This window comes from Haliotis rubra, unplaced genomic scaffold (assembly GCF_003918875.1).
Source record: "Haliotis rubra isolate DU_JTF1 unplaced genomic scaffold, ASM391887v1 Scf261, whole genome shotgun sequence".
In the NCBI taxonomy this organism is placed as follows: Eukaryota; Metazoa; Mollusca; class Gastropoda; order Lepetellida; family Haliotidae; genus Haliotis; species Haliotis rubra.
The window spans coordinates 225675-369853 of NW_025766681.1; the positions used below are offsets into that span (position 1 = coordinate 225675).

Consider the following 144179-nt stretch of genomic DNA (forward strand, 5'->3'; position numbering starts at 1 on the left):
AGTTGTATCCGACGCATTCCTCGTTTAAGACATTCGAGGAAAAAAAATGAAGCACAACTAAAATTGGAGACACTATGTTTATTTTGTGGCGAAGTTCTAGGTAAAACAGAAAACAAAATAAATACATGTATACATTTGGAATTCATAGGCAATATAATGAATCCATCATTGATATAATAAGCACATAATGAAGTCGTCACACTGATCCCATCGGGAAAGTTTGGAGATTAAGCTGCGGATAACAGATACACGAAGAAATAATAGACAACGATCTTTCCAAGTCGAAGTAGGGCGGCGGGGTAGCCTAGAGTATAAAGCGTTCGCTCGTCACGCCGAAGGCCCGGGTTCGAGTCCTCACATGGGTACAATGTCTGAAGCCCATTTCTGGTGTCCCCCGCCGTAATGTTGCTAAAAACGGTGTAAAACTAAATTCACTCACTCACGCCAAGCCAAAACACATGGCATGAATGGTATCTACAGGATGCATTAACAAGCACAATTTCAGCACAATTCCACTTGAAAATTTAAGGGCCTGGACCTGGCAAAAGTTGTTTCAGTTGTTTGGAACTGAGATTGGGAGCTAAACAAGGATGTTATGTTGATATACAGAATTTTGAATACACAAGAAATCAAATCTCACCGGTCATATAGTGAAACGTTGCAAAGTATTGAAAACGTATGATCAACATGTCATTTACAAGAAAATCTCATTGGAGAATCTGTTGGATGATCTGAATGTATATCGTGTGTTTTTCATCGTCAAATATGCCATCGCCCAGCATGCCTTCCTTACAGATGCCATCCTTCTTAAACACACGCGAGTCAAGTCAATTATTCACTCATGAAACCCATGACTAGCTGACCGACAAGCAATCGTACGTTTGGGGCACGAGGGATGGCCACAACAAATCCTGGCTTTAAAACCTGACTCTAATCTAATGGCCCCTGACCATACTCTGATGATTTCCACCTGCACCATCTTCACAACTTAAGGGAAAAAGTAAACCTGCCATGATGATGCAGCGTATGCATTACAAAAACAAAACTTGTACCATGACACCATGTTGTTATTGGACACACCTAGTGACACCACTGGGACATACAGACGTATTTAATGACACCACCAGAGGAGCTGGTTTAGTGACACAAAGTAGACATCGATGAGTCTTAATGACTTCCCGGGACAGACAAGAAGCTTTAATGACACAACGTAGACATCGATGAGTCTTAATGACTTCCCAGGGCAAACAAGCAGGTTTAATGACACTAAGAAGACATCGATGAGTCTTAACGACTTCCCGGGACAAACGAGCAGGTTTAATGACTCAACGTAGACATCGATGAGTCTTAACGACTTCACCGGGACAAACGAGAAGGTTTAATGACACTACGTAGACATCAATTGGTCTTAACGACTTCACTGGGACAAACGAGTAGGTTTAATGACTCAACGTAGACATCGATGAGTCTTAACGACTTCACCGGGACAAACGAGAAGGTTTAATGACACTACGTAGACATCAATGAGTCTTAATGACTTCACCGGGACAAACAAGAAGGTTTAATGACACTACGTAGACATCGATGAGTCTTAACGACTTCACCGGGACAAACAAGCAGGTTTAATGACACTACGTAGACATCGATGAGTCTTAACGACTTCACCGGGACAAACGAGCAGGTTTAATGACACTACGTAGACATCGATGAGTCTTAACGACTTCACCGGAACAAACGAGCAGGTTTAATGACAGACATGGTCAGGTTCAGCAGCACATATGTACACATTTGATCAGATTTAGTGACACTATGTGGACACCGAGGATGCTTAACGACATAACCGGGACAAAAAACCAAATGGGATCTTTGACACAACAGGGCATACATATATGTTGAGTGACAAAAAGCAAGAATATATCGTGAATGTCTCGTTTAAACTGTCAGTGGTGTCAGGAGATGCTACTGTCTCTATCTGCAGTACTGTATCACTTAAACCAACAGATGTTCCAAGCAAGACAAAGCCTATGCATGTACTGGAACATTTCACACTTACCTGTACATACACACGATACAGTTATTCTTTGAACAAATTATTGAGGTACAATTGTCCTATTTTCCTCGAGACATGTGCATATTTCTTTTTCACATACTGTATAGAATGTATATTCCGTCTGAACATCTGTAAAAGAATCAAATTGAGGGCAGACTGGTCATACCGGTGACATTTCCCATACCTCCTTTTGCCGAATGAACAAAAATACAGTTTTGTTGCACCTGGATGACACATACAGTTCGGGTCCACTGCGCATGACACCCATGGATCCATTACAAGTCGTCGTGTGAATGGCTGGTTATGTAACATAATAACATTGGCTTCAGATTCGTGATAAACTGAAAAGTGACATGGTTCAGTGTTGAAGTAGGAAAACATATACTTTGAACAATGTTGGGCAAAAGGATATTTCGGCCATGGAGACAACAGCACGCCTGTTTCTTTCAGCAAGTCGAACATTTCTCGTAGGTTTCCCTTGTCGAACCGCCCAGATGCGTCCAACCAAATTGTGTACTCAGCATAGTCAAAATGAGCCTGGAAATAAAATTTACCTGAGTGTTATTGAAAAGAACAGAAGGAATGATATGTTCTTCGTTTTTAGCTCAGGACAGCGCGCCCGAGTACACCCATCGTACATTTCGTGGTTAAAGCTGACGACAGCGTTAATCAGTCAGCATCGTTAATATTGTTAGACATATTGCCGAGGGTCAACTGTCAGCATCGTCAGTATTGTAAGACATATTGCTGAGGGTCAAGACGTCCATATAGAGCTCCAGCCAGGAGTTACAAATATTACTAATTATATTGCTTCCATTATCGGGAAGACATTCTAATAGAAGCTTAGTTATCATTCACACTTTCGGTGAATGTGCAGTGTGGTGACTTTTCCTTGGGTTAATTGTTTTGTTTCGGTTTTGGTGTATTAAATGTTCAGACATAATTCTTCTGGCTTTTCTTTTATTTTGTAAATGGGGAATATGAACTGCCTCGTTCCCAGTTGTTCTTTATCAATGAGTAATCAGTAGAAGAAAACATCAAGTCTGTACTAGACGGTACTGGAATCGACGTTTTGAGCATCGATCTACCATAATGTATGCGATAATTTGCAATGCAAATTTGTACTTAAAATACCTGTGTGCCCCATAAACATCATCTTACGATTCATGTTACTGGATCCAGCAATATGCGCCAATTTTGTGTTCCGTGAATGCGTTTTATTAATTCACATATGAGTGCGTGAGTGCGTGCTTGCGGTGGGGCGTGCGGAGGGGGCCTATTAAGGTCATCTTACGATTTTGAAGAAGTATTTTGGAATAATTCTGTTGTATATAATAAGTTAGTTTCGTGTGTGTCGCCAAACACATGCTACTTGATCCAGCAATATGCTACTTATTTGTGTTCCGTGCATGCGTTTTATTAATGCACATATGAGTGCGTGCGTACGTGCGTGCGTGTGCGAATATGTTACGGATTGCTAAGCCATGTGTGTAGATATTTCTGTTAGAGTTTGAAGATATCATAAAATGCCTGATACCTGTATCACAACGGGCTTCCACGTGTAACACCTCAAGTACGAAAACCGATCAGGAAGTAAATTAAAAGGGTAGCGTTGTATTTCAGCTCTTCCATACTTCTGTAGCTGTAACACAATTAGAATACAAACATGACATGTTATATAGTCGTGTTATTGTCCCACTATCCCGCTAATCCTTCAATTATCGCTTGACTAAACTACCTTTGAAAGTGTAGTTGCAGATATCCTTCAGTTGAAAACATTGTATCTTTACAATGAAAGCCTATTCTTGTAAACGTGGCCAAGTATATAATGCATACCTTCTTGGCATCACATTATTTATGAGACTTGGCTTTACTTGACAAGGTTAATAGCTTACCAGTTTCACCTGACTTTTGTTCAGACCCATGTCGTAATAATAGAACGAGTAGTTGCTCAGATAAGGGAAGATGTATTTATCCAGAGTCATGATCATCTCCTGGGATTCATCAAAGTGATCCGCTGACGCTGCCGTCACAAAGGCATATTTCCTCCTCTCCTGTATGTTGAAAACTCCCTTTATCCTCTCCAGTGCCCCCTCTTTGAGTTTGGTCACGGGTGTAAGAATATTGCGGATGTTTTCTTGGCTGTCAGCCGCCGGAAGTGGGTGTTTGCAGGCAGCTGTATCATTGCACAAGTCCACTGAAACGTTTATAAACAGAAGAAAGATGAATTACAGTTTAGGGTGTCTGGTCCAGACTCTCCAATATAGGTGTATAATGGTCCTATTGATGTTGAATGATATGCAACAAAAGACGACAACTGACTTTTCTGTTATAATTCGGCTGATGCTTTTGCTGGCAGTAATGCTGGAGTCGTAATGATTTGAGCCTTACATGTTTTCTTTTCCTTGCCTGTACACGGAGATAAGGGGGGTAACTCTGACCAAATCTTCTTCTGCTTCAGAGCTAAAACACAGAGAAAAACATTTTTTGAAACATTTCTAAATCTTATCATTTCATCATATCATTCTTTGAAAGGTGCATGCGATCAAGTCCAGAAAGCGGTTGAAGCAGACTGCCATTCACCAAACCTAGTTCTTTTAACTAGGTTACATGCATTCCTATGAAGCAGAAAGGGGGCGGGGGTGTCCAATCAAGTCCACCTTAGTGACAGACTTTATTTAGAACTTTATTTATTTAACTTCCGGGTTAGAATGTGCCTATTGTGTTTGTCTTACGAGGCGACGTAATGGGTCCAACAAAGATATGTAAACACAGCAGAGGAAACAAGTGTACACGGGTGAGCCTCTACACTTTCCTCTGCCTTCACATGTACGTCCCATTTTTTATGACCTCTATCAGGTCATGAGGCCTTACTTGCTATTTTCTGACGAAAAATATCCACCAAGTTGGTGACATCATCTGTGGAATAGACAAGCTGGCTATCTGAAATCAGGAACGAATGAACTATGGTTACTTGTACAATATTTTTCAGGCAATAGCAATGAGCAGTATATATTTCAGGCAATATGAATGACTGTCAAATCACCCCGAAAATATTAAAATGCATAAATAGCAGGACACAGTGATCGCTACCTCTTCTGAATCATTCTGACTTAATTTTAATGTTTTGACATTCTTACCCTCAGTCCTGTAAACTCTGTCAAAAAGAAACGCAACCCCTGTATTTTAGAGATTTTGATCTGAAGTTTTAAGACGACACAGCATTGTTATTATTTAAGACAGAAGTCTGAAATTTGGCAGAATAATAACCAAGATGGGCATGTTTAAAATTGTCATTTCAAAAGTCATCTCACAGACACCAGTTTGTCACCAGGGGGGCGTCTTTCTCAGTATCTCGTATGAGCACCACGAGCTGCAATCACTGCACGGCATCTCCTTGGACAAGAACGGATAAGACGCCGGATTCTTTCCTGGGGAATGGCTCTCCACTCCTCCTGCAGTGCAACGCCGAGCTGTTGCAGCGTCTGTGGCGGCGGCTGACGTTGACGTACGCGTCGACCCAGAGTATCCTACAGGTGTTCAATAGGGTTGAGGTCTGGTGATTTAGAGGGCTATGGCAAGACATTGACGTTGGAATTCTGCAGAAAGTTCATTGTTGCACGTGCAGTATGAGGCCGGGCGTTGTCTGGTTGAAAAATCTGTGTCTGTTGGTCAATAATCGGGAGAAGGTGAGGCTGTAATACGTGGTTGATGTAACGTTGGGCTGTCAGGTTCCCTTCAACGATCACCAAGTCTGATTTCTGGTTGTATGAGATGGATCCCCAAACCATAACGCTTTCTCCGCCAAATCTGTCCCCTGTCGGACGCAGATGGGCGCAAAACGTTCATGACGTCTCCTATACACACGTTTTCTTCCGTCGTGATGTTGCAAAAGAAAAACGGGATTCATCAGAAAACCAGATGCGCCTCCAGTTTTGTAAAGTCCATATCCTTACGTTGTTGCACCACCTGAGTCGTCGGCGGAGATGTAGGGGCGTAGTACAGGTCCAACAACTGGTCTACAGGCACGTAAACCCGCTTCTTTCAGACGGTTCCTAATCGTTTGAGCTGACACTCTCCTCAAACCTGGTATTTGTGTGGCAGTCACGGTTGGTAGGGCATGCCGATTACGCAGGTGATGGACCCGGATGTACCGATCTTGAAGGGGGTCGTGATTCTTGGCCTTCCACTTCTCGGGCGATCGTTGGTCAAATTGAAGTTGTTGTAGCGGCTCCAAAGTCGGGATATCGTTGTTTTGTGAACATTTAGGTGCCGTGCAACAGTTCCAAAACTTTCTCCGGCTTGAACACGACCAATGGCGATATTTCGGTCGGCAGCACTCAATCGTGGCATTTTTCACACAGCTTTCGGCGACAAATGAATGAATATAATACGAAAGCACATGGGCTTTTATACACCCCCTACATTAACTGCCATTTTCATGATTTGCATGTGTTTTTTGTGCGAAGTCACCATGAGGGTCATTTCATGCGTTGTGACGGAATAAGCAATAAAATACACTTATGCGTACAAATGCAGTTGTTTGGATGGTAATCTTCATTAATTACGTGTATAATTTCAATACATTCGAATAACATTTAGTTTGGAAGCAATAACTTCATTCAAACGAATTTTTCATATCTGAGGACAGGGGTTGCGTTTCTTTTTGACAGAGTTTATTTCCTCAGTCCCTGCGTGTTCAGTCGTTGTTTCAAGACACAAGTCCTTCAAACCTGAAATTACGATGGACAAAAATCAGTTATCTAAATTGTTCATTTATCCAACATACCATGGTCCTCTACAAAGAAACATAATAATAATTGCATGTTTAATAATCAATATCATTTAAATGAATATGTCGGTAAAATTTCAGATTTAGAAAATTGTCTAACTGCCTTTAAAAAGTTTTAGAAGTGCAGTTGATAAACTCATTGAAAATGCGGTTCCTATTTTTTGTGAAATTTTCAAAGTGATGACATGCTGATGACAACACATTCACAAATCACAACACATAGTAAATATATAATGCTTTTTTATTTCACTTAACTTTCCACATCTTTTCTATATTGATTTGGGGGAAATATAAAATACAAAACAACAAAAACACTGACGTAAGCGAGTGAGCAATATTCCAGCAATATTGCGGCGGGGGACGCGGGATATGGGTATCACGCATTGTGCCCATGTGGGGAATCGAGTCCGGCTTGACGAAAGAAAGCTTTAACCACAAGATTATCCCACCGCCGCTTTGGTCTTCATATAAGCCAATCCCCACTTTGGCCCCACTATGATTCTGACAGACGAAAGGTCATAGTCAGTGCTGTCTTGGAATCCGCCTCGTCTCTGCAAACTATTGTTTAAGTTATTCGTTCACATACTCAACACATTCGGTTTTCTTGTGATGTCCACCACCACCACCAGCAGGCCCAGGGTATACAAAGTGCCGAGAAGTAGCACTGAAACTGATAGTAAACAGGTGCGAGGTGGATGTGGAACCACTTTGAACAGTATTCGGAATTTATAAGCTAATAATGAAAAGAATGATGGGATATGCATATGGAACGTTCTACGGCTACAATGTGTGTAAACATCATGGTACATTATACATGTACTTCTAATAGCCTGTGTAAATAACATAGTACATATCACACATATTCAATACTTATGTACATTTGATCGTCGGTTTAAATATACTGAACCACAAAAGAAAGGTCGCGTTTCAAAACCAAATGCAAAATTTTGTTCTTGCAAGGTGGTGTTTTTATTATGATTGTACTGTTTTGTTGACATGTTTTTCAATCCAAAATTTGACAGTCAGTACCAACATCAGTGTGTTTTCTGATGAAAGAGCATATAGACCAAACGCACCGAAAAAGGCAGACATGGTAAAAGGTTCCGTATGACATTCGTGAAAATGAAAATGCACGTGCATGTCATGACAACCCTACCAATGAAAGCGAGTCCCAACCTCACCTGAAATCATTTTTTTTTTGACACAATCACCATGCCACGACTTACGAGATATCAGAGGAAACATGTCTTGGGACGATTGCAAGCACGGAAGGTAGCCAATCATTTTAATGTTCATGCGAGGACAATCTACCGACTGCAGGAGTGGTATCAGGTCACTAACAGCACCCAAGATCGTCCACGCAGAGGCCGACATTCAGTAACAAATCAACGTCAAGACCGACAGATTGTGCGCTACCATCTTCATGATCGCTTCCTCAGAGCGACGGAAACTGCACGCCATACTACTGGGACTAGGAACAGACCCATTAGTGCCGATTCCGTGCGTCAACGTTTGCGCGGAAGAAACCTATGCTGTCACAGACCCTATCGTAGTCCTATCCTCACTGCTCATCACCGCCCAAACCGACTGCAATGGGCAACTCAGCATCGAAATTGGCGTTATCGACGATGGAGAACTGTGCTTGTATCTCTTGAAAGCCAATATTTTGTTTCGACAGTCGATGGCAGAGTGTGAGTATGGCGAAGGCGTGGGGAACTGTTTTCCAATGAGTGTACTTTTTGAAAGAGACTCGTTGGGTGGTCCAAGCATCATAGTGTGGGTGGCAATCGGTCTGAAACAGTTAGTTGACACCGTGGTGTTCTAGAATCTTGGTCCAGGATGAGGAAATGACGTGACAGCTGCTCGCTATATTGATTAAGCAATAAGACCCCACGTTGTACCACATTTTGGACGTTACAGAAATCACATCTTCCAGCAAGACAAAGGTCGTGCCCACACTGCTTGAGCAACATTGGACTTCCTAAGACAACATGGCATCCAAACCCTACAATAACTTGCACTCAGTCCGGATTTAAGTCCAATAGAACACCTTTGGGACGAGATTCAAAGAAAGACTGAATGGCCTCCAACCAAGGCCGACAACTGCGACTGGACTCGATCAGGCATTTCGCAGAGTATGGACTCAAGTGCCTATGACCTTCATCAACCGGCTAATTCATTCCATGTACAGACGATGCAACGATTTCGTCGAGGTCCATGGAGGCCACTCATGATACTGACTTTGGGGTATCTTAATGGTACCATTTTTGGTGATTTTGTTTGTGTGACCTCTAAATGTGATTCCCGAAAATGTGTTAACCATAATTGTCAAGTTTGAACTCAGTCCCTCCGTTTTGATTGCTAATTAGAGTGAATTAAAGTGTGTGCTGTAAGAAACCACTATTGGTGCGACATTTCTTTTGTGGTTCAGTATATTATGATACATTGTACACTTCATTATTATTATTATTGTCACAGCTGTTTTTCCTGTTATCCCCATTGAAAATTGTTTCTCTGAAAAATCGATGGTGTTCTATGGTGTTGATGATGTCTTTTGCAAGTGTAAACTAAAACGGACCAAATTATCTAGGTTCAGTTTTCGCAAAACAAACATGACTCGTGCATTCGGCAGAGTAAGTATAGATACAAGACATAACTAATCAGGATTGACTTCATTTATTGCGAGATTTAGGCCTAGTAAGTGTGTATATATTAAATGTACTTTAAACGGGGTAAGTTTAGATATATTTGTACTTGAGACAGGGTAAGTATACATATATATGTACATGTACTTACGACTAGGGTAAGTGTACTGGAATATATATATATATATATATGGATTTGGGGATCATGTGGAGGGTGATCAGTCATGATCTGGGGTTGTGTATCCTACGACTGCAAGTTGCCTCTTGTGACAGTCAGAGGGAACCTTAGTGGTCAACAATATCAGGATGCCATCTTATGTCCAGTTGTTATCCCTCATTCCGATAACCACCCTCTGCGCACAAGACCTGTCTACATGGACGACAATGCTAGACCACACAAAGCCATAGCGGTAACCGAGTTATTGTGACAAGAAGCCATCACCACCCTCCCTTGCCCAGCTTGTAGTCCGGATCTGAACCCGACAATCAGGAACCGTGATCCCCCAGTACAGAATCTGGCTCAGCTGAAAGCAGCACTTCATGCAGAAAGGAACAGGTTGATGCATTCAAAGAATTGTACAGAGTATGAGACGGAGGTTCCAAGCAGTCATCAATGTCCGTGGATCCTACACACGATATTAAGTTTTCCTTGCTCAGAATAACTTGCAAATGGACAATGAACATTTCTAACACCTAATATGGTCAGTGCTTTGCCTAATTTACCCGCATTGAGGATAGTTTTATCATGTTAATTTTTCTGTTGAAATGTACCATTCAGCAAAGTTTCAATGTTTCAGTGTACGCACTTAAAATCAGTAAAAATCAGTTGGTCATAGTTTGCCTTTGTCATCTGCTATAAAAAAGACGTTTGTTTGATTGTTTATAACACTCATGAAAATTTCCCACAATCTCAAAGTGATCACTCAGAAAAATATAGGGTGTTGCTTAACTTTTGTCCAGGTGTAAAAAAATATTTATCTTACCTCAAATATAAATGTCATTTCCTGAATGGCTGAGCGCACTTCTTTTATTTTTATTGTACCACGATCATAAGCGAATATCTTTTTAATGTTACCCGCTGAAAATGCCGAACTGTTGTAATTCTGGTACTTCGTGTTAGTCATTCTTTATCTCGAATCATTGAGTCACGTATGATGTACGGGCATCACCGACTATTTGCGAATGCAAATCGATGGAAGGAGATAACTCTAAATTTGTAGATAAATATGCATGTAGGTGTAGATAAATATGTTCTTGAGACAAGGTAAGCGTAGATAAATAAGTACTTTATACCGGGAAAGTGTAGATGTATGTGTTTAGACAGCCTAAATGTAGATATGCATGTAGTTTAGACAGGGTCAATGTAAATATATATGTATTTCAGACAGGGTAAGTTCAGATATATACATACTTTAGACACTCTAAGTGTATATATATGTCTACTTTAGACAGCTAAGTGAAGATATGTAGATGTATTTGAGACTGGGTAATTGTAGATATACATGTGCTTGAGACAGAGTAAGTGTTTATAAATAAGTATGTATATAAGACAGGGTAAGAGTGTATATATATACAGTGTAAGTGTAGATAAATACGTACTTGGGAGAGGGCAAGTATAGATATAGTTAATTCACAATGGGCAAGGTAAGTGTAGATATGTACACATGTACTTTAGGTAGAGTAAGTGTATATCTGAGATCGAGGTTATAGTTTTCTTGTTTATTGTTGTTGTTGACATTTCAAAAAATGGACGCACATGCGACATAAAAGATGTCCAGTGATATATTCATTGTTTTGGCTGGTATCGTATGTTCCTGTGTTTTTCAGATGAACAATTGCCTTGTCTGTGAGTGCTTTAGCCACCATACGTGGAAAATACGTTTACATTTGCGAGATAATATCATCGATAAACGACCCGTGAAGGTCCGGGTTAGAATATTGATCTTCAATAACCCATGCTTGTCGTAAGAGGCGACTGACGGGATCGGGTGGTCAGGCTCGCTGTCTTAGTTGACTATTACGCAGATCGATGGACTTGCTGTTGATCACTGGATTGTCTGGTCCAGACTCGATTAATTACAGACCGCCGCCATATAGCTGGAATATTGCTGAGTGCGGCGTAAAGCTAAACTCACTCACTCACTCATCGATAAACACTTGCTTATAACGTTGTCAGAATGCCTTCAATGTTTCAAATACTGAAACGGTGAATCAAACGTGTTACAAACCATAGGCAGTCCTGACACGCCGAATGGCCATCTTGCGTCAATCTCTTCATACGCAGAACCTCAGAAGATAAACGGAAAAGAACATATAAAACATTCATATTCAACATCAAAGTTTAGCGCGGGTCGACTTCGTGTCCATAGCGAAATTTCAAAATGTCGACTTCTTGTCCATAAACTCACCAACCTACTCTGCTCAAATCACTAATTAGCAATCCATTGTACATCAACCTAGTCAATTGTATATACTCACCATGCAGCTATGTATATATCTCCTTTTTTCAACTCTTTGTATCACTACGTTAGGTAACGGTGTTAGTACCTACATGGAAACGTCGCACCTATTGCAATAACGAAGTTGACTATCCATAGAATTTGGTTTTCCTTCATCTTTACAACTTCTAAAATGCCTCTCAAAGAAGTAACATTTATATCACTATAGTATTGTATGAACAAAACACCTGGAAGCAGAAATACTTTGATATTTAGGTTATTTTAATGTTGTTTGTAATGAGTTAACGATTTTGTTAATATAGCTTAATGTTGTGTTAAACATGACGTTTCGAGGGGTAATTATGACACCTTCTGCAGGTGAAACAAATAAGAAAGTTGACATAAAAAATCTTTGATTCATGTTCAGCCCTTATAAATGCTAAATGGTGTCGTCTTATACAACCGACAATTGTTGCTAGCGATCAATTCAAACCGCAAAAAAAACTGTTGGTTGAAAGTATTGTACATTGACGGATCTTGTCCAGACACTATTGTGCCTGCTACGCAAAGTGTAATCTGTTTCGGCTCAAATTCAATACCGGCTTATCTCTGACGCTGACAATATATGTTTACAGTGGATCACCAACTGACAATCATCTTTCTGTCAGGTCATTAGGTTTCGATCGATTCTAGAATGATATTTACAACAACTTGCAATGTCACAAGATTCCATTTTTATCAATGGATAGCGTTCTCGGCAGGTCAAAGCCAACGGATATTTTCGGTGTCCGTTGGGGTCATGTAACGGATATCGATGCAAATTAGAGAGGTCATATGCAAATTGTAGGGACTACTTCCACAGAGTATGCAAACATGGCGTCACGCCCATCCATCGGCGATCGTGTCCGGATTGACGATACTGGTTACGGTACTGTTAGTGCTCTGATCCAAGAAAATGCATGTCTGGTATTGATAGATGGAGTGAATTACGAAGCGAAGATAGAACTTTATAGGCTTACGAATATACCAACACCAGTTCCCCAACCGAACGTCAGTGTTACCGAGCAGACGGCACAGCCAATTGAGTGATCAGTGGAAAATTGTGTCCGCGAACTTGTGACGTAACGCACATATTTGCGACGTCATAGATACTGTGCATATTCACGAAGTTTAGTTTCATTCTTTGCCAAAGCTCGCTAAATACGATGTTTATTCCTAATGCAGGGTATTAACCATCCCAAAACACACTCACGTGATAACCTATATTTAATTATTCAAAAGTTACATACATATACTTAACTGATACTCAGTAAGAATAATTAACTATATATAAACTGATCCACAAAATGTAATTTTGAATGGTTCCAGAGAGTAAACTGGTGAGAAAAATCCACTAACGATGGCAATGAAACATGATATGATGTACTTCAGTACTATTAACCTTCTAGCGCCTCACAGGCAGCTTGGGATATCCGGAGTAATAATAATAATAATAATAGCGCCTTGAACAAGATATTCATCCTGGAATGATGCCATAAAAGTGGACTATTATAATTATCATTATTACTCGGCCACACTTTAACACAATCTTCTCTCTTCTATGTTATGAGCAAGAAAAATAGGAGAAGGAAAATGATACAAATAACAACTTACGAGAGATTTGAGGCTGTCAAAATATCCTGTCTTGAGCGATATCTTTTCGCCAGCACTACCTTTCGTGGCCAAAGTGCAGTGAGGCTTCGTTACAATATACTGACATTCCAGACGAATCAACCTACCGCAAAAAAAAACAACCGCGCAATGTTCAGTCATACAACTCGTGTTGTGTCACACAATGTCGAGTATTAGTCAATACGTCCTCGCCACTGTGTGATCACATGAAACCCGTTTGATTTCTCCAGGGCATGTCGGTACGCCGTGATATCATTCTTCGTTTGTTACTGTTTTGGGGTGTCAGTGTTACCTGCCAGGGAGTCCAGAGTGGGTCTTTACACAGTCGCCAGAAGCTGTACGTGTTTGCCGAGTCATATTTTCTTGCTAATAGTATTCTCGAGCACAGCCTATTGTATGGTGCCATACAGTTTGTATACACAGCACTAAAAATAGTGTTATTATTGCATTGTTCATAGTTCTAGATACAGCTTAACCACATTGTATGACAGTCAAAGTATATCGATTGTCTTTCCACAGTATCTTCGTTCATCAAATCCAATACGTAAATGCACTCCCAAGCCATCAGTGAATGTGCGGGTACATTTAGGCTTGCTACTGTTCTACATAAAAGGTGATATAAATGTCCCTCTTCTTCAACCCTAGGTAACAATTCCACGTTGTCAAAACGTTATGCTTTCGTTGTTACAACGTTATTTTATGGACTCCCATTTACGTTGTCTCAACGTTGTGGCTTGACGTTGTGATACGTCATTTTTACGTCGCCACAAGGTTAAATTATTTGATGTTAACGTATTTTACGTTGTCTTAACGATCTATTTAACGTTAATAGTTGAACAGTTTTCCCAATAGTGAACAGTACGTATGAAACAAAGCAGGACTTCCCTTTTTAAAATTCACATGTTGTTTTGGTCGTGTTTTCTGAAGCTGTAGCTGAATAGTGAAGAAAGAATCTCAAAGTGAAAAGCATTACAGAAAACTCTATTGTGACACCAAGTTATAAGAAACGTTGTAACGTTGTGAGGAGCCCAACGCATAATGGTTCCTCTACGTATATTTACAACGTTGTTATCACGCTGTGACATAACGTTGCACAGTGACGTAATTTCAAAGTTGTGACAATGTTGTGTCATGACGTTACCAGTCTGCACCCTTCCCACAACGTTATGTCATGACGTTACCAATCTACAACCTTCCCACAACGTTATGTCATGATGTTACTAATCTACAACCTTCCCACAACGTTATGTCATTACGTTACCAATCTACAACCTTCCCAAGTTGTGTCATAGTGTTACCAATCTACAACCTTCCCTTAACGTTGTGTCATGACGTCACCAGTCTACAACCTTCCCACAACGTTATGTCATGACGTTACCAATCTACAACCTTTCCACAACGTTGTATCATGACGTTACAAGTCTACAACCTTCCCACAACGTTGTGTCATGACGTCACCAGTCTACAACCTTCCCACAACGTTGTGCCATGACGTCACCAATCTACAACCTTCCCACAACGTTATGTCATAGTTTTACCAATCTACAACCTTCCCTTAACGTTGTGTCATGACGTTACAAGTCTACAACCTTCCCACAACGTTATGTCATGGCGTTACCAATCTACAACCTTCCCACAACGTTGTGTCATGACGTAACCAATCTACAACCTTCCCACAACGTTGTGTCATGTCGTTACCAACCTACAACCTTCCCACAACGTTATGTCATGGCGTTACCAATCTACAACCTTCCCACAACGTTGTGTCATGACGTAACCAATCTACAACCTTCCCACAACGTTGTGTCATGTCGTTACCAACCTACAACCTTCCCACAACGTTATGTCATGACGTTACCAATCTACAACCTTCCCACAACGTTATGTCATGGCGTTACCAATCTACAACCTTCCCACAACGTTGTGTCATCACGTTACCAGTCTACAACTTTCCCACAACGTTGTGTCATGACGTCACCATCCTACAACCTTCCAACAACGTTATGTCATGACGTCACCAATCTACAACCTTCCCATAACGCTGTGAAAACGTAGTGTGTTACCTGGGACCCGAGCATTGATTAAGAAAATATCCATATGCATGAACATGAATGCGCTTTGAAGATTATGTCTGAAATTCCCTCTTCTAAGATGTTATTCATTCATTGTAGGGAAGGCAAAAGTACTGAAAGCTGAATGCATGATATATCTCTCCTTTTTTGACACATTACTAAATCACCATTCATGGCGTTATTTAGTGTATGTTTTGAAATCAAATATTTACCCAGAACTAAGAATGCCTGTCATACATTCAAGACGTTTAAATAAACGTTTCAAGCAACTTAGAATATTGTGACGCACAACAGTGTTGCTTCGAAATCTGTGAACCCTGAGAAAACTTATAGTAATATCTACCACTGCGTAACCAGTGAACAAGAAACTCACGAAACTGATGTTTGTGACAAAATGGTTGGTTGGTTGGTTGGTTGTTTAACGCCGAAGTCACTAATATTCCAGCTAAATGGCTAACCCTGCCCATCTCATCAAATACTAATTTACATTTTCGCGCATTTTCGTTTTTCGGTTGTACAAAAACAACAACAAAACAAAAACAACAAAAAACGTGGTCAACGTATGGGTTTTTGCATACTAATATCGTACGTCATACGAGTGTCGTATCGCGTGGACCTGTGCCGTAACGACTTGACCTAGCATCCTAACGATTTGATTGGATAACCGATAACCTCTAACTTAGGTCACGTTGTGACGGAACTACTTTCATTCATTTATTCTACAACTTTTGTTACGTCAATTAAGTTAGACGAGACATCGCACGTGATCGTGATTACTTGAAAATATCTTTTTTTTTAAAAGACATAAATAGGTAAATGTTAACACTACAAGATCATGATTATACGTATCAATCACAAATTCTAACTAATTTACAGTTTATGAAAATAAATAAAAGTTCGCCTGCTGTGTTATCCTGATGACGATGTCTTTGCAAAACATGGCGACTTCCGTTCGTGTTAACGACACCGTCAAAATCGATGGAACAGTTCGAAGAAGAGTCACTTCCATCGTTAAACTTCTCGGAACATTCAGTGTGTTCAATATCAAAACTTGGGATGGCGAAATAAGGCCAGTGCACAGACATAGCCTTACAGTGGTTCCTGAAACTGTATCAATGGCCCTTCTCACTAACAATGATCAGCTTTCCCCACCGGAGGATATTTTGGAAGAACTGATGAACGATAACTTCTTTTAGGAGGTAAATGACGAAAGTACTTTCAACTATGATTGCTCATTCAATTGCAAACATGGAGTGGATTCCAATGGAGTGGAGTTCTTGGAGTATAATGAACGCCAAACTAAAACCCGCACCGGTAGTGACACCCGCAACGTATGAGACATCGCTCCCCGTGCATGGGTCACGAACGACGCTCGCTGTCCCGTATTTCTGTACAAGTTGTACGCCAGTCTCCGTCCTAGAGATTACCACTCTCCTGACACACCTTTCTATTTCGCCACAAGTCCCTATGGTTTTAAACACGTTCCCGTTGGCAAAAATAGAATTGGATCTATAATGAGGAGAATGGCTAGTTCAGCTGGCATTACCGGCAAACGTTTGACAAACCATTCAGCTAATAAGACCTTGATTCAGTCTCTTCGTTCCAGTGGTGTTGCTGGTACTGAAATAATGCAGATTTTTGGACACGAAAACGTTCATAACGTGAACAATTACACCAGTATGACAGCTGTTCAGCACTGTCAGCTGAGCAACATCATTTCCTATAATGGTGACCTTGCCCTTCCGCAAACCATGCCGTCTCAGTCCAATGCAGTCACTGCTGGTAGATCTACTAGGCCTTCACTGACACTGGAACAATTAACATTAACTTTGGTAACAACTAGTGGTGGTCCGATTAATTGAAATAATCAAAGACTGGTCGCAGTGACTAAATGACCAAGCAATCGATCATGTTTTCTCGTAATCGAACACAAACAATTCTGGAACACTTGTTTTCAAAAACAATATTTTTCACAAGGTTGGTTTTGTCTGTTACATGTCATAAGCACTACAAGCTCGTTTCAAGTCATGATTGAATATATCTTAAAGACTCCAAGAAATTTTTGTTCCTGACATACTAGTCATCCTTTGGAGATGTGAAATTTTGCCACCCCCCCCCCACCCCAAAACTACATGTTTTTCCTTATTTTTAATGTGCATTAACAAATTTCATTAATGACGCTAACCAATTTTTTTCGATGATTGATCGGTTGTAATAAACCAATCATCAATTATGAGATTTTAACCAATTCCCAACACTAGTAGCAACCACTGCCAGGTAGAGGGAAAGCGTGAGAATTCCACTTCACGTCCAGTGACCGACCCAAAATTAAGGTGAGTTGATAGTTCGTTATCCATCTATGATGAGAAATAAGTGTTTGTTGATGTTAAAATTTTAAAGCATTTTGTCTTCCTTATTATGTAAAACAAATAAGAACTAATTTCAATTGCACATAATCAGGAATAACTAGTGAAGTGCAAAGTTAGTCTTCAACAAAACCTATTTATAGCACCGGTTTTAGTTTAAAAGCATACAGATAACAAAAATTCGCTATTTTGCCAATTTTATGCATGTAAAACGTGGGTAATGAATAAAATACAACACGCGGTCTCATTACATACGAATTCTACAAAACTCGTGACCTCGGAACACACGGAATTTCACTCGGTCAGATACCATAGGAGGTGAGGTGAAATTGGGTTTAACGTCGTGCTTGAGAATATTTCGCTCATATGACGACTCGCATGCATGTGTATGTGTATGTGCGGCTGCTTGTACTAGCCCAGACTGAAGCTGGTTTTATAGTGCTAGCCCACTGAGATACCATGCCGCAGTGAAGCATGAATACCCCACTCACACACATTATACTGACTCCGAGTCGACCAGTCCTTGTTGTACCCATTAATGCCGAGCGCCAGGCAGGGACCAACAAGTACCATATTTTAACGTCTTTTGGTATGACGCGGTCGGGGATCGAACCTGCGACCTTCCGCTCTCCGGGCGGACGCTCTAACCACTACACTACGGAGGCGGTCAGATACCATAGGAAGGTAAATCGTTTCGTATAATTCCTATGTAATGAGACCTCGTGTAGTATTCTACCATCTTGCATGATACATTCTCCTGATCTTTATACCACCGTGTTGTGGCCGTCTACCGTCTTGTATGATACATTCTCCTGATCTTTACACCACCGTGTTGTAGCCGTCTACAGATAGATGTATGCATTAGAAAGAGTCGACTACCACCAGGATACATATATACAATAAGAGGAGATTATACAATCTGGGTAGATATGTACAACTCGGGTAGATGTATACAATAAGAGGACATTATGCATTTTGGGTAGATGTATATAACTCGGATAGATGTATACGATACGAGGAGATTATACAATCTGTGTAGATGTAGATGTGTACAATACAAGGAGATTATACAATCTGTGTAGATGTAGATGTATACGATACGAGGAGATTATACAATCTGTGTAGATGTAGATGTGTACAATACGAGGAGATTATACAATCTGGGTAGATATATACAACTCGGGTAGATGCATATAATTTATGTTGATGTATGCTAACACCATACCCCACCTAGATCCTGTTATGTTTAACGATATGAAGCAATAGGTAATACTAACAAAGAACCGTTCAGTGAGAAGCATATTCACGCACAAGGGCTGACTGGCTGACTGGCTGAGTGACGAGCGAACGCTTTAACCACTAGGTTACCCCACCGCCCCAACGCACAAGGGCAAGTAAATCCTCTCCACCAATCCTGTTGCTGATAAATATTTCATATCGTCAAATTTTCTTTCTTTCAAGTTTTGTCGACTTACAAACCGACCCTTACACAAAAGATGTCTGTGTACACGGTATATCCCTGGGACTAGCAGCATCACAAACAATCATGCATGAAACCATTCAGAACAAAGTAGGATAGACAGCTAAGTTTTACTGCAGATACAAAACAGTTGTTCAGTTCAACTAACCCGGAACCATTAAGGTAATGTTTGCTCATACTTAAACTCACCACTGTAGGTTTGAAAGGAGGTCGCCTGAAAGGCATTTGAATCAGTTTGTCAAGCTCGGTTGTCAAGCTCGGTTGCTCGGCATATGGTGTGCCATCGTGCTTGTCAACATTGGGCGTTTCTTCTACAATATATGTGATATCAGTCGTATTAAGTGGACGCCCGTCAACATGGACGTTTGTTCTACAATATATGTTATATCAGTCGTATCGGGTGGACACCGTCAACATGGGACGTTTGTTCTACAATATATGTTATATCAGTTGTATCGAGTGGACACCGTCTACATGGGACGTTTGTTCTACAATACACAAAACGCCAAAAGAAACGTTACCATCCTTCCTTAATGACGGAGGTACCTATCTTCAGCTGGCGTTGTGATGCGTGGACGTTCATTTCTTGGTCTGTCTGCGGTGACCCCAGTCTGTCTGAAGCGCTGAATAAGTCTAATAACCGTGATACGGTGGCGTTGGCAACAGCATTGTATGTCGACCCCATCTGCACCATCCCAATGGCTCTTTCTCTTTTCTTCAGCTGTTACTCGTAGCATAATTCTCGTACTTATGTATCATATCATGCATTCTAGTCTCTCTTTATACGCGATAGAATCACTCTACATGTGAAATGGCTGCAAATACTGCCTGAAAATTGCTGCGTTTTGGCGATTGATATTGCTATGTGTAAACAGGAAATGGAAAAATGTTACATTGCAAGCAAAAATGTTAACAAAGATAATTTTAGATGTTCCTGTACATTTTATCACGATATCAAAGACACGTTTTACTTGTTTTCACTAATGTAAATTAGCAGAAAATGTTTTAAAAGACTGAAATCATAGGAGTGATTATTAAACAATTTTACACACTCTACAACAGTTGTTTCTTGTTTTAATAGTTGAAAATGGTGACTTTAAATGGTTTATCTTTGTCTCAAAGCAGAATTTTATTTCAACCTTGCTTTAGGACATCTAAATCATTGTTATTGGTTTATTTCGACATGGACGAAAAAGAACAATTTAACTTTTCTGAAAAAGATGCATTTCACCTAAATATGAATGCATTTGAGAATTGTTTTTCGTGATTTGCATAAAGCTGTGTTGTTAAGCTTTCGTTTAAACTAATACCTTCTAACATATGGTTTAAACATATTTTATTCTATTCAAGAAGAAAGAAAAGGATTGGCAAACAAGCCTAAATGGCTTATATTAATGCCGCTCCATAATACATGTGAAGGTTCACATTTGTGCAAAATACATATTTATAGTGGTTATAACAAGTTATCTCTGAATAATAACAATCATGGATATCAACAATTTATCTTGGTTCAGTTTCGTGGCCAGTTGATACAAATAAAAAATATAAGAGAAGCTACAAAACTTTATGAATCAAAACGTTTTGATGTAATAATGAATTGATGGACTGACCGTAGAATATCCATATTCGTCTGATGAGACATATCTTTGAAAGTTTTGAAATAATTCATGAAGGTAGGAGCGTAACGTTTCTTTTGGCGCTTAGTGTATATGTGATGTCAGTCGTATCAAGTGGACACCCGTCAACATGGGACGTTTGTTCTACAATATATGTGATAACAGTCGTATCGGGTGGACACCGTCAACATGGGACGTTTGTTCTACAATATATGTGATAACAGTCGTATCGAGTGGACACCGTCTACATGGGACGTTTGTTCTACAATATATGTGATAACAGTCGTATCGAGTGGACACCGTCAACATGGCACGTTTCTTCTACAATATATGTGATATCAGTCGTATCAAGTGGACACCGTCAACATGGCACGTTTCTTCTAATGTATGCAATATCAGTCGTATCGAGTGGACACCATCGACATGGTACGTTTCTTCTACAATATATCAGTGATATCAGTGGACACCATCGTATCGGTAGTGGACACCGTCAATATGGGACGTCGTTCTTCTACAACATATATACTTCTACAATATATACTCTCCCAAAAAAGAAACTCATATAGGAATTTCACCTGTATTTTTATGTTTAGTTTGAAACATCTTGTAGGCTTTATGAGTCAATGAAATATAGCGAAATTGCAGACTGGGAATGCAGACTTATCCGTCTTTGGCACCAACTCGAGGAAAGTCAGTGTGAGTGTCACATGGAGACGTGTGGTGCATGGCGCTGAAGTCAATACCTGGTGTGACCACCGTGGACATCCAGAACTGCACGGCATCACCTCGGCATTGAACGAATAAGTCTCAGAATCTCGTGTTGCCCAATCGCAGCCCACTCTGCCTGTAGTGCCGGTGCGAGTTGCTGAAGTGTCTGGGGCTGAGGGTTAAGGCGTCGCACCCAGCATCCCACAGATGTTTGGTCGGGTTTAAGTCCGGTGATCTTGAAGGCCAGGGGAGCACATTGATGTTGTGGTTCTGGAGGAAGTCTCTAGTGTGACGTGCTGTGTGGCATTGTCCTGTTGAAACAACTCCCTCTTGCGATCAATGATTGGAAGGAAGTGTGGTCGTAGGATTTCGTCATAGTACCGTTGAGCTGTCAGGTTGCCCTGGATCATCAGCAATCACTTCTCCTAAGGCAGGTGATCGCTCCCCACATCATAACACTGTTCCCGCCGAATCTGTCCACCTGGGGAACGCAAGCGTCGGCGAAACGTTCACGTCGACGTCTGTACACCCGCATTCTTCCATCGCGTCGTTCCAATTATGTCGCGCTGTCATGTTGTAGAAGTATTTTCCGTGTTCTGCAGGTCACGGAATTGTTGACTTTCATCGTCAGATCAGTCCTGATTTTGAATCTGATCGATTCTCGGTACCTTGTTTGGTGGACTGTCGGTTTGTCTTGCAACATGAGCACAAGACATTCTGTTAGATGGACCGTCGATATCCGCACAGGTTTCAAAAAGGATTGTCACAAGGATAATAGCGTCGTCCTTCGCTGTACAGTCTGTCCACTGTCGGATTGGCCCGCATAGCTCGCCTCTTTGCTTCTTTGAACATTGGCATCAGTTCTTTTCGCCTCTGTACAATTTCAATTGGTATTTTTGAGTGCCTTTTTTGCTGGTCAAAATCTCCCAGCACTCGTCACGACTGGCAATTTTCAACTATGGTGCGAGGTTTATGTGACGTTACGTGGCCCAGTCCTGTACCCCCCGCACCCCCGTAACAGATCATTTTGTAATAAATGTGTTCACGATATCTCTTGGGTTTTCTCCTGCCATTTCTGATATTCCAAGAAATAACAGATTGTTTCCCATAGGTCGAGTCTTGAGATCAATTACTACGTCCTTCATATCTGTCTGATCTTGATATATATCAATGTCATAGAAAACATCATCAAAATCTCTCGTAGTTCTGTCACGATCTTAAGTGTACAAACTTTCTAGTTCTCTCTGTGTATAATTCAGCTTCTGTGCCTCAGACTTAACATCATCACACTTTGAAACTGCGGTTTTCACACACGGTTCAAGTTTGTCAACATGTGATATTGTCTCTATGATCGAGCGACCAGGTAGGGCAGTTAGAGGCCCTATGCAATCAACAAGGTGATATAGTTTATGTCTCCTGTAATGAGCCTTGAATGACTGGATAATCAATCCCAGCGTCTAGGGGCTGCAGGTGACTTGTTGTAGGTAGCAGCCAGTCACATGTGTTATCCCATCTGGTATTACATTACCACTTAAAGCACTAAAGAGTTTGGTCAAATAATTTGAGTCATTTCAGTTAGGTATGTATACTACATGCAGCTAGGGGGAAAATTACTTTCGTTCCAAAAACCATTGGCAAATGGCATTATATCCAGTTTGGCATTATAACCAGGGAATTATAAGGGCAGGAAATCCGTTCTGGCAAAAACATGGCATTATATCCAGGATGGCATTATAACCAAGGGCATTATAACCAGGGTTCAGTGTACATGAAATCCCTACTGGTCCAGAGTGTGGTGTGAAAGACACGTAATCTAGAGAAACAAGCGAATGCGATTTCAACACTGTCTGTTCCCAACTCGACATAACCTGGGGCTGGGGTGAATCGAGTGCCTCCTATTGTGAGTGTGACCTATGCTTGGTCGAGAGTCATGTAGCAAGCTGATGACAGATGTATGATAAAGGGCCTATCCATCCATGCATATACATTTCGTTATGACACACACTGGCTTGCATACATACTTGCTAGGTTAGTTGGGGTATATACATCCTCGACCAAGAACACATTACCGCACTCCTACCGACTGCATAGCTGTTAAGCGTTCTTAAGGAGGTAGGTGTTATTACAATTACATATGTTTTAGTATTGTTTAACGCCGCACGCAGCAAGATTGCTGCTGTATTGTGTTGGTCCGTTTGGTTGTTTATATCATCGGAAATGTTTAGATTTACAAACATGTATCTACAGCAGGATTCCTGCTTGTATTGTGTTGGTCCGTTTGGTTGTTTATATCATCGGAAATGTTTAGTTTTACAAACAGCTATCTACAGCAGGATTCCTGCTGTATTGTGTTGGTCCGTTTAGTTGTTGATATCATCGGAAATGTTTAGTTTTACAAACAGCTATCTACAGCAAAATTGCTGATGTATTGAGTTGGTCCCTTTAGTTGTTTATATCATCTGAAAGTTTAGTTTTACAAACAGGTATCTACAGTAAGATTGCTCCTGTATTGTATTGGTCCGTTTGGTTGTTTATATCATCGGAAGGTTTTAGATTTACAAACAGGTATCTACAGCAGGCTTCCTGCCGTATTGTGTCGGTCCGTTTGGTTGATTTGACGATATCATCGGAAAAGTTTAGTTTTACTAACGGGTATCTACAGCAAGATTCCTGCTGTATTGTGTTGGTCCGTTTGGTTGATTTGTTGATATCATCGGAAATGTTTTTGTGTTACTAACGGGTCTCTACAGCAAGATTGCTGCCGTGTTGTGTAGGTCCGTTTAGTTGTTTATATCATCGGAAAGTTTAGTTTTACAAACAGGTATCTACTACGTACAGCAAGATTGATGCTGTATTGTATTGGTCCGTTTAGTTGTTTATATCATCGGAAAGTTTAGTTTTACAAACAGGTATCTACTACGTACAGCAAGATTGATGCTGTATTGTGTTGGTCCGTATGGTTGTTGATATCATCGAAATGCTGTATCTGTTGCTACTGTATTGTGTTGGTCCGTTTAGTTGTTTATATCATCGGAACGTTTAGTTTTACAAACAGGTATCTACTACGTACAGCAAGATTGATGCTGTATTGTATTGGTCCGTTTGGTTGTTTATATCATCGGAATGTTTTCATTTTACAAACAGGTATCTACAGCAAGATTGCTGCTGTATTGTGTTTGTCCGTTTGGTTGTTTATATCATCGGAAATGTTTAGTTTTGCAAACAGGCATCTACAGCAGGATTCCTGCTGTATTGTGTTGGTCCGTTTGGTTGTTTATATCATCGGAAATGTTTAGTTTTACAAACAAGTATCTACAGCAGGATTCCTGCTGTATTGTGTTGGTCAGTTTGGTTGTTTATATCATAGGAAATGTTTAGTTTTACAAACAGCTATCTACAGCAAGATTGCTGCTGTATTGTGTTGGTTCGTTTAGTTGTTTATATCATCGGAACGTTTAGTTTTACAAACAGGTATCTACAGCAGGATTCCTGCCGTATTGTGTTGGTCCGTTTGGTTGTTTATATCATCGGAAATGTTTAGTTTTACAAACAGCTATCTACAGCAAGATTGCTGCTGTATTGTGTTGGTCCGTTTGGTTGTTTATATCATCGGAAATGTTTAGTTTTACAAGCAGCTATCTACAGCAGGATTGCTGCTGTATTGTGTTGGTCCGTTTGGTTGTTGATATCATCGGAAGTGTTTAGTTTTACAAACGGGTATCTACAGCAAGATTCCTGCCGTATTGTGTTTGGTCCGTTTTCTTGTATATATGATCGGAAATGTTTAGTTTTACAAACAGGTATCTACAGCAAGATTGCTGCTGTGTTGTTTTGATCCGTTTAGTTGCTTGTATCATCGGAAATGTTTAGTTTTACTAACAGGTATCTACTCCAAGATTACTGCTGTGTTGTGTTTGTCCGTTTAGTTGTTTATCATCGGAAATGTTTAGTTTTACAAACAGGTATCTACTACGTACAGCAAGATTGATGCTGTATTGTGTTGGTCCGTATGGTTGTTGATATCATCGGAAATGTTTAGTTTTACAAACATGTATCTACAGCAAGATTGCTACTGTATTGTGTTGGTCCGTTTAGTTGTTTATATCATCGGAACGTTTAGTTTTACAAACAGGTATCTACTACGTACAGCAAGATTGATGCTGTATTGTATTGGTCCGTTTGGTTGTTTATATCATCGGAATGTTTTCATTTTACAAACAGGTATCTACAGCAAGATTGCTGCTGTATTGTGTTTGTCCGTTTGGTTGTTTATATCATCGGAAATGTTTAGTTTTACAAACAAGTATCTACAGCAGGATTCCTGCTGTATTGTGTTGGTCAGTTTGGTTGTTTATATCATAGGAAATGTTTAGTTTTACAAACAGCTATCTACAGCAAGATTGCTGCTGTATTGTGTTGGTTCGTTTAGTTGTTTATATCATTGGAACGTTTAGTTTTACAAACAGGTATCTACAGCAGGATTCCTGCCGTATTGTGTTGGTCCGCTTGGTTGTTTATATCATCGGAAATGTTTAGTTTTACAAACAGCTATCTACAGCAAGATTGCTGCTGTATTGTGTTGGTCCGTTTGGTTGTTTATATCATCGGAAATGTTTAGTTTTACAAGCAGCTATCTACAGCAGGATTGCTGCTGTATTGTGTTGGTCCGTTTGGTTGTTGATAAAATCGGAATGTTTTAATTTTACAAACAGGTATCTACAGCAAGATTGCTGCTGTATTGTGTTGGTCCGTTTAGTTCTTTATATCATCGGGAAATGTTTAGTTTTACAAACAGGTATCTACAGCAAGATTCCTGCTGTATTGTGTTGGTCCGTTTAGTTGTTTATATCATCGGAAATGTTTAGTTTTACAAACAGGTATCTACAGCAAGATTCCTACTGTATTGTATTGGTCCGTTTGCTTGATTTGTTGATATCATCGGAAATGTTTAGTTTTACAAACAGGTATCTACAGCAAGATTGCTACTGTGTTGTATTGGTCCGTTTGCTTGATTTGTTGATATCATCGGATATGTTTAGTTTTACAAACAGGTATTTACAGCAAGATTCCTACTGTATTGTATTGGTCCGTTTGCTTGATTTGTTGATATCATCGGAAATGTTTAGTTTTACTAACGGGTATCTACAGCAAGATTGCTGCCGTATTGTGTTGGTCCGTTTAGTTCTTTATATCATCGGGAATGTTTAGTTTTACTTACGGGTATCTACAGCAAGATTGCTGCTGTATTGTGTTGGTCCGTTTGGTTGTTGATATCATCGGAAATGTTTAGTTTTACTAACGGGTATCTACAGCAAGATTCCTGCTGTATTGTGTTGGTCCGTTTGGTTGTTGATATCATCGGAAATGTTTAGTTTTACAAACGGGTATCTACAGCAAGATTCCTGCCGTATTGTGTTTGGTCCGTTTTCTTGTATATATGATCGGAAATGTTTAGTTTTACAAACAGGTATCTACTCCAAGATTACTGCTGTGTTGTGTTTGTCCGTTTAGTTGTTTATCATCGGAAATGTTTAGTTCTACAAACATTTATCTACATCAAGATTGCTGCTGTATTGTGTTGGTCCGTTTGGTTGATTTGACGATATCATCGAAATGTTTAGTTTTACTAACGGGTATCTACAGCAAGAGTCCTGCTGTATTGTGTTGGTCCGTTTAGTTCTTTATATCATCGGGAATGTTTAGTTTTACTTACGGGTATCTACAGCAAGATTGCTGCTGTATTGTGTTGGTCCGTTTGGTTGTTGATATCATCGGAAATGTTTAGTTTTACTAACGGGTATCTACAGCAAGATTCCTGCTGTATTGTTTTGGTCCGTTTAGTTGTTTATATCATCGGAAATGTTTAGTTTGACTAACGGGTATCTACAGCAAGATTCCTGCTGCATTGTGTTGGTCCGTTTAGTTGTTTATATCATCGGGAATGTTTAGTTTTACTAACAGGTATCTACTCCAAGATTACTGCTGTGTTGTGTTTGTCCGTTTAGTTGTTTATCATCGGAAATGTTTAGTTTTGCAAACAGGTATCTACAGCAGGATTCCTGCTACTACGTTTTGATATCATCGGAAATGTTTAGTTTTAGTGTTGTGCTGTATCCGTATCAGGTTGGTTGTTTATATCATCGGAAATGTTTAGTTTTACAAACAGATCTACAGCAAGATTGCTGCTGTATTGTGTTGGTCCGTTTAGTTGTTTATATCATCGGAACGTTTAGTTTTACAAACAGGTATCTACAGCAAGATTGCTGCTGTATTGTGTTGGTCCGTTTGGTTGTTTATATCATCGGAAATGTTTAGTTTTACAAACAGGTATCTACAGCAAGATTGCTGCTGTATTGTGTTGGTCCGTTTGGTTGTTTATATCATCGGAAATGTTTAGTTTTACAAACAGCTATCTACAGCAGGATTCCTGCTGTATTGTGTTGGTCCGTTTGGTTGTTTATATCATCGGAAATGTTTAGTTTTACAAACAGCTATCTACAGCAAGATTGCTGCTGTATTGTGTTGGTCCGTTTAGTTGTTTATATCATCGGAAATGTTTAGTTTTACAAACAGGTATCTACAGCAAGATTCCTGCCGTATTGTGTTGGTCCGTTTGGTTGTTTTTATATCATCGGAAATGTTTAGTTTTACAAACAGGTATCTACAGCAAGATTGCTGCTGTATTGTGTTGGTCCGTTTGGTTGTTTATATCATCGGAAATGTTTAGTTTTACAAACAGGTATCTACAGCAGGATTGCTGCTGTATTGTGTTGGTCCGTTTGGTTGTTGATAAAATCGGAATGTTTAGTTTTACAAACAGGTATCTACAGCAAGATTGCTGCTGTATTGTGTTGGTCCGTTTAGTTCTTTATATCATCGGAAATGTTTAGTTTTACAAACAGGTATCTACAGCAAGATTCCTGCTGTATTGTGTTGGTCCGTTTAGTTGTTTATATCATCGGAAATGTTTAGTTTTACAAACAGGTATCTACAGCAAGATTCCTGCTGTATTGTATTGGTCCGTTTGCTTTGTTTGTTGATATCATCGGATATGTTTAGTTTTACTAACGGGTATCTACAGCAAGATTCCTGCTGTATTGTTTTGGTCCGTTTAGTTGTTTTGTTATCATCGGAATGTTTAGTTTGACTAAACAGGGTATCTACAGCAAGATTCCTGCTGTATTGTATTGGTCCGTTTGCTTGATTTGTTGATATCATCGGATATGTTTAGTTTTACTTACGGGTATCTACAGCAAGATTCCTGCTGTATTGTTTTGGTCCGTTTGGTTGTTGATATCATCGGAAATGTTTAGTTTTGCAAACAGGTATCTACAGCAGGATTCCTGCTGTATTGCGTTGGTCCGTTTGGTTGTTTATATCATCGGAAATGTTTAGTTTTACAAACAAGTATCTACAGCAGGATTCCTGCTGTATTGTGTTGGTCAGTTTGGTTGTTTATATCATAGGAAATGTTTAGTTTTACAAACAGCTATCTACAGCAAGATTGCTGCTGTATTGTGTTGGTTCGTTTAGTTGTTTATATCATCGGAACGTTTAGTTTTACAAACAGGTATCTACAGCAGGATTCCTGCCGTATTGTGTTGGTCCGTTTAGTTCTTTATATCATCGGAAATGTTTAGTTTGACTAACGGGTATCTACAGCAAGATTGCTGCTGTATTGTGTTGGTCCGTTTGGTTGTTTATATCATCGGAAATGTTTAGTTTTACAAGCAGCTATCTACAGCAGGATTGCTGCTGTATTGTGTTGGTCCGTTTGGTTGTTGATAAAATCGGAATGTTTTAATTTTACAAACAGGTATCTACAGCAAGATTGCTGCTGTATTGTGTTGGCCCGTTTAGTTCTTTATATCATCGGGAAATGTTTAGTTTTACAAACAGGTATCTACAGCAGGATTCCTGCTGTATTGTGTTGGTCCGTTTAGTTGTTTATATCATCGGAAATGTTTAGTTTTACAAACAGGTATCTACAGCAAGATTCCTACCGTATTGTATTGGTCCGTTTGCTTGATTTGTTGATATCATCGGATATGTTTAGTTTTACAAACAGGTATCTACAGCAAGATTCCTACTGTATTGTATTGGTCCGTTTGCTTGATTTGTTGATATCATCGGAAATGTTTAGTTTTACTAACGGGTATCTACAGCAAGATTGCTGCCGTATTGTGTTGGTCCGTTTAGTTCTTTATATCATCGGAAATGTTTAGTTTTACAAACAGGTATCTACAGCAAGATTGCTGCTGTATTGTGTTGGTCCGTTTGGTTGTTGATATCATCGGAAATGTTTAGTTTTACAAACGGGTATCTACAGCAAGATTCCTGCTGTATTGTGTTTGGTCCGTTTTCTTGTATATATGATCGGAAATATTTAGTTTTACAAACAGGTATCTACAGCAAGATTGCTACTGTGTTGTTTTGATCCGTTTAGTTGCTTGTATCATCGGAAATGTTTAGTTTTACTAACAGGTATCTACTCCAAGATTACTGCTGTGTTGTGTTTGTCCGTTTAGTTGTTTATCATCGGAAATGTTTAGTTCTACAAACATTTATCTACATCAAGATTGCTGCTGTATTGTGTTGGTCCGTTTGGTTGATTTGACGATATCATCGAAATGTTTAGTTTTACTAACGGGTATCTACAGCAAGAGTCCTGCTGTATTGTGTTGGTCCGTTTAGTTCTTTATATCATCGGGAATGTTTAGTTTTACTAACGGGTATCTACAGCAAGAGTCCTGCTGTATTGTGTTGGTCCGTTTAGTTCTTTATATCATCGGGAATGTTTAGTTTTACTAACGGTTTCTACAGCAAGATTCCTGCTGCATTGGTATCCGTTTAGTTCTTTATATCATCAAGATTTAGTTTTACTTACGTATCTACAGCAAGATTCCTGCTGGTCCGTTTGTTTGGTTGTTGATATCATCGGAAATGTTTAGTTTTACTAACGGGTATCTACAGCAAGATTGCTGCTGTATTGTTTTGGTCCGTTTAGTTCTTTATATCATCGGAAATGTTTAGTTTGACTAACGGGTATCTACAGCAAGATTCCTGCTGCATTGTGTTGGTCCGTTTAGTTGTTTATATCATCGGGAATGTTTTCATTTTACTTACGGGTATCTACAGCAAGATTCCTGCTGTATTGTGTTGGTCCGTTTGGTTGTTGATATCATCGGAAATGTTTAGTTTTACTAACGGGTATCTACAGCAAGATTCCTGCTGCATTGTGTTGGTCCGTTTAGTTCTTTATATCATCGGGAATGTTTAGTTTTACTTACGGGTATCTACAGCAAGATTCCTGCTGTATTGTGTTGGTCCGTTTAGTTCTTTATATCATCGGAAAGGTTTAGTTTTACTAACGGGTATCTACAGCAAGCAACACGTTTGCGATACAGGTGGTATTTAATCACTGAATCAATCTGTATTTCATACTGAAAGGCCACAGGCCTGTAGTACAATACAAGCTTTATGAATGTGATGTACTGGAATTATTATCAATGACATAAACGTATGAGTTTCAGGATGTACATAATAATATCTATTTCTTATAGATAAGTATGCTGGGCAAACACATAAGAAATGAATTTCGTCTTTATACATCATTTAAGTTGCACATTTGACAGATTCTATTTTCTTTCTTAATTCCTTTGTATCTCACATTATATATATAGATCATGCGCTGAGCAGCGGGATCTCACCAGTAAAGATTTATAATTCGATATGGTCAAACCTAAAAGATAATGTTCTGTATATGGAATATTTTATCACTTTCTAGTAAATGCATTTATTAGATAATGAGATGAGTAGTTGACCAATTTTGAAAGAATGTATCTTAAAGTCTTGGTTTACCTTTGATATCTCTCTCATTCTCAGAGAGACAAATCGCCTAAAATATGTATCTATTTCGAAATACCTATTCATATTTTCTTTGCTTGTATAGATGCCTATGATGCTTGTACTGACCATGAAATAGATTGGTAAAACGTACACCTAGATTTTATATGAAGTGGTTGTTTCCAGTCTATTTCCATTGAAGAACCATTTTTCATTACTGGCTAGTTTACCTTGATTATTAGAAACAAATAGCTTTGTTTTAGCCTGTTTACAAATAGTTTGCTTTTATTACAGTAATTCTACAATTCATTCACCTCTCTTTGTAGGCATTTAATTGTGTTAGAAAACAATATGATGTCATCGGCAAATAGGAAATTGGTATTTTATCTGAATGTAATTGGATACCGTGTGAATCTTTTACGTGGATTTGGGCTGCTACTCATTAATAAAGAATGTAAATAAAAAAAGCGAATATACAACATTGCCTAACTCATCATTACTGCGGAGTATATATGAAAAAGTGAATTCTTTTGTTTAAGGAGTAATAATGAATTATCAGATACATTTGTGAGCAAATTATGAGTTAGGCAATAAGGCCGGGTGGGACAACTTGGGAATGGCCAGCGAGTCCAAACTTGACACATAGAAGGAAGCGAGCTACAAAGACATATTTTATATCATTGGAAAGATCTCGGGGAGATGAACTCAAAAAGTTCATGTGCCAGTGCGCTCACGTGTTCATAAGCTCACAAATGGGCTCTGAAAATGCATTTCTGCAGAAATTATTGGCAGAATTATTTTTTTCCGCAGAAATTTCTGGCAGATTTTTTTTTTACCGCAGAAATTTCTGGCAGAATTTTTTTTTCCCGCAGAAATTTTCATTTCACTACCAGAATTGTCTTAATTGAAAATAATTAGACACCATCTTTGGATAATTCAATATGGACTTTCTTCAAATGATGTTGTTTTCTCCTGTAAACAACTTCAAGTGGGAGGGGAAATGGTTCCCAAAAGTAGATCGCCGCACAAATCTTACAAGGCATATTTTAACATCTTATCAAGACGAAATGAAATAAAAATAATTTGATGATTTCTTTATACATCGTTTATTCACACTCTGTATTACATGAGTTTCATTGCGCTAAGTTGCAGTCATTTCATCTCTGACATGAGTCCCGTTGTCCCTTTGGTATGGTTTATGTATCTCTATTGTTTGTAGAGTCAGTCGAACTGTACAATGGAACACTAAATTGTATATGGCAAATGTGTAATCTTGAAACCACAATGAAGCTGTTTTTCAAACAGTCTTGCAATAATCGAATCAGGATTAGGTGTCTTCCCCTTAAGACAACATTTGGTATTACAGTGAAAATCCTTTGATGTTTCGCCGAGGTAGACTCGTGTTGTTTTAATGGATTAGTGAGGTGGGTTATACTATAAACTGAACTGCATAACGAAATCGGTGTTCATTTTCATGATATCAACTCACATTGTAATATGAACATGATATCAACTCACTGGTTATTGACTGACATTGATTGATTTCAGCTCACTGCTTATTGACTGACATTGATTGATTTCAACTCACGACTAACTGATTGCCTTTGACACTGATTTTAAATCACTAATGATTTGTTTGCTTATTGATTGACATTGATTTATTTCAACTCACTACTACTGATTGCCTTTGACACTGATTTTAATTCACTATATTATTTGTTGATATTTACTCACTAGTTATTATTGGTATATATCCTGCTTATCCGCAATCCAATGCATCACTTTCGAAATGGCAAATCAGCAGTTAGAGTGCAAGTTCATTCCAACTTCACGTGGAGGAAGGTGTCTCTGTATAGATAGGATACATGTTTAGAGTGAGCCGCAAACACAATGCTGCATCGCGGATATCATGGATGTGCCTAGATAAGAACTGCACTTAAACTATTTCTACAGTTGAATGATGACATTCAAATGTATATAAATTATTTGTTATCGATAAACTTGTCACGGATAAAAATGTCATGTATTTTAAGGGGTGTAAATAATGGTTCGTGGGAGTATTTCATTTATTTACCGGTTAACAATTTAGTATCATTCATCTGCTTAAAATCACACAGAACCTCCGTGTTCTCCAGAGGCAGTCGACTTGAACATCCTTGCATGCTTCACTGATTTGTTGTTTTAAACATCACAGTTGTCGTCTTCCCGGGAATGAACTAACAGAACGAATCTTCCATAGGTAGTAGGTGAGTGTTTAGGTCAAGGGTTCTGATTACAGTATTATAATGTTGTGAACTGAGACAGGGATGTATGTATATACATATTGTATAAAACTTGAAATGTTTCACTTCTTCAAATCCTGCATTATGTTGTGTAATAACGTAATGCGGGAAGAAAACATGTGTTCTAGACAGCAGTAATAAACGATCCCGACAAATACCATCCTGTAGTAAATACTCGTAATGGCTAATTATTTGGGAGAGTGTGTATTTGACCGCCCTTTCACCTGTATCAGATAATTTATGAGACACCTGCGTGTGGGCCACTTCTTGTTTATTCTAGGTAATTAGCAATCAGTGTGATCAACTGATCTGGATCTGATCTTGTTGGGTTTGGGGTATTTGCATCAGAATGACAATAACTGATTCATGATCAGGAAACTAAAACTATATACACTTCTGTTACTACCTCAAAGACCGGTTTGAGGAATTTAAGCAATTCATATCATCATGACATTAGATGTTTTGGTTCAGTTCTGTGTTGGACCTATTCGATACACTATGTTTCAGGTGTACGAGGTCAGATAAAGTAGGTTGTATATATATATACAAATTATACAACAACGTCATGAACAGCAATTATGATTGTATGTTTCATTGGCATTCTAGCATGCGGCTTCTTAATAGCAACTTCTTGTTCTTTGCATAAAGCAACGTGTGACGAGTAGTGACTGACGAAGGGTACTACATACCATAGCCTACGAAGAGCTGACCAAGCTATAGACTTCAATCAGCACCCGTTTTTTATGACTGTTTTTTACAACTTAATCCGTCCTGCTTATCGGCTTCATGGCTGTGCTATTTATTGTTCTTACTTCCCACCTGGCCTCGTCCAATTATCTACCCCTTGTTATTCAAGTACACGATGTTTGTCACAGCATTCGATCATTCTAATCACTTGGTTTTTTGTCACCGTTAGCTTGAACATGGTGTGAGAACCTACAAAGAAACGTTGCTCTATGCAATTAACAAGAAGTTGCTATCAAAAAGACCGTATGCTTTTATTAGCAATTTTGCTGTCGCATTCCTGGGAAATTAGAGACAATTGTGAATGTCGAGTCACCACTGATTTTTTTAAATGATGTTAGTCACCCAGGATTCCTACAAAATATCGTGTTAAATTGTTTGAAAATATACCAGTCCTAATGATTCATTCATCCACATCTCTTGTTTACCTAACACTGCCGTTGCAATAAACAACCTATACATTGGATCAGTAAAAGAGCAAAACTTGCTTATGAAAATATCTCTTCAGGTAATGTGTTGAAACGGCTGGTTTGTGCACATAGATAGTGCTAAACATAATGTACCATTGCACAAATGAAATGCAAAAAGTCGGTATTTTGAAGTAAGTGGTCCAACAAACTATAATGTCTACGTTCTATCGAAAAGGTATCAAAATTTTCTTAGATAAAATGGTGAATGAAACTTGATGAATACGTTTGGAAAGAGCTACGATATTACCTGCTAAACGCAGAGGTTGTTCGAGATTTATACAGTATTGTGATTTAAACAGTATTTTTACAAATTTCCATTAATGTTTACATTTTTCATAATACACGACATGACAAAATGGAAATAGGATTAGCAAACAGGCCATATGGCCTATGTCAATGCTTCTCCGCATATAGTTCGTTATTATCTTGACTTAATTCTATGGAGCAGACATTAGGACATTAATGAATGAATCAAAACAAAAGAAAATAAAGAAAAGAAAATAAAGAACAAGACACCAAGTGCATTTTTATGTTTATAGGTTGTTACTTGAATTCCGTAAAGCGGTTAGTTTCAGTTATATAATTCTGAACGGATTTTATAAGGTTTTCATTGTCTAAAGGAGATAAATCGTCATTGCCGTGAAGTATAGTATATATGCTGAGGTGGTTAAGGACAAAGTATCTCCTCGATGAATTTTCACATTGTTTTGTCACTGAACAACACGCTCCATGCTGTTGCTACCGAGATCATAATATATAGATCTTATCTATTTTATGATTTGTGTTGTAATACGAGTGTGAAAGGAAACGATTATTCATACAATAATATCATGAGAAAATATACCAATCACGAATTAAACGCATATGATTTGCACACCACCATATGATTTTAGAGCCTCACGTTAGTGACTTAAATTCATATCGTTCTTTCAACACATTTTCGCTTCATGGATGACAACGTCTATATTATAGAGAAGAAGAAGAAAGAAGAAGAAAATTATTTTATTATAGTGTCACACACATAATTATGTGTCCGGCCAGACTGGCCTATGAGACACTTAGAGCATAAAATACATCATACATAAAATAGTATTTTAAAATGTAACATGACATACTGTAGTAAAATAATGGGCCATTATGCTATGTATGTCTAAGGTTTTGTCTAAATAAAAACATTTTCGACACTGTTGCGGCTATGGATTTTATATGATGTTCATTTGACATTAGATATGCAGCTTTATCCACTTGTGATAAGTTACTGAAAGTGTTATCATGTATATATATCTTATCAAAGAGCTCAGTTCTGATCTCATTATAAATGCTGCACTCAACAAGAAAATGCACCTCATCTTCCACGGAGCTACTGCTGCACAGTTTGCATATGCGATCTTTCAGTGGTGTTACAGGTCGGGTGAAGCGTCCGACTTCTACTTCCAGTGGTAAGGAGCCACATCGTAGTTTGCTGAGGATACTTCGTTGTGAACGATTAAGAGTAGATTTGACATAGAGTTCAGGTGATAAGGTATACTTGAATAGCCTGAAAAATCGTAATTTGTTGCCATTTGGATTATTATGATCATTCCATAAGCCGTTGATCCAGTCATTGTCATCTTTCAATAAAAGCCATTCCTTAATGCACATAAATTCATTATCTGTAATAGTAAATATGTCTCTTATATCAACTTAAAGGCTAAGTAGAAAGTCTTTTACTTTGTTATGCCATGATTTGCGAAATCTACTCGACCAGAGATTAATCGTACTTGGGATTCTGTCAGAGTCCATATTACACAGTTTTCGCCAAAGTTGTATCGTTTCAAGTTTATGCTTCATGGAGGGAGCTGTCCAACCCATTTCACCTCGGACTGATAGATTAGGAGTTTTACGTCCAACAGCAAGGAAGAAACGGCAGGCCTTGTTCTGTACAGCGTTAATTGATGAATATTCTCTTGTCCCCCAAATAGCAGAACCGTAAGACAGTATAGGCTGAACAAGATTATTATATAATGTATTAAAAACTTCATATGCCATTCCACCAGCTGATTTAAATTTACATATATAGGATGCGGCGTTTCAGTATAGATTATTGTACCGTTGTCAAGCGAGACTGAGGTGCTGTAGCAGACTTATATATAAACTGAGGGGCAAAAGAAACGTCCCCAAAGTAAAATTGTAAAAAACATTTCTTCTGTTTTCGTTATGACGGAAATTTATTTAGGAACACATCTCCCGAACGCATCCCCACGTCTCACAGAAAGGAAATCCACGTGGAGTTTTTTGTAAGCATGAAAATTGCTTTTATTCACGTTTTTTGCATGCTTCTGTGGAAACATACCCGTATGAAAGTACAGTATAAAAATTATGCTCGACTGTTCGAATTCATCACTTCAATACGTTGGACACAAAGAACATGCCTCGACTCACGGCAGAACAGAGAGAACGAGCTATTGGGATGTTGCAGCTGGGTGCTTCTCACAGTCACGTTGCAAGAATCATGGGTTGCAGCAAGAAAACCATCACCAGACTGATGACACGCTTCAGAACAACAGGTCGGACTGCAGACAGGCCTAGGACAGGGAGACCACCCGTAACCACCCCTCAGGAAGACCGCCATTTACGGGTGCTTCACTTGCGCAACAGATTCCTGACTGTGACGTCATCAGCAACAACCAGCCTTACCCATCCAGTCAGTAGAAGGACCATATCCAGACGACTCCGCCGATTCGGTATCAGGGCCTACAGACCATTCCGGGGCGTGACGTTAACGCTTGAACATCGACGTCGTCGATTGGCTTGGGCACGTAGAGTTCGGCAGTGGCAGCCGCGGAACTGGCGCCGGGTACTCTTCAGTGACGAGAGCCGCTTCCAGTTGAACAAAGCTGATGGTCGGGTACGAGTCTACAGACGTCGGAACGAACGCACAGCACGTTGTTGCGTTCAGGAAGTTGAGACGTTTGGCGGCGATAGTGTGATGGTGTGGGGGAAAATTTGTGGCGAGAGGAAGACTGACTTGTTGGTGATAGAGGGAAACCTGAATGCCCGTCGATACATTGATGTTGTTTTACGACCTGTCGTGTTACCCTTCCTCCAGCAGAATCGAGGCGTGTTGTTTCAGCAGGATAACGCTACTCCCCACACTGCTGTTGTTACCCGGAACTTCCTGAACAACAACAACGTAAACGTCATTCCTTGGCCAGCAAGATCCCCCGATTTATCACCTATTGAGCACCTATGGGATCATCTCGGCCGTCAGGTGAAGCAACGTCAACATCCCCCACAGACAAGAAACGCTTTGGCTCAAGCTCTACAGGAAGAATGGCGTCGCATCCCACATCACGTGATCAGACGTCTTGTGCACTCTGCACGACGTCGTGTGGCAGCATGTATCGCTGCAAGAGGTGGACACACTCGCTACTGAGGAGTTGGACACTCAAAGACACTCTGTCAGTACTGATGTGCATGTGTTGTCATGATCGAAAACCGGACATTTGAACCTCCTGTGAAAAACGTCACAAAAACTCTACTTACAGCAAATTGTTTCAATTGTTCTGTAATGACAGTCTGCATAATATGTTCAAAAATTATATCAAACATTTCAACATTGAATTGCACGTGTTTGTATCATTTTATGATACAAAAATGATCGGGGACGTTTCTTTTGCCCCTCAGTTTACATCAACATGGATTAAGCAGTTCAAATCCGCGGACACAAGCCCTCCATCAACAGAGATGAAGGATATCTCATCCCATCTGCATACAATGAACTGATAGCAACAACTTAGCAGAGCATTCTAGCCATGTATATTTTCTACTTCTTGGACATTTGACTTCCTCCTGTTGTCACTGCTTTATTACCACTATCCTATAGTTGTTGCTGTTAATCCCTTTGATGCACGCCTACATGTTGTTTTACTTATTCCCTGTAAAGTCTGATATGTGCAAAGAGTGGGCACCTGCTCCTTTTGATAATTATGATTACCCCCCTCTCTAATAGAGTTTTGTCATTTGCAATGAATTATAGTAACCCTTATCGTAGATTACCCAGCAACATATGTTTGCTTGGACACTGAGCCGTTGCCTACCTTTTCCTGTACCACATAAAATCTGCATGGTATGCCGGTTGATATTGTTATTTGAAATCGGCAGACAATGCACACCTGTTGTTGCTGCAGGACAATGAATATTTCCGATACGACATTGTAAGTACTTGGGGGTGCAGACATATGACTTAAATATGTTTGCGCATGCTGCTTTATATCATATTTGTGTAATACCACAATATACATGGATAAACTATCAAACTATGCATCGTTTAGAAAAAAAGTATTTTGAATACATGAAAGAGAATATTTATAAAGTTATGGCCGCTTGTAGGGACAGCCCCATAAACAACAAATTATCAGGTGTGAAAACAATTAGATTTTCTCGGGTATTGTCACTTTGAACAGTGATGCATTGTCGCTTAGGTATTGTTTATCATCTCAGTTCGGTACGCTGGTCATGTTGAGCGTGTTGATGGAGGCATTTCTAGGAATATGTAAATGATCAAATATTGTTATTATGTATCTAGTATGTGTCCTAACATATTGAATGCATTTATATTTATAGGAAAAGACTGAGGGTTTTTCATGTTGTTCAGAATATATGCTAATAATAAGCGTTCAATGATTTGAATACATGAATTCATTCACCTAAACTATATACAATGTATATATAGAGAGATGATATATATGCCAGGGTAGAGATTGCAAGCGGAGTCAGTACTGGTAGAAACTTATTATATAGAATAACCTATGCAATTGCAATCTCTACCAATGGAAGCTCCATTCTGATCCTACATATGATTTTTTCATATGTTTGTATCAACAAAATGGTCATGGTTAGGACATTATCAATTAATGCAATTTGTATTAAAGTGAGATACATTGATATGGAATTATTTGAATTTCTTTACATTTTTCACATATTAAAATAACATGCATAACAAATGAATATTATTGTTCAGCAAATAAAGTGTTGTTTGCCTACAGAACAATCAGGGTTTCTACCAGTTGAATTGGAAATTGTACTGGTAGAATCGGATCTGACAGGTAGGATCCGATTTCAATCTCTACTAGTAGGATACTGGTAAAGACTGCGAAGTCTCTACTGGTAGAATCTCCGATCAGATCGCAATCTCAACCCTGACAAATATATTATATATATATATATATATATAGGGCACACATATTTCTCCATGAGAGGATCTATCTCTGAAAAAAGATTTAAAAAATCAACAGGGCTCATGTCTAACATGAAAATGACTGTAACTTCGTCCAGTGAAACTCATGTTATACAGAACGTGAATAAAAGATGTATAAAAAAAATCACCATATTATATTTATTTTCAGTTCGTCTGCCAGTAATTTCTGCAGAAATGCATTTTCAGAGCCCATTTGTGAGCTTATGAACACGTGCGCGCACTGGCACATGAACGTTTTGAGTTCATCTCCCCGAGATCTTTCCAATGATATAAAATATGTCTTTGTAGCTCGCTTCCTTCCATGTGTCAAGTTAGGACTCGCTGGCCATTCCCAAGTTGTCCCACCCGGCCTTATCTAACTCATAATTTGCTCACAAATGTATCTGATAATTCATTATTACTCCTTAAACAAAAGAATTCACATTTTCATATATACTCCGCAGTAATTTTCCCATTTTGCAACAGACACCTTGCTTGTGTAAGAGATTCCATAGTTTATTGAATCGAACGCCTTGGAAAAATCTACAAATAAGGCATAGAATATGTATCCCTTTTGATTAAGATATATTATTTCTGAATAATAGAATGTAAAAAGTTATCGTCGGCTTTGTAGACGTAACATCCGAAGGCACTGTAAATTCATTTGAAGTCTTTCAATGAAAACATATTAGTAGTATTTCTAATTTTAGAGTAGTAAAATGCAGTAGATGAATGAGCATTGTGATGTTAGCTAGTAATTAGTTTACTAGGCATTGGAAGATACAAACAAAATAAGACACAAGAGGTGTTCGGTCTCTCTTTATTTACATTTTGTACTTTCTGCACTTTTCCTACTGATATACATATAAACATAAGCACCTTCAAATCATATCTTACGCTGAGATCGTGCAGTCTGCATACAGGTACTCTGATAGCACAGAGACTGCTCTTGTACGAGTCTTAAATAATATTTTGCAGTCCGTAGACAAAGAAGGAGCAGCGATTCAAGTGTTACTTGACCTCTCCGTGGCATTTGACACTATCGACCAGTCAGTTCTAATGGAGCGATTGAAGCACAGATTTGGTGTACATGTAACTTTAAGTGCATTTTCCTGGCTGCAATCGTATCTCACATGTAGGACGATATCAAGCAGTAAAGATCAAAAACAGTCTTTCACAAAAAGTGCAACTCAAATACGGCATCCCTCAAGGTTCTGTTCTCGGACCCCTGCTATCTACAATATACACCTCACCTCTAGGTGATATTGCTAGATCATATGAGTTATCTGCCCATTTCTACGCAGATGATACGCAGTTATATTTGGCGTTCAAACCAAGAGAAGAACTGTCTACCAAGAGAGCCCTTGCCTGTATAACTGACTGTGTTGATGACAATAACACCGTACCTGGATGACTTGCAACTTCTTGAAGCTGAATAGAGACAAGACTGAACTCCAAACTCTGAATATTGAAGGATGTCCCATGAAGCCAAGTAAAGAAGTGAGGAATCTTGGAGTTATGTTTGATTGAACCCTCATCAGCTATGAGTCCCATATCAACAGAGTCTGCCAGAAAGCTTACCTTTGTATCAGACATATCACCCAGATCAGGAAACACATTGATCACAAGACTGCAGCAACGTTAGTCAAGTCCTGTGTCCTATCACACCTGGACTATTGTAACGCTCTTCTGTTTGGTCTCCCTAAACGTCTCATCATCAAGCTACAGCTTACTCAGAATTCAGCCTCAAGACACATTACAAGGACAAGACAATTTGATAACATAAACCCAAATCTCCGTCAACTCCATTGGTTGCTGTATCCAGTAGGATTCAGTACAAGATCCTCCTATTTGTGTTTAAAGCACGCATGGTCTTGCACCCCAAGTAGTTGCAAAGCCTCATAACCAGCTACAGACCTTCAAGAATTCTTCGTTCGGGTTTAGATTTAAACATATTTATTCAAGAGAATTGATTGGGTACAAGTTATGCCAACTTAGTGAACCCTCTCCTTCGTTTGGGTGATCAGAATCTGCTCTGTGTGCAAGCATCTCGCAAAGCATTATTTGTAGATAGCCCATTTCTGGTGTTCCCCGCCGTGATATTGCTGGAATATTGCTACAAGCGGCGTGAAACTGAACTCACTCACTAGTTTGGAGATAGGTCCTTTACAGCAGCTGCACCTAATCTGACATTAGAAACATTCAAGAAGTTGCCACTTTCCAGAAATATCTCAAGACATACATGTTTACGAAAGATGTGTTTGAATAGACTCCAGTCAATGTAAAACACCTAGAAGCACTTTTGAGCAGTGATCACTGGATACGAAGGCTATCTAAATCCAAAATTATTATTATATCTTACTGAAACACATTGAATGAATGTCAAACATATTCACCACACTCCAAGCAAGCGTCCAACACAATCTATATAGGCCATGACGTCGATTTCGCCCTTCTGCAGTCTCTCCTCCTGGTGGATAATTTGGGCGGTGACGTTTCAGCCCTCGTGGATGGCCCTCAAGCTGCGCTGTCTTCACTTCTGTGACCGACTGTTCCCCCTAAATCAGGGTGATGAAGTTGAAGATGTTCAAAAGTCGACGAATTAGGCATAATCGCTTTTTTGTCCCATGCTGGTTACAGACTGCTGAACACGTACATTCATCGGTATTTAATGACGGTCCTGGGTACCCACCCAACATGTTCCCATTTTGCCTGCATCCCACTTTGACTACACTCAAAACAAATTTATACTCCACTGGCTATCATATATGCAAGGTTAAACCTGAAACTACCTACTATACACCATGGACTAATGCCTTTATTAATAACTACCATACTATGATAATACTGTCTCAGCTAATTGGATTAAGGAACTTAATGAAGCTTAATCAAGTGTCCTGCTGCGTCAAGGATCTGGATGGCTGTCCTTCTCCCGCTCAAAACTGCTGCTTCAGACGCTGAGGACGCTGGTCAATGTTTCAATATACACGTGGTCCAGCTGTATACGGACTCTTCTGATCTTATCGACATTGGGACCTTGGTTCATAACCTAAATCCACGCGCCTTAACCTCTGGCATATCAACTGGCATATGTTCCATCTTGTGTCTTCGTCCATGATTCCCGGAGGTCTACAGCTGAACGGTTCTTCATTGTACACTGCTGGACTGGGGAGATGTTTTCTTGAACACGTTTTCAACAGGAGCATGAATGTAATCACAGTCACTTGGAACTTGGAGCAGAGTAGTATATCGGCACAGGTAATTAGACTTTGGACATAGTCATTTATGCAAAAGGGGTGTCCCACATTGCGTTCACTTCCACTGTAGGCAAATTGGGATGCAAGCAAAATGGGACCATACCGAAACGACTTCCCGGCCCCCTGCAGCTTAATGAGAGTCAAAGGATTAATGATTCACTACGGATCTTGTTGCAGCATTTTAGAAAAAAGAGTATCACAGATGTAGATGGGCTAGTCCCAGAAACGACAAACGGTCCTGTCGTAGGGCAGAATTCTTTATTGCATTGTGTCCAAGCCATGGTGGTGGTTAACCCTCAATTCTGCAACATTTTCATAATACATGTATATGTGTCTTACATCTCACATTTAAATTCAACTAAACCCTTAAATTAAGAACACACTATATAAACGTTAAATAAATATGTTAAGTGAGATTTTTTTCAATTAGGGGAAAAGCATTAAAAATAGAAACTACAAAACTATAAATCCTTTAGAGGCATTTAGAAGTTTGTGAATATACAACACGAGTTATATGGATGGCGACATGACGTTTCTGGGCTACTTCTGATGATCACCTGAAAAAAAGGGCACGAAGTAGCCCGGAAAGGTCGTGTTATACAATAAAGAAGTTGTAATCCATATACTCGTCTTATACAAAACTATACATTATTACCAGCTATGGGCTGAATCAAATGGCTGGTGTTTCCTCAACAGAACGCCGTCAATAGTGTGTCTATGTATCTAAACACAACATCAGAGATACAAATACTATGCAAAATACTACAAAAATATATAATTATGTAAATACAAAACCAATATATTTACCAGAAAACACTAGGATAAAATACATCATGATAATGAGTGCAATACAGCTTACTTTCAAAGCAATGGTTTTACGCAAATACATAACTAAGATATTGAAAAGTATTTTATCTCAACATTACATATCATACATTCAAAAATAATACTTTGAAATACCATAAACCGATTGAAACATTTTTGTACTTTTTATCCTTATTAAAATACATTATGATACATAAAACTAACCCTACATTTCCTCAAGACAAAGCAAATGTGTTTCTCCAGAAGTTGCCAGCCAGAAATTACTGAGCAGCTTGGACCGCCTCCATAGTGTAGTGGTTAGAGCGTCCGCCCGGAGAGATGAAGGTCGCGGGTTCGATCGCGTCATACCAAAAGACGTTAAAATATGGTACTTGTTGGTCCTTTCCCGCTCTGCATTAATGGGTACAACAAGGACTGCACGGCTCGGAGTCGGTATAATGAGTTGAGTTGAGTTGGGCTTTACATCGGCATTATTCCAGCTATGTGTCTTAGTAGGGTATTCATGCTTAACTGCGACATGGTATCTGAGTGAGCTAGCACTATAAAACCAGCTTCAGTCTGGGCTAGTACAAGCAGCCATACCCACGCATGCACGTCGTCATATGAGTGAAATATTCTCAAGCACGACGTTAAACCCCACCTCACCTCACCTGAGCACCTTGCCTTGCATGAAAAACATGAAGTGTAATTTACAGCCAATGAGAAGTTGTAAGGCTTCTATCTATACTTTAAGCCAATCATCACTGTTGGTAGAAAATATGAACTGTGAGCCATCCTTACATAGGTGACGAGGCTCCAAATGAGTGGCGCGGAGAGTCCCTACCTCATTATGAAATTAACAATATTTTAAAGCTTATAATAACAACCTATCACCAAACACTACGAAAATGAATACAAGCCACTACCTATTTTGATTAATGATTCACTCCGTATCTTGTTGTGGCACTTTGCACAAAACAGTATCAAAGACAATGGGAGTCCAAAGATTAATAATTCTCTCCGTATCTTGTGGCATTTTACAAAATGCAGTATCAGAGACAACAGGGGTCACAGGAGTCCAAGGATGAATGATCCTCTACGGATGTCATTTACATGATCGATATCTCGGTTGAGAAATATTAAAACATTTGATTCCAACATCCCAACGTTCATGTAGCCCAACAATTTAGAAGCCGATTTCTACGAGTCAAGTTTGTCTTTCAGTGAATCAACCAATTGTATGCAAGTCAAATACATGTAGATCGTTTCAGAAGAACTATATTTACGATGTTGTCGGCGATAGTTAAGCATGTATATGAACAATTTACAAAGTAGAATCGACATGATGCTGAGCTTAGGATCATTTCGTGAGTGAATGAGCATGGTTTTACTCAATATCACTGCGGGGACCACAAACAAATGCACTTTGTACCCAGATCTTTTTATGAAGCAAGGACTACCATATGCTGCCAATTACGTAGCATAAATCGCTACTTAACTTTGAAATGACATGGACTACTTCGTTGACTGTTAAACTACCTCTTTTTATTTACAACGGTTTATACATCTACAAATTTATACTTATCAGATTTTTTAAACGTAGTATATCTTCGTAATTTTAAATTATGACTATATTTGACTACAATGATAAATGGTGTAAATCCAACTAGGGTCCATGTAGGTAGCAAAGACAGTGTATGTCCCCATGGTCCCTAGTATGGTGATCTACCTAAGTTGTGTTGCTGGCGATCTATAGCCCATTTTTACATTGCATTTTCCAAAATTAGTTCTCTACCCTTAAAAATATATGCCAGCTAGTTTTAACTCATTTTGTGATAATGTAGTAATTTTACTGTCCTTCGTTGACAGGGTTTTACATATTATATGTATGTATTATGAATTTAGAACTCGTTTTGGTCACGATATGGCTGAAATATTGCCGATGTGGCTTTAAATCAGTTGTACATCTACAGTATGTGTTTCTACATGCGCACTGGTTATGTCTCGGTGCGTCTCATCCGCACATACAAAGAGGTAGTGTTCCGGGGAGACGATTGTGGATGGGATAATGCACAACATACCGTATAGAGCTCACAGGCTCATTCAGGTGTAACTTTAGTTTATGCTTTGATTGTGTGGGTTCAGTACACATTGCAGATACGCCCAACGAACGAGAATGAGGGCGGAAGAAAGAGAGACACTTGAAATACGCTGCAGATAGTGTGACATAAAGTTAACTTATGGTGCATGGATTTACGCCTGAGTCGGAGCAAAGCATACGACAGAGAGAGAGACGTTTGTATACTTCACGGTTGCATGCATTCTCACTTACCTTAAGCATAGGCTATAGTCAGAATCCTACGATTGATTCGAGACGAGAGTAAGTGTCTAGCATAGATGGCTCTCTCTCAGTAACGGGGTGCAAATGGCTCACAACAATATTAAAAATTAAACAAGTTGTATTTGATTGAAATCATTTCTTTTGCCAAGGTAACAGACTGAGCTGCTTAAAACCAAGAATTGAAAGCTTTTTAATATATAACAAGCTAACAAGATAGGTACACTCTTAAAGAATCCTAACACTGAAATGTTCGTTATAAAAAGGAATAACTACCTAAGCCAATAAAAACACGCACCTAAAAAGCGGCCATGGCCCTTATTACCAAGCCTAGGAGTACATGTTTCCTTAAGATTGTAACTGTGTTCTTGCTTGTTAGACTAACTAATCCCCAGCAAGCACAGTGCAGGATAAAACATACTGAACCTGCAAACATTGGCCAAACTGGGTGTGAAAGCAAACTTTAGGAACGCAGGATACACATGAAAACAAAATGCCATCAAGTGACAAATACTTTCATATCCTCTGAAAGTTCAATCATAAAACATCTGTGTCGTCTACTTAGGGAGGAAATACGGTTAATAGTTTTCCAACTACTAGATACATAAGTAACGAACATTTCAGGCAACGTCATGTCTTCAGAAACACTGTCCTGTCCTCAGATAGACTTAAACTGGGCAGATTTCAAGATATTGAAAACTGAAAACAATCATATAAAGATTTACTAAGCATGGTTGGGAGCTATGTTTTGCAAACTAAAACTCGACATTATCTTCATAAATTGTAACTGTTTAAAGCCAGAAAACTAAATTATTCTCAAATATATTATTATCATTCAATCTTTTGGGGGTATAAATATCAAATAATGATACTGTAATTATTTAACATGAGACCAGCAACAAAAATGCCGGAAATAATAGGACTGTCGCTCAATTTTAATCCAATCGAAGAGAAAGAAATATCCGTTACTAGGATGAGAGAGAGAGTTTAGTTTTACGCTGCACTCAGCAATATTCCAGCTATATGGCGACTACCTGGATGAAATGTTCCTTGTGGTTGCTATCGCGCATGCGCGAGTAGCGAATGGACCCGGGTATTTCGGGCTCAAAATAGGTCCAAAATTGGCGGGTTTTCTCAACCTAATAAATCGAAAACAACAATTCATGGTATTACCATGTGTGGGGGACAGTTCTCCTTGTCGCTGACAACTTTTGTTCAACGTCCTCCTGGTGGTCGACGGAGACATTGAACAGAACCCGGGACCACGACCCCAGTGAACTCTCACAGTAAGTGATACTGGCAACGTTGGAGTAACAGGTAGAGAAGACACTGACATTGCAACCATACTTAAGCAAATTCAGAAGAACTCCGTGAAAAGAACAGTAAATCTGAAAGTTTGAATGTTAAAGTCGACAAAATGGCTACGGACCTGCACGTGCAAATCGAGAATGTCATGGAGGAAAACAGACAACTTGAAGTTACTGTCTCTCGTTTGGAGGATAAGTTAGAAGACCTAGAGTGCAAGAATAGGCGTGACAATTTGGTTTTCCGGGGTCTCAAAGGTGCCAAAGGTGAAACATGGGAGGAAAGCGAAGATTAAGTACGTGCATTTCTGAGGAAGGATTTGAGCATGACGAGCGCTGAAGAAATCCAACTTTTAAGGGCCCATCGTTTAAACCCAAGAAGAAACAATTCTCCTGTAGTGGCCAAATTTATGTTTTCGAAAGATAAAAGTGACATTTATAAACGTAGCCGTGCAACACTCCCGAAAGATTCCGACATGAAAGAGGGTGACGATTTTCCACAGAAAATTAGGGAGGACCTAAGGGCTTTGTCTACAATGTTTACTCGTGCTCTGAGTGAGGGGAAAAGGCCGAAAATGCGTGTTAACGAACTTATCGCTTATAAGAATGTTTATATGTTTGACAGAGGAAACAACAAAGTGGTCCAAATGAATGACAACGAAAGTACTGATTTTAACAGTGGTGAGGACTGGTCCGGTTCTCGCTCCGGTCGAGAAAGGGAGGTATCTCCAAACATCGAAGGAAATGAAAGCACGGCCCAGGCCCGCTTGACTTCCGTATTCTATCACCAGAGACCATATGGTCTCTGCTATCATGGAACATTGAGGGATTAAAGAAATATGACAGTTTACAACCAGTTAAAAGCTCTTTTGTAGAAATTACGATATCTTGGCATTTATTGGGACTTTCGCTTCGAGTCCAGGTGACTTTTCGTCGTTTATGTCCGGTTTCCGATCATACAGCAGTATGCGCTGGAAAACTAAACGTCGCGGGAGACCTCACGGTGGACTGAGTGCTTTTATAAATGACTATTGGGTATCAAATCAGTATATATCCAGGCTGCATGATGAATTTGTAGACGTAATTTTGCTCTTATTTAAGACCAGTAAACTGTCCTGGAACTTTGATACGATAATTTATGATACTTGTTTACATTTCCCCAGAGCATTAACAAATATATCATGGCAGAGAAGATGGTATGGTTGTTCTCGAACAGCATCTGGAAGCTATTGCAGGTAACCATAGTGATAAACTAAAAATATATGGCTGGTGAATTCAATGTCAGAACAAAAGACTTTGATGACTTCATTCAAGATGACAATATTAACTTTGCCTATAGGTACGGTGATGACATTGATGGTATCCACCCGACGAATATCAGTGTCTTTGTCTATGATAATGCTCAGTTCTTACTTAAGGTGTATAAACTTAGAATTGCCCTTACACGTGAAAAGGGTGTGTGATAAGTGTACATATCACAGGTAAATCTATATGCATGGCAACCCTTGCATGGAATAATTCATGGACTCTTTACTGTGTATTTATGCACTTATTGTGAAAGTTAATCCAAGATTGTATTTTGAGCCAATGGCCTTGATGTCTGAATAAAATGTCTGTCTGTCTGTCTGCTATTGATTTTATGGTAATGTTAAACGTTTCTACTGCCCAATTGCAAGTCTGTCTTAATCACAAAACAGTAAGGGATGGCGTCAATTTTTAACTTAGAAATGAAATGTTTGTTACATCGTTACTTCCTATTTCGGATGACTCTCAATTTTACGTCTTTGGTGATTGTATACATCCTCTTTGACTTACAAGATGAGACAGGAGTTACGTGATATTTGAAAAATAGTATCAGAACTTCACAAGCTATGTAATTTCGAATACCCTGGTAACGAATATGTCAGTAACGGAGATTACATACTCTGGCAAATCAAGCAGTAAGTTACCATTAACCACACACAAGCTTTGAGTATTTTTTATTCTTTTCCCATTCTAAATGTAACCTTAACCATGTGAAATTACCTTATTTGGCGGTGGTAACGGACATTTCACTCTTTGTTCTACGCATGAATATCTTCTATGTATTGAGATACGTTAAACAGAGATATATTCTAAGCCCCAAATAATGACAAATACAATAAATGTAAACATAAATGTATTCATTCAAAGTGAATGGGTAAGATTCTGCTGTGTTCTACACATGTATAGGTCAAGCTGATAATTTGTCAAGGACATTTCCTCAAAACTGGCGACATGGCATTAGACCAGATTCATTTATCTAAAAGGAATGCATTGGCTAAACAATTTGCAGAAAATGAAACTAGTTGCTAAGATGATCGTAACTCCCATACTTTAGCATTGACTTACGACTGTCGTACCGCTACGGTCGCTTTGAGGAACGGGGCCCTGGTTGGTACCATTATCCAACCATACTGATATTAACATTTGCTAATTAAGTTTAAGAGAAGCATGGCCCTGACATCATTTGCACCCCGTTTTTGAGAATGAGTGAGACGAGGTCTCTAGCCAGTGCTGGTAATACGATGTCCCCTTATGGACATAGGCTCGATGGCTTGGTGGCTTGGTGGCATGGGTGAAAACCTGTCTTCGAATCAGTGGCCTGGATCGCCGAGCACATCTCACACCATTCATTTGTCTGGTCCGCATTATCCCTGGTTCAAGGGAGGTAACTCTCTCTCACTACATCGGACATGCGAATATGAGTTGTATTCAGATGAGATTGAGAGATATTTGAGGATTGCTCTGTACCAGGCTCTGTGGGATTGAAATTTACCACGTGCAACTGGTTAAATTGTATTGGGCGGAGTGAATGATTGTGGTTTTACGCTGCTTTTAGCAATATTCCAGCAATATGACGGTGGCGGACACCAGTAATGGGCTTCACACATTGTACCCATGTGGGGAATCGAACCCAGGTATTCGGCGTGACGAGCCAACGCTTTAACCACTAGGCTACCCTACCGTCCCTACATTCGAAACTAAACAACATTTGAAACTTTGTTGACAAGAAATCACAGATATCTGACGAAATAAATACTCATGAATACAATCGAAGGGTCACTTATTGATACAAAATGCATGAAATTGTCGCTACTTTGCAACAATAGGAAACGACACGGGTACTTGTGACTCGAAACTTGGTCGTGGGATCATGAATATGCATGAGTGTATTTCTTTTGCGGAACGGTTCACGCGATATTGACGCCATTGGTTGAGATTTAGATTCCGAACCTTTGATTTCATAGATAGGGGTCATATGCTAATCACCAAATTTCTTCGTAGAGAGTCATATCGTGTCGTAATTATGTTTCGACAATATTACGTAAATTTAAGGTGTGTCATGCAGTCATGCTGCGCAGGTAATTGTCCCGGCTCTGCTATAGTTATTGACATTTTATGAACGCTTCTATTCCATTGTGCTAGTGACAACTAGAGTTATCTTTTCTTGTTTCCTGTTTGCGCTCATGCACGCCCAGCGTGAACACATGTACCCCCACGAGAAGCACTTCTCGCATAGAATTTCTACCCCGCAATTGTACGTCAGTGGGTCTACGTCGGTAATAAAAGTAGAAAGAATACAACTCGTCTTTGTTGAGCCGTCATAAGGTGCGAGAAGAGTTTTGTCAGCTTCAGTGTGAAATATGATAAACTTCCCATCTATGTAATCACCCTCAATTTATAGCGATATTCATGACAGACGGCACATTCATTGTTGTTTTCAAATTAGATGAAACAGAATTTCCATCAACGTACTGAAAACGATGTTTACGACACTCGTGCCTAAATATCGGTATATCCCTCGCTCTCGCTTGGAAAATACCAGCAATTAGGCACTCGTGTCGTGAACATAGTATGACATGGACACTGATTTAATATCCTCTATGTCTTCGTATGAAAGAACACTAGCGGAATGCAGCGTTGAACAACAAACACACAAGACAAAATACTGTGCTGCTTGTCATCGTTTTCAGTACGTTGTTATATGATGTCGAAAATGAGATAGCAGTGCCGAATACAGACGCGCAAGCCGCAGACGCACACACATACACACACACCATATAAACAGACACATTCAAAAGTACACACATAATACAAACATACACAACACAAAAACACACACATGCACTGTGAAGCACTAACACTTCATACAATGCACACTCACACAGTCTCAGAAATGACACGAAGAGGTAAATTATAGATACACAGATACAAACAAACACACACACACACACACACACACACACACACACACACACACACACACGCCTCACCACATACCTCAGCCAAAGATCATGGCAATGGTATCAAGCATACCTGTTAATAGAAGATATTATATGAGTGCCCATGTCATACTATGTTTACGACACGAGTGCCTAAATATGTCAGAGCGAGAGCGAGGGATATACCGATATTTAGGCACGAGTGTAAACATAGTATAATATGGGAACGAATATAATATTCTATTTATTATAGAAGTCGTTAAATTGAGGATAATAAAACCAAATCTACTTTCAAACATGGGCTGGCTCCCCGCCGTCGCCGCATGTAGGACGCAACGTCATAGAAGAAACGTGACGTCATATGACAAAGTGATATATTGCCGTAGGGCATCGTATGAAAAATATGAACCATGCTATTTTCGCCCTCGTAGGTAATAAATAGTGGTAAGGACAGAGTGTACACAGATATAAGTATCACTATTTCACGATCGTCTCTGAAATGTTTACAATTGCAGGTTCGAATCATGGGCAGTCTCCGGAGGAGGTCTTGTAGGATTGTAAAGGGTATGTAAAATGATTTTGACGTATATTAACATCTACAAGACAAGATAGCGTGACGGATGACGAAAGCAGCGAGACTGACTCGTCAGCTAGAGGAGTAATTGAAATGGATATAGGAACTAGCATTGTTTGATGACCAATAGGATCAGGTGGTCGGACTCGCTGGCTAGGTCCTGTATGTCACCATATTCGTGTTGCAAACATCAGCGCTGTAAACCATTGTCTGGGGCAACAAACAAACTCATATTTCAATTTATATGCATAGAGTGTGACAATGTACCGCCAAAAGGAGAAGTATGACTTCAACTTTAACAGATAAAATTTCCCTTTGATATCTAACAATATTAGCATTTCTGCTGTAGCGTTTTGCAATGTTGGATGATCAGGGTACATCAATATAATGTAGTGTCCATTTCTTAACCTTGTGTCATAGTATATCTACTTGAATAGATATGACACTGGTATGCATTTGTTTCAGTTTCCGTGGCACTGCTTGGTCTATGGTGTGTTTTCAGCTACCTTGGGTTTTCACGAACAAAAACAGATATCGTGAGTAAGGGAAAAATTGTGAAACATGACTGACATTGGTGTTCATGATGTCGGTGTTGATGGTGATGATGATGATGATTTTGGTGATGATGATGATGATGGCTTATGTATTACCATGGATGTTCCTATGTTTACATGCAAGAGGCTTTGCAGTTATGTTCTCAGCTCCTTTGTGAGTATAGTCCAGGTTGCCCCAGAAGGTTATGCATTCACATATAGCCATGTCACTGAACTGGGTGACCATTCTCTTCTTGGTGAACAGACAAAGGCTGGACTAAGTCTCTTGCTAAGGCGCTAGGAACGAAACCATAAGGAGTATTCTACCCACCAACACTCTCCTACTAAGTTCTTTAACTGTACGTAATATGCGACCAGGGCGACTTGGTGGATTAAACAACCTTCTAATGAGTGTGAATGGATTGGTGCTTATAACATCAACGACTAGATTCTTTGTAGCAGGCTGGCTCATTCACACTTCATGAATACACCTGACATTTAGAAAGTTGTCAAATGCAACATGTTACTTTTGGGATTACACTTTCTCAGTAAAGTACAGATTCTAGGACTTTTGTTGGGCGGCGTCTCATCTGGGATTCGAACCTCAGAGTCAGGCACCTAATCGCCACACACAAAGTCAGCCACCTAACCCACTCAACCACCGCGGCGATTAGGTGCCTCACGCTGAGGGTGTGGGTTCGAATCCCAGGTGGGACTCAACCCAACAACAGCACTAGAACCTGTACTTTACTGAGAAAGTGTAGCCCCACATGTAACATATGTTAACTTGAAACAACTTCATGTAAGGGTATGTGTAAATACATGTGTGTGAATCTAAATATTGAACGTCAGTGCACAAGAATACAGCACCTTGACTATCCCCGGAAACAGATTCCGTGTGGTGTAAAGGGGGAAATGCGGTGGAAATTCTATGATTGTATCACTGAACATAGGATAAAAGGATAGGCATGGCCTGCCCCAAAGAAAACACGTCCAGTGTTGACAGGCCTTATGGATTTCATGTCTTCAATATGCGAGTGAAACCAATTAAAGGGATGTATAAGTGATATTTATACATTGTGATAGTGTCCTGTAATTGTGTTCTTGTTTTGTTTACAGAATGTGAACACAGGAAAAGTGAAAACACAACAGTACTGCAAAGAGAGAAACTGAATGGTAAAAGTTATCGAATATATATTTTACCCGCGACTAAGGTCTTGATGAAGGTTACCCAGTATGATAGTTATATTTTTATGCATTTGTATTAGACACACATGTTAATTAATGGAAGGTCATGTATACATGTATATAATTTGATCTGTCATTGAGACGTACGATAACAACTTACACATTCAAACACATACTGTAATAGATGTTACAGTCCCGCGGAACTGTTCCAGTCTGGTTGGACAGTGATTATATGTCTAGTAAATGTTGTTGAAGGAAAACAGACAATAATTATCTGTTGTATATCTATATACGGGCTTGCACAGCTGACAACCAGCTAAACATGTTCTAATAGTTTTCTTCTTAATGTGTCTGTCTTATTTTAACATTCTGTATCATATTTTAGTCATTGTATATTGTTTTTAAGTTAAGTCAAATGTAGTCAAAACAATTTAAAGGTTTAAACGGGAAATGAATTTGAATACACAATGTCATTTAGGAAGAGGTCAAATGTAATATGTAAGAGGCGACTAACGGGATCGGGTGGTCAGGCTCGCTGACTTGGTTGACACATGCCAATTGCGCAGAGCGATGTTCATGCTCTTGATCACAGGATTGTCTGGTCCAGACTCGATTCTTTACAGACAGCCGCCATATAGCTGGAATATTGCTGAATGCGGCGTAAAACTAAACTCGATTACTGTATATTCATACATTACTTTAATATTGGTTCTATTCGTGTGATTTCAGACACGCAGCTTGTCAGACATGGCAGTTTCGAAACCAGTCAACTGGTTGACATTTTTTCGGGCGAAAGTAGCAAGTAAGACTTCATACTTTCACAACTGAGAAATACATAGACACTGATTTTCTTTCATTTACTTTAACAGATGTGCTTGCCATAAACATTCATTCAGATTGGCAAAAGGGTCTGACTATGCAATTGATGCATTTAAATAGTGTTTGCGTGTGTGTGTGTGTGCCTGCGTGCCTGTGTGTGTCTGGATTGGTTAGGTTCATGAATGTATAGTGATGAATGTACATGTAGGTCATGAAAAACAATTTGAAACATTTACAAACGTCTTTGGTTCGAATTTGTGATTATGGTAGTTTGTCGGCACTGTTAAGTTCATCGTGTTATGGGTCAAAGCCCGGGTGAAGTATAACTCATTTACTCACTCCTCGTGTTTGCGAAGGTGTCAAACAGCTAAGACCTACATATCAGATCAGTGTTTCAATCCACACCAAGCCTTGAAATACTGTTTAAAGACATAGTTAAATAATTAAAAAGCAAGTCACATTTGACTAGTTGTAATCAACCTTTTGCTTTTTAAACGGAACAATTTTGTTAGCATCATGTATAATATTCACATTTGTTTGTTTGATATGTTTTGTATCTGTGGTTCAGACTTGAAGAAGAAACAAATTTGGTCCGAGTTACCTCCCCATCCACTGTGCACTGGCAAGGAAACCAAGACATGTAAGAATGCCAAATTTTGTGGTCCACTTGTTCCTCGCTTCAAACGATTAGTATTTAATTTGTGCCTCTCTCATTCCTTCCTATCTCTTTCCTTTTCTTTCTCATTCTCTGTCGAAGGTATTGAGGAAAGGAACTGAATTAGTTCTACTTCTATCATTCAAAGTTATGATTTGGTACTCATTACGTACTTTTCTGTGGAAATGTAAAGTTCACATTGTTATGAATGAAACATCAATGGCAGCAAAGGCAGTTGGAAGGAAGTACAGTATACCTCCTCGCCGTATTATCACAGAAACATATCTGTCTCCTATTTGTCTTTCTGTTTAACATGAATACAGACATATTCCAGCCATATTAGTACAAGACAATCTAAACTGCAATTCATCTTTCTTATTTGTATAAATATTCCAGTGGACATGTGCAATGATACAGCTGCCTGCAAACACCCACTTCCGGTGGCTGACAGCCAAGAAAACATCCGCAATATTCTTACGCCCGTGACCAAACTCAAAGAGGGGGCACTGCAGAGGATAAAGGGAGTTTTCAACATACAGGAGAGGAGGAAATATGCCTTTGTGACGGCAGCGTCAGCGGATCACTTTGATGAATCCCAGGAGATGATCATGACTCTGGATAAATACATCTTCCCTTATCTGAGCAACTACTCGTTCTATTATTACGACATGGGTCTGAACAAAAGTCAGGTGAAACTGGTAAGCAACTATTGCATTACAGACTCAACGACAGAAAATACTAAAAAAGATGAAAAGGGCGCTGTCAGAATAAGCAGTAAATGTTTGAGAAACGAGAGTATTAATAATAGTTGCAGTTGTGGTATTTACAGAGGCGCATATAGTGCACGTAGCTGTTGTAATAGCAGCGCTGTAAGTAGTAGGTATTAGTAACAAGTGCTGGGAATAGTATAATAGACTAGATAGTGAAAACAGTTGCAACAACAGCAGTAGTAAGAGTAGTAGTGGTATTAGTAGTAGCAGCAGTAGTAGGAGTAGTAGTAGTGGTGGTAGTGCTAGCAGCAGTAGTATTAGTAGTGGTAGCAGCAGTAGTAGGAGTAGTAGAAGTGGTGGTAGTAGTAGCACCAGCAGAAGTAGTAGGAGTGGTAGTAGTAGCAGCATTAGTGATAGTAGTAGTAGGAGTAGTAGCAGCAGTAGTAGGAGGAGTAATAGTGGTAGTAGTAGCAGCAGTTGGAGGAAGAGTAATAGTGGTAGTAGTAGCAGCAGCAGTAGTAGGAGCAGTGGTAGTAGTAGTAGAAGTAGTAGTAGTAGTAGTAGTAGTAGTAGCATAAATCTCCACTATACCCTGGATGCAACTACGGCTCGAGCCGATGATTTCCTTACCTCTCTTTGCTGGCTCCGCATTCTCACAGTAGCCAATCAGATAAGCTGCCGTTACAACCGAGCTTGCCAGTGTCAACAAAGATAGCGGGTGACAAAGACAAATTGACAGCTCGGAAATCTTACAAAAATATATGCAAGACCTCCTTCTGCCTCTTTCAGAGTACCTCTACAACAATATATATTTTTCACCTTATCCTGCATTACTCCTTAATGCATTTACTGCTTTCCTTTGACAAGACGAAGCTGTGCGATGGAATCATCGAAGAGAAGTCGTTCCAACTAAGCGAGCCACCATACTGCCATCGCACTGCGCCCACGTGACCCGGAAAGTGCTGACGTCACGTATCTCCACATCACTGCTTGTCACCAGGCTGCTTGGATTAAACTTGCGACTTAACACGTTTTTTCTGTTGGCGTTTTTTCCTGTTGGATAATTTCTTCAAGAAACGGTTTGTGACTTTTTATTTGAAGAGAAGAGTAATTGTGTGTTTCCCTGGTATGCACGCTATTTATTCGATTCATGTTTATATCGTGCGTCTGATTGTTCCATTTAGCCATGTTGCATTCAGTGCACGTGAACACGGCCTCGTGTTCCGCTCTGGTTTTGCTGGTTTATTTCTTGGAAGTCTCTTTTATGCTACTTTACCAATGTTCTGTTTATATACTACAATATTAGTTACTAAAGGTATCTGTTACTCATTTAGTATATATTACAAGCATGTAGTTTTCCCTTAACCATGTTTTTGGTAGGCGGGAAATAATGGTTGTGTCTTTATTTGTGTGTATTTTCTTACATACTTTATTGGTTTTGGGCTTCTGCTTATTGTTGCAGATTTGTGCCACGTTGTATTGCCTGCAAGGGCAGCAAGTGAAGCAGGGACCCCCATCCGAGGTGTTTCTACTGTACTCGGCAGTGTTCCCTGACATCCAAGTGTGCTCTTGCCTCTGACTTTCTCCCACAGCTTTCAATAAGTATTTGCGGGTTTCTAGCAAGTGACTCACGCAACCAGCTTACAGACGCAGGATGTCTGCTTCTCAAGACTGTTATCTCCCCGGCTGCTAATGAGGTACTTGGTTCTTCATCAACATCACTACGATGATGTCTGGTTTATCTACTACAGCGTCTTTGAGTGGTTTGTCAATATTTGGCTCTTTCAGAATGGGACTCCTTAGTCAGCCTTAGTCTGCTTCCTCCCTTTTTAATGGTGAAGTTTCCAACACACACTCCCGTGTTTCTGCTTATGCTCATGATGAGACGGCCCTCAAGGCCCTGGAACAAGTTTCGAAGAATTCAGCGCTTAAAGTTCCCAGGGTAGGGAATTATCAACCTCGGCGCACCTCTCCCAGCCCTAATCCAGCCAGACCGTTCAGGGTAGAGGCCGGGACAGGAATTCCGGTAGAGGGAGGACCAGGACCACAACGACTGGGAACTCCCACCCCAAGCCATTCCGGTCACAGACACCCCAGTAGGTGGGAGATTGGGTCGATATAGGAAGAACTGGCGGTTATTGGGAGACCCGTTCATCACCAACATCTTCCGTTGGGGCTATCGACTTTCACTGATAGACAATCCACCGTTAACAATCTCACCTCGAACAAATGTTTACAACACCTCCTTGACCGAGCTAACACCCACTCTATGCCTATTCGTAGACGCATCTCTCCAGGGCTGGGGAGCCCATCTTGAGGGAGAGGTCATAGCAGGGCGGTGGTCCACCGATCTAAGCCAGTGGCATATCAACAATCTGGAGTTGGAGGCAGTCATTCCGGCCGTGTCTCATTGGCAGTCGTGCCTTCAGCATGCCGAACTCATCACATCGACGGACAACACCACGGTGGTCTGGTGTCTTCGCAACTCATTCTCCATCACTGTTGCATCAGGCATTTCGATATTTTCATCTTGTCGATCGTCTGGACTTGAAGTTGATCGTCCAGCATATTCCAGGTTGCAGAAACATTCTTGCGGACGACTTTTCCAGACCGGACAGGATAGCGCCCACGGAATGGAAGCTACACCTGGAGCCGTTCGACATCGTTTGTCGCCTTCTCGGGCATCCAAACATTGCCACCAGTCAGAGCTTCCCGATCCGAACCTACATATCTCCGGTTCCAGATCCACAAGTGTGGGAAAAACCTAAGCACGTACGCTTTTCCACCACCGGTACTTCTACCCAGGGTCCTTCAAAAGGTCAGAGTGACTCACCACCGCTCTCTGATTTTCTCCAACGAAGAGTTGGTTCGTGGATTTAAGAAAGTTCGTCACCCACGATCCTCTAAAGCTACCAGAGTGGACAACTCTGCTGATACACCCACACAGCAGACTTCCACACCCGGCTCCAGGGCAGTTTTGTCTGCACGCCTGGTACATTTGCAAAGGGCTCTAAGCGCCAAGGGCTATTCAGCTAGAGCTGCGAAGGCCATAACTTTGGGACACAGACCCTTAACTCAAGTTTTAAAAGACGCCAAATGGAGATCCTTTGAGATGTTTGCAAGGACAAACACCAGGATCCTGTTACTGCATATCGTCAATTCTTGACTGAATTTCTTCTATGAAATACTAAATGCCATTTTAGAAAGTGGTCAAACGTAACATATGTTATATTTGGGATTACACTTTCTTAGTAAAGTACAGATTCTAGTACTTTTGGGGTGAGTCGAACCCGCACGCTTTGAGTCAGGCACCTAATCGCCACAAACGAAGGGGCTGCGGGTTCGAATCCCGGATGGGACCCAACCCAAAAAGTACTAGAATCTGTACTTTATTAAGAAAGTGTAATCTGTTCCAGAGGACAGAAAGATGACCAAGATTCCAGAATTGCAAGCTTTGTTGCGTTATTTCCTTCTAGAGGACCAGAAGCCAAGTTTAGGCCGTCTGCTTGGGACCCGAACGTCGTGCTTCGTTTGTTGCGGGAGGCACCATTCGAGCGGCTTCACGCCATCTCTTTTCACGATCTCACCAAGAAGACGGTTTTTCTCCTTGCGATTCTGCCTCTCTCTTCGATTGTGGGATCTGAGGATGATGCGGAACTTCATTTATGCCCTGTTCGTGCACTTTAGTGTTTTCTTCGTCAGTGTAAGGCTCATTGTGGTGCGAGGAAACGGCTCTTTATTCCTGTCTCGAAGGCATCCAAGGGAGAAGTAAGTCGTAACACTTTGGCGTTATGGTTGCGAGCCATCATTCTCCAGGCTTATGAAGCCGCCGACTTGGACCCTCCTCGGCCTAACAACCCTCATGAGATCAGAGTGGTAGCCTCCACGATGGCCCTCCATAGTAATTGCTCCAGTAGATCCATCATGGAAGGATGCTTTTTTAAATCCGATACAGTTTTCACCAGTCACTACTTAATGGATGTGGCACTGGAAGATGTGGTGGTGGCACAACAGGTTACCAATCCCAATCGCCATTAACTCCACGGCAGTCCTGAGCGAGCCTTGTGACTCTGATGGTGTACATCACCCCAGACGAGCACGTGACATGCCGTTTGCATTCGCTCGGTAAGTCAGTTTCAGATTGTAGCGTTTGCTTCTCTGTTTTACTGCCATCCTACCTGGATGCCTTTCATTCCTTACACTCTCTTTCATCCTGGCAGGTATGGTCTCTGGGATTCATCGACCTCGAATGCTGACGGATTATCTCCTGTGGTTTGAGAGGTTTCTTTTTATCATGAGTATCCCATCTGAAGGTTTGCTCGCCTCCTTTCCGTCGGATACAGATGCATTAAGGAGTAAAGCAGGATAAGGTAAATAATCTAGTTAAATCTAGATATTTTTTATATTTGTATACTTATCCTGCATTACTCAGTCTCGCTGCCCGCCCATTGCTGCGCTACCTCCCCACGATGGTTTTCTTCAGATGTTACGATCCAGCAGAATTGTGAAGATACGTGACGTCAGCACTTTCCGGGTCACGTGGGCGCAGTGCGATGGCAGTATGGCGGCTCGCTTAGTTGAAACGACTTCTCTTCGATGATTCCATCGCACAGCTTCGTCTTGTCAAAGGAAAGCAGTAAATGCATTAAGGAGTAAAGCAGGATAAGTATACGAATATAAAACATGTCTAGATTTTACTAGTATTGTGTTGCCAAGTTTAATTGGTTAGATAATTTAAAAAGCGAAAGTGAGTTGTGATTGGTACGCTCAACTTCCCAGCGTAGACACCTGATTGGATAAAAAGCCAACCAAGGGAGGAAATCAAATCATCGGCTCGAACTGTAGACGTATCCTGGGTATAGTGGAGATTTATCGGAACGTATGCCTAGGAGATTATCGAGGATGTAGTAAGAGTGGTAGTAGAAGTACGAGTAGCAGTAGTGGGAGTAGTGGTAGTAGTAGCAGCAGCAGTAGTAGTAGTGGTAGTAGTAGTAGTAGGAGGAGCAGTAGTGGCAGTAGCAGTAGTGGCAGTAGCAGCAGCAGCAGCTGTAGTAGTGGTAGTAGTAATGGTAGCAGTAGCAGTGGTATTTGAACTAGTAGTATTAGTAGTAGTAGCAGCAGCAGCGGCGGCAGTAGTTGGAGTGGTAGTAGTGGTAGTAGTAGGAGTAGTAGTAGTGGTAGTAGTAATGGTAGCAGTAGCAGTAGTAGTGGAACTAGTAGTAGTAGTAGTAGCAGCAGCGGCGGCGGCAGTAGTTGGAGTGGTAGTAGTGGTAGTAGCAGCAGCAGCAATAGTAGTAGTGGAAGTAGGAGTAGTAGCAGTGGTAGTAGTAATGGTAGCAGTAGCAGTAGTAGTGGAACTAGTAGTAGTAGTAGAAGTAGCAGCAGCGGCGGAAGTAGTTGGAGTGGTAGTAGTGGGAGGAGTAGGTGAAACTGGTAAGCTATTAACCTTGTCAAGTAAAGCCAAGTCTCATAAATCATGTGATGCCAAGAAGGTATGCACTATATACTTGGCCACGTTTACATGAATAGGTTTTCATTGTAAAGATACAATGTTTTCAACTGAAGGATATCTGCAACTACATTTTCGAGGTCAAGCGTAAATTGAAGGATTAGCAGGATAGTGGGACAATAACACGACTATATAACATGTCATGTTTGTATTCTAATTGTGTTGCAGCTACAGAAGTATGGAAGAGCTGAAATAAAACGCTATCCTTCTAATTTACTTCCTGATCGGTTTTCGTACTTGAGGTGTTACACGTGGAAGCCCGTTGTGATACAGGTATCAAGCATTTTATGATATCTTCAAACTCTAACAGAAATATCTACACACATAGTCTTAGAAATCTGTAACATATTCGCACACTCACGCCCGCCCCACCGCACTCACGCACTCATATGTGCATTAATAAAATGCATGCACGGAACACAAATAAGTCGCATATTGCTGGATCAAGTAGCATGAATCGTAAGATGAATTTTATGGGGCACACAGGTTTTTCAAGTACAAATATGCTTTGCAAACTATCGTATACCTTATGGTAGATCGATGCTCAAAACGTCGATCCCAGTACTGTCTAGTACAGACTTGATGTTTTCCGCTGAGCATTTATAGCAGTTATATTCTCCTGTAGATCACTCATTAATAAAGAACAACTGGGAACGAGGCAGTTCATATTCCCCATTTACAACATAAACGAAAAGTCAGAAGAATTGTCTGAACATTTGATACACCAAAACCGAAACAAAACAATTAACCCAAGGAAAATCCCCACACTGCACATTCACCGAAAGTGTGAATGATAACTAAGCTTCTATTAGAATGTCTTCCCGATAATGGAAGCAATATAATTAGTAATATTTGTAACTCCTGGCTGGAGCTCCTTATGAACGTCTGTGACCCTCAGGAATATGTCTAATAAATACTGACGATGCTGACTGACTAACGCTCTCGTCAGCTTTAACCACGAAATGTACGAGATTTTAAAACCCACGTGCATATATGCATAGCAACGGGTGTATTCGGGCGTGCTGAAAACGAAAAACATCTGATTCGTTCTGTTCATACCCCTCTCCTTGACAGACTCCTGTCAACACTTTACAACCAATTCAATCAATACTAAAACAATGCTAACACTTCTAGAATCTGCAATTAAATGAAATTAAATACTTTCCATACTTACAAGCTGAAATTAATATAATCCATTAATCCACGAATATCCCAGAAATTGTACAATGTCAAACAGTTAATACATAACAGTTAGTTCACAATCAAAGTTCAAGACTCACAGTGTCAATCTTGATGTCACAGAATCCAGTGTCGCAGAATCCATATAATCCAATGTCTTTACAGAATCCAGTATCACATGATCCGATGTTACTGAAATCGAAGTCACACATCTGCATAACAATTCTCAGTTGACCAGTCCAGTGGACAAACTTGCTTGCTGGTCTGGTCATTACTGATTGTCAGATTCGTACATCCACCACACGAACATGTCCATCTCGTACTTGGTATGTCTTCACAATCCTACCAAGGGGCCACTGTCCTCGTGGAGTGTCCGGAGAAATCACAAGAACAACATCGTTGGCACACTGATCTCTGCATGTGGTTCTCCATTTCCGGAGCCATTGCTTCATCCAACGTTTCCAAATGTGTCTCATCAGTTCTTGAATACGTCTTCATTCGCTTTCGTGGATGGTAATCTGTAGTGTCTACGGATTCTCGAGCAAATATCCCTCCGATCTGGCCATGCAGGAAGTGATTCGCTGTCAGAGGAATCTTATCTTGGGGATAAGTCGACTGATAGGTGAGAGGACGAGTTGATCAGCTCCAGTACATGCAGTTTCCGGTTCCTCGTCTGTGACATCACCATTCACCAGAATAGCGAAGATGGCACGTTTTGCCGACTTTATCACCGTCTCGAATACCCCTCCAAAGTGTGGCGAATATGGAGGGTTGAAGAGCCATTTCATTCCTCGATTAGCCAGGGAACGTTGAACAGCGTCTTGATCCAGCTTGCGAAAAAGTTCCTTGAGTTCTGTTGTCCGATATGACCTCTTATTGTAGACCTCTTCGATTTAACATTCTGTAGAAAGCATTTAGGAATGCACTTTTGTCCAAGCTGTATGCCATTTCCAGGTGAACGGCTCGTGAAGTTAAAAATGTGAATCGACTCAAATAACGTTTCTTGACGTGCCTTTCCTCTGCCTTGGACTGTGAGAAATGGCCCAGCATAATCCACTCCCGTCTGGCTGAATGCACAGCGTGACTTTTGGAGTCTCATTATCGGTAACGGCGCCATGACATCTAGCACATTCCTTCTCCCATTCTCGTATAACTTCTCGTCCTGAGATAATCTAGTGTATGCCCGACACTGCAGCCAATGTCTGGTTTGTTCCCAGAACATGTTTACTGTCATCGTGGTACTGTTTTATGATGACCTTTGTTACCCAACTTTTGCGAGGCAGAATTATGGGAAATCTTGCTCCAAGAGGCAAACATTCAGCATCACCAAGGCGCCCACTCATTCTCATGAATCCATTTTCATCTAGATATGGCTGAAGTGTAAGGAGTTTAGAACTTGAAGGCAACATCTTTCCTGACAGCAAAGCAGCATATTCTATTGAAAATGACTCCTTTTGTGCACGGGCAATGATTCTGTGTTCAGAGTCTTCTATTTCTTCTGCTGTAAGTTCACCTTTCATTCTGTATTCATCTGAAGTTGAACAGTTATGTAAGAATCTGTATACCCAGGCATTGATACGTTTGAGTGTTGAATGTTCAAGTCTCCACGTTTCAAGATCAGGCAGCCTGCTTTTTTTCTTTGTCATCCTTTAACATGTCAAGCGACAATGTTTGTTTGATGGCCATTCACATCTCGCTCTTGGCATAAACGTAGGCCTAGACCACCATAACTGGTGGTTTATGAAACTAGAAACCAGCACACCTCTTGTATGAAGATCTGCGGAATTTTCTGCAGAAGGTATGTGTCGCCACTGAGTTTGGTTTGTGATACTGTGTATTTCACCAAAACAAAAAGGCAACAAAAGGTTTTGAAAGTACCAATGTTGTTTTTAATCCAGCACAAGACATTCATGCTGTCTGACCAGAAAGTAACTGTTTCAATCTCAATCTGAAGGATCTTGACTACTTCACAGGTAAGTATGAGACCAAGTACAGTTCAAGGCGTGGTATGCTACAGGCTTTCAACGGAGCTACACATTTTGCAGCAACTGTCCTGCTCGACTTCTTCCCGTTGAGGTAAGTATAAACGGAGTATACAAAATTTCCGTATGCATCCTGTGATGCATCAACAATAGGTGTTCTATTTTCTGTTGCAGTTGTTGGGGCAATTCATCATTCCACATTTCTTGGATCAAACAGTCTTGCAATTTGCCTAAGAAAACCTCTTTTGGTGGTTTCTTTTTGAATAAATGTACCTGCTTTGAATGTGAAAATATCTTTTTCAGCAATCCACATTAGCCCACGGGCTTTTACCGCTGGCAAATGGCCCTTGCAAAGATCAATTTCTGAAGCTCTGTCTTCTTCAGGAAAGTTATTAAGGACTTTCAGGGAATTGGACAACCATTTTCGAGCATGCATTGAAGCACTGTAACTGAGTTAACTGTTTCTACAGTTCTATGCCTTCATCTGCATTCTCTACTGTGTCCATGCTGTCATCCATATAGGTGGATTTCGTGACAGTTTCTGCAGCCAGAGGAAGATCTGCAGTATGTGTCTTAGCATGTTCCTGGGTTACATACTGATCCAAGAAAGGAGAAGAGGTGTTTCAAAACACAACACGACTGAACTCATACACCTCAGAAGATGAATCTGTATTCATAGATCTCCAGATAAATCTGTGGTATGGTCTATCTTCTGGTGAGATTTTGAGCTGCAGGAACATCTCTGCAATATCACAATTGAGGGCTAGCGGTTTTCTTCTGAACCGTATCACCACATCTAAGAGGTCACGATGAAGCTTCGCACCTGTACTGATTACGTCATTCAATGATGTGTCTTGGTACTTTGCTGAAGCATCAAAAACTATACGGACTTTTGTTGTGGCTTTATCTGGGCGCAAGATAGGAAATACCACACATCTTGTCTTGATTCCTCATGATCTACTTTACGGATGTATCCTTTGTCAACAGATTGCGAGATGATTTTGTCATAAGCTAGTGCTGTGTTTTGGTCTTTGGATAATTTCTTTTCAGTGCTAAGCAACCTACGGAATGCCATATCATAGTCATTTGGCAGTGATGGACTATCCTTCCATGGGATACCAATCTGATTTTTAGTTTTTTCTCATAAACTAAGGTATCGTGTGCTTTGTGAAGAGGTTGCTCATCATCTGGTTTAAAGCATTTGAGAGGAGTCTTAATCTCTTCAATTTCCCAAAATGATTTCACCAGTGAGCATTATTCACTGTCGTTGCTGTATGCATGATATGTATATGTACAGTGTAGCCTGACTGCTTACATTGCCTATGCATGTCCATCCGAGGGGCGTTCTCCTTGCCATAGGGTCACCTGTGTCCCCACAAACATCTTCATATGACTGATGCAGATGCAAATTGTCAATACCTAAAAGGAGATCAATTATTGGACGTCTCCCAACTTTAGGAAAGCTTATGTTTTCTAGGTGACTCCATTTGTGTCTGTACTTCTGCCAGTCAATCACCTGAAGGTCACCTGTAACCCTAGTCGTTGTCAGTGCAGACATTTCCTCATTCACTCTACCATCTTCACTTCAATCTCAAATGTAACAGGCCTGGTCTCATATATTTCTTTCTTACCATTCAAGACACTCACAGATATCTTCTCTATTGACCCCTGCATCCCTAATTCTGAAGCCACGTCAGCATTGATATATGACCTAGTACTTGCATCATCCAACAATGCGTAAACACGAATCCTTTTATTTCCGTTCTTCAGTACTACTGGGATTGTCCTAAGTGCTATGCGAGGTTCGTCATTATCCCATGGCACAGTCGCATGTGCCCTTTCAGAAATACCCTGATCATGACCTTTTGCTGAGATGCCAACCTCTACGATTTTATCGTAGTCGCTACGAAATTTAGCTTCAAACTACGCCAATACGATTGCGCCAGAAATTCTACGAAATTTGAAGAAATTTCATTACAATTCGGATATATAGACAAAAACATATATTTTCGTCAATTATGTCCATTACCTAGCTCTTCTACTCATCTGCTTCTCTCAGACTAACGACTGCAATGTCCAAGACATCGTCAAATCTTTGAACAACTCTAGCATAGCCTGGGCGAATAGGCTTCAAATTTGTCACTTCTTCTAACCGTAACGCTACTTGACGCCTCCTACCACCATACTTCCTATCTATACGTTCTAACGCTGTATCATAGGCCACAGCACTATGTCCCAAACCTTGAATTACTTTCAACGTGTCACCAGCCAGATATTGCCTCAGCTGCAATAACGTTATATTCAGCAGTAGCTGGTGCTTGGTCTAAGCATGTCAGAAACGCAGCATTCCCACTTTCGTATGATTTTACATCACCAGAAAATACTGGGATAGAAACTCATTTCAGTTGTTTCCATAAATCAGTTCCTATTACATGGATGTGCGACTCTGCTTCAAAACAAGGTGTGCTTTTCTATGGTTTGCTTTGAACACAATGTTTATTAGTGGCTTTGTTGTGAACTCTGCAGATTGTTGTTGAGATTTAAATCATCTAGAAAGTCCTGTACTTGACGTAGACGTTGCATCTGCATTACTATCTAAGTGAGCTTGCGTCTGTTCAACTACAGCATTAGTTTCATCTTCGAGATGACTTTTTTAGTTTTAGTAACATTTTAGCCTGCTGATTCTTTGCATACGCTAGAGTGAGTTTTGCTTTCACCTGACTTTCCTTCACTTTATTTATACCAACTCTTATGTCTCTACGAGATGGTTGATTTGGTTATTCTAGTAGACTGTACAATTTGTTTTTAGCTTTGGTGAAGGCTGACTTTGCATTGGCTTTTTGTTGTTTCAGTTTCAAAATGTTCTCAAGTTCTGACTGAGACCCATTTGATTCTAGGGGTACAGACTTGTCATTCTTTACAGGGCCTTTCTCCTGTACGTCAGACATAACGGATTAATTGACTTACCGCTTGATTGAGGCAGTTCGTATTCCCAATTTACCAAATAAACGAAAAGTCAAAAGAATTATGTCTGAACATTTAATACACCAAAACCGAAACCCACGTGCATATACACATAGCGACGGGTGTATCTGATTCTGTCTGTTCAACAACTCTTTTCAATAACCCACAGGTAAATTGTATTTCCAGGCTCATTTTGACAATGCTGAGTACACAATTTGGTTGGACGCATCTGGGCGGTTCGACAAAGGCAACCTACGTGAAATGTTCGACTTGCTGAAAGAAACAGGCGTGCTTTTGTCTCCATGGCCAAAATATCCTTTTGCCCAACATTGCTCAAAGTATATGTTTTCCTACTTCAACACTGAACCATGTCACTTTTCAGTTTATCATGAATCTGAAGCCAATGTTATTATGTTACACAACCAGCCATTCACACGACGACTTGTAATGGATCCATGGGTGTCATGCGCAGTGGATCCGAACTGTATGTGCCATCCAGGTGCAACAAAACTGTATTTTTGTTCATTCGGCAAAAGGAGGTATGGGAAATGTCACCGGTATGACCAGTCTGCCCTCAACTTGATTCTTTTACAGCTGTTGAGAAGGAATATACATTCTATACAGTATGTGAAAAAGAAATATGCACATGTTTCGCGGAAAAAAGGAGAGTTGTATCTCAATAACATGTTCAAAGAATAACTGTGACGTGTGTATGTACAGGTAAATGTGAATGTGCCAGTACATGCACAGGCTTTGTCTTGCTCGGGAACATCTGTTGATTTAAGTGATACAGTACTGCAGGCAGAGCAAGTTGCACTTGCTGACAGTTTAAACTTTTGATATCTACAATATATTCCAAGGTTTTCTTTTTCATTCAAATTCTATGTATGATCTTAATTAGGTAGTTCCTGAACAACCTGTAGGTAGGTCGAGCAGGCTGTGGCACCACGTGAAGAAAACTCTCCTCATTGGTCCAAGTGCAATCATTAAGCCAGTATGTCCTTGTGATGTCATGCAGCCTGCCGCTACGTCCACACGGTATCATTAAGCCTGTCGGTATGTCTAAATGGTACCATTAAGCCTGCAAGTGCCGGTGATGTCATGAAGCCTGCCTGTATATTCATGTATTGTACATAAGCCTGCTGGTGTGACCATATGGTATCACTAAGCCTGCATGTCCATGTGATGTCTATAAACACGTCAGTATGTGTGGTATCATTAAGCCTGCTAGTTTGTCAACGTGGTGTCATTAAGTCTGTTCAATGGCGACATGGTATGACACAGGCTTTGGGGAATTTTTTGTTTCTGTATTACATACACTGCATCATCATGCTTGGTTTACTTTTGTTTTATTCTACTTATGTGTATGGTGCTGGTGGAAATCATCAGAGTATGGTCAAGGGTAGGATATAAAATTTGTTTGGGCGTATCCCTCGTGCCTCTAATTTCTAAAAGCTTGTCGGTCAGCTAATCATGGGTTTCATTTGTGAATAGTTGACAAGACTTTGCATGTGTTTGGGAAGGATGTCATCTGTGGGGCAGGACACACTCCTTCATTGCGAGCCCCTGATATCATCATTATTTGACGATGACTGAGATACACGTACTCGGGGTATGCAGTCAAAGTCGTCCAATACACTCTGCTCCTGGATTTCCTGTGTACGTGGAAGTGGTTATGTTTCTTTATGGTTTGTTTACATATTTGATCGGGTTTCACAATTTACACCATGGTATTTACACGCATGGTGACAACCACAAGATTACCTGGTCCAGACTTGACTTGTTTACAAACAGCATCGTACAGCTGTAATACTGCTGAAATAAATATTTACTCATGATATAATCATAACTGTACAATCGACTCTGTTTGAGGAGAGGTCTTTTATGGATGTGGAAATGGTTTTGTCGCTTCTATTCTATAGTCGATGTATACGTTGGTGAATAGGTTTGTTATGTATGGTAAATTGTGCAACGTTTTATAATAATATCCCTCATTTTCGTTCAAAATACTGCATATTGACACATCATCCCTGCTTCGAGATGGCTTTTTTCAGACCCAGTATATTCCATGGCTCACAAACTCCTGAATGGTTGGCCTGTGATGCAACAAAGAAATAAAGCACGGCTTCTCTACATACTTACTTTTCCGATGGGATCAGTGTGACGGTTGACTTCATTATGTACTTATTATATTAACGATGGTTGTATTATTCATGATATTGACTATGAGTGCTTGAAATGTATTTGTGTTTATTTCTTGTTCTGTTTTAAAGAATTCCACAACAAAATAAACCTGGTACTCAAAAAACCATCCAATTGTAGTTCTGCATCCATTTAATCGAAGTTCTTTAATCCATGAAAGTGTTGAAGCAGGTATCCAAGCTGTAGAGAAATCGGAAATAAAATCACAGAAGCAGATCTGAAATCGGCCTCGTCTCGTTGCCAGAATTCGAGAAAGGGCGTCCTCAAAGCCAGCAATTTACTTGCATTTAGTGCATGACAGCTGTAAACCAGATCTTCAGGGCATATCCTTCCATAGAGGGAGTGAACACTGCCGTTGACTAGTGACACCACTGCTCTAGAACTCCTTTCCACAACACATCCAACTGTCTTCTTTCCACGTTTTCTTATCAAACTCTAATTAAAAACGTTGATGTATTGCCCCATGACAAGAGATTATCATCACGCTTCACGCTTCAAATGAAAGAAGGATGGGTTAAGTGGCCATTCTTCTGTGCTTGGTTAACTTACAAAATCCAATCTCACTCTCCTCACAACCTCACAACGTGACAAAAAAGTGAAAAAAGGTCACCCTGTCAATTTGCTAGCATGGATTATTTTCACGATTGATGAGCACTGTTAAAAAATGAGCGAGTTAAATTGTACGCTGCGTCGGCATTATTTCAAGCACAAAGCACGTTCTGCACTTACAGACAACTCCATTTTAATTACAAAGTTTTGTAAAATGCATATTTCTTCATTACAGTATTATTTGCAAGTATAACAGGTCATAACATCAGTATTGTTCCATAGGCTTATAATGTATGTGTACAGAACCTTTTTTAAAGACAAATATTTAAACTAGCTAAGGGTAGCGCATTTTAAAAAATGAAATGAAGTTGTGTTAGGTGTTATTCAATTTCTATCAAATGGTGATAGTACAAGGTGTTCTCAAATAGTCTATCGCATTTGTCCCATTGGTGGACCCCGTCACATGCGCAGGGAAGTCATTAATCCCCTACATATAATAAATGAGAAGATATGCTACAACTCAAAAGGGGAACTGAATTGGCCTCATATATTGTGATCCTGCTCAGACAACAGTGATGCTCTTTCAGATCTTTGGAGAAAGAGCATGCTCCGTTGTACCTTAGAAGATTGGGAATGATGACTCCAAAGGCTGTAAGTGCTGGAATATTGCTCGACAAAGGAAAATTGAAGTCAACTCTCTTGTTATATAATACAGTTTTGTGGGGAGTTGTCTGAATGATTCCCTTGTAGACATGCTTATTGATTTGTAGGAAAAACTAACAAAATGAACAGAGCAGTAAGAAGGGGAACTTAATGTACGCCCTTCAAATACATAATTGTCCGGCATCAAAATATCACAGGTGTTATCAATGAGGAAGTCGAGAATTGCAAACATTATTTTCTCAGGATACTATAGATTATTTCTTTCAGTACTGATAAGTTTTCCTGAACCTCTGAAGACAGAGATGTAACTTCATCTGTGGTCACCATATTTAGTAACAATGAGCCATGGGTCAAGTCTGTTGTTTGGTTCTTTTGTGGGAACGTCTTGCATCGATTCGGTCCTAGCCAATGGGAATGGAACAAGAGTGGTTTGATCAGTATAATCTTAGTTATTCATATCAACTATGGCGACATGTGCTTGTCTAACTTCTAATGTATACACAAAGAACTTAGTTAAGCACCCCTGACACATCTCACGATTGAATAAGCCCCGATGTTAACCCTTTGGTACCTTTGGTCGTCGTGTGCAGCAAAGAGATCCTCCTGTACAAAACCTGGCCCAATTGGAAGCTGATATACACGAAGAATGGCGCAGACTGCCGCTTTAGAGGATCAGAAGGCTGACAGGTGGTATGAAGGAGAGTGCTGACTGTCATACAGTCACATGGAGGTTACACTGGGCATTCGACCTTGAATCGCATAAGACACGCAAAATGACATTTTAAATGTTCACATTCACAAATATTTCAACGTTAAACATTCCAGGGACATACATGTACAGACATGGTTTTGTATTAAAATCGTGTTTTGTATCAAAATCGTGATTTCTTTTTAAATGAGCAATTATCATCATGAAATTGACTTAATTGACACATGCCATCATGTCCCAATTATGTAGATTGATGCTCATGCTGTTAAGCCCTGGATTGTCTGGTCAAGACTCGATTATAAACAGACCACCACCATATAGCTGTGCGTATTGCTAAGTGCAACGTTAAACAAGCAAACAAATAACATTACTAATTGCTTGTGTCAGTCACTGGCTTGTCTGGTCCATAATGAGTTATTGTTGAGTGTCACACAAAGACTCACAAAATTTAATATAATAATATCCACTGGATAAAGTATTGAAGTACAGACACAGTGACATCATGATATTTTATTGAACATATCTTTGAGATACAACTGTCCTATTTTCCTCGAGACATGTGCATATTTCTTTTTGACATACTGTATAGAATGTATATTCCTTCTCAACAGCTGTAAAAGAATCAAATTGAGGGCAGACTGGTCATACCGATGACATTTCCCATACCTCCTTTTGCCGAATGAACAAAAATACAGTTTTGTTGCACCTGGATGGCACATACAGTTCGGGTCCACTGCGCATGACACCCATGGATCCATTACAAGTCGTCGTGTGAATGGCTGGTTGTGTAACATAATAACATTGGCTTCAGATTCGTGATAAACTGAAAAGTGACATGGTTCAGTGTTGAAGTAGGAAAACATATACTTTGAACAATGTTGGGCGAAAGGATATTTCGGCCATGGAGACAAAAGCACGCCTGTTTCTTTCAGCAAGTCGAACATTTCAAGTAGGTTGCCTTTGTCGAACCGCCCAGATGCGTCCAACCAAATTGTGTACTCAGCATTGTCAAAATGAGCCTGGAAAGGAGTGTACAAGAGTGAGTGAGTGAGTTAGAATTTAACGTCACCTCGGCAATATTTCAGCAATATAGTGACGAGGAGTGTACAAGATTAATGCTGATGAATGCACAAAAATGAAGAACAAGTTTCTGCGAGTTCTGCAAGTTCTCCTGCAAAGCTGCCAAACGTGTCAAAAGGTTTGGGTACGAACAAGGAAATAGTTTTTATATAAAAGATTTTGTTTGTATGTTTGTTGTTTAACCTCACTTTGGGCCGCATTAATGTAGTTTTAGATATAGGCTATGTGCATGTGCGTGTGCGTTTGCTGCGTGTCAGTGTACGTACACAGTGTTTGCCAAAATGATATTCATGTCCAGACATTTTGGACTGGATCTCGGGACAGAGCTGTTACATACCTATTCATAATCTTCTACTGAATCACAAGACTTTCCTGTAAGTGTAATATTCAAGTGGAATATCCCAGTGAGTTGCTGAGAGAGCCATGTCTATAAACGTACCTGTATTACAATTGGCTTCCATGTATAACACCTCAAGTAGGAAAACCGATCAGGCAGCAAATCGAATGGGTAACGTTTTATTTCAGCTCTTCCATATTGCTGTAGCTGCAACATATTGAACATAAACATCAAAGTCAATTAGCCGGAGTTTCTGTGAAACCGATGGATGTTTATCAACCACAGCCAATACAACCTCTATTCCCCCACCTTCTACTTCTACTCGCTACTACTACTCCCACTCCTACAACTCCTACTACTGCTGCTGCTGACACTTCTCCCACTACTACTACTCCTACTACAGCTGCTGCTGCTACTACCACTACTCTCACAACTCCTACTACTACTCCTGCTGCTGCTGCTACTACTACCACTACTACTCCTTTTACTGCTGCTGCTACTACTGCTACAGCTGCTGCTACTACTACCACTACTGCTACTACTGCTGCTGCTACTACTCCCACTACTACTACTCCTACAGCTGCTGCTACTACTACCACTACTACTACTCCTGCTACTGCTGCTGCTACTACCACTCACTCCCTACAGCTGCTGCTGCTACTACTACCACTACTCCTGCGGCTCTACAGCTGCTGCTGCTACCACTACTACTACTACTGCTACTACCTTGCTTGCTGCTGCTGCTACTACTACTACTACTACTACACCCACACTACTACTACTACTACTCCTACAGCTGCTTCTGCTACTGCTACCACCACTACTACTCCTACTACTGCTGCTGCTACTACTACTACTACCACTACTACTACTGCTGCTGTTGCAACTATCTAGTCTATTATACTATTCCAAGCACTTGTTACTAATAAGTACTATTTACAGCGCTGCTATTACTACAGCCACATGCGTTATATGCGCCTCTGTGGATACCACAACTGCAACTATTATTAATACTCTGATATTCTCCAAATATTACTGCTGATTCTGACAGCGCCCTTTTAACTTATTCAGTATTTTTCTGTCGTTGAGTCTGTAATGCAATAGTTGCTTACCAGTTTCACCTGACTCTTGTTCAGGCCCATGTCGTAATAATAGAACGAGTAGTTGCTCAGATAAGGGAAGATGTATTTATCCAGAGTCATGATCATCTCCTGGGATTCATCAAAGTGATCCGCTGATGCTGCCGTCACAAAGGCATATTTCCTCCTCTCCTGTATGTTGAAAACTCCCTTTATCCTCTCCAGTGCCCCCTCTTTGAGTTTGGTCACGGGCGTAAGAATATTGCGGATGTTTTCTTGGCTGTCAGCCGCCGGAAGTGGGTGTTTGCAGGCAGCTGTATCATTGCACAGGTCCACTGGAACGTTTTCAAATATTCACTTAATGTTGCAAGAGAAGTAAGAAGAAGTACTTAGGTATGCACTAAAATCGAAGTTTAATTGTCTGACCCCTCATAGGGTCTATGAATCATTGACTTAGGGTCAGGGAAACAAATATTTGATATTATGAACAACATGTAAGTCTAGACTGACCTACTCGGGAAGATCCGGGTTAGAATTAATCTTCAGTAACCCATGATTGTTAAAGAAGCGACTAAAGGGTCGGGGGCTTCGTCAGGCTCGTTGACTTGATTTGCAGGTCATCGTATCCCAACCTCGTAGATCGATGCTCATATTGTTGATCACTGGATTCTCTGGTCCAGACTCGATTATTTACAGACCGCCGCCATATAGCTTGAATATTGCTGGATGCGGCGTAACACTAAACTCACTCACTCACTAATTGTGTATGGAAATCCTAGTTTATTACTTTGTATATTAATGTCAGTTGCCAGTAATATAATGCTAGGGGCTCCATATACTCTTTCACTCATGATAGCAACCATTTACTAAGCTGCTATGAATGCAACATTGCACGCCTCACACCTGGGTGTGATATGCGATGCGATATAGGGACACCATTATCGGTGTCTGCCTCTTTATTACCCACGTGGTCAACGTATGGGTAGTTGCATACCAATATCGTACGTAACACGAGTGTCGTATCGCGTTGACCTGTGTCGTAATGACTTGACCTGAGATTCTAACGATTTGATTGGATAACCGATGACCTCTCAATTAGGTCACGTTGTGACGGAACTACTTTCTCATTCATAACAAACACGTGAACTCATTCATTCTACAACTTTTACTACGTCAATTACAAGACATCTCATATGATCGTGATTACTTGAAAATATTACAAATACACACAAAAACAGTTACATATTAAAACTACAAGAACATGAGTATGTGTATCAATAACAAATTGTAACTAATTTACAGTTTTTGCAAATAAATAAAAGTACGTCTCCTGTGTTTTGCTGTTGGCGATGTCTTGGCAAAAAATGGCGACTCCCGTTCGTGTTAATGACTCCGTCAAAATCGATGGAACAGTTCGAGGGAGAGTCACTTCCATGGTTAAACCTATCGGAACATTCTGTTTTCAATGTCAAAACTTTCGATGGCGAAATAAGGCAAGTACACAGACATAGACTTACAGTGGTTCCTGAAACTGTATCAATGGCCCTTCTCACTAACAATAATCAGCTTTCCCCACCGGAGGATATTTTGGAAAATTGATGAAAGATAACTCCTTTAAGGAGGTAAATGATAAAAGTTCTTTCAACTATGATTGCTCAAACATTGACAGTTACATCCAACACAATCGGAATCAAAACACTTGGCGAAAGACTGACTATGACATAAACAGTCTCATGAAGTTCATGAAGTCAAATGGCGACACAAGACCAGTTGAAACAACACCGCCGCCAGAACTGTGCGACATTTCATTTTGTGCACCTTTTTCATTCAAATAAAGAAATCTAATGGCGAGGATTATGAGCCCAGCTCACTTACATCAAAATTGTTTTGACAGATATTTGCAAGGTAGGGGTACGCAAAGTCGTTACTGACGGAGCCATTACAACCTCTATTAATCCAACTCCTACTTCTACTCGCTACTGCTACCGCTACCATTACTACCACTCCTACTACTGGTGCTACTACTACCACTACTACTCCTCCTACAGCTGTTGCTGCTACTACTACCACTACTACTACTACAAATACTACACCTACTCCTACTCCTGTTGCAACTGTTTTCACTACCTAGTGTATTATAATATTCCAAGCACTTGCTACTAATAAGTACTTTTTGCAGCGCTGCTATTACTACAGCTACGTGCACTATATGCGCTTCTGTGAATACCACAACTGCAACAAAAATTTACTATTATTAATACTCTGATATTCTCCAAATATCACTGCTAATTCTGACAGCGCCCTTTAAACTTGCTTAGTATTTTTCTGTCGTTGAGTCTGTAATGCAAAAGTTGCTTACCAGTTTTACCTGACTTTTGTTCAGACCCATGTCGTAATAATAGAACGAGTAGTTGCTCAGATAAGGGAAGATGTATTTATCCAGAGTCATGATCATCTCCTGGGATTCATCAAAGTGATCCGCTGACGCTGCCGTCACAAAGGCATATTTCCTCCTCTCCTGTATGTTGAAAACTTCCTTTATTCTCTCCAGTGCCCCCTCTTTGAGTTTGGTCACGGGCGTAAGAACATTGCAGATGTTTTCTTGGCTGTCAGCCGCCGGAAGTGGATGTTTGCAGGCAGCTGTATCATTACACAGGTTCACTGAAATGTTTTCATATATTCACTGAGTGTTCAAGAGAAGTAAGAAGAATCAGTAAATAGGTATGCACCAAAATTTATGTTTATTTGTCTGGCTCCTCCTAGGGACTATGAATCATTTACTAAGGGTCAGGCAAACAGGTGTTTGATATTATGAACAACATGTAAGTCTAAACTGACCTACTCGTGAAGATCCGGGTTAAAATTGATCTTTAGTAAACCATGATTGGCGTAAAAGAAGACTAACGGGATCGGGTGGTCAGGCTTGCTAACTTGGTTGACACATGGCAACATATCCCAATTCATAGATCGATGCTCGTGTTGTTGATCACTAGATTATCTCGTCCAGACTCGATGATTTACAGACCACAGCCATAAAGCGGGAATATTGCTGAGTGCGGCGTAAAACTAAACTCACTTACTAATTTTATATGGTAATCCTAGTTTATCACTGATTATAATCGCTGTTTTGTCAGCACAATATCAATGCTCATGGGTTTTATCGAAGGGGTCAGCGTCTGAGAACTGGTTTAATGATTGATTATAGATTTGGTCTAAACACCTCTTATTCAATTTTACGAAGGGGTGTACAGAAATTCATTTTGTCTATTTATAAGTACACAGGTGATTACATTACTGTGCATGTAATTTACAGTTGAGGTTATAGTTCTTTTAATAAAATGGGGAAATAGGAAAACGGAATGAAAATGAACGGAAAACAATTTGCGTTTTTATATACATTGTTTATATATCACAATTCCGGTACTTCAACTGAAAGTCATACTGAATAACCTGCAGTGGCAGACTGACTGCCGCCATATAGCTTGAATATTGCTGAGTGCGGCGTAAAGGTAAACTCACTCACTCACTAACTGTGTGTGGAAATCCTAGTTTATTACCTGGTATATTAATTACTAGTAATAGAACTCTATGGGCTCCATATACTCTTTTACCCATGATAGCAACCGTGATGTGAGGCGATATAGGGACACCATTATCGGTGGCTGGTTCTATATGTCCGTTGTTGCTTCCCTATAATAACACGTACTGCTGATGGAGACTTTCCTAATAACGTGTATATGATCGTATAAGTGTTGAATGACTTACATGCTTTCTTTTCCTTGCCTGTACACCGTGGAGAGGGAGGCAGCTCGGACCAAATCATTTTCTGCTTCAGCGCTGAAACGGTAGGAACAGTGAACCTGTAAAATGTCATTTGAAAAGTTTGGTCTCAGCTGTTGTAGTTTTGGATTGTTTTTAGAAGTTCTACATATTTTCTACTGAAGTTGATACATAAACTGTTGCAAGACTGCCATCACTCTGTGAGCAAACAATGGGAAATAATTTCGACTCTTTTATATGTCAGGCAACCACAATAATTTAATTATTTAACTCAATCACATCAGTAATTACACATGTAACTGTGTGAGGTAAATGTGTTGTGCGCCAAAGGGGAAAAAGCATGTATGGAGGGTATCTAAACACATGGAGTGTACTGAGAATACTGAGGAGTTTCGTTTAACATTATGTTAAGACAAGATCAGTACATCTGAATACAGAACACAGCCCAGTCATTTCAGACGCCACAATCTGAAATTTAGCCAATGATCGCTGGTTATGCCCTGACTATTGTCCTTCGTTTGTCAACACCGTGCACGGGATACTTCGAGCATGGTAGCCCAACGGTAAATCTCCATAAGACTATTACAAGAAGGATGACTTCAACTTTCCAGTTGTCATCGCCGTCTCGAGCAATATTCCAGCCTTAGGTGTCGTCATTTCACAGCATTTAGGGGCGGTGGGGTAACCTCGTGGTTAAAGTGTCCGCTCGTCACGGCGAAGACCCGGGTTCGATTCACCACATCGGTACAATGTGCGAAGCCCATTTCGCCGTGATATTGCTGGAATATTGCTAAAAGCGGCATAAAATAAACTCACTCACAGCTTTTAATGAACAGCCGAGAGTGCTCTTCTGCATATTTTTCAAAGAGCACTATACGATTATTACTCAAATGCTGCTTCATCATGGTTATTACGTCAAAGGACTTAGTAAAGATTTCAAAATGTTTAACGGCCAGAAGGCAGAAGTATCATTGACAAAACGATGGAATGCCCAATACTGACGTGTACCCTTTGCCGTGAACATTTGACTTGCCGATGAGTTTGTTTGTGACTGTCACTGTTTGATGGTAATGTATCAACTTTAGCCCATTATACGTTCTCATTCATACAATCGATTGTGTATCGCTCTAATTGTCACATTTCTTACAGTTTAAATGTAAAGATGACAATTAACAAAACCGAACATCTTACTTGCTATTTTTTCCCGAAAAAAGGTCAGCTAGCTGTTTCACCTCGTCCTGCATGTTACTGTTCGCCACAAGCTGCATGTCTGAAATCATATACAATCTATCTCTTTTATTCAAGTACTGAATAGGCCACAGGCCTATAGGACAAAGTCAGCTAGCCATACTGGCATACAATCACAATGTTTGCAGGCGTTGTTTCTATGTACAAAAGCATGGTGGATATACATACCAAGTTTGCGATTATAAGTTGTATTATTAGAGTTCATTAACAAGTTAAATTTACACGTAGTAGGATATGCATGGTAATATTGCGGTAGATATTTTGTCTTTAAATCAGTGAAGTAAGGACACCAGCAAAAAGTGTAACTCATTTTCAATTAGATTGAATGTACAACATTTACACAATATAAATATAAAATCAAATGCGAAACGGATCAAACGAGGAAACAGAATCACAATACGCGGTCAACTTTCGTTAAACCAATAGTATCATTCGGATAATAAATACTGCTCCCATACTGGTTGTTCGATGGTGTTTGATGCGGGATATCATCAGCGATATTACGTCAGTGAATATCCTTTTTACCACAAATCAGCTTTGAGACGTTTCGTAAGTTCTTTGTCAAACGACGTTTCAACTGCATTCCTTTCTTCTGCCACTGCAGGTTATTCAGTATGACTTTCAGTTGAAGTACCGGAATTATGACATATAAACAATGTGGTGTTTACAGCAACTCTGATCTTGATAAAAACGCAAATTGTTTTCCGTTCATTTCATTCTGTTTTCCTATTTCCCCATTTCGTCAAAAGAACTATAACCTCAACTGTAAATTACATGCACAGTAATGTAATCACCTGTGTACTTATAAATAGACAAAATGAATTTCTGTACACCCCTTCATAAAATTGAAGAAGAGGTGTTTAGATCAAATCTATAATCAATCATTAAACCAGTTCTCAGACGCTGACCCCTTCGATAAAACCCATGAGCATTGATATTGTGCTGACAAAACAGCGATTATAATCAGTGATAAACTAGGATTACCATATAGAATTAGTGAGTGAGCTTAGTTTTACGCCACACTCAACAATATTCCCTCTTTATGGCTGTGGTCTGTAAATAATCGAGTCTGGACCAGACAATCCAGTGATCAACAACACGAGCATCGATCTATGAATTGGGAAACGATGCCATGTGTCAACCAAGTTAGCGAGCCTGACCACCCGATCCCGTTGGGTTACCAAGACCAATTCTAACCTGTACCCCCCAGTGAAATGATCATGAGAAATGCCTTATCGCAACAAGGTATATCTATATATTTACCGTCTAGCTTCTCTGTTTCACGAATGAAGGTTGAACCAGGCCGACTCTTGAGTCCTAAAAGAACAAAGTAATGTATGACTAGACTTTAAGACAAAGTGCTTTCCCTAAGAAGGAAATAGTGAAAAGTCCGCATAATTCAAATTTCTTTAAAATACAACACGCGTTACACGGAATGTACCCTCGAATGTACCGGTGAAATGATATTGTTTTAAAAAAAATATTCGGCGGGCGTCCTAAACAAACACAACCTGGCAAAAAAAGTATACAAGCATGTGGTAGGACGGCAGCAGAGGAAACAAGCAAGATGAAGCAATGCGCTGAATAAGATTCAGCTTACATATGTGCGGTTTGGACCATCATTTTGCAGTGTTCACTGACTGTTTCAGCCTACGTTTGCTTGTCTTGTATTTCTCTTCATGTGATCAATTTTCAAGTGAATGGGTTTTTCGCCCGGTAGTTCATATTTCAGTAATGTACATACTCAGCTTGTTCACGTGTCGACCTTTGGTTCGTCTTGTGTCCCCGATGAGGAGCAGGCCAACAGCGCAGAAGAAACCAAGCAGCACCACTGGAAATAGTTAAAAATAGATAAGATATTGATTGCACCCTAAAAATATAGACCGCGTACAGTATGACGGGTACCCAAAAATCATCGTGAATACACGAGTGAGTTTAAGTACACAGGTGTATGTAATTATAGGTGTAAATGAACAATACAGGAACATGTGAACAGGTGAGTGGAAACCAGATTAAGTTCGTGTTTTAAACAATTTCATTCATACAGTTTCGTGTGTCCGTCTGTGTGTTTGTGTGTCCGTGTCGGTGTGTTTGTATGGGTGGGCGTCTATGAGTGTACATATATGTGTGTGTGTCGATATTTCTTTGTACCTGTGTGTTTGTATGTGTGTATGTACTATATTTTTGTATGTGTGTGTTTATGTGTGTGTGTGTATGTGTATATGGGTTGTTTGTTTATCTGAGCGTGTGTGTATGTCTCTCTCTCTCTCTCTCTCTCTCTCTCTCTCTCTCTCTCTCTCTCTCTCTCTCTCTCTCTCTCTGTATGTGTCTCTCTCTCTCTCTCTGTATGTGTGTCTCTCTGTGTGTATGTCTCTGTATATATGGGTGTGTCTCTCTCTCTCTGTATGTGCGTCTCTCTGTGTATGTGCGTGTCTCTGTGTGTCTCTCTTTGTATATGCGTGTGTCTGTGTGTGTCTCTCTCTGTATGTGTGTATCTCTCTGTGTATGTGTGTGTCTCTGTCTGTGTATGTGTGTCCCTATTGGTGTGTGTCTATGTGTGTCTCTCTCTGTGTATGTATGTCTCTGTCTGTGTATGTGTCTCTCTTTCTATGTGCGTCTCTCTGTGTGTATGTGTGTGTCTATGTGCGTGTGTATGTCTCTCTCTGTGCATGTGTGTCTCTCTGTGTGTAAGTGTGGGTCTATGTGTGTATGTATGTCTCTCTCTGAGTATGTGTGTCTTTCTGTGTGTATGTGTCTGTATGTGTGTATGTATGTCTCTCTCTGTGTATGTGTCTCTCTCTGTGTCTGCGTGTGTCTCTGTGTGTTCTCTCTGTGTATATGCGTATGCCTCTGTGTGTGTCTCTGCGTGTGTGTCTCTCTGTATATGTGTGTGTGTCTCTGTGTGTATATGTGTGTGTCTCTCTGTGTGTGTATATGTGTGTCTCTACGTGCGTCTCTCTCTGTGTATATGCGTGTCTCTCTGTGTATATGCGTGTCTCTATGTGTGTATGTGTGTGTCTCTCTCTGTGTCTATGTGTGTGTCTATATGTGCATGTGTGTCTCTGTGTATATGTGTGTGTCTATATGTGCATCTCTGTGTGTCTCTCTGTGTGTCTCTCTGTGTCTATATGTGTGTCTCTCTGTGTATATGTGTGTCTCTGCTTGTATGTGTGTGTCTATTTGTGTCTCTCTGTGTGTATTTGTGTCCCTGTGTATATGTGTGTGTCTCTATATCTCTGACCACCTTATCCTGTAGGTTGCCTCTTGTATCAGACCGCCTCCGTGGTGTAGTGGTTAGAGCGTCCACCCGGAGAGCGGAAGGTCGCGGGTTCGATCCCCGACCGCGTCATACCAAAATACGTTAAAATATGGTACTTGTTGGCCCCCGCCTGGCGCTCGGCATTAATGGGTACAACACGGACTGGTTGGCTCGGAGTCAGTATAATGTGTCTGAGTGGGGTATTTCATGCTTCACTACGGTATGGTATCTCAGTGGGCTAGCACTATAAAACCAGCTTAAGTCTGGGCTAGTACAAGAAGCCGCACATACACGTACACACGCACCTCACCTCACCTCTATATCTCTGTGTCTATGTGTGTGTCTCTCTGTGCATATATGTGTGTCCCTCTGTGTATATGTGTGTATGTGTGTCTCTATGTGTGTGTCTCTTTGTGTCTCCCTTTGTGTTTGTGTATATGTGCATGTGTCTCTCTGTGTATATTCGTGTGTCTCTCTGTATGTGTGTGTGTGTGTCTCTGCGTGAGCGTATCGCTGTCTATATATGCGTGTGTCTCTGTGTGTGTCTCTCTGTGTATGTGTCTCCCTGTGTGTCCTGTGTATATGCGTGTGTGTTTCTCTGCGTGTCTGTATATGTGTGTCTCTCTGTGTATGTGTGTCTCTGTGTGTCCTGTGTATATGCGTGTGTGTTTCTCTCTGTGTATTTGTATTTGTGTGTCTCTCTGTTTGTGTGTCTCTGTGTGTATGTGCGTGTGTGTTCTCTGTGTGTATGTCTGTGTCTCTGTGTGTATGTCGTGTGTCTGTGTGTGTCTCTCTGTGTATATGCGTATGTCTGTGTATGTGTCTCTGCCTGTGTTTCCCCCTGTGTATAAGCGTAAGTCTGCGTGTGTTTCTCTGTGTATATGCGTGTGTCTCTATGTGCATGTGTGTGTGACTCTCTGTGTATATCTGTGTCTGTGTCTGTGTGTTTGTGTCCCTGTGTGTGTCTCTCTCTGTGAATATATGTGTGTGTCTCTGTGTGTTTCTCCCTCTGTGTATATGCGTGTGTCTGTGTGTGTCTATGTGTGTTTCACTTTTTGTATATGTGTGTGTCTCTCTGTGTATGTGTGTGTCTGTGTGTATCTCTCTGTATATGCGTGTCTCTGTGTGTCTGTCTGTGTGTCTCTCTCTCTCTTTGTATATGTGTGTGTTTGTGTGTGTCTCTGTGTGTGTTTCTCTCTGTGTATATGTGTGTCTCTCTCTGTGTTTCTCCATCTGTGTATATGCGTGTGTGTGTCTGTGTGTGTGTCTGTGTGCATCTCACTCTTTGTATATGTGCGTGTCTCTCTGTGTACATATGTGTTTCTATGTGTATCTCTCTCTGTGTATATGCGTGTCTGTGTGTGTCTCTTTCTCTTTGTATATGTGTGTGTCTGTTTGTGTCTCTGTGCGTGTGTCTCTGTGTATATGTGTGTGTCTCTCTGTGTGTCGCTCTGTGTATATGTATATGTCTCTGTGTGTGTTTCTCTCTGTGTCTATGTGTGTCTCTGTGTGTATGTGTGTATCTGTGTGTGTATGTGTCTCTCTGTGTATATGTTTGTGTCTGTGTCTCTGTGTGTATTTGTGTCTCCGTGTGTTTGCGGGTCTCTGTGTGTATGTGTTGGTCTCTGTGTATATGTCTGTCTATGTGTGTCTCTCTGTGTATATGTGTGTCTCTGTGTGTCTATGTATGTGTCTCTGTGTATGTGTGTCTCTGTGTATGTGTGTCTGTGTGTATGTGTGGGTTTTTTTTTCTCTCTGTGTGTATGTGTGTCTCTGTGTGCATTTGTATCTGTTTGTATATGTGTGTCTCTGTGTGTGTATGTATTTCTCTGTATATGTGTGTGTCTCTGTGTATATGTGTGTCTCTCTGTGTGTGTGTCTCTGGATCTCTCTGTGTGTATTTGTGTATGTGTGTCTCTGTGTGTATTTGTGTTTCTCTGTGTGTCTCTCTCTGTGTATGTGTTTGTCTGTCTATATGTGTGTCTCTCTGTGTATATGTGTATGTGTGTCTCTGTGTGTATGTGTGTGCCTCTTTGTGTCTCTCTGTGTGTGTTTGTATCTGTGTGTATATGTGTGTGTCTATGTGTGTATGTGTACCTCTGTATGTGTGTGTCGCTTTGTCTCTCTGTGTGTATGTGTGTCTCTGTGTTTCTGCGTATATGTGTATATCTGTTTTTTGTGTCTGTTTGTGTCTGTTTGTGTGTGTGCGTGTGTGTGTGTCTCTCTGTGTGTGTCTATGTGTGTGTTTACTTGTACTTGTTCGGACTAATGAGAGTTGTATGGTGCTACATTACGGATACCCCACTTTAGACATCAGTGTACATGTACGTGTGGGGTCAAAAGCTAATATTTGTGTGTTTGAAACAGTGTTGAAATTGTCATTTGGAATTTTCTCCCTTTTATAGAATATAGAAAAATGCAAGTCATACATACGAAACGCAGCCTTCAGACGAGTCATAGTGACGTCATCAGGGCGGGGCTACTGGTACAACACGTGCCTGCAAATATGACAGTGATGACGTCATGGCAGACAAATATAAGTTGAGAGTAAAAGTATCAAACGCCAACGACAATACTATGACAATATGAAGAAGAATAGTACGCACTATCCACACTTCCACCCGTGTACCCCTCTGAAACTCACGGACATCGCGACAGATAACACCCAGTTGTGGGTGACGAAGTACTATCCACACTTCCACCCGTGTACCCCTCTGAAACTCACAGACATCGCGACAGATAACACCCAGTTGTGGGTGACGAAGTACTATCCACACTTCCACCAATCCACCCGTGTACCCCTCTGAAACCACCAAGCATCGCGACAGATAACACCCAGTTGTGGGTGACGAAGTACTATCCACACTTCCACCCGTGTACCCCTCTGAAACTAACAGACATCGCGACAGATAACACGAGTTGTGAGTGACGAAGTACTATCCACACTTCCACCAATCCACCCGTGTACGTATACCCCTCTGGAACTAACAGACATCGCGACAGATAACACTCAGGTGTGGGTGACAAAGTACTAAAAGCGACAAAGCCCTCTCCCTATTCACAGGAAAGCAGTGTCGAGTGTTACAACCTGACTACATTATACTAACGTGTTTATGAATTACTAATATTAATAAGTGATGGTGCGAGCTGTTTACACAAATTAGTAATGTCATCCACGCCCAGTTGTGCACTCACGAATTAGCACAATGTTGATTCCGAGATACAATGTTTCAGTTCATATTGCCGAAATTAAACCAAGGGAAGAAAATGGACAATATTTCTATTATTTGGTGTGATTTTGCCTTGTTTCAAACCTATGTGTACAATCTGGGTGAGTTTGTGACACTAACAGAACAAGTAACGACTTTTTTACACTTGAAAGTTGTCTCTTATCGAATCTTAACGGCCGAGAAAAGAGATAATACATACGTTTGAAATTTTGATTTGACCAAATTATTACACGGTATCAAAATGTTACTAAGCTTTAAACGTCACCAAACCAGTGCCAATTTCAGGGGTATTACACCTATATCAAGTACAGATACATCGCATCAAAGAACCATTTAATTTCTATCCACCATCAAAGTTCACATGTATTGTTTCTTCAGCTTGTAGATTCACTTCCGTATAGGGACCAAGAACTCATTATTTGCTTCTGGTGTTTATGTGCAAGCCTCTTTTTATATTCATTCGTTTCTACGCGAAAAGACCGCGGGTCTGTGCTCTTTGTGGTGTGAAATCAGAGACGAGATAGATTTAGGTCCAGATTCCTTCCAGTCTCCATGGTTACAACTCCCACCTCAGTGAAACGTGTGGTTATTTTGTGTCAGGTGAAGGTGAGGTGAGGTGAAATTGGGTTTTACGTCGTGCTTGAGAATATTTCGCTCATATGACGACGTGCATGCGTGTGTATGTGTATGTGCGGCTGCTTGTACTAGCCCAGACTTAAGCTGGTTTTATAGTGCTAGCCCACTGAGATACCATACCGCAGTGAAGCATGAATACCCCACTCAGACACATTATACTGACTCCGAGCCGACCAGTCCTTGTTGTACCCATTAATGCCGAGCGCCAGGCAGGGACCAACAAGTACAATATTTTAACGTCTTTTGGTATGACGCGGTCGGGGATCGAACCCGCGACATTCCGCTCTCCGGGCGGACGCTCTAACCACTACACCACGGAGGCGGTGTCAGGTGAAGGTCCGGGTTAGAATTAGTCTTCAGCAAACCATGCTTGTCGTACGTGGCGACTAACAGCTAGCTGGCTTTGTGTAAATATATGCTCATGCTGTTGATCACTGGAACGTGTGGTCCAGTTATTTACAGACTGCCGTCATATAGCTGGAATATTGTCGCGTGCGGCGTTAAACAATAACGATAACTATGAATTTGATATTTAAATTGCCCGGCCATACCCTCGATACAATTTCGAACAATGGTTTCTTGTTTGATGGTTGTTCTACAGGGTTCGCAACGAGGTATGTGACGGCCGATAACGACAGGGGTTGTGTTACTTGAAAGCGTACCACCAGTCAGGCCCCGGGCTTCTGCTGCAGAGTTAAGCAGCATCTCAAATCATAAACATCGTTACAAGTAAAATCAACACAGACGTGTATTCTCAAAGCTTGGCTTCGTTTTGCTTTGCCCGATTTTTCACAGATCGTGTTACGGTGTTCACGTTTAATGGAATTACACTGGGTTGAGACGGAAGTGAAGGACGCAGAATGGAATGCAGCTACAGCCTATGTATGAAGGTTTAGTAGAAGAAAGTGACTTTAAACATAACACTGGACATTGGACACTGAGATTAAAGCGTTTTAATGCGAATACAACGAAGTGATTTTCTTATCGGTACAACTCCAGTCAAATCATGACAGACTAAACATTGCAATCGTGTTTTCGTGACTTTCCTATTCATAGAAAGTATTTGTCAATGAAATATCTCGTAAACCAAGGAAATACACAAGCTTTCCCTGACGGGAGCATAATTACTGATATTTGAAGATTTGATACAATTTCACCTAATTACCTGTAATTATCTTAGGGCGGTGGGGTAGCCCAGTGGTCACAGCGTTCGCTCGTTAGACCGAAGGTCCGGGTTCGATTGCCTACATTGGTACAATGTGTGAAGCTCATTTCTGTTGTCCCCCACTGTGATATTGCAGGAATATTGCTTAAAGCGGCGTAAAACCCAACTCACCCTAAATTGCGAATCCCTATCTAGTTTTCATATAAACTGGCGTTATATATATGTTGTTGTACTTCCTTGGCATGTAATTACCTCAGACATCGCCTACATTGTCAGGTTTGGTGTTAGATCACGTCCGCATTTTGTAAGTGTCCTCCAGTATATCTAGTGAACTGTGGTATCTAGGGTGAAAGATGTGATATTTTTTATGTATTTAGTGGAACCAAAAAATAAATTCCAAACACCCAAACATCAAACGATCGATTCATGTTATGAACATACTAAGCTAGTGGCAGGGGGAGTAGTACATCACACTATGACCCCGCTCTCATCGTTTGCGTCTTTCATGGAGAAGATACTCACGATTAAATACATATAGAATGCACGACATGACACAAGATGAAACAACAGTAAAAAGCACAATACTAACAAACTTTATGGATATATGGTTAGCAGCTTCTATTATTTCGTGAGTACGACGCTACTTATCAATAGAATTTGTTATCCACAATTATTGTACTTCCCAACTTCTAAAATGCCACACAAAGAAATGAAAGAGTATCCTTTTCTCTCTAACGCTATGCACGACGTAATAGAGGCAAATGATCTCACCTACACTGTCTTTTCCGCATCATCTATATATTGAATGGGCATCAATAGACGTTCTCAGCAATATACATCCGTTTTGTTTGTAAATACTAACGAAAGTGAATTTACAGTGGATCTGTCATAAAATAGGATTTGTGTATAAAAGCATCGATTCAAGACAGCTTGCTTACCTACATTATTGTCTCTCGAAGGTAGTCCACCTATTGCTCCAGGCTACGCAGACTACAATCGGATTGACAAGCTCTGGTCTTGCTTATTTCCCATGTTAACCATCGAACGGTCTCTGCTCCTCCCTGTGATAAACTCTCGTAAACTGATGCGCCGAGTTCCCTCTAAGGCCTATATTCTAGTCACGTGACGCTGTTTAACTGTTTTTAAGTTATGTAGTTTTTTGCACGATGACATTCCCGGCTGTGAAGTTGAGGCAACGCCCAACACGCTAACGCGCCTAGACGTCTCCCCAGCGTACCGTGTTCGGTGGAGTAATCGCGCAGGCGCATATATTTTGTTGATGATTAAAATACATTTCCTTTTTAAGACATATGTGAGTGAATGAGATGGGTTTTCGCCGCTTTTAACGTAACGTATTCGGTGGAGAAATCGCCCATGCGCATGTATTTTGTTGATCATTAAAACACTTTCCTTTTTAAGACATATGTGAGTGAGTGAGTTGGGTTTTCGCCGCTTTTAGCAATATTCCAGTAATATCACGGCGGGGGACACCAGAAATGTACCAATGTGGGGAACTGAACCCGGGTTTTCGGTGTGACGAGCGAACGCTTTAACCACTGGGCTACCCAACCTCCCCTTTAAGACATGAGTGGCAGGAGAACAGTGATAGCTATGACGGTTATAACCAGCACGGACACAATGTACTAATGGTTATAAAGAAGTATTCAAAGAGCCTCAGCTGTATGTTAAATCGAGTTGAGTAACGAATTCGATCTAAGGTATGAAAGATTACCGGTTATTTAGAAATACGTTTTCACCTCATATGCATATATAATGTCTTCATACGTCAGCAGTGAACTGGAAACCTACATCCGGTTAAACAAAATATACTTATCTAATGCAAGAATAATTACAGTATGGGGGAAATAATTAGTCTGCGCTTTATCTTTGTGAAAGCGATTTGAAAATATCTTGGTCAAGACATTTGGAAAGTTATTTAAATTAATACTCGAGTGTGGTTACAAGTCTATTCAGTTCGAAAAGCTCTCATACGTCTCTATATTAATAAATGGTCGATTTAAGACAGCAAATACGGTACTTGAGTCTTGCTGCGAAGACGCATTGAACAGATACGTACTTTGAGTTTAGAATCACTGGGCGTATTCAGTGTTATGAGTTGACAGTAGACTCAAGACACACGACACCAAAACAATAATTATTAGCTTAAATAACTGTATCGACAATTAAGAACAAGTTGTCTCTGTGAACGAGTGGTGGTCTTGTTCTGTCCGCACATATAGACTTGCCAATTGTGGGAATAGAATTGTTATTAATCCATGAACTGAACATTCAGTAGACATTTGAAGCAAAGCTAGGTTGACCGTTTTAAACTCAGATAAACATGTGAAATTTAAGCATGACTGTGTCGTACGAATGACATGTTCCGGAGAGAAAGTCCCCACTTGCCTTAACATTAGGTCATTTTCAGTCGAGTTCGCAACTGACATGACAAATCTATCCTTGTTACTGCGTTCGGGCGTCAGTAGACTCCACAGTTACCTACTAATTACGCACTACTCTACCGGTGTTAATATAGCTATATTTTGAAATGGTTCGAGTCTGAATTGATCTTGATCTCATGTTCGAACATATAGTTTTGATTCGTTTACAATGGAATCTGACCTTGAACCCACGTGTTTCGTAATTGGGTAAATAGCGAGCAACTCATTTGTCGATTGCTTGAATGTAAGATCACGGCGACAGTGTTCAGCTCTTTCCTTGTAACTCGCGACAATCTGTCACAATGGCACTTTCAACCTCAAAGCACTCATGAGAATAACCGCAAATCTAAATAAGGAATCTGATACTTTTCTAATGGTTTGGGGATGCATTTGTACCTGATAACACTGTACAGAAGACTTCCAGTCCAGTGTACGTGCATGTACATGTGCGGCAATGCAGTGACTGATAATTTGAACAGCTGTCATTAAATATGGCCATTTATCGCCTCATTCGATGTTTCTTTTACGGTTCCGAGTGAACAATATGAATGGACTGAACGCTCCTACACCCAATATGTCTAGCACAACCTGGCCGTTCAGGTTAATGTAGGTAACAGGCCCATGCTATGTTCGATGGGTTTTCCACTTTGGTGAATCCCACGAGCATGGAGATAGTGCTGCAAAGTCGACATACATAAATGGAATCGCGCGGGGTTCCAACCCATGATATACTCACATAGAATAGCGCTAACGACGGCGATACACACAAATAAATGTGTAATGCCACCCGTGATCTATCCCCCTCTCCCTCTCTCTGCCTTTCCCTCCCTCTCTCTGCCTGTCTCTCTCTCCCTCTCTCTGCCTCTCTCTCTCCCTCACTCTTTCCCTCTCCTCTCTCTCTCCCTCTCTGCCTCTCCCTCCTCTCTCTGCCTCCCTCTCCCTCTCTCTGCCTGTCTCTCTCTCTCTCTCTCTCTCTCCCCTCTCTCCCTCTCTCTGCCTCTCCTCTCTCTCCTCTCTCTCCCTCTCTCTCTTTGCCTCTCTCTCCCTCTCTCCTCCCTCTGCTCCCTCTCCACCCTTTCCCTCTCCCTCTCCTCTCTGCCTCCCTCTGCCTCTCTCCTCTCCCTCTCCTCTCCCTCTCCTGCCTCCCTCTCTCTCCTCTCCTCTCTCTCTCCTCTCTCTCTCTCTGCCTCTCCCTCCTCTCTCTCTCTCCCTCTCACGCTTTCCCTCTCCCCCTCTCCCTCTGCCTCCCTCACTCTTTTCCCTCTACCTCTCTCTGCCTCCCTCTCTCCCTCTGCCTCTCCCCTCTCTCTCCCTCTCTCTGCCTCTCCCTCTCTCTGCCTCTACCTCTCTCCTCTCTCTGCCTCCTCTCTCTCCCTTTCTCTGCCTCCCTCTCTATTTCTCTCTCCCTCTCTCTCCGCCTGCCTCTCCCTCCCTCTGCCGTTCCCACTCTTTGTCTCTCTCTCTGTCTGCCTCCCTCCCTCTGCCGCCCTCTATCCCCCCTCTTTGCCTCTCCCTGCCTCCCTCTAATTCCGCATCTCTCTCTCCTTCTCTCGCCCCTGCTCACTTGCAAGGTACACACACGCGCGCGCACATACGTACATGTAGACCATTATATGATCAGTGGTGAAGGCTATAATCCTATGTGACTTCAACTAATGCTGAGCATCAAGTGAGTAGAGGGAATCACAAAGACAGCTGTACATGTAGTAACATTTTATAGACGGCTCGTATTATCCATAACAAAGACTTCATGGAAGCAAAGTTACATTTTATTCATGGCCGGATACAAATCCTTTATCTGGTGGCAGCGGTAGCAGGTTGGTTGTGGGGAATAATTTTGATAAGGTTCTGGATTCTGAAACAAAACACATTTTGTGAAGCAAATGTACATCCAATCAATGGCTAAGGAATTGTTGTTACATTATCAACCATTACAACACGTGTCTTTACGATCATTGACTTACCCCTTGCAGGCGAAGTCACAGCCGAGGTCGAGAATGTCGTTGGTGAAGAGGATGAGACACTCCTTCTCACAGTCCTGTTCAGTTGCGTCACTGCCAAACTTCTCCACAACTGAGCTGACGAGGTTTTTTATTTCGGCGCTGTCGAGAACTGCAAACACAGCATTGTGCTGACAGAATACTGTTCACAAATACTGAATACTGCTGAATACCGTTGAATACTATTGAATATTGCTGAATACTGCTCAATAACTGAATAATTATGAATACAACAGTAGAGAGAGAGGGGTGACGGTGGTGTGGCGATAGTGGTGGATGCCCTGTTTGATGTGCCTGCTTGGGGGTTCTCATACATAGTCAGACTGTAGACGATACTGTATGTGATATGTACAGTGTTGACACTCACTGTTTCCTAGCAAGGCTTTCTTCTCACAGAAGGCCAGAGGCAGGAGACAGAGTAGGAAGATAGCGACCTTCATGTTGTATATTTTTGGTTGAGCCTATGACACAAACAAAACACATGTCAATATACATACGTACACGATGCGTGTCCACACAGAGTGAGATGCGCGCGCGCACACACACACACACGCTCACTTATAAAAATTACATATAGACAGACACACAGTTCCTTCCGTAAAGAGGCCATAGGCCTATCCATCACGCCTTTGACTATTGTAACGCTCTTCTGTTTGTTTCCCTAAACGTCTCATCAACAAGCTACAGCATGCACAGAATTCAGCCGCAAGACTCATTACAAGGACAAGAAAATTTGATAACATCAGCCCAATTCTCCGTCAACTCCAATGGTTGCCTGTATCCAGTATGCTTCAGTACAAGATCCTCCTCCTTGTGTTCAAAGCAACGCATGGTCTTGCACCACAGTATTTGCAAAGTCTCATAACCAGCTACAGACCACCGAGAACTCTTCTTAGGGATAGGGAATGTAAATTGGTTTTCTAGATCTAACACGGATGTAACTGCGTATAACAGAACGAGTTAGATGAACTGTTGATAGAACAGCACTATGATTGCTGAAGATTGTCAAATAATCTTTCTTGAAACAGCTGAACAGGTATCGTCGCATCTTGTGTTAACCACACACATCCAACTCCAAGAATACGTTTAATATGACAAGCCAATTCATAGCCGTTCAGTCATCTGAGCATTTAATAGCGTTTACAGTCTGTGATCGTCCCGACACAGCAGCCTGCACCAACACTTGACAGGAGCTCTACCACACTCCCCCTAAAACCGCAGCAAAATGGTAATTAGAAAGTTCCTCTGAATAAGCCTGTGTTCAGACTAAGACGTATCCAGGGCAACAAACATGTCATTGTCTTTGTTGATAATTCCATTAAAATCATCTATATCACTGAATTCGGCATGGGGGGATATAACAAGGACATTCTACGCTTCTACACAGGTATCCATGATCCACCGCGGCAGGGTATCTCTTAAAATCGGTGTTAAACCCCAACACTACACAACGCTCCATCCAACAGACAAAACTACATTCAACACATTAGACTACAGAGTCATGAACAATCTTTTCCCTCTTCATTGAAAATAACCGATGACACATTGCCTATGCAGCTATCTATACGACATTAAACACAAACTAAATGTATTTCCCAATGTAAGTGCACAAATCTTCAACACGAATAGAACGCCAACACAAGAAACCATCCAATCTCGAATATCTAGAGAAAATGATTCCAATTGGCTTAAAAGGCAGCAGAGATTGTCTGAACTACCGTTTGTGGTGTTCGTGAAAGCATCTGACCAGCAATGTACATACACTAACTAATAGAAACAGTTAAATTTCAATGCAATCTAACTGTCCCCCATATGTCGTAATCAACATGGTGTTTCACAAAGCTCTCTCACACGATCATAGCTCCACTTACCGTCGTAGATAAGAAGAAAGACAGACAAGCGTGGGGCCCTATATATACTTTATCTTCTGGATTTTTTCTGCATCACATGTTCGCTGCAACCAATGGTCCTTACTTTAACAAATTCCATTTGTTATCTATAGAATAGGCTGGTTCCATTTGTTATCTGGAGAATAGACCGGTCTTGTGGGAAAGTAACAAGTAAAAACATGTGCAATGCAACCAGATCATGAAACATGCAGAAACAGTACCCAGGTTCTGTTTCTCTTGAGAACATTTTTGATAAAAGCAACAATCCCTTCACATGATCCTAGTCCAAAGTCCGATTCAAATTTAAACTGCGTTTTAAGCTCAAAGACGTTTTCCTTCTTTAAAGGGGTCCTGATTTAGAGCGATTCATGTTTCGTGCCAAAAATCTAATTACGTCGCCAAGCTGTCAGGTGGTCAGTCCCTGCTCCCTCAACTGTGACGGACACGGGGACTAGGCAGCTGTCCGCCTTGGATGAATTGTCATTCTAGTCTTGTATATATGCATATACATATACCAAAGGACACGTGTTAATTCATTTCTTCGACCTAACCAATCAGACAATGAGAACGGTGGATGCCCATCAGATGCCGTTATTTGGAAATATCCCCGGTAGTTCTAGTCTGATTGTCATCAAGTATCCCAGCAGTGTAGGCCTTCTTCGGATTTTCTGATGCATGGATGGTATGATGACGGATCCAATTTGATCCTATTGCTGTGTTTTACCTCGATATTAAATCATGCCATGTATTACTGCCATGTGATGTCTCTTGACCTATGATATTAAAACATGCATTTGATTTACAAATGTATTTGAATCCTTAATCGCATGAAATACAATGATTACTTACCCCGTGTGGTATGATTGCATAAACCTGCACCAGTTTATGTGTCATCATTCACTTGATGGTCAGTTAATGAATTTATAACTACTGGTGACACCACTTGGATTACCTGGAAAAGGTTCCTCTTGGGCATTTCTTGTGTGTGTGGTTTTCACCTTATCAATTAAGGTCTGATGTGGCAAATGTAACACATGTTATGTAACATGCACATAGAAGCACAAAAAGAGGATTCTCCAGTTGAGTTAAAAAACAAACATCGATCAAAGTATTAACCGATAATACGCTGATTGATCAATTACTTTTGTTTTGCCCAGCGGATTTGTGAAACGTTAGTACTTATATATGTAGATTTACTAACGCATGCTGAATTTCTCAGTTGTATCTAGCTAAACCCATCAAGCAAAGTTTATATTAAAAGTTAATTTTTAAATGTCCTGCCTCCATGCTCTGAATGTAAAAATTATTTTGTTACGTTGACGAGGGGCTCTGTGAGCTCAAGTCTTTATAAATAAAGTTGTTCTGTTCCGTTCTGCTGAATACCTCCATATCCTGTCGGAAAGTGCCCCTGTAAAACCAACCTCCTTTCTTCTGAGGATTAACTGTCAATACGCTGACTGATTGCCCATCGTAAGCGTGAGGGTAGGACAAAAACCCAACCTGACAAAATCACATAGGACAAAATGTCTGCACACTTCGGACAAAATCCAAACAGTGTGAAAAATGACATACAATTTATTTTGAAACAGATATAAGCAATAATAACATAATTCAACGCAATCACACAACATAAGGCATCATCCTGGTATATTTTCATGGTACATGTAATCATCTGAAGCATCATTCTAAAACATCATCATCTTCGTACATCTTAACTGATGTACATAAGTACTAATAACATGATTCTTATCTCACTGGCTTCTGTCATGTAAACATGCTATTAAAACTGGTGAAAAAGGGTAGCAGTGACCTTTAAAATGGGATTTTGTCCTATGTTGGTCATTTTCGTGTGGTATTTTGACCAAAGAAATTATGTCCAATGGGATTTTGTCCGTCCCCTCCATCGTTGTCTAACTAAAATATTTGTTTTAAGAATGGTGGATTATCTAAATAGTTGTCAGGTGTGCAGTGTTGGGTCACCAAGGAGACTATACACCAATGTAACAAAAACCCTGAAACAAGTCACCAGTAGAGAAAGTATCGTTACCTACAACGTTTCAATATCAGATTTCTTTGTCACCTGCAGATAATTGAATATCTTTCCTTTATGTGGATATTGATGGATATTATTGACATAGCCTGATATTACTGACATAACTTGAGTTGGTTTTAATTTTGATATTTGTATTTTGTTTTTATTCATTTGTTGCAGCATTCTTCAGTTCTTCGATGCGAGGCAGACAACACACGCCAGGTCGTACTTTGGGCGTGTGTGTGTGTATGTGTGTGTGTGTGTGTGTGTGTGTGTGTGAAATATGATTCGCTTAGGCAATATATAAAATGCCTAGTCATTTAATAAAGTCACAGATCGTGTACTTTCTATAAAGCCACAAAGTGCCTAATAATATGATAATTAATTTATGATGCCAGGATGATAAGGCAAAAATATACAGGCGTAATTGACTTCGTTTTCGTTCAATCTTAACATTTTTTACCACTGGCAGATGTACTTAAACTTCCCCCCAAATTATGTGCTGTTATAATCATCAAAATGGGGACATTAATCGATCAAACAGATGACAACATTTCCCATTAAATGCAAGACGAAGCTGTATTTCTTCTTTGTTGATCAAAGTAAGGATAGGTCATAATTCTACCAATTGTGTTTGCTGATGGCGCAGCAGATATCGCACCCCAGTCAAGAATTCTGGGAAATCATCAGGGTAGTCGCGTGGAAAATCAATATTAACAAACGCAACAAGCAGTAACGGGGGCCGGGATTACCAAGATCAGAGTCCCTTTAAGATTAGGTCGAGGCAGGGGTGTGCTTTCTGTTATATTACTGTGTGCTGTCCATGAATTTGGCATGGCGACTATGTGGCGAGCTGCCATTGCAGTAACGCGGATTCACACCCAATTCTTTTTACACATAAATACAACATTCACTCTCGCATTCATACTTCATACTATAGATGAAATAATCAGAAATGAACTAATTCACATTGTCAATATTTACTCCTGAATAAGATTTTCATATTGTTTCCATTTGTTCTGGTACTCCTGAAACTTTGCTTTGCTATAAATCTGATTTTTACTATCTTTCAATTTGTAAGTTTACATTTATAGATATGAAACAAACAAAGCATAAGTGTGGAAGGATTCTGAAATACCAAATAATACTAGATCACAATGGAATACAATTCTGGAAGCATGTGAACATTTCAACTTAATCCACTGAGAAAGATTTTTCCAAGAAGATTCACTTTCCTTACATCCCAAAAACAGATGGAGTATTGATTCTGGTTCGGATTTACAAAATGTACATAGATTGCTATTAACAAGATTCATCTTAATTAGGTTCGTTTTGACTGGGACAATTCTATGTAGTAGACTGTATTGCTTCCATTTTAACTTTGGATCAGATGTAATTTTAAATGCTTTGATAAATATATTTGACCAGTTCTGTTATCTTTAAATATATTTGACAATTTTCTGTTATCTTTAAATTTTCTTCAGTCTGTGTCATAACATAATAATACTTTTTGAGCCTCTTTTACAAGAAAGCAACTGAGTAATACAAGGATTCTGTGATCTATCTCCATCTATAAAGTTACCTTTGTCAAGTTTCAATCTTTTTAAATAAATAATGGTTATCTTGAAATAATTATCACAGAACTGTTGAAGCGACATAAAGTCTCCATCTGCATTCAACAAGCAGCCAATATTAGTAATATATTTTTCATAATTGTTTTGTTAAAGTATGATTTGTTATTGGTAGTTATATTCTTATTATACAGGAGTGGTTTCCGTACAATCTCTTCATAGGTAGCTGGTCTGCATCAGCGTAGGCAAATATATCCGTCATTCCTGATCCTCCCTTGGCAACAAGTTAACAAGCAACAGTTCTTTTAATTTTATTTGTTTTTTTATCTCAAAGGAAACTAAAAAGAATTCTATTTAGCTTTTTAAGGACGTCCCCTGGTGGAGAGTAAGAAAAAAAAATTAACTTTCAATTAGAAGTGACTTAATAATAGCTATTTTCCCAAAGTAATAATTCTTTTCATCCATTGTTTAATTATTTGTTAAATTTCATATATTTTACTGGAAAAAGTTTTGTCATCTTATCATTGTGAACTGAGAATATTATACCTAGAATTCTTACGTTTCAGGGTTCCAATCAAGGGCCAGATCTGGTGTATATTTAACTTGACAATGTTTTTTTTAACCTATTCAAACAACCTGTGATTTGTCACAATTAATCCTCAGTCCAGAAATTCTCGATCTAGCAAATAAGTCTAATCAATAACATTTTCAAATGATTTTTTAGGGCCATCAAAAATAAATTCCGTGCCATATGCATATTGTGCAATCAAGTACTCTATGTCATCAACTTTTATGCCTTTTATATGTATATTTTTCTTAATAAGGGCAGATAAAATATCAGCACACAGGAGAAAAATGTAGGGGGATAGAGGGTCTCCTTGTCTGCAGCCACGACAAATTGGTATCCAAGGTGACATACTTCCATTTATAATAAGACTAGATTTAATATCATGATATAAGATAGATACCCACTTTGAAATACTATCACCAAATCCATAAAATTTAAGTGTCTTGTTTATATAGGACCATGATACAGAATCAAATGCCTTCTCAAAGTCTTCTAGTAATAACATTCCCGGAACATTTTTAGATTCTGTATTAACTAGTAAGTCATATATCATACGTATGTTATCCCCAATATATCTGCCAGCCATAAAGCCAGTCTGATCTTCATCTATAAGATTAGGGAGAACACTTTTCAATCTGTCAGCAATAACTGACGATAATAACTTATATGAGGAGTTTATAAGTGAAATTGGGCGCCAGTTTTTTTAAAAGGTTTCTTGGCTTATCTCCCTTTGGAATACAAGTTATAAATCTTTGTTTTTGTGTTACATATAGTTCACCAATATCATAGCTGTAACTTAAGGATCTTAACAGGAAGTCTCCCAAGTCAAGCTAAAACATCTTTAAAAATTCATAAGAAAAGCCATCAGAACCTGGACTTTTGTTATTTTGTATTTTTTTTAAGGGCTGTAAGGAGTTCTTGTTTAGTTATTGAACCTTCAATCTGATCTGATTCAGCCTTATGAATCTTCCTTACGTCTTGTTCAGATAGGAGCGATTCAAATTCAATATCTGTAACTAAATTTTCTTGAGAAGCGTAGAGGTTTTGGTAATAACTTGTTGCTTCTTCTGTGATATCATCCGTATTGACTAATGTTTTGCCATATTTCGATTCTATTTCTTTCATATACGTAGTTGCTGTAAATCTTGGTTTTTAGTCTCCAATTCTTCATTCATAGATTCATCGAAATGGTTTTCCATTTTTTCTATTTCTGCAATTAATTGATATTCATTTTCATCTCTTTCTTTTTTCTTGAAAGAAGCATACGATATTGTTTTGCCCTTTATTTTCATAAGCAGAGTTCCCAGGAATATATGGTCATTACTTTGAAATTGTACATCTGAATTTGAAACATCATCAATCTGTGAAAAATTATATATTGGTATAGCATATTCTTTTTAACTTGTAAAATAATCTTCTTGACTTCGTCAACATAGGTTTTGCCCTGCAATAGTGAGTTGTTGAATTTCCAGTATGTCATTTTTTTGGTTGATTTCTCTATATTCATTTTAAGACTAATTAGCGAGTGGTCTGTTCTATATCCTGAGTTTATGTTAACTTTTGATACATTCCTACAAAGATTTTCAGATAAGAGACAAAAAGTCAAGTCTAGCTTGTTTTAATGGTTTAGTACGTCGCCAGGTGTAGTGTCTAGGTTCAGGGTTATTCTCACGCCATATGTCAATTAAGTTTAATTCTGCAATGACTTCCAGTAAATTATCCCTTGCCTTAGGATTTTTAACATTCTTGTAATTACTAGGGTCTTTGTCTGGATGAATGACAAGATTAAAATTTCCTCCCAAAACATAGGAATCATTTACAAATTCTTTAAACTTTGTCAATGGCATTTTATAAAATTCTGGAGAGTCTGAGTTTGGACCATAAACTTTATCTATGGACATTCTACACCCACTCAAAGTAATATCGAGCAGTAGGAAGTTACCAGAATCATGTTTGTAGATATGATGTATATTGTGTTCAGTATTTACAATCTAGGAGAAATGCTACGCCCCATGACTGACTTGAATGACAGCTGAGGACAATGTCCTGACCCCACAAAGATCTTATATATTTCTCTTCCTGGAATGTAAAGTGAGTAACTTGTAGAAGGTAGAACGTAAATATACTATTCACACTTTGCTAAGGATCTGATCATTGATTCAACAGAAAACTATGATGTGGGGTCTAATTTGGTTTAAATATCTAAGCCTATTGTAAGCATGGATCCTAGATTTCAGTATGTCACTGTATCTTGTGGATCCCGTACTTGCTATTGACAGGTGTTGTGTACTTGTCAATGACTCGTTCCATGTTTTGCAAAATGGTTGATTGGTGCCATGAAAACCATTTTTTAGGTTACTCATGTATCAATTGCATAAGGTTAGATTAAAGTTGCTGTTCGCCTACCGAAGGGTTACCATATTATTATTTATCAAGTTTTAAATGGATACAATTTCAAATGATAAATCTATGTTTAAGTGAAATTGGGAATATTTGTGATCCTTAGCAAAGTGTGAGTAGTATAGTTAATGACATCTTTTTTCTTACTTAGATCCCCCAGCCCCCAACAGTTCAGTGACCAACGAGAAAATTCACCTTCCATAGTGTAACAGTAATATTTGTAATGAGACATGAATTAGGGTAGTAAATTCCATCCTCTCACCATACATACACACGCCATAAACATAAGCGAAAAGAAAATGCAAAGAAAAACACATCCGATTGGCTGTAGTCCCGCAACTGCCAAAATCGATATTCTAATGAAAAGTTTCATACTGTCAGATTCATATAATGAATTCCAGTAAAATACATCTTTGTTAGAACAACAGCTCATTTTAGGTTTCTATCCAACAAAAAGTCTGAAACAAAATTAGAAAAGACAGAAAGTTCGTCCATTCCGTGTTTTACCGGAAGTTGACAACCGCACAGCCGAGACTCCTTGCATCACCAAAATTTAAAAAAACCGAGTCCCTCTAATCAGCTGTTCGAGGTGACAAACACCAATATAGACTAGCCACATTGTGTACAGATGTCCAACAAACTCAAACATTGCAGGGGCGGTGGAGTAGCCTAATGGTTAAAGCGTTGGCTCGTCACGCCGAAGACCCGCGTTCGAATCCCCACATGGGCACAATGTGTGAAGCCCATTTCTGGTGTCCCCGCCGTGATGTTGTGGAATATAGATGTCCAACAAACTCAAAACATTGCAAGTATAGAAAAATAACGTGGGTAACGAAAGTTGTTACAATCACTAACGCAGAGAACGAAGAAATGTCCCATTACATACATCGCCATGAGTTTCCAGATAATGTCGATCGCATTACAACGTAGGTGTAGGTTCACAGAAAATTCTAATCAAGAGTTTAAGCAGGAAATTGTTCCATCAATTTGATGGATTACCAAGTAGAATCCTTTTTTGTAGCGGAATTGCAGAAGGACATCGATGCCTTCTTTCAGTAACCCGCGTTTGGACTTGATGTTCGCTAAGGAGTACCTTTCCTTCAGCTACGAACTTACTTCTAAGCTTTTCAAGATCACGGGTAAGTCTGTTCGAATAGATTTCTTCTGTTCTCGTAGAATCTGGCCTTGTTTGTAGCTGGCATTCAATACCTCTTGTCGGTCAGACGTTTTCACAAACTTTACTATAACTAGTCCTGATCCGGAGGACGGCCATGTAGGATCAGTGCAGAGCCGCGGCAACCTGTGCACATTTACGAACAACATTTCTTGTGAGTTCTGTATTCCTATGTCATTAAACAGATTCCTGGCGGTTTCCTCCGGGTTCTCACTCGTAGAAACTCCATATATCAACAGGTTCTGTTTCCTGCTGTATAGTTCCTGTGTTAACAGCCTCCGTTCTATTTCGTCACGTAGACTTGACTGTTCGTCCCGTATTTTCGTGATATCATGTTTGATTGGAGTTAAATTCGACGCTCTTCAAAATGTCGTTTGATTGCGAGCGTAGGTCCGTAAGTTCCCTTTTGATAAGCTTTTTTCCTTCAGTATTTCGTCTGAGTGCTCTATAAGCGAGTCTTCGATACACTGCTTGATGTCCTCCGCCATGTTGTTGGATAACGATGGGGCTGGCTCCACATGTTCGTCACTTTGACTTGGAAGTGCTTTGTTTTTATTTAGGAAACCATCCATTTTTGTTTGACCATCAATAGGTATGTCGTGTACGACTACCTGTGCGTCTTGTAATAACTCGCCATGCAGGCCTCACCGGAAGTGCACACCCAATTCTTCTTCACCCAGTTCACTTACCGTTTCAACTTAGAAATCGACATGGAAAAGAAATTCAATGAAATTCAATATATGGAAAATTATTTTCACCTATGATTTTATTAACTTTACGTGGTCTAATATTGTGTGGAGCCGATAGTGGGTATTTTCAGCCAAAATAATTTGAAAATACGTTTCATGTATTTATGCATTACCGGTATTTTCATTGGATGTTTTACATTCTTTATAAGCTTATTACTCTTCAAGAGGACTTACATGATATTTTTATGATATATAAATTTATCATAGTAGTATGACACATTTATGTTCCTGTATTTGAAAAAAGACTGGAATATTTGATTCAGAATCAGTACAAACAGTTCATTGACATTTTAGCGCTTAATATCAATAAGAATACCCCCAAAGGACCAAAATGTGGATCCATTGTATACTGTAGTTGTTGCACCTGAACATGAGTCTGGATATAGAACATCAACTTAATCATTCAGTGTCATGGGTTTATAAAATTGTAAGACCAAAAGCACATTGTATTTTAAGTGTACAAACAAACCTGACCACAAATGTGGTGGTCGGATGTCTAGATGCTGGAGTGTCATGTTGCTAACATTTTTACTCACGGGATTTTCTGGTCCAGACTGAACTATTAAAAGGCGGCTGTTACATAGCTAGCTAGAATTTTGTTGAGAGAGTTGTTGAAGAACAGCTATCTATCTCTCTCACAGGGCGGTGGGGTAACCTATTGATGAAAGTGTTCGCTAGTCACGCCGAATACCCGGGTTTGATTCCCTACATGGACACAGTGTGTAAAGCCCATTTCTGGTGTCCCCTGCCGTGATATTGGTGGTATAACGTTACAAGCGGCATAACACACACTGTAATGAATATTCAACCTCGGTTGTATGTACAGATACTAGACCTCGTATGTCGTGCTGCATGTTGCAGATGTGGTTAACGTGAATCATGGCTAGCTACTTGGATGTTAAACTAACAATAGGATATGTGTAGGGTTAGAACTGATGATATTCAATCTATGCTTGACATTAGAGGCGAACTTAACATTCCTATCATTTTCCTTTTTTCATTATAATGAAACATTCTGATGTTCCCTGTCGTGATATTGCTAAAAGCCATAGTACTCATTCACCTTCTCTCCTTCCCCTAACACACAAATATATGTGTAATGCCACTCGCCATCTTTCCCTCTGCCTCTCTCTCTCTCCTCTCTCTCTCCCTCTTTCTCTCGCTCTCTCTCTCCCTCTGCCTCTCTCTCTCCCTCTGCCTCTCTCTCTCTCTGCCTCTCTCTCTCTCTCTCTCTCGCTCTCTCTCTCTCCCTCTGCCTCTCTTCCTCTCTCTCCCTCTGCCTCTCTCTCTCTCTGCCTCTCTCTCTCCCTCTTTCTCTCGCTCTCTCTCCCTCTGCCTCTCTTCCTCTCTCTGCTTCTCCCTCCCTCTCTCTCAGCTTCTGCCCCTCCCTCTCTCTCTCTCTCCCTCTTTCTCTCTCATGCTCTCTCTCTCTCGCCCTCTCTCTCCCCTTCCCCTCGTCCCTCCCTAACTCTCTCCCTCTCTCCCTCCATCCTTATCTCCTTATCTTGCACACCGTTCCTGTCTATCTCTCTCCGGGGCGGTCGGGTAGCCTCGTGGTAAAAGACTCGGGTTCAATTCCCCACACGGGTACAATGTGTGAAGCCCATTCCGGGTGTCCCCCGCCGTGATATTGCTGGAATATTGCTGAAAGGGGCGTAAAGCTAAACTCCCACCCTCTCTCCCTCCCTCTCTATCTCTCACAGATATATATTATATTGTTATATCTGTGTGCTTTCGGGTGGTATTTGAGGATGGTGGACATCGGACGAAGGTCAGACAAAATCAGCATTGGGGTTTAGGCGACAACAGCCACGTTTATTGTCTATTTAAAGTGACATAGAATTCAATGATATAAATGATTGTGATGGAATTATCAACATGGACAAGAACAGGTTTGTTGCCCTGGACACGTCTGAGTCTGAACACCAACCTATTCGAAGGCACATTGTACTTATCATTTTCCATCTATTTGTAGATTTCTCAAAAGCTTTTGATAATGTTGATCACAATCCACTGCTACAAAGTTTGGCCGACATTGGTGTCTTTGGAAAGTTCTTGTACAGCAATGTATGATAAAATATGTGCTTCTGTCAGAACACCTGATGGGTTATCTCAGTATGTTACATCATGCTGTTGATCACTGGATTGTCGGGTCCAGACTCGATTATTTACAGACTGCCGCCATATTGCTGGAATATTGCTGAGTGCGGCGTAAAACTAAACTCACTCACTCACTCACTCAGTATGCTACGTGCAAAATTTGTACCCGTCAAGGATGCATACTTAGTCCATAGAGGTTTTAGGTATTCAAAGACTTGTAAATTTGATGAAATACTTTGGTGTACAGCCATCTTTATAACTGAAGACAGTTATATATGCACTGATGTTTGGTGATACAGCTCTAAATCTAGAAGATTTCTGATTAGTTTTATTTAAGATTTATTTAAGACATTTGACGCTATGATTGCTCCTAAAATTTGTTGTCGTGCAGACGTATGGGGACTCCATCTTGTAAAAATATTGAAGATGTACAGCATAAAATGTGTAAATGGTTTTGGAAATTGGGTAAAACAACAAACAATGCTATGGTTTTGGCAGAGTGTGGCAGAGCCCTTCTCAGGTATATTGCAGGCTACCGTATATTTGGATGATCACAGACTGCAATTGGTTATACAGGTTCAAATGACTGGACAACTCCAGACCACAGGGGCTAGTCATATTAAAAGTATTCTTTGATTTGGATATGCGTAGTAACACTGATTAATTCTGTTATACGCATTTAAATGCGTGTTAGATGTAGAAAACCATCTTACACTCCCTATCCCTGTACATCTGAGACTCTGCGGACTCATTTCGGATGTAGAAGTTTCAAACTTGATTTTGGGAGGTACGCAAAATGTCCCATACACTGGACGACTATGGATAAACTGTACAGAAACGGGAAGATATTTTACTGAATATATATGTCATGTGTAACTTGTATATGAGCGTTACTCAGCCCTAAGAAACTCAAACCTAAGGTGCTCATTTTAGCATCTCAAAAAGAATATAAAGTCCCACAATGTAACATCTTTTATCCAAATTTTTGTATCTGAACATTTGATGCTGTATATAACACAAGTCTATATTTATGTAAAGTCCATCAGCTAAGAGAAAGGCAATCAATCACTTCACTGGCACGCGTCATTCAAACACCAAACACTGCCTGGGTTATGGGCCTATGGCCTTTTTACTGAAGAAACTATCTGCATGTATGTAATCTATAAAAATATATGTGTGCATGCGGCGTAAAATTAATCTCATGCACTCTCTCCCTCCCTCTCTATCTCTGTCTCTCTGATATATAAATTGTTATGTCTCTCTACGACCTTTCGTGTTCTTTCGGGTGGTAGTCCTGGATGGTGGACAACTGACGGAGACAAAATCAGCATTGAGGTTTAGGTGAGTGAGTGAGTCTAGTTTTTACGCCGCACTCAGCAATATTACAGTTATATGGCGGCGGTCTGTGGATAATCTGACTGCATTAAACAGACAATGGTGATAGCATTTCGGTGCACTTTGGACATATCTTAGAACAGTTAGGTCGTTTGAGTAATTGAAGTTTTACAGACATTTAATGAAATGGTTTGCATTGTGGCATATCCATGACATACAATACTAATACTAGAACTAGATCTAGTATATAAGTGCAAACATTTTGATTGCAATTTTTAAACCCCACTTGACTTCATCTAACCCTGCGCATCCAGTGGATAGGGGAAATCAGAAGTTTTACGCGTAGTAACCATAGGGTCGCCACTGGGCTACAGTCAGGCCCTGTATCAGTTGTTCTGTCCACGTCTTTAATGCGTTTTATGGACTTCTCGTATTATCCATAACAAAGGCTTCATGGGGGCAAAGTTACATTTTATTCATGGCCGGATACAAATCCTTTATCTGGTGGCAGCGTTGTGGGGAATAAGTTTAATAAGGCTCTGGATTCTGGAACAAAACACAGTTTGTGAAGTAAATGTACGTGACAACAACGACTTAGTTCGGGGAACTGTAGTAATAACAGAAGAGTAATTATTGTTGGAAGAAGAAATCAACAAGTGTGCTATAAGAGGTGTGCTTACGGTTATTGCCAAAATATGTCCACTAGTATTGATCAGGGCCTCCTTTCACAAAGCACCAAGGTGATCGTAAGTCATTAAGGTAACCTTAGTACAATGTTAAAGAATGAGTGAGTGAGTGAGTTTAGTTTTATGCCGCACTCAGCAATATTCCAGCTATATGGCGGCGGTCTGTAAATAATCGAGTATGGACTAGACAATCCAGAGATCAACAGCATGAGCATCGATCTGCGCAATTGGGAACCGATGACATGTGTCAACCAAGTCAGCGAGCCTGACCACCCGATCCCGTGAGTCGCCTTTTACGACAAGCACAGTCGCCTTTTATGACAAGAACGGGTTGCTGAAGACCTATTCTACCCCGGATCTTCACGGGTCTGTTAAAGAATGGGAGTTAAGGTTAACCTTAGTAAAGGTTGCTTCATGAAAGGAGACCAGTTCAACAAGGATTTTTGTTACATTATCAACTATTACAACGTGTGTTTTACAATCACTGACTTACCCCTTGCAGGCGAAGTCACAGCCGAGGTCGAGGATGTCGTTGGTGAAGAGGTCAAGACACTCCTGTTCACACTCCTTTTCAGTTGGATCACTGCCAAACTTCTCCACAAGTGAAGTGACGAGTTTTTATTTCGCTGCTGTCGAGAACTGCAAAAACAGCATTGTGCTTACCGAATACTGCTGAATACTACTGAATACTGCTGAATACTACTGAGTGAGTGAGTTTAGTTTTACGCCGCACTCAGCAATATTACAGCTATATGGCGGCGGTCTGTAAAAAATCGAGTCTGGACCCGACAATCCAGTGATCAACAGCATAAGCATCGATCTGCGCAGTTGGGAACTGATGACGTGTCAACCAAGTCAGCGAGCCTGACCACCCGATCCCGGGTTAGTCACCTCTTACGAAAAGCATGGGTTGCTGAGGATCAATATTCTAACCCGGATCTTCACGGGGGAATGCTACTGAATACTACTGAATACTGCTAAATAGTGCTGAATTCTACTGAATACTGCTGAATACTACTGAATTCTACTGAATACTACAGAATAGTCTCTTTATTCAGTACCTTTCTGTTTACAGTTTTTATCAATGAATTATCTGTGCAAATGTGCGATAACTGTACAAACGGGATCCATTTACATCCGGATTTAACCCAATTATTTTTGCTACTTTTTGCGGATGATATTGTCTTATTTTGCTAGCACCATAAGTGGTCTACAGAAACAAATTGATCAAGTTGAAATCTATTCTCATGAATGGAATTTGGCAGTTAATTGGAGTAAAACAAAGGTTATTGCTTTTAAGAATGGCGGGAAACTTTCAAAAAGGAAGAAATGGATTTACAAAGGCGAAAACCTAGAAACTACAAACGTATATAAATATCTTTCTTATCATCTTTCTTGGATTAACGACACAAAACAGGCATCTGTACAAGCCTTTAAAGTTTCTATAAATATAATTAGAAATATCCATATTTTGGGGGAAATATCATGTAAATCATTCTTTAAAATAGTTAATGTTAAAGTAAGCCCAATACTTTATATGGATCAGAAATATGACATTTGAATAATTATGAATCTATAGAAAAGTCCATTTATATGCGTGAAAAATATATCTCGGTGTGAACTCTAGCACATGTAGCACTATGGTATATGGCGAGTGTGGTTGATGTCCATTATACATATATTCTACTATTAACGTTATAAAGTACTGGTTACGACTATTAACTATGCCATGTCATAGATTCCCTAAAAAATCTTATAATATGATGACAATATATCATAAAGATGGGAAAAGAAAGTGGGTAACTAACCTAAAGGAATTTTTATTCAAAACGGGATATGGTTATGTTTGGAATAATCAAAACGCCTAACCAGAAAGTATTTTATTATGTCACTGGTCCGAAAAGAATGAAAGACATCTATCAATAAACATGACTTGAATCAATCTATCTATCCTCTAAATGCCTGTATTACAAACAATGGAAATCTGAACTATGCCAAGAATATTGTTTATCAAAAATCACTGTAAAGAAATTCAGTGTAGCTTTATCCCATTTTCGCTGCTCATCGCACGAGTTGCTTGTTGAAACTGGGAGTTATATTAATATTCCTCGTAATCATAGAATTTGCAACCTCCGTAACGTTAATTCTGTAGAAGAGGAATACCATTTTCTTTTTTATCTGCCCCGCCTATGGAAACCTCAGAAAGAAATATTTAACATCCTACTATTATACCATCCAAATGAAATAAAAATGACCATACTATTACCAAATGAAAATACTATTGAATTACAGAACATGTCAATGTATATCTATTTCGCATTTATACATAGAAAATCTTCTTTAAATTTGTAAGCTGTAAATATTTGACATATGCTTTTCTGCTGCTTATTTGTAAATATTGTGTATTTTAATGTACTATAGGCTTGTGGCCTTTTAAGTACCGAATAAAGATTGATTGATTGACTACTGAATAATACTGAATACTGTTGACTACTACTGAATACTTAGGAATACAAGTACTTAATGTTGCAATGAATTTCATGTGTGTGTGCCTCTGTGTGTGTGTTTGTGTGTGCCTGTGTATATGTGTCTCTGTGTCTCTGACTCTGTGTGTGTAAATCTGTGTGAGAGAGTGTGTGCGCTTGCCTGTGTGAGTGTGTCTGTGCCTGTGTGAATGTGTGTATGCATGTGTGTGTGTGTGTGTGTGTGTGTGTGTGTGTGTGTGTGTGTGTGTGTGTGTGTGTGCCTGTGTGTGTGCCTGTGTATGTGTGTCTGACTGTATGTGAGTCTTTGTGTGTGTCCCGTGAAGGTCCGGGTTAGAATGAACATTCAGTAACCTATGCTTGTCGTAAGAGGCGACTAACGGGATCGGGTGGTCAGGCTCGCTGACTTGGTTGACACATATCATCGGTTCCCCTTTGCGCAGATCGATGCTCATGCTGTTGATCACTGGATTGTCTAGTCCATACTCGATTATTTACAGACCGTCGCCATATAGCTGGAATATTGCTGAGTGCAGCGTAAAACTAAACTCACTCACACTGTGTGTGTGCCTGTGCGTGTGTATGTTGACGTTGGCGATGGAGGAGCCGAGTGGAGCGGTGTGGTAGCCTAATGGTTAAAGCGTTCGCTCGTCACGCCGAAGTCCCGGGTTCGAGTCCCCACATGGGTACAATGGAGCCCATTTCCAGTGTCCCCCGCCTTGATACTGCTGGAACATCGCTAAAAACGATCCTCACCATACTCACTCACACACTAATATACTATGAAACTGTGGGCGATATGGTATGGAATCTGTATAGTGTTGGCACTCACTGTCGTCTAGCAGGAATCTCTTCTCACAGAAGACCAGAGGCATGAGACAGAGGAGGAAGATGGCGACCTTCATGTTGTATTTTTCTGCTTTAGTCTATGATACAAACAGAACACATGTCAATATACATACGTACACAATACGTGTCCACACAGAATGAGACGCACGCACGCACGCACGCACGCACGCAAGCACGCACGCACACATACTCACACACACTTGCAAAAAATATAAAAATAACACGTATAAACATAGGTCCTTGATACAGACAATGTTTGCATGTATAGATCGCGTATGCCAGCGAGGCGATTGATTACGTTTCTCTTAGCTGATAAATATACAAATATAGACATATGTTATATACAGCATCATATTTTCAGATAAAATATTTTGGATAAAAGATGTTACATCGTGTGATTTGATATTCTTTTTGAAATGCTTAAATGAGCATCTTAGGATTGATCTTATGGCTGAGTAACTCTCACATACATATTTAAGCCATACATAAATATATCTTTAGTAAAATATCTTGCCGTTTCTATACAGTTTATCCATAGTCGTTCAGTGTATGGGACATTTTGCCTACCTCCCAATGTCAAGTTTAAACGTATTACATCTGAAACGAGTCACGCATAGGTTCAGATGTACAGGGAATGTAAGATGGTTTCTACATTTAACACAAGTTAAATGCTTATAACAGAATGAATTAGATGAACGGTTGATAGAACAACACTATGACTTTTGAAGATTGTCAAATAATCTTTGTTTAAACAGCTCAATAGGTATTTCCTTGCATTTGTGTTAACCACACACATCCAACTCCAAGAATACGTTTAATATGACAAGTCCATGTGTTACGATCATATCCGTTCAGTCATTTGAGTATTTAATAGCATTTACAGTCTGTGATCATTAGGACCCAGCAGCCTGCACCAACACTTGACAGGAGCTCTGCCGCACTCTCCTAAATCCGCAGCAAAATGGTAAGTAGAAAGTTCCTCTGAATAAGCCTGTGTTCAGACTAAGACGTATCCAGGGCAACAAACATGTCATTGTCTTTGTTGATAATTCCATTAAAATCATTTATATATTTATATCATTCAATTCGGCATTAAGAGGATATAACAACGACATTTTACGGTGGCTGACACAAGCATACATGATACACTGCGGTATGGTATCTCTTAAAATCGGTGTTAAACCCCAACACTACACAACACACCATTTAAACAGACAAAACTACGTACATTCAACACATTAGACAACAGCGTCATGAACAATCTTTTCCCTCTTCACTGAAAATAAACAGCTGACACATTGCCTCCATGTATGCAGGCATCTATATGCCATGAAACACCAGTTGCCAATGTATGTGCAATAACCTTCAACACGAATAGGACATTCAATGAAAACATTCAATCTCGACTATCTGCCGAAAATGATCCAGTTGGCTTAAAAGGCTAAGGAGATTGTGTTAAAATCAGCTCGTGGTGTTCGTGAAAGAATTTAAATACACTAACAGAAAATGTTAAATTTCAATGTAATCTAATTGTCCCCCATATGTCGTAATCAAAATGGTGTTTCACAAAGCTCTCTCACATCATAGCTCCACTTACCGTCGTAGATAAGAAGAAAGACAGACAAGAATGGGGCCTATATATACCTATCCTCTGGATTTTTTCTGCATCACATGTTCGCTGCAACCAATGGTCCTTACGTTAATAAATTCCACTTGTTATCTATAGAATAGGCTGGTTCCATTTGTTATCTTGAAAATAAACCGGTTTTGTGGGAAAGTTAAAGGTAAACACATGTGCAATGCAACCAGATCATGAAACTGCTGCGCACTGCAGATCCCCTGACGCCACTGTATTGAAGAAAGTGACATTTCCATATATGGTCGCAAGGAGCAATGAAGTGAATTCTTCAGTCTCACAAAAATATCAGGTTTACTGGTTGAAAACTTAGAAGATATACACGTATTTGCAGCTGGGAACACAGTTCAGGAATTGTTGGAAGATGACTTAAGATTTAATAAGAATAATGACTTTATGTTTGATCAGTCTACCTGACTACCTTTTGACTTAGACTTATACTGAAGTTGCCAGAGAATGACTGAAGTCAACACAGGACAAAATGAAAGTGACCGATGCGACACCCAAAATCTAAAGACAATAATAGTGGTCTGTGATATATATGTTGTGTTACACATCCCCGGTCAGCCTTTAATGGATGCATATCATCAGGAGTAAAAGAAAGTCAGAGGTAAATTACTATACTGACCAGCTCAATCCCGAAAGAAAACAAAAATGGTTCTGTCATTTGGATAGGATAGATAATATGTCTGGACAGGTTTGGACAAATATCCACGAATGTACTGTATGTCTAGTGTATTATGTTCTGTACATCACAGTAAAAGTTAATACATTATTTTACTACATTACAGTAAAAGTTAATACATTATTTTACTACATAACAGTAAAAGTTAATACATTATTTTACTACTTAACAGTAAAAGTTAATACATTAGTTTACTACATTACAGTAAAAGTTAATACATTATTTTACTACATTACAGTAAAAGTTAATACATTATTTTACTACATTACAGTAAAAGTTAATACATTATTTTACTACATTACAGTAAAAGTTAATGCATTATTTTACTACATTACAGTAAAAGTTAATACATTATTTTACTACACAGTAAAAGTTAATACATTATTTTTTTACAGTAAAAGTTAATATTACACAACACATTACAGTAAAAGTTAATACATTATTTTACTACATTACAGTAAAAGTTAATACATTATTTTACTACATTACAGTAAAAGTTAATACATTATTTTACTACATTACAGTAAAAGTTCATGCATTATTTTACTACATTACAGTAAAAGTTAATGCATTATTTTACTACATTACAGTATACACATGTGTAAATACATTATAATACATTATTTTAAAAGTTACATTTTTACTACAGTATACACATGTGTACAACACTACCACTGCCAGGTGAGACATGTCTGTGTCTATTGTGAGACATATCTGTGTTCAGTGTGTGACATACCTGTGTGTAGTGAGTGACATATCTGTGTTAAGTGTGTGACATACGTGTGTAGTGAGTGACATATCTGTGTCCTGTGTGTGACCTACCTAGTTCCAGTTTGTGGAATACCCTTGTCCTGTGTGTGACATACCTGTGTTTAATGTGTGACATACTTGTGTTAAGTGTGTGACCTACCTGTGTGTAGTGAGTGATATATCTGTGTTAAGTGTGTGACATACATGTGTGTAGTGAGTGACATATCTGTGTCCTGTGTGTGACCTACCTATGTCCAGTTTGTGGAATACCCTTGTCCTGTGTGTGACATACCTGTGTTTAATGTGTGACATACCTGTGTTAAGTGTGACATACCTGTGTGTAGTGAGTGACATATCTGTGTTAAGTGTGTGACATACCTGTGTGTAGTGAGTGACATATCTGTGTCCAGTGTGTGACCTACCTGTGTCCAGTGTGTGACCTACCTGTGTTAGGTGTGTGACATGCCAGTGCAGCCTGTATCAATGACTCGTCACGGCTGTCACACTCAGAAACAAATGATATAAATCAGCAACAAAGTTTGGTCAACTCCGACCTCAGCCAAAATAATTTCAAAAGACGTTTCGAATTCCTTTCATTAGATATTCTACATTCTTTATAAGCTTCTTAGATTCTTCAAGGAGGACTTGACATGCGTTTTAAATACATGTACTACCTGAAGCCCCCATTGTATTTAGGGTTACCAACCAGCCTGGCCATAAATCTGGTGGCCAAATGTCTGAATGCTTAAGTGTCATCTGGCTATCTTTAATCACGGGAATTTCTGATCCAGGTTGAATCATTAAAAAAAAGGCGGCTGTTACATAGCTAACTAGAATTTTGTTGAGAGATTTGTTGAACAACAATCTAAAAGCAACGTAAAACCATTCTCACTTTCCCTTCTCCCCCAACCATGTCTCCCTCCCTTTCTCCCGTTCCTGCTTATTTCTCTCCTGAGCGATCGGGTAGCCTTTTGGTGAAAGACCCGGGTTCCTCCCACGGGTACAATGTGTGACGCCCATTTCTGGTGTCCCTCGCTCGATATTGGTGGAATATTGCTAAAAGCGGCGTAAATTAAACTCATGCTCTATCTCCCTCGCTCTCTCCTCCTCTCCCCCTTCCCTCTCTCCCTACCGCTCTCCCTCCCTCTCTCCTCCCTCTCTCCCTCTCTCTCTCTCTCTCTCTCTCCTCTCTCTCTCCTCTCTCCTTCCCTCGCTCCCTCCCTCTCTCTCTCTCTCCTCGCTCTCTCCCTCCTCTCCCTCCCTCTCTCCCTACCGCTCTCCTTCCCTCTCTCTCTCCCCCCCTCTCTCCCTCCATCTACCTCTTTCGATCTCAAGTATAAACGTTAACAAACTTTTCAAAGACCTCTCCTAACACAACGCAATAGCCCATACACGTGCATGGGCTGTCATTCTGGATTTTGACGGCTTTCAAGAAGGTCGATAGACCATTGATTATGGCAGTCATCTTGTATCACACAGATGTTAGTATTTGTTTCTAGCCGTTGTTTTTGTTTGAAAAAAGAAAATCGTACACATGCAAATTTCATACACCAACCATCTTTCAATACCGATTACTATACAAACAACTATGTTCAATAGGAAGTGCAAGTGGTAATGCACTCTCAAAATAGGGGTTAGTGTGTGGGGAGGGGAGGGGGTGTATCGTAATAGCCGAATGACTGTTGGAAGTAGAAATTCGGTGCACTTTGGACATATATTATTAGAACAGTTAGGTCGTTTGAGTAACTGAAGTTTTTAGACATTTAAAGAAATGGTTTGCACTGTGACATCTCATGACATACAATACTCCCTCCAGATCTCTCCCTCCATATCTCGTGACATAGTAGACATATCTTGATTGTAATGTTAAATCCCATTTGACTTCACCTAACTCTGACCCGTTAAGATCCGGGTTAGAATATTGATCTTCAGTAACCCATGCTTGTCGTAAGAGGCGACTAACAGGATCGGGTGGTCAGGCTCGCTGACTTGGTTGACACATATCATCGGTTCCCAATTGCGCAGATCGATGCTAATGTTGTTGATCACTGGATTGTCTGGTCCAGACTCGATTATTTTCAGACCGCCGCCATATGGCTGGAATATTGCTGAGTGCGGCGTAAAACTAAACTCACTCACTTACTCACGTAACTCGAAGCATCCAGTGAATAGGGGAAATCAGAACTCCGCTGTAGATGTAGTAGAATTTTATGGATTGCTTGTATTAACCATAACAAAGGCTTCATAGGGGTAAATTTACATTTTATTCAATACCGGGTACAAATGCTTTATCTGCCGGCAGGGGTAGTCGGACGGTCGTGGGGAATAAGTTTAATAAGGTTCTGGATTCTGTAACAAAACACAGTTTGTGAAGTAAATGTACAACCAAACAATGGCTTAGTTCGGGCACTATAGTAATAACAGAAGTTTATTTACTGTTGCAAGAAGAAATCATCAAGTGTGCTTAAAGAGGTTTATGATTATTGCGAAAATATTCCACCAATACCGTAGGTTATTAATTACAAGGTCATTTCAACAAGGAATCATCACACTCTCAACCATTACAGCATGTGTCTTTACGGTCACTGACTTACCCCTTGCAGGCGAAGTCACAGCCGAGGTCGAGGATGTCGTTGGTGAAGAGCTTGAGACACTCCTGTTCACACTGCGTCTCGGTAGCGTTACTGCCAAAGTTCTCCACAACTGCGTTGACGAGCTTCTTTATTTCGCCGCTGTCGAGAACTGCAAACACAGCATAGTGCTTATTGAATACTGCTTAATACTACTGAATACTGCTGAATGCTCATGGATACTTATGAGAAAAAACGTACTGTGTTTGAAAATAAAATGAATGTTAGACCGAATTGATAGTCTCTAAATTTCATTTGAAGCCGAACGCGTAGCGTGAGGTTTCAAATGATTAATTTTCATCATAATTTTCATGATTAACATTCATCTAATTTCCAAACACAGTAAGTTTATCTCCATTCTACCATAACACCGATTTCCTCGTCCTACGGAAGACACTGTGTAATCCGGCATGGGACGAGAGGCGAATTGAACTCGTCTATAAAGGGAGTGGTAGGTGCCGTTCGTATTTTTTTTAACATTGCAACATAAAATATATTTTGTCCAAAGAAAACAAACTACTGTTTATTCAATGCAATAATGTAACACCTAAGAGCTTGGTTTTTATAATCATAACTCCACACGACCGAAACCAGCCTATTGTTTCGTGTGCCGTGTTACTGTACCCCCCTGGCCACACTATAATGGAATCGTCTGACCTACTTATTTTCTTGGAAGTAGACAGTTACGCAACAGTTTGAAATGGCGGACGAGCCAGTGTTTACATTTTGCGAAAGGTTGAAATTCGAAGTGACAGTGGAAAATACTTGACTGACTGTCGAATTTGAACCCTTCTGAATCGAAGAATAGAACCTTTTCGTCCACCCCCGCATGCGTCGAAAGAGTGACAGTGCTGCTTTCGATCATGATGCGACTAACTTGCTGCTTTGTTCATGCTTTGGGATTCCTTGGAACATTGTTCTCATCATTTGGGACTGGATTGTGGCCAAGCTTTTTCAAAGTGTACAAACATAGCAGTGACAGCCTTGGAAGGTTGCAGAGAGCGGAATTCTCGTGGTTCAATTTTTGACATTTTGAACGATGCAACGGGACATGATGAAGTATGAGTGGCATACATTTTGTGTTTCGCCTGACCGTTATCTTGCGAATTTCCCATTCTAAACGGAAACAAATATACCATTTACAAGGTAGGTAAATGTTTGCGAACGTTTTGCTGCACAAATAGGGATAGATAGGGATGAACTTTTACAAGGTTTTCTGATTTATATGTTAGATATTGTTTGTTTATGTTTGGGGCTGTGTATTGTAATCGAGTTTGAATATTTTTATAATAGCAGGTAATAACTGTGATAGTGAGGTTCCCTAATAATTGTGGAGGAGAAATCGTATAATTGTATTTTTCGAGTTTTAATAAATGTTTTATCAGCATTTCCATCACGTCTGTTGTGTTGATATTAGTCATGCGGGTGGCCAAGCTGAAGTAGTGCGGCAGTGATGTATACGTGCGCAGTAAAGCGCCGTGAAATCAGACGCATTTTCAATCCAAAATTGATAGCGTCTAATTTTATTGACCAATCAAATTCGAGCATTTCACGTAGCTATGGTAGAATGGTGAATGTTGTTGGATACTACTGAATACTATTGGAAACCTTTGAGTAATATTGGATAATTCTGAATAATGTTGAATACTTCTGAATACTGTTGAATACTTCTGAATACTACCGAATACCGCTTAATACCACTGAATACTGCTAAATATCTTTGATCAATACTGAATTCTACTGAATATTGCTAAATACTGCTGACTACGTGAGGAGAGAGAGAGAGAGAGAGAGAGAGAGAGACACAGAGAGAGAGACAGAGAGAGACAGCGAGAGAGACAGAGAGTCCTTGCGTGTCGTCTGCGAGTGTGTGTTTTTGGCGAGGTGGTGGAGAGTGTGCACTGTGTGATGTACGTGTGTGCGTGCATGCGTGTATATGTGCTTGGGGGTTATAAGACTGTAGACGAAAGGGTATGTGGCTTGTACATTTTTAACACTCACTGTTTCCTAGCAGGGCTTTTTTTCTCACAGAATGCCTTGATACTGCTGGAACATCGCTTAAAACGATACTCACCATACTCACTCACGTACTAATATACTTTAAAACTGTGCACGATATTGTATGAAATCTGTATAGTGTTGGCACTCACTGTCGTCTAGCACTAATCTCTTCTCACAGAAGACCAGAGGCATGAGACAGAGGAGGAAGATGGCGACCTTCATGTTGGACTTTCCTACCTGAGACTATAATATAAAGAAAACACATGTCATTATACGTACATACACGATACATGTCCAGACACACGTATGCACACATACACACACACACAATAAATACAAAAAGAACTCCGCTCAAATACAATGTTTGGGTGTATGAATCACGCATGTCAGTGAAATTATTGATTACGTATCTCTTAGCTGTTGGAGTTTATATTTTAAAAACTATCCACGGACACCGATATCTGTCAAACTTTGTAACAGTGTATTGTGATCAATATTATCAAAAGCTTTTGAGAAGTCTACAGATAAAATCTTCCTTTCGTTTTTCGTCCCTGAACGTTAAAAGCTTTGCGGGGATAATGGAAAATGACAATTGTAAAGTTCTTTTGAATAGGCCCGCTTTCAGACTTAGACGTATCCAGGGCAACAAACCTGTTCTTGTCCTTGTTGATGTACATGAAAACCATTTATATCATTGAATTCTTTGTCACTATAGACACTGAAGTGACTGACAAGAGGTTTACAATAGTGTGGCAAATATGCCGACATCGGACACGAAATGCCATTGTTGCATCCCTAGTACTAGATTGTCTAACTACTATTGCTCTCGGTGCCTTATGGTGGGTAAATCCAAACCTCTTGTCTGACAATGGAAAAGTACCCAGTTTGGCTGGCAGAACCACAACCCAATCGACATTCCGGCGAATAAAGAAGAATACACATTGTTCGAACACATTGTTGAGCCATAAAGTCGACAGGTTATCGTGTGTGAACCAGACGCTCCAGTGAGTGATATGAGCCACGACAAAACACCTTATCAAACAGGATCTCCTAGCCTGACCACAATATCCGGGGTCCTGATCCTGAAAACGATCGTGGCGCTACGACACTCGTAAGTCTATGTTAAAGTATGGGAGTTACGGTCATCTTAGCGCTACGACGGGGCCCAGGTTGCCTCTAATGACAAACATACACCAGCTCTAACCCGCACGTTTAGCCATATGAACATCCAAGTAGCTAGCCATGATTCACTTCAACCATATCTACAACACGCAGCAAGCAATACACGGTCTAGCTTCTGTACATACAATAGAGGTCGTATATTCATAACATGAGGCAGAACGACCCGTGAAGGTCCGGGTTAGAATGTACGTTCAGTAACCCATGCTTGTCGTAAGAGTCGACTAACGGGATCGGGTGGTCAGGCTCGCTGGCTTGGTTGACACATATCATCGGTTCCCAATTGCGCAGATCGATGATAATGCTGTTGATCACTGGATTGTCTGGTCCAGACTCGATTATTTTCAGACCGCCGCCATAAAGCTGGAATATTGCTGAGTGCGGCGTAAAACTCCCTCACTCAATCACATGAGGCAGTACACACACATGAACACATCCCCTCGTCAAACCCAACAAACAAAACTACACTCGAAACCATAAGCGACTGTGCTACGAACATACTTTTCCCTCTTCCCTGAGAATAAACTAATGGCATTTGTAGCTACTTGTATAAACTAAAACAAACATGTCCCCAACGTATGTGCAATGATTAACCTGGAACCCCAAAACAACGACAACACAAGAACATACCGATGATTCGATTGACTCCGGGTGTTCGTGAAGAGGAAAACACTTATTTCATCACAAGGATATGACACATAATTTAAAAACACTGAATAATAAAACGAGTTAAATTTCAATGCAATCTAAGGGTGCACCATACGTTGTAATGCATATGGTGTTGCACAAAGCTCTCCCACATGATTACGTGACAATCAACAGCACTTACCGTTGTAGATAAGAAAGATGACTGCCCAAAGTGTGACGCTATATATACCTATCCTCTGGATTTTTCTCTGCATCACATGGTCGATGCAACCGATGGTTCCATTTGTTATCTTTAGAATAGACCGGACTTGTGGGAAAGTAACAGGTAAACACACGTGTCATACAACAACCAGATCACGAAACATGCAGAAAATGCTCATGTGCACATTTTTAATAAAAGCAACAATCCCATGACATGTTCCTAGTCCAAAGTCCGATTCCAACTTGAACAAGGTTTTAAGCTAAAATACATTTTCCTTCTTTAAACATAATATCCGTCACTAAACTAACTCCGTATTGTTGACAATAACAATTATTGTGACTAACTGACTGAGTTTGGTTTTACGCCGCTTTTAGCAATATTCCAGCAACATCACGGCGGGGGACACCAGAAATGGGCTTCACACATTGTACCCATGTGGGGATTCGAACCCGGGTCTTCGGCTTGACAAGCCAACGCTTTAACCACTAGGCTACCCAACCGCCCCAACAATTATTGTGAGAACTTCTATGAATAATGGAAGCGGTGTTGGCGACTCATTAACTGATGCCACAAGGAAATCGTTACTTATTTGAGTGATATCAGCAAGGGTGATCGACGACAGTTGGTAATGTGTAGAGTTGGGAACATTTTGAGGATTTAAATTGCGAGTCAGAGATTTATTCAATGCTGGGTTCCAAGCCTTCAGACTCCTGCTTCATCATCTCTTGTGAGAATGTACCTGGTCTTGAAGTAGACCCAGCTGATTCTGTTGAACGAATTTGAATATCGGAATCGCTACTAACCCAGCAATCAAAACAGGAATAAAATAACATCTCCTCCTTTTCTGGAATTACTAGTGATGTCAGTCAAACATATTCCAGTGCTAGTGCTGTCAGTCAGATAAGGTACTTGTCGTGCTATATTCCTCTTAAAATGATGCAACCACTGATAAGACCAGAAACGTGAGATTAGTCTTTTCTCTTCTCATCCGTGTTGGTCTTTGTTCAGCAGGATGCACTATTTTAGGTGATCCAGCCATTACTAATAGCGTTCGTTGCCTGTAAAGTTGTTCCACGAGACTTCGGACAAACATTTTGCCACATTAGCTTGTGATCATGCTTTTACTTCAATGAATGATGCCTTGATACCGAATACTTGTCTTCACGCCGCCGTCTCTTGACAGGAGTACCGCTGTGCACTTGAATCAGATTCTCAGATGCCACTGAGGAAGGTCACTGCGTCACACAGAGTAATGGAGTTCTTCATCAGTCTTTGCTAAAGGGAGGGACGGTGGGGTAGCCTAGTGGTTAAAGCGTTGGCTCGTCACGCCGAAGACCCGGGTTCGAATCCCCACATGGGTACAATGTGTGAAGCCCATTTCTGGTGTCCCCCGCCGTGATGTTGCTGGAATATTGATAAACGCGGCGTAAAACCAAACTCAGTCAGTCAGTTGCTAAAGGGAGCAGGATCACTGGTTAAAAACTGGGATTAAGACATACAAGTGTTTGCAGCTGGAAACCCAGTTCAGAAATTTTTAATGTTCAGTCTCTTTGAGTCTTTGGTAAACTCTGTTACGGAATCATATAAGCATTTGAAAGAATAATGACTATATGATTGATCAGACTGGCTTACTAATCTACTGAAAATGTCAGCGAAAATTTAATGTTATTACAGGACAAATCGAAAGCGACCAATGTGACCCCAAAGTTCAAAGACAGAAGGTTTTGGTTTTTTTTAGTCTCTCTTAGATGTGTTGTCACACATCCTTGATCAACGTTAAGAGATTGATTGAGTGAGTTTAGTGTTGCGACGCTTTTAGCAATATTCCAGAAATATCACGGCAGGGGACACCAGAAATGGGCTTCACACATCTACCCATGGGGGGAATCGAACCCGGGTCTTCGGCTTGACGAGCGAACACTTTAAACCACTAAGCTACCTCACCTCCTTTAAGAGATAGATGCCATGAGGATAATATGAAATTCAGTTATATTGACCATATTGCCCAGCTTCATCCCAAAGGAAATGAAAATGGTTTTGTCATTTGAATATGATAAAATAATATTTTGACATGTCTGTATATATATACAGTACAACCAGAAATTATTGAGAATTTAAAGATTGTAATTTTTTATTTTTTTCACTCATTACTCACGTATTAAATGTGAATATTAGCAGAACATAACTCCAGATTCAAAGACAGGTGAACAGTTAGTATTTTGTCAAGTCACCATGGGCAGCAATGGAGGCTTCAATGCGGCGGGGCATACTACTGATCAAAGAAGTTAGAAAGTCGTGGTCCATACTGTCCCAATATCGGACCACCTCTTCTTTCATTTCAGCAATATTTGTCAGATTTTTCTCATTGACAATTTCCTTCATAAGTCTCCAAACATTTTCTATTGGATTTAGGTCAGGGCTATAGCTTGGCCAATCTAACATAATGTCATATTTTGGGTCCGAAACCAGGCCTGTGAATGCTTTGAACGATGTGTTGGGTCGTTGTCCTGCTGGAAAATCAAAATTTTTCCATAGAACACGTGAGCAGATGGACATAAATGTCCCTCGTGAATATCTGTGTACCGCTCACTGTTCATATTCCTTTCAAATACAAAGAGTGGCGTTGCCCCTCACACAGATATGCCACCCCACACGTTAAATTTCGGACTGTACTTTGGGCGCTTATTCAAAGATTTTCAGTTTGTTTGGTGCAGAATTTCAGTGTATTAGGAAACAGACACACAGACCATTCATCTGAGAAAATCACATTGTCCCAGTTAACATTTCTATGCTGTAAGCACCAGTTCAACCGTTGCTCCTTTTGTTCAGGTTTCATGATCGGTGATGGAATTCCTCGCCTTTTCTGCCAACCCATTGCATGCAGCTCAGTTCTAATTGTCTCCTTACAGACAGCCACAGTTCCTCTATCAATCATATCCAGCCTTAGGTTTTCTAAACTCCTTCGTTTGTTTTTAGAAACAAGAATACCAAGCCGCCTCCTGGTGCTCAATGCCATATCCATTTGCAATATTTTTCACAACACAATAAACAGTGGACAAAGGGATGCCTGTTCTACTTGAAATCACTTTAGCTGATCTTATGTCCTTGTTATAATACTCTAAAATCAACTTCCTCTTCTCTAAATCATCCATACTGAGGATCACTGAAAATGTCGTCGCCTAGCAATTGAACAAAGGGGGATAACTCTTCACAAACTAATGAAAAAGGATTAACGGAGTTGTCTCCCTTGAATGAAACCAAGCACGTGATAGCTAGTCAAGGTTGTTTATACTAGAAATCCAATTAAACATATTACTAAAAATCTGGTCATACTATACCATAAATCTACTGTTACTGTTTCTCGAGTTGCTTCTGCGCAAGTCTGTGTTAACTAGTGAACCTGTGAAGTGTTGCAGTGTATATGATAAGGGTAACCCTTGCCTCATATAATCTTGATGATGATTTAAATCAGTTTTCAGGAAAACAAATGACAGGTACCAGAGTTTGTTAATTTTACATATGTTAAAGTTCTTTATTCAGAGATTCATGTCGGTTTGTCAAAAATAAAGCATGCGTCGCCTGAAGTTTACTGCGATAACATGTGGAAATCTTCGCCAGTGATATCAGGTATGTAAAATTATATATTTAGGCAAGAAGAAAGCATCAGCATGGGCGACATTTGTGCTCCTCTCCTTGTTGTACTATTTGATTATGTATATCAGTTGGAATTCTGCTAGGATAAGCAAAATCAAAACAAGTGGATCTGGCACAGAAGGTGTTGTTAAGCTGGATATGTATGGATGGTCGTACTGATTCACAAGCACATACTTTCGACATAGTCGGACTCGTACAATGGGTTGCTTATGCTTATGGAAATGGTTATAATACTTTACTGTGAGAGATGGGTGTTAGGCTTCCGTAAAACTGTGTTTGATATGTTTTGGGTTATATAGTCGTTATACACCCTATCAAAGTAAAAGTAGATTGTTTAATTCTAGATTTTTAAGAAATTATTCAAGCTGGTAATCGATACAAGTATCGCTGGTCCTGCTGCAAGTAGTGTGTCAGCGGAAATGATCACCTCGAGGTGTTTTCTTTTCAAGCTAGAAAACTCTTCCTATATTCATGGACGAGTGGGTGAGTGAGTGAGTTGAGTTTTACGCCGCTTTTAGCAATATTCCAGCAATATAATGGCGGGGGACACCAGAAATAGGCTTCACACATTGTAACCATGTGGGGAATCGAACCCGGGCCTTTGGCGTGATGAGCCAACGCTTTAACCACTAGGCTACTCCACCGCCCCACATTCATAGACGTGAACGGATTTTTCATAAGCAGTGTAAATTGTACGATTCCTAAATTTTATAAAGCAGCAAACACATGAATGACAAATGTCAGATTCGCGGCGTTTTAATCGAGACCAGCTTGTTTCTTTATGAACAGTATTGCAATTACCCCAGATACAACAATATGTTCAAAGTATGGCTCACATACTCACTCACTTCGTGAGTTTTAAACGGTCCGTTTAATACTGTAAAATCACATTTCAACAAAGAAAATGGATATTATAAATATTAATGAAAATAAAATAAAAGTCGATTTCTATAGCGCAAGATACAAGTTCAGTGGTGAAAGTGAGTTTTATTCATGACCGGATACAAACACTTTATTTTCGGCCATGGTGGGCGGGGTGGTGGGTAGTGGTATGGGGTGGAGTGTGGTACATCTTTTGAATAAGGTTCTGGATTCTGTAATAAAACGCATTTTGTTAAATAAATATACATTACACTAATGGCTTAGTTCCTGACACTACGGAAATCAAACAAGATTTTTGTAAGAAGGTATCAGTGACTGAGTTTGGTTTTACGCCGCTTTTAGCAATATTCCAGCAACATCTCGGCGGGGGACACCAGAAATAGGCTTCACACAATGTACCCATGTGGGGATTCGAACCCGCGTCTTCGGCGTGACGGGCCAACGCTTTAACCACTGGGCTACCCCACCGCCCAGGTATCAATGAATGTGCTAGGGGAGGACATATGCTATACATTTACAGGTAAACCAATATGATAATAAAAGGCAATAGATTTTCGCAACAACAATTAGGCATCAATAAACTCATTGTAACAAGTAATGCAAGGGTTCTACAAAATGCTATCAGTCTTTGCTTCAAGAGTTCACCAAGTGTGCTAGACGAAGTAATTGCTTCAATAAATTGCACAGTGTAACAGGCCGTAATCAGCCTTTGCAACTGAATACTGGTCTTTGGGACACCACAAACCTCTCGGTTGGCATGGCATTTGAGTATAATGATTCGAGGTTGCACGACGCTGAGAATCGTGGTATTTTGTATCACAAACCAGACGAAATCACGAGCATATCGTGCAACCATTTATTCACTGTCTTTGCAAGCAGTTACTTACCCCTTGCAGGTGATGTCGCAGCCGAGGTCGAGGATGTGGTTGGTGAAGAGGACGAGACACTCCCTTTCACACTGCCATATGTTTGCATGCGTACCAAACCTCTTGACCACTGCGTTGACCAGTTGTCCAATTTGGTCCACGTTAAGAACTTCAAGAACAAAGTCGTGCCTTGAAATGTGAATCTGAGATCAGTGGAATGGTGCAGTTTGCATCAAAGGAGTAAACGCTCTAACGTGGTGTATGTGCTTTGGCAGGGGTGCTTGAGGTGGAGTGATGTAGGCAGAGTGGATCTTGGGGCAGGGGGAGGGTTGCAGGTAGACGCTTGAGGAAGGGCAAATGTGCTTGTGTGTGCGTGTGCGTATGCGTGTGCGTGCGTGTGTGTGCGTGCGCGCGCGAGTATTCCAATACATAATGAACTGGAGATGACAGTACATCTGCCCACTGTTATCTATGTCGTGTATGCTAGTATGTCTACGCATTCGGGATGCAGAAAATGTTCAGTTTGGTAAATAATGAAACATTCGCTACATATGCGTTAAGCTTATTGACCGATGGTAAGCACACGTCGGGGGTGATTGTGGCAGTGTATGTGCCGACTAGTACATGCGTCATATATGTGAAACTCACTGTTTCCAAGCAGGGCCTTCTTCTCGCCAACGGTCAGAGGCAGGAGGCAGAGGAGGAAGATGGCGACCTTCATCGTCATGTGTAGGTTGTCTTATTCCTAAAAAGAACCACAACACCTGTCACCGCGTTGTGTCGTGTGCGATCCGGTATGCATGTCACTACAATATATATTGTACCATATTGCTACCTGTAACATGACCAGTACTGGAACAACACGCTGGATTATCTACCCCTGAAGCTACATGTACATCTCCACAACTGTGACGACGAGACATTCCTGCAGTTGCTCATGGGTCGTCCACAGAGTGTGTGCATTGATGCAGAGGTGCTCCTCCACTTTCATAACCTCTCCGCTGTTTTCCTTCATGTCTGCAATGTCTGCATACCTGCGCCTCATCACTATACAAAGTGTGACCACCAACTGACAGTCAAGTCACTTCAAATGAACATTCATTCTAGTTTACTAACATCAAACTTTCAGTAAATTGATACCTCCTCCCTTCTTTGGGGCGGTGGGGTAGCCTAGTGGTTAAGGCGTTCGCTCGTCACGCCGAAGACCCGGGTTCGAATCCCCACATGGGTACAATGTGTGAAGCCCATTTCTGGTGTCCCCCATTTCTGATGTTGCTGGAATATTGTTAAAAGCGGCGTAAACCAAACTCAGTCAGTCAGTCAGTCTTCCCTTCTTTGTACATAATCCCACTGTCACTTGATGAAATCAACATCTAATCTCCAATCCAAGGAGGAAATAAATATGATGATGTAGACAATACGTTTACCTGAAATGTGTATCCCTGTGCAACCACATACAGACACCATGTATCACACCCTGTATCACACCATGTATCACAACATGTATCACACCCTGTATCACACCATGTATCACACCATGTATCACAACATGTATCACACCATGTATCACACCATGTATCACAACATGTATCACACCATGTATCACACCATGTATCACACCATGTATCACATCCACACCATATCACAACATGTATCACACACCATGTATCACACCATGTATCACAACATCACACCATATCACACCATGTATCACAACATGTATCACACCATGTATCACACCATGTATCACACACATGTATCACACCATGTATCACACCATGTATCACACCATGTATCACACCATGTATCACACCATGTATCACACCATGTATCACAACATGTATCACAACATGTATCACACCATGTATCACACCATGTATCACACCATGTATCACAACATGTATCACACCATGTATCACACCAGGTATCACACCATGTATCACAACATGTATCACAACCATGTATCACACCATGTATCACAACATGTATCACACCATGTATCACACCATGTATCACACCATGTATCACACCACACCATGTATCACACCCTGTATCACACCAGCTATCACACCATGTATCACACCATGTATCATCACAACATGTATCACAACATGTATCACACCATGTATCACAACATGTATCACATGTATCACACATGTATGTATCACATCACACCATGTATCACACCAGGTATCACACCATGTATCACACCATGTATCACACCATGTATCACACCATGTATATGTATCACACATGTATCACACCATGTATCACACCATGTATCACACCATGTATCACACCATGTATCACACCACACCATGTATCACACCATGTATCACACCATGTATCACACCATGTATCACACCATGTATCACACCATGTATCACACCATGTATCACACCATGTATCACACCATGTATCACAACATGTATCACACCACGTATCACAACAACGCGTCTTGTACTTGCGGTGAAATCATGTCAGTGGACCGTTCAAAATTAGTAATGGTCGTGAAAACGAAACAACTCATTACCCCACCTCACAAGCACATTACAGGATTTTTAAATACACTTGATAATTAAATAATTACATTTCAATGAGCCCATATACGTTGTAACCAGCATGTTGGTTACAGATATATCTCCACCACCATTACACAATTCTATGACAGTTGCACTTACCGTTGTAGATAAGAAGAATGGCTTAACACATTGTGACACAGAATTAACCTATCCTCTATATTTTTTCAGTATCACATGGTCGCTGCAATTGTCCATAAATTCCCTGCCATTTCTGACTTGTCTAATCTTGTGGAAAAGTCAAGTTAACACCTGCAACTGGGTCATGTAGCGTCCACAAAACAATACATGGATACTGAAGCCGATTCTTTACACATATGAGCATGTCCCTTCCATAATGATAGTCCAACATGTGATTCAGGTCACCCTACGTTTGCTTCATTCACGCATGTCATCGTATCCTTATGGCACAGATTGATGCTCATGATGTTCATTACTGGCTTGTCTGGTCCAAACTCGTTTATTTACAGACCACTGCCATATAGCTGCACTATTGCGTAAACCATCAACAAACAATCTTAGCTTACATGGTTGAAGCAGAATTTATACTTCCTTGAAGCATATGTTTGCAGGTAACATAGTGATCAATGTGTCCTTTTTGATGGAAATTGATTTCTAAAGTCTTTAGTCACCAAGCTCGTCTTTGTAGTGCTTTAGCGAGACAACGGATAAAACAGATGGATAAGTTACATTTTATTCATGAAGGTTACAGACACTCTATTTCGGGGCGGTGGTTGCGCTGTGATGATACTTGTGAATAAGGTTTTGGATTCTGAAACATACAGTGCATTCGCTTTTGAAAAAACAGTTTGTCAAGTTCTAATATAAAGTATACTAAGTCCATGGCAACATGGAACTAGGAGGTTAATTGCAGCTTATCGTTACATCATCAGACAAAATGTATGTAGAACAAAGAGTGATATTGAAAGATATGCAAATGTATTAAACATATGTATTTGCAACAACATATGGCTTCAAAGATGTCAAAGAGCAATGTCCTCGATCACAACATCACCAACTGGGTACATGAGTGAGTGAGTGAGTTTAGTTTTACGCCGCACTCAGCAGTAGTCCAGCTATATGGCGGTGGTCTGTGAATAATCGAGTCTGGATAAGACAAGTCCAGTGATAAACAGCATTGGCATCGATCTACGCAATTGAGATACGATGGCCTGTGTCAACCCAATCAGCGAGCCGACCACCGGATCCCGTCAGTCGCCTCTTACGACAAGCATGGGTTACTGAAGATCGATTCTAACCCGGATTTTTACGGGTCCAAATGGGTAACTACAGCAACAGATGACATCATAGGTGTCAACGAGCAATGGGAATAAATGACGCACAGGACATTGCAACAACATGAAGCGTCCTTGATGTCCTTGAGCACTATCAGCCAGTGCCAACGAGGTTCTTGTAACACTGTGAAACGCTACAAACGTTTGATGACACGACACTAAGAAACACCCTTCGTTTTAGAACTTGACTCATAAATGTCACCTCCTTGAATGGTTGACCCATCAATTCCTTTTCTTAAAAAGGACATTATTAAAAGGTTGTGTTACCCCTTGCAGGCGAAGTCGCAGCCGAGGTCGATGATGTTGTTGGTGAAGAGCGTTGTGCACTCACGTTCACATTCCTGCTCAGTTGCGTCACTTCCAAATTTCTCCACAACTGAGTTGACAAGATTTTTGATTTCCGCCAGGTCCAGAACTTAAAATAAAAATATTTCTATTAATTAGAATGTGTACAGTGTATTGTGTGAAAGTGAGACATCAAACATCAATTAATTTCATGCAATCAACTGAGTGAATGTATGTGTATGTGCGTGTGCGTGTGCGTTCGTGTTTGCGTGTTTGCGTGTGTCTAATGAATGCATATATGCACACGCTTCATAGTGACACGCATTGGGGATGAAACAAATTGCTGAGTTTGTTTAATAATGAAACATTCGCCGCATTTGCGTTAAGATTACTTATCGATGGTAGGCATATGTCAGGGGTGATTGTGGCAGTGTACTTGACGACTAGTATATGTGAATGTGCCGACTAGTATACGTGTATATGCACACTTGTATATGTGTACATGCCGACTGGTATATGTGTATTTGACGACTAGTATATGTGTATATGCCGACTAGTATATGTGTATATGCCGACTAGTATATGTGAATGTGCTGACTAGTATACGTGTATATGCACACTTGTATATGTGTATAAACCGACTAGTATATGTGATTATGCTGACTGGTGTATGTGTATATGCTGACTGGTATATGTGTATATGCCGACTTGTATATGTGTACATGCTGACTGGTATATGTGTATATGCCGACTAGTATATGTGCATATGCTGACTGGTATATGTGTATATGCTGACTGGTATATGTGTATATGCCGACTTGTACATGTGTATATGCCGACTGGTAGATGTGTATATGCAGACTTGTATATGTGTATATGCTGACTGGTATATGTGTATATGCCGACTAGTATATGTGCATATGCTGATTGGTATACGTGTATATGCACACTTGTATATGTGTATATGCCGACTAGTATACGTGTTTATGCACACTAGTATATGTGTATATGCTGACTGGTATATGTGTATATGTCGACTAGTATATGTGCATATGCCGACTAGTATATGTGTATATGCACACTTGTATATGTGTATATGCCGACTAGTATATGTGTATATGCCGACTAGTATATGTGTATATGCCGACTGGTATATGTGTATATGCCGACTAGTATATGTGTATATGCCGACTAGTATATGTGTATATGCCGACTAGTATATGTGTATATGCCGACTAGTATATGTGTATATGCCGACTAGTATATGTGTTTATGCCAACTAGTATATGTGTATATGCTGACTGGTATATGTGTATATGCCGACTTGTATCTGTCTATATGCCGACTTGTATATGTGTATATGCCAACTAGTATATGTGTATATGCCGACTAGTATATGTGCATATGCCGACTAGTATACGTGTATATGCTGACTAGTATATGTGTATATGCCGACTAGAATATGTGTATGTGCTGACTGGTATATGTGTATATGCCGACTAGTATATGTGTATATGCCGACTAGTATATGTGTATATGCCGACTAGTATATGTGTATATGTATATGTGTATATGCCGACTAGTATATGTGTATATGCCGACTAGTATATGTGTATATGCCAACTAGTATATGTGTATATGCCGACTGGTATATGTGTATATGCCGACTTGTATATGTGTATATGCCAACTAGTATATGTGTATATGCCGACTAGTATATGTGCATATGCCGACTAGTATACGTGTATATGCACACTTGTATATGTGTATATGCCGACTTGTATATGTGTATATGCCAACTAGTATATGTGTATATGCCGACTTGTATATGTGTATATGCCAACTAGTATATGTGTATATGCTGACTTGTATATGTGTATATGCCGACTTGTATATGTGTATATGCCGACTTGTATACGTGTATATGCCTACTAGTATATGTGTCACGACACTCACTGTTTCCAATCAGGCCATAGTGGTGGAGAGTATGCACTGTGTGATATGTGTGTGTGATATATGTGTGATGTGTGTGTGATGAGTGATGTGTGTGTGCGCGCGCTCTTGGGGGTTCTAATGCACCATAAGACTGAAGACGATGGTGTATGTGATCTGTACAGTGTTGACACTTACTGTTTCCAAGCAGAGCTTTCTTCTCACACAAGGCCAGAGGCAGGAGACAGAGGAGGAAGATGGCGACCTTCATGTTGAGGTGGGGTTTATGTTCTACTGAAATACAAATGCAACAATCGTCACAGTAATGTGTTAATGTCTCGTACTACAAGAAACACAAACAATTTGTCAGTGCAATGTGTGGTAGCGCTGAGATGTGTAAAGGACGATCTAGGTACCAGGCACAGTATGTGTCACAACCATGTGTATCCTTTTCACTGAGACAAACACATATCAATCACTGTACGGTAAATAATGCTGTTTGCTGACGTTCTGTGAATTAAGTTTTAGGTTCCTTTGATTACCCGGCGTCATTAATGAAGGATCAAGCTATTGGTAACACTATTTCTTAAAAGTTGTAAAATCTTCGTTTTTGCTTGCACTATATACAACTGGATGATTTACTATCTTTCGTAACAGTATGGAAAAACACACCAGGCCGTTGAAATGTCATTATTACGTTCTGTAACGTCCAATACATTCTGTTACAAATGTCACATTTTGTATTCAAATTGTCAATATGGAAATCCACCTGCCACTTAATGTCAATGATTTGCACGTGCAAGTCGCTCTATCCATGAAAAGTGGAGGACAATACACGTGCATTGATGCTTTTTCCCTGTCGTTCACTGTTCAGGTACCTGTTTGAAATCGCAGCTTAAAAGGAGACGTTTTTTGACACTTGTTGAAATTGGTCAGGCTATAGGCAGTTTGGAATCTGGTCAAACCCATCGGCAGGTTGCTGTGCGCTTTAATGTGACATTAGACATGTGGTATACCTTGACAAGGATCTTTGCGCCCCTAGCTGCTACGTCAGTTGATGTCATGATTTGAGTGGAGCGAGGTATTTAGCAATTCCATCTAAACAATGCCACGTACCAAAGCCACTGGTAGTTCTAACATTGATATCAGCATTGTCAAATATGAAATTGACAAGCTCACCTTCAATATCCAAAGATTTGTCGTCTGAAAGAAGTGCATCATACAAGCGTTGGACCTCTCTATATTCATCAGAAAAGCTGCTCGGGATATCAAACAATTCTCTGCTTTCATACTTGCGGTTAATGTAAGTGGATATAAATTTGACGTCTGGTACCAAAAGCACAAGCATTAAATGTGTGGTTATCATGCCATAATTAATTGTCTTATGTATGTATGATGTTAAAAGTAATAGATTTGGATTCCTTGTGAGAATAGCTTTATTTTAATATATGACAAGGTATGGTTAATTAAAAAGAAATATTTTCGTGAGATTATTTTGATTATTTTAAGGACAATGGTAGCCATTTTGAAAATGACACAAGGCATGATATCAATATATTAAGAATCCCTGTGAGATGAGCTTTCATTTGATATATCACATGGCATAATTATTGACAAAATATCTGTTTGCATGAATCATTTTAATGATTTTGGCGGCCATCTTGAAATTGGCGGCCATTTTGAAAATGCCACAAGGTAGAATTTGCATAACTTTGTATCTTGCACATGGCAATGATGTTCTGAAGCTTTCCTGAAGAATTCAGCTTTCTACTATTTTTTCCAATGTTACCTATTGTTTGTTAATGCTCCTGGCCTCTATTGGTAGACTGTGGCGAGATCTCAAGCCAATGGGTCCGTGGAATATGCACGTCGAGCAGTTAGCCCCAGAGTCACAACAGTCCGAGATGATAGGCACATGATTATCTCCGCGTTACGCAACAGAATCCTTAACGCAGCAGATCTTCAGACAGAACACTTCAATGTTAACAATGTAATGATATCCAGGAGCCCCATTCATCGACGTTTAAGGGCTGCCGGACTCCGCTGTAGGCGACCTGCAGTTCGTCCACCAAAAACGCCGTCACAGACAGGCGCGTTTGAGATGGAGTAGACATCATGGCCGTCGGAATGAACGTCAGTTGTCTCGGGTGCTTTTCACAGATGAAAGCAGATTCAATTTGTCCTTCTGTGATGGTCGACAGAGGACTCCACTGCACGTGGTCGACGGTAATCTTACCGGACAGCGTTGTCGGGACGATATTCTGGCTCCTATAGCAGTACCATTCCTGCAAGCTATGCATGGTTTGTATGGTCTACCCGCGTTACTGCGAGACGACAACGCTAGGCCTCATAGAGCAAGGATTGTCTCGGAATTCCTTAGAGCGGATGGAGTGGTCAGCATGCTTGGGCATGCTTGAGCTTAATTCGGTCGACGTGTGTATACACGTCACCAAGCACCAATGGATCGATCTCCCAGGACTCCGCAGAGTTCTAGTAGAGGAACTCGTAGTCCTTTTTAGCTGATAAACTTTTCTTTACATGTGCTATATATCAGTTGACCCATTATTTATGACGCCTAGTATAAATGACTCAGCATAATTATTAAATTCTTCTGAAATTTCAGTTCTGCTCAGTTAGCTTCGTAAAAGACAAGTTGCTGGAATATTGCTAAAAGCGGCGTAAAGCCAAAACTCAGTCAGTCAGTCGTAAAAGACAACATGTTACCACAGTCACGTTTGTCATTTGGAACAGTTAGTAAATTGGCTTTAACATATAGATCAGCTGGCATTTGGAGGACATTCCCAAACATGACGCACCAGTAGAAATAGATAATGTCGAAGGTATTTCCCTATTTTCGCTTTCACTATATGTTACCATGTCTGAATATTTGCCTTGCCATTGCATGTATTTATGGCGTGTGTAACCGGTAGGACAGGATGATCGCCTTTTGGCTAAGACCAGTTGTCAACACTATTTGATTCGCAAATGCATGCTTGCGGAATAGTCGGAAGAATTGGAAAGTAATCGAAAGTCTGCAGAAAACAGGTATGACTTTCTGTGAGATTCAGTAATAACTTTCCAATAGTCCAGGCCTCAATATCAAAATAATGATAAATGAACTACACGCTCATACATCCAGGATTGAAACACATCCACGGAAATGTATAGCGTTAATTCAAACATGAAACAGCTGGCCGTGATTCAATCACACGACCTCTGAAACACACAGCACACCACCAAATTAATCACCACTTGCACATTGTAAAGAAACGTTATAAGAAACGGCATAAACACTTGAAACATGCTACTTGTTGTTGCCCTGCCTGAGCCAAGGAAGGAAGTGTATCAGAGCCCGGGGTGTGATATCTCAGTAGACACAATTACTGACTAATCACTCATACATTTGTCACGCATGCTGCTGCATCAGTCACTTGTTGTGGCGAAAAAGGAAATCATGTCCTGGGCCCCAATCCTCAAAGCGATCGTAGCGCTAAGATGATTGTAACTCCCATACTTTAACATAGGCTTACGACTGTCGTAGCGCTACGATCGCTTTGAGGAACGGGGCCCTGCCCAGTCGGTAACATCGTCAATCACACATTGTCCTAATACAGTAAGTATATATATATATACTGCCGGGCGAAAGCGACTGTACATAAACCAGACAATCAAGTGACCAGTGGTCAGTTGTCAATTGTTAATTTGTTATTACGAAAACAGCGTCAGGCATTACTTACATACTTAAACGAAAATCTTTCAGTTCCACTTACCGTTTTAGACAAAGAGGTCGATTTAACACAATGTATTTGTATATATACTTATTCTCTGATTTCTCTCTGTACATCACGTGACCACTTCAACCAATGAACGTTAATATTATATATTCCGTGCGTTATCTGGTCAATACGCCGATCACGTGGGAAAGGATCAAGTTAGATATGTGTCATGAAACTAGATTATGAAACATATATAATTATAAGAATCGGACAAATATCTCTGAAGCAGACTATTTGAAAACAACACCCATTTCCTGCATCATGAGAAATATCTCCTAAATTCTGCTTATGAATCACTTTTAAATAGTGTCAAATATGCGTATCCTGTCACACCGACGATACCAGTGCCAACTGTAGACGCCAACTGTATGATATACACTAGACGCCAAAAGAATTACTGAAAAACTATCAAAGATATGTTAGAAGGTTTTAGTTTACAAGAAAGCTTAACAACACAGCTTTATGCAAATCACGAAAACAAATTCTCAAATTCATTCATATTTAGGTGAAATACATCTTTTTCAGAAGAGTTAAATTGTCCTATATTCGTCCATGCCGAAATAAACTAATAAATGTGATTTTGCATGTCCAAACGAAAGGTTGAAATAAACTTCTGCTTTGGGACAATGATAAACTATTTAAAGTCACTATTTTTCAACTACTATAACAAGAAACAACTGTTGTAGAGTGTGTAAAATTCTAAAATAATCATTCATATGATTTCAGTCTTTTAAAACATTCTCTGCTGATTTGCATTAGTGAAAACAAGTAAAACGTGTCTTTGATATTGTGAAAAAATGTTTAGGAACATCTAAAATTATCTTTGTTAATAAATGTGCTTGCAAAGTAACACTTTTCCATTTTCTGTTTACACATAGCAATATCAATCGCCAAACGCAGCAATATTTAAGCAGTATTCACATCCATTTCACATGTGGAATTATTCTATAGGGTATAAAGAGTTCCTAGAATACATGATCTGATACACAAGTACGAGAAATGTGCCACGATTAACAGCTGCAGGGAGAGAAAGAACCATTGGGATGGTGCAGATGGGGTCGACATACAATGCTGTTGCCAACGCCCTCGGATGCCACCGAATCACGGCTATAAGACTTATTTAGGGCTTCAGACAGACTGGGGTCACCGTAGACAGACCAAGAAGTGGACGTCCACGCATCACAACGCCAGCTGAAGATAGGTACCTCCGTCATTAAGGAAGGAGGGTAACGTGTCTTTTGGCGTTTAGTGTAGAGCGTTCGGAGTTATTCAACTCCATAGGCTAACCAGTCTCGATTGTACGAAATTCAAACAAAATAGCTGTGAGAAGTACAGACAGACATTCTTTATTTGCTCCATGATATGAAGATTACAGTACACATAATATGTAACGTTATTACATCAAGAGTAGTGTGACGCGAACTCTCCCATTGAACGGAATGTAGTGAGAAACAACCGCTGCCATATCTAAACGTGTTTCACGCTGTGTAGGAGTACCTCCAAACAATAGACAGAAAACAGACCATCTTCATAGTTTTACAAAATGGGGTAACACCTAGTACACCACAAATTATATTAAAAAGGTCTCTTTCGTGTTGACGTACTTGACAAGACAAAAAATAGCATTGGCAAATGCGCCACATTGACATTTTGTGGACTGTATAGAACATGACCTTATGTATGCGAGCAATGTCGACAAAGCTTTGACAGTATACTGCCGCAAGTTGCCATAACCTCTGTGGACTAGAGGGTCTGATACAGAATATCAGAAGGACAGTAACAATCCTTTCATGTATACATTTCTCTTAACATTTGCGTAAGACGAGTTTTAATGTTTACTTCTATAGCTGGAATGGTCGTCTTTACATGTCTTATGACCTTTGTATAGGGAGATCTGACCGACAGTTTTTTATCTCTGGACAACAGTCTTATCTATCGTGATCTATCGTGTTAACGTCTCTGAAGTATTGACGGGAGCTATGGTATATCTGATCTAAACTATGGCTGATGCCATTCTTATACCAGTTTCTGTACCCAACCCTTGTTCTGTTTCTATCGTTTTGTTACCTTAAAGAATTCATTGATGACTGCCTCAGCGGTATCGTAGTTTGTCATCTAAACCTACATTGCCTGTACGTGGTAATTCTCAAGTTGAACCGTGACCGTTTAGAATGAATAAGTCCGTAAGAGAACTATGTGTGAAACCAGGAAAAGACAAAGTACTGTGCTGTAATTAACAATTGTATTCCTAAATGAACTAAGTACACAAATGAATACAATTCCGAACAAAGGTATCACTATGGAATTCAGAGGCAGAGCCACATGGGCACAATGTGTTAAGCCCATTTCTGGTGTCCCCCGCCGTGATATTGCTGGAATATTGCTAAAAGCGGCGTAAAACTAAACTCACTCAGTCAGTCAGTCAGAGGCAGAGTAGTACAATGCAACAGCAGTGATTAAGCAATGAAGATAATGATGGCAATGATCAGCTCTCAGTAACAGTAATCCAACTTGGAACAAGGCCTGGCAGGGTATGTTGATCGTCACACTCAATGATGGTCTTCTGGTAACTTAGGTGTAATGTGAGATTAGAGGCAATAGCTCGCTCCCCTTAAATACTATGAACAAGCCCAGACAGTTACACAATAGTCTCGAAGGCAGAGGATTCAGGAATACTCTTTCCAGATCGTTCAACACCGCTTTGTGAGGCTTTAGCATACGTTTACACATAACACAATATCGCCACTCACTGATTCTACAGACCCGTGAAGATCCGGGTTAGAATTGATCTTCAGTAACCCATGCTTGTCGTAAGAGGCGACTAACGGGATCGGGTGGTCAGGATCGCCGACTTGGTTGACGTTATCGGTTCCCAATTGCGTAGATCGATGCTCATGCTCTTGATCACTGAATTGTCTGCCCAAATTGGAATATTTACGGACCGCCGCCATATAGCTGGAATATTGCTGAGTGCGGCGCAAAACTAAACTCACTCACTAACTCTTCCGGTACAAATTGGTGCACAATATATAACACCATCTTATAACATGTCTATGACGCTTTCACAATATTGCTTTTTCTTCCGTATATTTTAAGAAAATTATCTTTATTATGGGTTATATCATTCTTTACCAAGTATCGTCTCTGATTAGTTTTCATTATGGAAATACTTGACATCTTCTCTCTTCCAATAAGGTTTGAGATAAGGTCAACATTTGGAGGACAAACTACATATTTCAGCCGAAGCAAGCAAGTGAGTGAGTACGTGCGTGCGTGCGTGCGTGCGTGCGTACGTACGTGCGTGCGTGAGTGAGTGAGTGAGTTAAAATGTATTGTCATATCGGCAACATTTCAGCATATCGTGACTAAAACAAGTCATTTATTGATAATAGTCAGATAATAGACAGATGTTTGATAGGCATAATAGACAGAGTTATATCATATAATCTGCCAAGAAATTGTATGGTTTAGAGCCATACCGTTTCGTAACAATGTAACATCTAATTCAGGTGTTTTGCTCGAGTTGAGTTTCAGGTTGCAAGGTTAAGCATGAATACAAGGATAAGTACATTTGATATTTGATGTTTAGAAGTATTCCTTTCCACCAGCTCCATTTGCATATTAAGTACATAACAGCTCATTGCAGTTATTGTTTTCAGGTCAGAAAGTTTCATCACTCAGTATCACCTTTGTACATTGGTTGGGGGGATTCACACTTACCGCGTATGTAGGATTACGTCCTTCCTGGTGTTTCAGTAGTTTGATGTATGTCATGGAAAACAATCCTCGATATTTCGCATAAGCAACAATAGCATCCAATCCATTTGAAGGGTCTGATCAGTACTTGCATAAGAAAAATAGTCTCTTATTATTGAGCCGAGACGATCCAGAGAAGGTCCTTCTTGCCCGTCTGTTGAAGTTGACGGACCTTGTATTTGATGGGTTGTGCACCTCATTTGGACGGTAAGGCACTGTGAGTTAGGCATTGTGTTTTGGCTGAAGTTGGGCGTAGTGTGTTGAAACTGGGCTTTTAACTGCCTTGTATGGATTGTCGGAATTTCGCTGAAATTGTTCACAGCTCGAGAATACAATAATTCAGGAGCTGGTACTTTTAATTCCTATTCTCGATGGCACGTGGTCGCCTATCATTTGATGTCATAGTACGTGTTAACGTTTCACGAAGTTCTTGGGTTGCAGTGTATCTTGACGCTTTGAACAAATAATTTCTCAGTTACATTATGTCAGATTCTTTTCGTGACGATATAGCTGGTCGTGTTCAATTGTTCGTTGGTCCTATTTGACAAAGTACTTGTTAAATAGCCACTCTCAAGAATCCCTGCCACGATTAAATGCCACCCAGGGCTATCATATTCCGTTAATATTTTTCTTACTTGAGAACGGGCAAGCAACTACAACGCGAACACAGCAAGTTGGATGTTTCATTAACTGAGAAATCAGGTTTTTTGAATTGTCACAAGAATCTCAATATATTTCTTATTATCATGTACTCAAGGCAAAAATAAATAAAAAACTTCATCCTATGCTTTTGTCGTGTCAACTCTCATCATATTTCTGGTGCCAGTTCTGTAACACCTAGGATGTGTATGCTGTCGTTTTGATGAAGTAGTTGCTTTATATTTCAAACTTTGTGTATTTGTAATATTGTATGTGTCCACATTAAGTGCCATTGGACCAAAGGGGCCCTACCTTCACCTTTGTCATTAAAAATGTTGCATAAAATTAATATCCCAACCCCTCATCCTTTGAATTAATTTTCTCTGGAAGATGGGATAGAGTGATTGAGTGAGTTAATATTTAACGTCACATCGGCAATATTTCAGTCATATCGTGACGAGAACATATTTGACATTGAAATGGAACATGTGGTTATTATATAGACCTGTCGTCAAAGGACAGTACAACAACTAGAATGTCACAATTAGAATTAAAACTAGCTTGGAAAGTTAAAACTAATAGTACTATTTGGACAATACAAAATATAAACATTCTATATATCGCCAACAACTGAAGGTAGATCACCATACTAGGGACCATGGGGACTTACAGTACATTTGCTACCTGCATGGACCATAGTTGGATTTGCACAATCCCTTCAGCTGCTGGCGATCGTAAGAAATGTTAGCCAAAATTCTACCATGGCTACGTGAAATGCTCGAATTTGATTGGTCAATCCATAAAATCAGACGGTATCAATTTGGATTGAATATGCGTCTGATTTCACGGCGCTTCACTGCGCACGTTTACAACACTGTCGCACTACTTCAGCTTGGCCACCAACATGACTAATATCAACACAACAGACGTAATGGAAATGCTGATAAAACATTTATTAAAACTCGAAAAATACAATTATACGATTTCTCCTCCACAATTATTAGGGAACCTCACTATCATAATTATAACCTCCTATTATAAAAATATTCAGACTCACTTACAATACACAGCCCCAAACATAAACAAACAATATCTAACATATAAATCAGAAAACCTTGTAAAAAAACATCCCTATCTATCCCTATTTGTGCAGCAAAACGTTCGTAAACATTTACCTACCTGGTAAATGGTATATTTGTTTCCGATTAGAATGGGAAATTCGCAAGATAACGGTCAGGCGAAACACACAATTTGCCACTCATACTCCATCATGTCCCGTTGCATCGTTCAAAACGTCAAAAACTGAACCATGATAATTAAGTTCTCTGCCACCTTCCCAGCAAGGCTGTCACTGCTATGTTCGTACACTTTGAAAAGCTTGGCCACAATCCAGTCCCAAATGATGAGAACAATGTTCCAAGGAATTCGAAGTTAGTCGCATGTACACAAAGCAGCACTGTCATTCTTCCTCGCATGTCGGGGTGGAGGCACGTCCGTGAAATCATGATCGACACTCGCCGGCCATAAAAATCAACAGTCTTTGATGAGTTACAGGTCATAGGTCGATCAGAAAAGGATCTATTCTTCGATTCTGCAGGGTTTAGGTTTGACAGTCAGTCAAGTATTTTCCACTGTCACTTCGAATTTCAACCTTTCGCAAAATGTAAACACTGGCTCGTCCGCCATTTCAAACTGTTGCGTAACTGTCTACTTCCAAGAAAATAAGTAGGTCAGACGATTCCATTATAGTGTGGCCAGGGGGGCACACAAAACAGTAGGCTGGTTTCGGTCTGGTGGAGTTATGATTATAAAAAAACATGCTCTTAGGTGTTACATTGCATTGAATAAACAGTAGTTTGTTTTCTTTGGACAGAATATTTCTTATTTGCAATGTTAAAAAAAATACGAACGGAAGCTACCACTCAGACGAGTTCAATCAAATCGAGTCTCATCCCATGCCGGATTACGCAGTGTCTTCCGGAGGACGAGGAAGTTCGATGTTAAATCGGTTATGGTAGAATGGAGATAAACATACTGTGTGTGGAAATTAGATGAATGTTAGACCGAATTGATAGTCTCTAAATTAATCATTTGAAACCTCACGCTATGCGTTCGGCTTCAAATGAAATTTAGAGACTATAAATTCGGTCTAACATTCATCTAATTTCCAAACACAGTACGTTTATCTCCTAATTAAAATAACAAGAATACTAAATTGACTTTTAAAGTTTTGGGACTTACGTACCGGAAAATGGGATAGAATGTTTGTGTAAATTCTCTGATAGTAATGCAATTGGGGATGGATTCCACAATGTTTTTAAATGTAAATATTTCAATGAACGAAGGAACTCTGTCCAAAAGAAACTACATGTATGTAACATGTTACTGAAAAGTGTTGGCATGATATTGTTTGTACTTCATATGTGAGTTCTGTTTTGAATCGAATCGAAGATGTCCTGTCATTTTCGGATGTTTTGTTGAACACCAAGCCATGGCGGATGTGCTGGATCTCGTCTCAACTGTTGATTTGCAGTCCGACATCTGTGGGGTTTGTTGGACGTTGGCTTTATGAAAAAATACAGTATTACAGGAGCAATGCTGTCCCTACAAGCATGCACTGGGCCTGTTCTAAATACATGTTTTGTTCTCCAGTTCTGATGATGAAATGGAATCCTCCAGAAGTTTCTGCTGAAGACTGTGATGTTTTGGGGGCGTTTTTTCAGAACATCGTGGTTCAACTGATCTGTCGTGCACATGTGATGAGTTTGATCCACTGTTGTTCTCTTTCTAGTCATTTGGGTGTAAACCAAACCTTCGATAATACTGACATTATTTGAGACATTTGATGTCATTTGAGGCATTCAGAGAATTGTGTTAGAAATTATGGACAGAATAGTTCACATCACATTTGTAAGAAAGGTAAACCCTTCAAAGGTGAAATACCCGATCTAACTAACTGGCCATGGACATGCTCTTCACATATTTGGGAAGTTCACGCTGTGCGTTTTGTGTGTCGAAGTAGTAACCCTTCTCACCCTTATGTACAAATAGGCGAGTTTACAAATGACCCTGTCTTCCAAATGTTGATGCAAAGATCGCCGACTGAGTGACCACTGAGTGAGTGTATGGTGTTACTGCTTTGAACGGTATGTTCTTTAAATTCTGGCGTGTAGTTTTCTCTCTTTTATGTACAAATGGTCGAGCTTCCAAATGATCCTGACTTCCAATATATGTCTGACGAAAGTGTTAGACGTTTACTTTAGGTGAAACCCACAAGCCCGGATTGTGCTGACACCACAAAACGATCAGCTTTGAAAGACGGTTCCGCTATTTTGAAGTCATTCTGGCAATTTATCAAGTTTTGTACACCTCTCGAAGTGAAATCCAGGATGACTCTTTACCCACAAGATCAACGTGTCTTGCTTCTGGTTACCTTGTAGTGGACTGGCGCCTTGTCCGGACAGCGGGAGCTCAGTGGTTCGAGTCACACATAAAGGTTGTTCTCGTTGTCACTCAACTGACCATTAGCATTAACGACAATTATGACGAGAAATGGAGGTTATCTCCCAATTGACAGACACCAGTTTGATAGACAGTCCTTTGACAGACAGTGAACTAGAAGGTTAATTAGGGTAACACCTATGGGTATAATGGAACAGTCCACTGTTTATTGTGTAGAGTAGGGTGAGCCTGAAACAGGTTCGTTACTGAGAAGTTTGTGTGTAAATATAACTTTGTTGTGATTAAATGTAATTTATCTTCTCTTCTCAGAATTCTCTCAATTTTTGTTTATTCAAGAAAATGATTGGGCACAAGTTATCCAACTTACAAAAGCCCTCTCCCAATAATATAATATGTACTGAGAAAACGTTTTGTTTGAGAGATATAGATATGTAAATATTTGAAAACATTCTGATTTTCAGTCAGAAGGTTAAACCCAAATGTTTATGAAAATCAAATGTTTTTATATTGCAGCAATCAAAATTCAAATTCATCTTTCAAAGTAAATAATAGAGCTCCAGTTTTCTTTCTTGTGTTTTTTTTACTATTCCATTATAATGTGTAGGTAACAGGTAGTAGATAATCTGTTCACTGAACCGTAAATGTTGTTG

At 40.1% G+C, this 144179-nt stretch overlaps 6 protein-coding genes across 16 annotated transcripts; 1 reads left to right on the plus strand and 5 right to left on the minus strand.

Annotated features, from left to right (window-relative positions):
* Positions 1-1437: 1437 nt before the first annotated feature.
* On the minus strand, positions 1438-6876 carry LOC124280146. The gene is made up of 6 exons (XM_046716033.1): positions 6840-6876; positions 4925-4993; positions 4442-4513; positions 3946-4247; positions 3588-3692; positions 1438-2587 (listed from the first exon to the last, which is right to left on the minus strand). The coding sequence occupies exons 1-6, from the start codon at positions 6874-6876 to the stop codon at positions 2075-2077; spliced, it is 1098 nt and encodes a 365-aa protein (XP_046571989.1). The 3' UTR covers positions 1438-2074.
* Positions 6877-23850: 16974 nt separating this feature from the next.
* On the plus strand, positions 23851-89864 carry LOC124280162. Of its 11 annotated transcripts, none has more exons than XM_046716055.1 (10): positions 23851-23950; positions 52861-52909; positions 53385-53459; positions 54572-54628; positions 55370-55442; positions 56028-56099; positions 56511-56812; positions 62502-62606; positions 73193-73620; positions 73693-73829. In XM_046716055.1, the coding sequence occupies exons 4-9, from the start codon at positions 54626-54628 to the stop codon at positions 73196-73198; spliced, it is 561 nt and encodes a 186-aa protein (XP_046572011.1). In that variant the 5' UTR covers positions 23851-23950; positions 52861-52909; positions 53385-53459; positions 54572-54625; the 3' UTR covers positions 73199-73620; positions 73693-73829. The 11 variants fall into 11 exon arrangements, 10 of the variants coding, with proteins under 10 accessions (XP_046572011.1, XP_046572008.1, XP_046572009.1 ...); XM_046716052.1 differs by lacking the exons at positions 73193-73620; positions 73693-73829 and adding exons at positions 68347-68429; positions 68645-71522; XR_006899595.1 differs by lacking the exons at positions 73193-73620; positions 73693-73829 and adding exons at positions 61045-61194; positions 68645-71522 and having other exon boundaries at positions 23852-23950.
* LOC124280163 lies at positions 73077-75605 on the minus strand. Its single transcript, XM_046716058.1, has 3 exons — positions 75111-75605; positions 74101-74205; positions 73077-73600 (listed from the first exon to the last, which is right to left on the minus strand). Exons 1-3 carry the CDS (start codon positions 75204-75206, stop codon positions 73082-73084), a joined length of 720 nt encoding a protein of 239 aa, XP_046572014.1. The 5' UTR covers positions 75207-75605; the 3' UTR covers positions 73077-73081.
* LOC124280166 lies at positions 78788-86256 on the minus strand. Its single transcript, XM_046716062.1, has 5 exons — positions 85798-86256; positions 81850-81936; positions 81369-81422; positions 80049-80127; positions 78788-78914 (listed from the first exon to the last, which is right to left on the minus strand). Exons 1-5 carry the CDS (start codon positions 85820-85822, stop codon positions 78839-78841), a joined length of 321 nt encoding a protein of 106 aa, XP_046572018.1. The 5' UTR covers positions 85823-86256; the 3' UTR covers positions 78788-78838.
* Positions 89865-92592: 2728 nt separating the features above from the next.
* On the minus strand, positions 92593-113013 carry LOC124280165. The gene is made up of 4 exons (XM_046716061.1): positions 112937-113013; positions 110656-110749; positions 92801-92948; positions 92593-92691 (listed from the first exon to the last, which is right to left on the minus strand). The coding sequence occupies exons 1-4, from the start codon at positions 112973-112975 to the stop codon at positions 92631-92633; spliced, it is 342 nt and encodes a 113-aa protein (XP_046572017.1). The 5' UTR covers positions 112976-113013; the 3' UTR covers positions 92593-92630.
* A 12011-nt stretch (positions 113014-125024) lies between these two features.
* LOC124280167 lies at positions 125025-128538 on the minus strand. The gene is made up of 4 exons (XM_046716063.1): positions 128487-128538; positions 126454-126550; positions 125827-125974; positions 125025-125151 (listed from the first exon to the last, which is right to left on the minus strand). The coding sequence occupies exons 2-4, from the start codon at positions 126530-126532 to the stop codon at positions 125070-125072; spliced, it is 309 nt and encodes a 102-aa protein (XP_046572019.1). The 5' UTR covers positions 126533-126550; positions 128487-128538; the 3' UTR covers positions 125025-125069.
* Positions 128539-144179: the final 15641 nt, after the last annotated feature.

What these genes read in the sequence shown, in the direction of transcription:
- LOC124280146 (XM_046716033.1), bottom strand. Translation starts at nt 6,876, where the DNA reads ATGCAATTATTATTATGTTTCTTTGTAGAGGACCATG. An exon ending in ACAAAAGTCAGGTGAAACTG is followed by an intron (nt 3,693 to 3,945) that starts GTAAGCTATTAA and finishes ATTGTGTTACAG; the next exon opens with CTACAGAAGTATGGAAGAGC. An exon ending in GGAAGCCCGTTGTGATACAG is followed by an intron (nt 2,588 to 3,587) that starts GTATCAGGCATT and finishes TTTTATTTCCAG; the next exon opens with GCTCATTTTGACTATGCTGA.
- LOC124280167 (XM_046716063.1), bottom strand. Translation starts at nt 126,532, where the DNA reads ATGACGATGAAGGTCGCCATCTTCCTCCTCTGCCTCCTGCCTCTGACC. An exon ending in GAAGGCCCTGCTTGGAAACA is followed by an intron (nt 125,975 to 126,453) that starts GTGAGTTTCACA and finishes TTGTTCTTGAAG; the next exon opens with TTCTTAACGTGGACCAAATT. An exon ending in TGCGACATCACCTGCAAGGG is followed by an intron (nt 125,152 to 125,826) that starts GTAAGTAACTGC and finishes GTTTTATTACAG; the next exon opens with AATCCAGAACCTTATTCAAA.
- LOC124280163 (XM_046716058.1), bottom strand. Translation starts at nt 75,206, where the DNA reads ATGATCATGACTCTGGATAAATACATCTTCCCTTATCTGAGCAACTAC. An exon ending in ACAAGAGTCAGGTGAAACTG is followed by an intron (nt 74,206 to 75,110) that starts GTAAGCAACTAT and finishes AATATGTTGCAG; the next exon opens with CTACAGCAATATGGAAGAGC. An exon ending in GGAAGCCAATTGTAATACAG is followed by an intron (nt 73,601 to 74,100) that starts GTACGTTTATAG and finishes ACTCCTTTCCAG; the next exon opens with GCTCATTTTGACAATGCTGA.
- LOC124280162 (XM_046716046.1), top strand. An exon ending in TGGCAAGGAAACCAAGACAT is followed by an intron (nt 56,100 to 56,510) that starts GTAAGAATGCCA and finishes TAAATATTCCAG; the next exon opens with TGGACATGTGCAATGATACA. An exon ending in GGAAGCCCGTTGTGATACAG is followed by an intron (nt 62,607 to 68,644) that starts GTATCAAGCATT and finishes TTGTATTTCCAG; the next exon opens with GCTCATTTTGACAATGCTGA.
- LOC124280165 (XM_046716061.1), bottom strand. Translation starts at nt 112,975, where the DNA reads ATGACAGAACCATTTTTGTTTTCTTTCGGGATTGAGCTG. An exon ending in TTTCTTTCGGGATTGAGCTG is followed by an intron (nt 110,750 to 112,936) that starts GTCAGTATAGTA and finishes TTTGTATCATAG; the next exon opens with ACTAAAGCAGAAAAATACAA. An exon ending in GAGATTCCTGCTAGACGACA is followed by an intron (nt 92,949 to 110,655) that starts GTGAGTGCCAAC and finishes CTGTGTTTGCAG; the next exon opens with TTCTCGACAGCGCCGAAATA.
- LOC124280166 (XM_046716062.1), bottom strand. Translation starts at nt 85,822, where the DNA reads ATGACTCGTCTGAAGGCTGCGTTTC. An exon ending in TCGTCTGAAGGCTGCGTTTC is followed by an intron (nt 81,937 to 85,797) that starts GTATGTATGACT and finishes AACTATTTCCAG; the next exon opens with TGGTGCTGCTTGGTTTCTTC. An exon ending in TCGACACGTGAACAAGCTGA is followed by an intron (nt 81,423 to 81,849) that starts GTATGTACATTA and finishes TTGTTCTTTTAG; the next exon opens with GACTCAAGAGTCGGCCTGGT.